The sequence below is a fragment of the Heterocephalus glaber genome, unplaced genomic scaffold, assembly GCF_053883595.1.
Source record: "Heterocephalus glaber isolate CG9 unplaced genomic scaffold, H.glaber_assembly_v1.0 deba00001586, whole genome shotgun sequence".
NCBI classification, from domain to species: domain Eukaryota; kingdom Metazoa; phylum Chordata; class Mammalia; order Rodentia; family Bathyergidae; genus Heterocephalus; species Heterocephalus glaber.
This window is the reverse complement of record NW_028258364.1, coordinates 2,015,343-2,159,521: the sequence shown is the minus strand read 5'-3', so window position 1 is coordinate 2,159,521 and position 144,179 is coordinate 2,015,343. Positions and strand designations below refer to the sequence as shown.

At 36.6% G+C, this 144,179-nt stretch overlaps 1 protein-coding gene and 1 pseudogene across 1 annotated transcript; one reads left to right on the top strand and one right to left on the bottom strand.

Annotated features, from left to right (window-relative positions):
* Positions 1 to 16,823: 16,823 nt before the first annotated feature.
* On the bottom strand, positions 16,824 to 17,656 carry LOC101716413 (caspase-3 pseudogene; annotated as a pseudogene).
* Positions 17,657 to 48,210: 30,554 nt separating this feature from the next.
* Positions 48,211 to 113,228, top strand: Qrfpr (pyroglutamylated RFamide peptide receptor). Its single transcript, XM_004854925.3, has 6 exons — positions 48,211 to 48,939; positions 103,514 to 103,672; positions 105,134 to 105,195; positions 108,634 to 108,869; positions 110,392 to 110,489; positions 111,220 to 113,228. The coding sequence occupies exons 1-6, from the start codon at positions 48,600 to 48,602 to the stop codon at positions 111,618 to 111,620; spliced, it is 1,296 nt and encodes a 431-aa protein (XP_004854982.1). The 5' UTR covers positions 48,211 to 48,599; the 3' UTR covers positions 111,621 to 113,228.
* The last annotated feature ends 30,951 nt before the right edge of the window (positions 113,229 to 144,179 follow it).

The window sequence follows — 144,179 nt, the reverse complement described above, 5'->3', positions numbered from 1 at the left end:
TTCTGGAACACATGGCTACCATTCATTGTTATTGAAACATCTTCATGGAAACTCTTCTTCACACAGAGGACAGTAAAGCTGCATACAGGGTCTGACCTGTCTGAAACCTATAACAGGTGCATGACATATTTGAAATCTGAATCCTATCCTTAACATTTATGTAAATGATTCTTATAAAAGCTTAAACTTTTTAATCACCAGGGAAGAAAAAATCTACAGAGGAAACTATTGGAGAGGACCGTACTGTTCTTCCAGACACAAACTACCTTATTGGGTGTAGGATCAGTGGAGCAGTTCCCTCAGATATTCCAGCCTTATCTTGGCTCAGGACTCCTTTTTAGCTGTCCCTCACAGACCTAAATGAAAATACCACTACAGAGCTGAGAAAGTTTTGATTCACCTATGATCAGACCACTGGTAGCTCTGTTACAGACTAATTGCCATGAGCAGGGAAAGTAAAGATAAGATTTTGCTACAAGCATGGTTCAGTGGCCAGATGAAACACTAGGCTGACTATATCCCTGTGTTAACTTGATTTCTAATGGATTAATTTTTTTTGCTTATATTGGTACATTTTAGGTATACAATATGTTTACATTTATCATTAAGTGCTTGTACCTGTACATGATGTATCTTGGTTCTTATTTTTTCCCCATTACCTGTGCAGCCTTCACCCCCTCCACCCTTCCCTATTTACATAGATTTTGTTTCCACTTTTTTCTTTTCTCATAATTTTTCCTTTTATAATTTGAAATAGGAAGAAAAGGTCCAAAGGGGTAAGGAAAGAGGGAGGGGAAGGGGAAAGAAAAGAAGGGAAAGGAAAAATTCTAATGGATTAATTTTATAATTTTAAAATTTCCACTGTTTGTGGGAATAAAAATATAATTTTTCCAAACAGAAAGGAGTTTCTATTTTGTAATGTCTGAGTCCTGGGTGTGAAAGGAAGCCAATAAAAGACATGTAAAAAGGGAGAGTTAAGTGAAAAAACTTGCTAATGAATAAATTTCCTCTTTTCTAATGTAGTCTTTATGAAGCAATTGAAATTATTGCTGTCATTACTAAAATATTTTAAACCTCCTCAAACATTGGTGAAATATTCAGGTAATTGAAAGAGAAATATTTCTTTATTTTGAATTAGATATTTACCTTGTTTTCCCTTTACTGTCATTGAGAATATCAACACCAAATGTCTAAGATATATTATCCTACCTAGAGCAAAAGAGAGTGAGGAAGGAAGGAAAGGAGGAAAGAAGGAAGGAAGGAAGGAAAAAATGTAAGGGGAAATTTCCTATTTCATCTTTTTTGTAACTTCAAAATAAAATTAATAAATTCATGAAGAAAAGTATGCTCTCAAGTTATACACCTTCATTGCTACCCTAGGATGAATGATGGCCCCTAAAAAATGTATCCTATCAGCACCTGAAGCCTGTAAATGTGACCTTATTTGGAAAAAGGATCATTGCAGATGCCATTAAATTAAAATGCTCTAGATGAGATTATCCTAGATTATTCAAAAGGGCCCCAAATCCACTCTAGTGATTAAATTCCTTTTAAGAAGTGGAAGAGGAAAGATATAGTTATAAAAAATTCAGGTGAATATAAAGGCAGAGATTGGAGCGATTAATACAGCAAAAGTCAAGAAGTGCCTGGAAGTACCAGAAGCAGGAAGAGATAAAGGGGATTTTCTCTGAAGGCATTTGGAGAGTGCATATCCTTGCAACACCTTGGTTTCAGATTTCTTATCCCCAGAACTGTGAGAAATAAAATTCTATTGCTATAAGCCACCAACTTTGTGGAGATTTGTTTCAGTAGCTCTAAAAACAGGAAAGTAAATTGGCTATGGTATGTGAGATGAATCTGTAGCTCAGGGAGAGGCCAGGGGTAGAGATATATATTTGGAGGTATCTATAATCAATAAGGAATCAATGTATGTAGAGAAGACAAAGGCAGTAGGGCCTACTCCAGGAGCACTCCAGCCTCAAGAGGACAAGAAGAGAAAAGGCTGTAACTGAAAAGTAGAAAAAGGAGCAGCAAATTACATGGAGGGAGAAGCAAGGAAACAAGTGACATCACAAACACTCAAGAAAGTGTGTCAGAGAAAATGCCAGCTTTATTGAATGATTACAAAAACTTGCGTTAGATGAAACCTGAGATGTGACCACAGGATTTCCTGAGCTGGTAGCTGTTCATGATCACTTAAAGGATGGTATCAATAAAGAGGCAGAAAAAAGTTTTAAGAGACTCCTGGAAGTCACTGAGCAAACAGCTTCAGTACTCAAATGGATAGAAAAATTTAAACACTGTCCACTTTCGTAGGCTCCATTCTACTGTTTTTGTTATGCAATATTAAAAGGGGTGTGCTCAAGTGGAATTGGGATAAGAGCTATTAATCTAGTTCATTGATATAATAGTTATCCTCATGATTATAGCTGTCATTTATTAAATGTTTATTATATGCTATGCTTTTTGTTTGATGATATAAAAATACACATACTCAGGGCCAGGGATTTAGCTCAGTGGTTCCACCACCTGCCTTGCAAGCACAAGGTCCCAAGTTGGATCCCTAGTACCAAAACCAAAACCAAAACAAAACACAAATGTAGTCTGATTCTCCCATTAACAGGGAGAAGTAGGCTTTTATTCCTATTTTATAGACTAGAAAATGAAAATCATAATGCTTTATGATAGACCCTCTAACATAGTATGATTCTGTATCTGGGGTCTGAGGCATTTTGTATTATTTTTGTTTAAGGAATTGCACTTTTTGTTGAAGAAATATTGATTAACTTTCTTCTATTTCTAATTAGGATTTTTATAACTCCAGAGCAAAGATATTGAAGTATTCAGTAATACCTACTAGGTATTTTATATTTCTTAATTTTAATCTTGGAAAAAAATAGAACTAATTTTTAAAAAATTTAATTGAGTATTAAAATAGTTTGATGATCATGTTCTTTTTAGGCAGGGCATCCTGACAAATCACATTTCCCAGGAATATCCTTAGTGTATAATCTTTTCCTTACCATTGCCATGTTAATGACTAACCAAGGCTTGGAAAGCATTTTGTGTTACTCAGTGAAATGGGATAATATATTAATACACAACAAAAACCTGGACAACTTTCAGTGCAAATCTCTATAGCTCTTTTATTTTAATTTTTTCACACACACACAAACACACACACAAAGCATCTAAATCAAAGATATAAAAGCATAATAGAAATTCTGCATGTATGTTTGTATAGTTCTTAATATGATATTTTAAATAAATTTCAATATACAAGAAGTTTAAGGTAGCATTTGAATATAAAATATGAAACATGTTTTAATGGCATGTAGAATTATAATGCTTCTATCTCAGATTTGTTTCTATGATAATTTCACATTAAGATTACATAAGATAATGACATCTGCCTAAATTTGAATCTTTTCATGTGTCTATCTTTATCTTAAAGTGAGATATCTTTCACTGGGGAAAATCAGCTATTGCTACATAAGTAGGCCACATGAGATATATCTTGGAAACAAGATATTTAAATTTCACTTTACTCTTAAGAGAAGAAAAATTATCTAGAATTATCACAGTTGGATATGGGGCTAAAAATAGTTGAGCAGAAGTGTCACAGAAGAGAGGAGAACACAGGTGAAAAGTGGTAGTAGTAGTGATGTTATGGCTTGTATCTGGATATCACTTCAAATCCTTGTGTAGGCATTGGTAGGGCTTCTTGGAGGTGGGTGGATCTAGGTTGTGTGAATGGGATTTAAGGGTGTGATACTAGGATGAAGGGTGTGTAGTACTGGATGGTCTACTAATTGATTTATCATAGTTCTGGGTGTGGGTAATGAGAAGCCCCACCCTGGGTGTGGGTGATACCACCCAAAAGGCTTGTAGCCTGGATAAGATAAAAGGGAAAGGGAGGGCTGTTTGCTGTTTCACTGCTGTTGCTTTCTGCCTGCTTTGCAATGGACTGTTTCTCCTTTGCCATTCACCTCTTCCATGCCTCCTTGCCTTGGACCCACCCAATTACATATTGAAGCCTCTATAAACTGTGAACTGAAATAAATCTTTCATCTGTTATTTTGGGTATTGAGTATTTTGTCTCACCAAAGAGAAAAGTAACTAAGGAAAGTGGGATGCTGATGACATCAATTAGAGTTCACATCTCAAAGTCCATCTCAAGTTAGGGAAGACTGGAAGTAAATTTAAGCCCTGATAGGCCTGAGCAATGGTTATTAAAGCAACTAAAAGAAAGACTTGAGAAGGTGGATGGAACCAGAGGCAGCATGTTTAAGAAACGTGATAGATTGTTTCCAGGGATGGCCATAACATTTCTCTTATGCCTCATACCTTTTATCTTAATATGACCTTGACTTTCCTCACATTAAGAGGCAGAGCCTTTCATCTGAGTTTGCATTGTGACTTGCTTTAAGCAACAGAACATGATGGAAGTGAGACTTGCCACTTCTGGACTAGGGTTAAGGAATTCTTCAGCTAGCATATGTGCATTATCAGAGCTCTGAGTCACCATGCACGAAAAATCAGCTACCTCTTTGGAGACCACATGAAGATTAAAAGGACCTGCAACTGGAAGATCATGAAAGGAGAGAATACTTGAAGGACAAACTCCTACAAAGAGAAAGAAACTGTGGTATTCCAACCACCTCAGGCAAAGGACCAAAACCATCTTGAGTTCCACAGCCTACACTGGACTGTGTGAATGGATTCAGGATACCATTAGAACCAGAGGCAAGTTCCCTACCTAATACAAAATCATGATCAAATAAAGTACTATACTTAGCCACTACATTTTAGGGTGATTATGAAACAATAGACAATTATTACAGAATGGGATATATTCTGGGATAGGTAGGCATCTTGGAAAGAGGAGACAGCCCTAAATGTTGATGGTGATGAGAAAAGGAAAAGAAGATGAATAAAGATAAAAGATCCTACTGAAACAAAATAAGACCAAACCCAAAAAATTACAATAACAAGAACAAAAAGATTTATTAAAGAAGCTGTTTTATAGGAATATTAGAAGATATATTTAAGGAACTGGGGTAGTCATGTGAACTCCTCTTTTGTTATTGCTGGGCCAGGAAATTACAACACAAATAAACATGAACAGAAATGATCAAACAAGCCTAAAAACACCCGGACTCACTAAAAGTTCTCATAGCTATAAATCAGAAGATAGTTACCAAAACATTTTGCTGAAGAGTAACCAAGGAGATAGACAAGAAGAAGAAAAAGCATGAAGCAGAAGAACATTGTAACACGACTTTTCAAAATGAAAATATAATTGAACAAGCAATTACTCATAAAAGAACAGCATAAATCACAAAGTGAAAGTCAGAAAATAAAAAAGAGAAATCCAAAAAAATGTAAATAGATGTAGGCCAAACTTAGGAAAGAAATCGGAACAAAAATAACTGAGGAATGAACAGGATGCCCACAGGAAAAACGATATGACCAAAACAGCAGCAAATAGCAGAGGATGAGAAGATAAAAGTATTGAAAGAATACAATCGTATGAAAGAAAGTTTTATAAAGTAAAGAAATTGATAGATATAGAAGTCAAGTAAAGAAGTTATTATTTACATATTGTATATATAATTTAAATGCTTGAATGAAGAAAAAATACAATTAAAGAAAATATATAAAATATGCTTTAAACTTTTCTAACACATATAGTACAACTTTAACTCTACATGTTGAAAGGATCCTTGTTTGCACTAATACCTGACTACTGATCCCAGTTCAATTCCAACATATTCTCTAGTAAATTTATGGGATTTCAAAGAAAGAGAATACTATAAGTTTTCAGACAAGTATATTAAGTCTCTTAGAAAGAAAAAAAAATCAGGTTGGCATAAGATAACATTTCAAAAAGGACATACTAGACACACAAGCAATAGCCAGAGGCCTGCCAAGACACCATCTATAAGGATGCACATATCCCAGTAAGAAGCCAATGTGGAGCAGAGATATGTGGGTGTGGGCAGGTCCCAGCCAGGGTCCCATCCAGACCACAGCAGCTTGGGCCCACAGACCCCAGCCCAAAGCCTACCTGGAAAAGAGCTGCACAGGTGCACAAGCAACACCGAGAAGACCGCAAAGATACCATTGGTAACTGCATAGAGACACCAGCCAGAAGACCACTCAGACATGAGTGATGGGTGCACAACCCCTAGTCATAGGCCCTCCCAGACAACAGTTATTTGGGGGGCAGACCCCAGCCAGAGGCCCACCCATATACCATTCCATGTGTGCACAGGTCCCAGCCAGAACCCTGCCTGGACAACAGGGCAGCACAGGGATCCAGAAGGCCACCATTCTGAACAATGGAATTGGTGCAGTGGTGAGCAGTAGAGAGGAAGCTTCTCAGTGGCTTGCTGAGAACTGAAGAACACTGGGTGGGGAAAAAGTCGCCTCAACAAAGACAAAGCAGGCTGCATCTGTTGAAATGAGAAGACACATAAATAAGTCTCAAAACCAGATTTCCAGATCAGATTAAGAGAAGGAGCAAACTGATACTCAACCACCTGGACTTCCTGAACAGGCAACAAAAGAGGATCTGGAAAAAATGAAATCAGAAATAATTTCTCAGATAACAACAGAGACATGATTAATAACTCTAGAGCAGACACATAAAAAAAATTGAGGAGGTGAGGAAAATGATGGAATCCTAACCTAGGAGACAAATGGAATCCATAAAACAGATGAAAACAGATATCCAGGAGATTAAAAACTGCATTGAAAGTTTACACACCAGCATAAGCCAATATAAGGACAGAATTTCAGGATTGCAATTAGTGACCAGAAAAGAAAAATTTCATAAAAATAGTAAGGGAACACAAGAAATCAATCCAGCAGCTGCTAGTTAATAAGAAGAATAACATAAGACTGATAGGAATCAATGAAGAAACAGGAGAGAGTGCAAACAACATAAAAAAAACTGTTCACATAAGTAATGACAGAAAACTTCTCAAGCAGCAGAAAAAAACTTGACATACAGATCAGTGAGGCATATAGGACTCCAACTAGCCTTGATCAAAAAAAAATTACACCTATGCATATAATATTCCATGATTCCAGAAACCCAACAGAAGAACAGAATTCTACAAGCAGTTAGAGAAAAGAAACAAACAGCATTCAAAGGAAAGCCCATCAGAATCACAGCAGACTTCTCAACACAAACCCTCAAGACAAGAATACCCTGGAGTGAGGTTCTTCAAATCCTAAAAGAAAACAACCTCCAACCCAGATTGATGTACCCTATAAAACTATCTTTCAAAATTGATGGAGAAATAAGATACTTTCATGACAAAGAACAGCTGAGGAACTTCATGAATACCAAACCAGCACTCCAAAAAGTTTTAAACACTATCCTAGGAAAAGACAAGGAGGATCACAACCCCAGGAAGCCTAGCAGAATGAATCCATTGGGCACAACCAGAAATTAAATGCAAAGGGGAAGATTCCAACAAAAAGAAAAAGCCATGACAAGGATAAGTCAATACATATAAGTTATAACAAATAATGTTACCGGTCTCAATTCACCAATCAAAAGAAATAGATTGGCAGAATGCACCAAGAAGCAAGATCCAGGGCTGGGGATTTAGCTGAGTGGTTTTGCCGCCTGCTACACAAGCTCAAGGACCCGAGTTCAATCCCTGGCACCAAAAAAAAAAAAAAAAAAAAAAACAAACAGAAGCAAGATCCAACAATATGCTGCATACACAAAACACACTTAATTCAAAAAGAAACTCAGACTGAAAGTTAAAGGGTGGAAATCAACACTCCATGTAACAGGAACCCCAAAAAAGCAGAATTAGCAATACTATTTGGAGATCAAATGATTTCAGACCAACACTAATTAAAACAGACAAAGAAGGCCACTAAATCTTTGTAATGGGAACAATCCAAGAGGAAAAGATGAAAATCATAAATATTTATACACCAAACACTAATGCATGCAACTATATAAAACAAATACTAATGAATATAAATTTCTTTTTTTTTATTAAATTCTTTTATTGGTACATTTTAGGTACACAACACGATTACATTTCTCATTGGGAATTGTACCTTTACCTAATGCATCTTGGTTCTTATTTTTTCCCCCTTCCTAGCCCTCCCTTCACCCTCTCCACCCTTCCCTATTTACAAAGACTTTATTTCCATTTTTTTCATTTCTCAGCATTTTTCATTTCCCTTCTTTCCTTTCCCCTGCCCCTCCCACTACCCCTACCCATTTGGACCTTTTCTTCCTATTTTGCATTATCAATTATTCATTCTAATCACTGGTACATTTTAGGTATACAATATAATGACATTCATTATTGGAAATTTGCACCTTTACATAGTCTCTCTTGGTTCTTATTTTTCACCCCTGCCCAGCCCTCCCTTCAACCCCTCCATTCCTCCCAATTTACAAAGATTTTGTTCCTATTTTTCCATTTTCTCATATTAATCCCATTCCCTTCTATCCTTTCTCCTAGCCCTCCCACTTCCTTCCCCTTTGCCCCTTTTCTTCCTATTTCACATTACCTATTATACATTTTAGTCCTTATTTACACTTTCAGTTTCTCACACCAGAGAAACTATTCAATATTTATACATGTGTGTCCTATTTATTTCACTTAAGAGTATTGCCTCAATGTGCATCCACTTAGCTATAAATGTCTCTAATTTCTCATTTTTTATGGCTGAGTAGTACTCCATTTTATTAAAAAAACCCCACATTTTCTTTATCCAGTGTCCAGATGATGGGCATTTGGGCTGTTTCCAAGATTTAGCTATCACAAACTATGCTGCTGTGAACATGAGTGCACATATATCACTGTGGTATGATTCTTTTAACTCTTTGGGGAAGATATCCAGCAGTGGAATAGTGGGGTCAAATGGGACCTCCAGTCCTAGTTCTTTGAGGTATCTCCATACTTATTTCCACAGTGGATGCACCAGTCTACACTCCCACCAGCAGTGGAGCAGGGTTCCTCTTTCCCCACAGCCCCACCAGAATTTGTTATTGGTGGATTTCATGATAGCAGCCATTCTTTCTGGAGTGAGGTGGAATCTCAGCATTGTTTTCATTTGCATCTCTCGAATGACCATTGATGTTGAACATTTTTCCATGTATTTATTTGCTATTTCTACTTCTTTGTCTGAGAAATGTCTGTTCATTTCAGATGCCCATTTTCGGATTGGGTCTTTAAATTTGGGAGGTCTGATCTTTTTAAATTCTTTATAGATTCAAGATAGGAGACCTCTGTCTGAGGAAGAGCAGGTGAAGATTTTTTCCCACATTGTAGGTTGTCTCTTTACACTGCTGGTGGCTTCTCTTGCTGTGCAGAAGCCTTTTAATAAGAAGAGATCCCACTACTGATGGTTTGTGCTAGTTCACGGACAACTGAGGTTTTGTTCATAAAATCTTTTCCTACACTGATATCTTCAAGAGTTCTACTTAACCTCTGTTACAACTGATTCAGAGTTTCTATTTTAATATTTAGATATTTAATCCATTTTGACTTTAGTTTAGTGCATGGCAAGAGACATAGGTCTAGTTTTAATCTTTGGCAAGTTGAAGCTCAATTTTTCCAGCACCATTTATTAAAGAGGCTATCTTTCCTCCAGTGAGGGTGTTTGGCTCCTTTGTCAAAGATGAGATGGCTGAATGTGTCTGGTGTTGTTTCTGCATCCTCTAATCAGTTCTACTCATCCTCAGGCCTGTTTCTTTGCCAGTACCATGCTGTTTTTATCACAGTAGCTTTGTAGTAGAGTTGCAGGTTGGGGATTGTGATACCCCTGCCATGTCTCTATTACCTAGAATTGCTTTTGCTATTCTGGGTCTATTCCTGCTCCAAATGAATTTTTGGATTGTTTTCTCAAGGTCCATGAAGTATGCTGCTGGGATCTCAATTGGAATTGTATTAAATCTATATAGCAGTTTTGGAAGTACGGATATTTTCACTATATTAATCCTTCCTACCCAGGAGCAGGGGATGTTTGTTTATTTTCTGATATCATCTTCAATCTCTCTTTTCAGAGTGCTATAGTTTTCAGAGAAGAGGTCTTTGATTTCTTTTGTTAGGATGATTCCTAGGTATTTCAGTTTTTTGGATGCTATTGTGAAAGGAATTATTTGCCCTAGTTCTCTCTCAGTGAGTCTGTCATTGGTGTAGAGGAAAGCTATTTATTTTTGTGTGTTGACCTTGTAACCAGCTACTTTACTGAATTTGGTTATTAAGTCTAGAAGACTTTTGGTGGAGTTCTTGGGGTCTTCTCTATAGAGTATCATGTCATCTGCAAATAATGACAATTTGACTTGTTCATTTCCTGTCTTTATTCCTTTTATTTCATTCTCTTGTCTAATGCCGTGGCTAATGTTTACAGAACTACCTTGAAGAAGAGGGGTGATAGTGGACATCCTTGTCTTGTTCCTGATTTTAGTGTGAAGGATTTCAGTTTTTGACCCTTTAGTATGATGTTGGCTGTTGGTTTTTCATAGATGGCTTTTATCAGTTTGAGGTAGAGACCATCTATTCCAATTTTTTACAGGGTTTTTATCATAAATGCATGTTGGATTTTGTGAAATGCTTTTTCTGCATCTGTGGAGATAAGCATATGGTTTTTGTCCTTGGCTCTACTGATATAGTGTATTACATTGATTGATTTGTGTATGGTGAACCATCCCTGCATCCTTGAGATGAATCCCACTTGATCAGGGTGTATGATCTTCTTGATGATCTTCTGCATTCTGTTTGCCAGTATCTTATTAAGGATTTTTGCATCTATGTTCATTAGTGAGATTGGCCTACTAGTTCTCTTTTTCAGTTGGGTCTTTCTCTGCTTTGGGGATCAAGGTGATGCTTGCTTCCAGGAATGAATTTGGGAGTATTGCTTCCCTTTTAATTTCATTGAAGAGTTTAAACAGTAGTGGCAGTAGTTCCTCTCTAAATGTCTTGTAGAATTCAGCAGTGAAGCCATGAGGGCCCGGGCTTTTCTTAGTTGATAAGTTTTTAATTATGTTTTCAATTTCATTGGTTGATATTGGGTTGTTCAGAATTTTTAGGTCTTCTTCGTTCAGCTTTGGTAATTCATATGTATCTAGGAATCTGTCCATTTCTTCTGTTTTGTCCATCTCGTTGGTGTATAGGTTCTGGAAGTAGATATTGATGATCCTCTGGATTTCTGCTGGGTCTGTTGTAGTTTCACCCTTTTCATTCCTAATTGCATGGATTTGGGCCTTTTCTTTAATGAATATAAATTTCAAACAAGTCTTAATACAATAGTAGTGGGGGACCTCAATACCACACTGTCACACATAGATCAACTAGACAAAAAATTAAAAAATGAAAGAGTATAACTCAATCAAACTCTGAACAAATGGACTTAACAGATGTTTACAGAGTGTTTCATGGCACAAAATCAGAATACACATTCTTTTCGGTGCAGAGGGATCATCCTCCGAAATCAACCACATAACTTGTTCATACAACCTGTTCAAATAAGTGCAAAAGAATTGAAGTTATCCCCTGTATATTATCAGGCCATAGTGTGATGAAATTGGAGATCAATAGCAAAAGAAACTGCAAGAATTTCATAAACGTGCGGAAATTGAACAATACATTTCTGAACAACCAATAGGTCAGGGAGGAAATGGAAGAAATCAGACAATTTCTACAATTAAATGACAATGCTAATACAACATATTGGAACCTATGGGACACAATGAAATCAGTCTTAAGAGGGAAATTCATAGCAGTGAACACTCATATTAGGAAAATAGAGTGAGCTGAAATAACCTAATGCTGAACCTCAAGCTCCTAGAAAAAAAGACCAGGAAAAACCCAAAGCTCATACAAGGGAGAAAATTATAAAGACCAGAAGAGAAATCAATGCAATGGAGACTAAGGAAATAATACAAAAAAATCAATGAAGCAAAGAGTTGGTTCTTCGAAAGAATAAACAAAATTGGCAAACCCTTAGCCAACCATATGAAAAAAAGGAAAGAAAAGACCCAAATCCATGCAATTGGAATGAACAGGGTGAAATTAAAATGGACCCAGCAGAAATCCAGAGGATCGTCAATACCTACTTTGAGAATGTATATGACAATAAGATAGAAAACACAGAAGAAATGGACAGATTCCCAGATACATATGAATCACCAAAGTTTAATGAAAAAGATCTAAAATTCTAAACAACCCAATAGCAATCAAGGAAATTGAAAACATAATTAAAAACTTATCAACTAAAAAAAGCCTGGGTCCTGATGGCTTTACTGCCGAATTCTACAAGACATTTAGAGAAGAATGATTGCCACTACTGTTTAAACTCTTCAGTTTAAAAAGGGAAGCAATACTCCCAAACTCATTCTTGGAAGAAAGCATCACCCTGATCCCAAAAGGAGAGAAAGATCCAACAGAAAAAGAGAACAATAGGCCAATCTCCGAAGTGAACATAGTTGCAAAAATCCTTAATAAGATACTGGCAAACAGAATGCAGAAGATCATTAAGAAAATCATATATACTGAATAAGTGGGATTCGTCCCAGGGATGCAGGCATGGTTCAACACATGCAAATCAATAAATGTAATGCACTATATTAATAGAACCAAGGACAAAAAACATATGATCATCTCAATAGATGCAGAAAAAGCATTTCACAAAATCCAGCATCCATTCATGATAAAGAAAAACTCTACAGAAAATTGGAATAGAAGGTCTTATGTCAACCTGATAAAATCAATCTCTGAAAAACCAACAGCCAACATCATACTAAATGTTCAAAAGATGAAATCCTTCACACTAAAATCGGGAACAAGACACAGATGTCCACTATTACCACTCCTGTTCAATATAGTTTTGTAAACATTAGCCACATCATTTAGACAAGAGAAAGAAATAAAAGGAATAAGGATAGGAAATGAAGAAGTTAAATTGTCATTATTTGCATATGACATGATACTCTATACAGAAGACCCCAAGAACTTCACTAAAGTCTTCTAGTCCTAATAACCAAGTTCATTACTGTAGTTGGATACAAGGTCAGTACACAAAAATCAATAGCTTTCCTGTACACGAACAACAGACTCACTGAAAGAGGAACTGGAGAAACAATTCCCTTCACAATGGCATCCAAAAAGTGAAATACCTAGGAATCAACCAAATAAAAGAAATCAAAGACCTCTGCTCTGAAAATTACAGTACCCTGAAAAAAGAGGTCAAAGATATGAGAAATGGATATGGGAAAATGGAAAGACATCCCTTGTTCCTGGGTAGGAAGAACAAATATAGTGAAAATGGCCATACTTCCAAAACTGCTATACACATTCATTGCAATGCCAATTGAAAATCCAACAGCGTACTTCATGGAACTTGAGAAAACAATCTAAAAATGTATTTGGAGCAAAAAGAGAGGTAAAATAGCAAAAGCAATTCTAGGCAACAAAGAGAAGGTAGGGTATATCACAATCCCCAACTTGAAACTATACAACAAACCTACTGTAATAAAAACAGCATGGTACTAGCAAAGAAACAGACCCAAGGAAAAGTGGAATAGATTAGAAGTTGCAGAAACAACTCCAGACACACTCCACCACCTCATCTTTGACAAAGGAACCAAACACCCTCAATCTAAGAAAGATAGCCTCTTTAATAAATGGTGTTGAAAAAATTGGGTTTCAACTTGCCGAAGATTAAAACTAGACCTATATCTCTCAGCCTGCCTAAACTAAAGTCAAAATGGATCAAAGATCTAAATATTAAAACAGAAACACTAAACTGGCTGGAGGAGAGGTTAGGTAGAACTCTTGGAGACACTGGCATAGGAAAAGATTTCATGAACAAAACCTCAGTTGCCCACGAACTAGCACAATCAACAACTGGGACCTCTTCCTATTAAAATGCTTCTGCACAGCAAGAGAAACTAGCAACAGTGTGAAGAGACAACCACAATGTGGGGAAAAACTTTTACCAGCTGTATGTCAGACAAAGGACTACTATCTAGAATATATAAAGAACTTAAAAAAATCAGACCGCTCATATTTAAAGACCCAATCCAAAAATGGGCATCTGAAATGAAGAGACATTTCTCAGACAACGAAATAGAAATAGAAAATAAACATATGTAAAAATGTTCAACATCACTGGTCATTTAAGAGATGCAAAGGAAAACAATGCTGAGATTCCACCTCACCCCAGAAAGAATGGCTGCTATCATGAAATCAACTAATAACAAATCCTGGTGGGGTTGGGGGGAGAAAAGAACCCTTCTCCACTGCTGGTGGCTGTGTAGACTGGTGCAATCACTGTGGAAACCAGTAGGGAGATAACTGAAACAACTAGGATCAGAGGTCCTATTTGACACAGCTGTTTCCCTACTGGGTATCTTCCCAAAAGAATTAAATGAATCATACCACAGTGATATATGTGCACCCATGTGCATACCAGCACAGTTTGTAACAGCTAAAACTTGGAAACAGCTCAATTGCCCATCAACTGGAGACTGGAAAAAGAAAATGTGGGGTTTTTTTCTTAATAAAATGGAGTGCTACTCAGCCATAAAGAATGAGAAACTAGAGACATTTATAGCTAAATAGATGCACAATGAGGCCATACTCTTAAGTAAAATAAATAGGACATACATATAAATACTTAATAGTTTCTCTGGTGTGAGAAACTGAAAGTGTAAATAATGATCAAAATGTATAATAGATAATGTGAAATACGAAGAAAAGGTCCAAAGGGGAAGGGGAAGTGGGAGTGGTAGGAAAAGGAAAGAATATGGAAAAAGGAAAAAAATGGAAATAAAGTCTTTATATATAGGGAAGATTGGAGGGTTTGAAGGGAGGGCAGGGGAATGGGGGAAAAATAAGAACCATGATATGTAAAAGTACAAATTTCTAATGATGAATGTCACTATATTGTATACCTAAAATGTAGCAAGAAAATTATTGAATAAAAAAACTGATTCTGGTGGCTCTAATATGCAGCCACATACCAAAGAATGTTCATTCTTGTATAAATGGGATGATGATCCTAAATTTGAGACAGATCTGTGATCATAAAAACAAATGGCTAACCTAGCAGTTATATCAAACATAAAGCTAAAATTCAAACTGAATTAAAGGGATATGAAAAGACAAACCATTAGAATAGGACAGAAAGTCAAGAGATAATGCTAGTAATTCATGAAAATTTGGCACTTGATGAACATGAGCTTTTTTTAAATTTAAGTTTGAATTTATGTTCTGAAATAAAAATGCAAATTTAAAAACTTTTACAAAATTGTCACACAAAAACCCACCTTAGGATATCATTACATGCTGCATTTACTTAGAAAAGTTAATAGATCTTATCAAAACAAATAGTTGTCAATTATAAATGTCAGTTCCTTTCTTTGAGCCAAAAGAAAGTTCTCATGAAGCATTGGGTTGGTCTGAAAGCTGGTGAAGCACATGGGTGCAGTCAGCAATGCTGAACACCTCCACGAACCAAGGAAGTCTGGAGCCTGACCTCCCTGGCTGGGGCTGAGCTCTGACCTGCAGTTTCTCCACATGCACCAGAGAGGCTCTGATTGAATGCTTCTAAACTCCTACGTGCTGTGGTCCTTTCATTTCAGGTAACAGTACAAAATGTTACCACTATTTTCCCACTGATTGTAAACTTCAACAGAAAATAGCATACTTACAAATTATACTACAATGAATATTAAAATTTTTGTGACTCTTCAGAAAATCTTCATTTTAGAAGTTTCTCATGTGGTTTACTTTCTCGCATCCCTTGGGAGTATCTTCTACACACAATGTATGCACCTGAAGGAATCATCTGGCAGGATTTTTCTGAAGTGGCATCTGTAGCTCTGCCTGGTATGGACAGAGCCACATCTCTGCTCAGGCTCAAACCATCTTCTCTCAAATTACAGCTTGCCCAGCTGATCCATTTATTGTTTTTTCTTTACATTTCACTGTTTCTTATGCAGATGATATTTTAGTAGGTTCCTGTAGAATTTCTTCATATCATCCTAGTTAGTAACAGTTTGAGGTTTTTACATAGCAGATCTTCAGATATTTTGCTGGTGTGTAAATTTCATCTGACTTGCATAAGAACAAATGAGAAGAAACATGCTGGTAGATCTTAGCACCTTACAGTTATGACTCTGTCTCTCCAGTAATATTTCATGTTAACCTTAAAAGAATCAACTCAGTTTACTCATACTTTCTTTGAAATATTCTTTATTCCTCAACAGTAAACATAACTATTTTTATAAGAAACACATTCTCAGAACAAACATCACAAAAACTATGAGCTGTAAGTTATTTTAAAATGCACTTGATTCCTTTTCATATATCAGTTTTAAAATAAAACTTCAAACTTTTGACCATGCCCATGGATCCTCAAGGTCTAAGATATATTAGTCCACATCATCATTTCTACAGTATGACAAAACTAGAGTGCACAGCCTTAAGTGTGTAGGGGGAATATCATTAAAATTCATTGCTGTAATGTTTAAGTTCCTCATAATTACTTGAAAATTCATAGCATATCATTACAAAATGTAGCTAATTATGAAAGGTATAAAATTACAAAAATCTTTTCATAAGATTATTCCAATATCCGTATTTATTTATTCCTAGTTAAATTCAATTTCAACTACCTGATTTTGAGCCTGAGGTAACTGGATTGTGGTTCTTTTGCTGGGCAAATGGCATGATTCAAACTACCATCCGAAGTATTCAGTTAGAGAAGGAAATACAGTATCATTTATATTGTTTCCTCACTTGGCATACAAACTTTAAAAAAGTCAACAATTGTTAGTGATAAAAATGTACTTCTTTTGTGAGCATGGACACAATATATGGAATTTGTTTCTTTGCATGAAAAGTTGAGTCATAGGAAAAGAATTCAAATTCTGTTGCTACCTTTCGGTTAACCTGAGTAAGAATATACATAAACTCAAACTTGTGTGCATACAATTTCACCATAGCACAAAGTGACTGGATGAACAAGGATCCACCCTTTGAATTTTGCCAGGAATAGTAACCTGATGCCGTGGAAAATGCATACAAGAAGTCAGCCTCTACTGGTATTTTCTGGCACGCCATTTCATTATCAATACCACTGTCTGTCTCAATGCCACAGTCCAGTTCTGTACCCCGGCAGGCCTGAATAATGAAGAGTTTGGGTTTTCCAGCTACACTTCTACAAAGATCCCCTCTGAAGAATTTTGTTAATATTTTCAGGTCAATGGGTCCATTTGTTCCAAGAATTATTCCTTTTTCACCACGGCTCAGAATTATACAAATAAAGCTGCTCCTTTTGCTATGATCTTCTTTAGAAACATTGCACATCAATTCCACAATTTCTTCACGTGTAAGATCATTTTTATTCCTCACTTCATATTTCAAGTTCATAAATGTTTCTCTGAGGTTTGCTCATCTACATCTGTACCAGATCGAACTGACATTCCAGTGGTTCTATGAAACTTCTTATTATTAATAATTATACATAAACCCATTTCAGGGTAATCCATTTTGTATCTATTATCCAAGGATATTCCAGAGTCCATTGATTTGCTTCCATGTATGATCTCTGTTTCTAAATCTTTAATGGATTTTGCATCCACTGAGTTTTCAGTGTTCTCCATGGTTACTTTTCTTAACTCTCTGCTCTGCCAGCACCAGCAAGGTTTCTGCCAACATGAGTGAGTTTTGGCAAGTAATAGCTTTTTTGGGTAAGAAACAGATCTACATTTCACACTATACTTTAGATTAAATCTCAAACTGATCACTACTGTAAATATTAAAAATGAACTCATACAAATACCAGAATGACACATGGGAGAGTTACTTTAATTTCCTAGAACTCAAGAAAATCTTTCTAAAAGTGACTCCAAATTATAATCATGGAATGAAAACACATCATTTTCATTATGTCTATAAACATGCTTTAAAAACTCCATTTACCTTGGTTTTTCTTGAAATATAGTCATTTTCAGTATACACCACGTTATGGAAACATCAGGAAACATGTAATTCTTTTTTACCTGCTCTTTTTTCCTACAAATTCCAAATAGTTGGCTTTTTATTAGACATCTCTATTGTTAGAAAGAATTTAAAAATCAACTAGTTAGTACATCTGTAGATAAATAGTAATAGGTAGTCAGTACATAATTGAATCGTTTGAGTTTTGCAAAGAGGAATTATTCAGTACTTCAATCTTTGACGGTATCAAGATACTCCAATTTAAATGAATGTTATCCCTAAAGAAAACATGATTCCCAAAAGGCTTTTACTTTTTTACTTCAAGATTCAAACCTACATTTAATATGCTTTTTAGAATTTAAAAAAAACTGCAAATTTTACACACATAACTCTCACTCAGAAACATGGTTAAAACATATCTCTAAGAAAATAATGTATACATTTGTAGTGGGTAAGAAAAAGGCATTTCTCCTACCAGAGGTAAAAATATATATATGGAGCTTTGACAATTCTTCCATGTTAGGGCAATAATTTAGAGTACTAGTTTGCCTTCAATATATTTTTAGTCCTTGGGTGTAAGTAAAGTTCATGAACTGCTTGTTCTACTGAACTGATTGTTATCATTATTTCTCAGAAAAAAAATTTTAAAGGTTGTAACCTCCACTGCATGTTTTTTTCCAGTACTGGCCATCAAACTCAGGACCTTGCACTCGGGAGGCAGTCACAGCACCACTGAGCTACATCCCCAGCCCTCCTCTACTGCTTTTTAAAGGTGTGATGTTATCATATGGTTGATTAAAAGTTTAGAATTAAGTTTAGGAAGGTGGTGTTGTAGTCAGCAGGATTGAGCAAGGGAATACATTAAATACAGGACACATAACTTATAAGATTGTTTTATAATAATTACTCAAAGAGTCAAATGCAAAGGAGTTCAAGAGATTAACTGCACATGAGAAGCCCAAAGGATTCAGCTGAGGGCCTAGATCCAAGCAGTTTCCCACGTAAGTCCAGCTAAAGGCTTAGAGTCCAAGGCAAAGTCCTCCTTGAGTCCAGCCAGTGATCTAGAGCCCACAGAAATGTCTCATGCTTGTCCATATTAAGGATCTGCACCTGGAAGGCCCAAAGGCCAGTGGTGGAAACTAGAAAATCCATACTGTGAGATGAAGGATTTGTGCCACTAAGCTGAGGGATCCACATTGGAGCCAGAAAGTTATCCTCACAGTAAAGGTCAGAGCTCCCCTGATGAAAACAGCAACCATTCCCAGTGACAGCAAGGTCCCAAGCTCCTCCTCCAATGAGAACAGCCTAGTTTGCTTTGGGAAAACCATCCACAGCAAGCTTCTCCTAGCAAATCAACGGTCCAAGATCTTCCCCTACAGTTCTTTTTATGGCTATTGGTAACAGTTTTCAGGTGGATCCTCCATGCCCAGACCACGCTGATTCAGTTCAGCTGGGTGATACAAGTTGACCATTAGTCAATCCACCACAGGTGGCTACTCAACAGAATCTCAAATAGCTACTAAAAAAGCTGAAAAGTCATTGTGGCATTAGATTTTTTACCAATAATTTTTCTCTTCTTTCAGGATATGACCGAATTACTAGAGAATTATGAGAAGCTATTCAAGCCAAAGAGGCTCTGAATAGACAAGAATAATTTTCTTTAGATGAGATAGATCAAAATGGAGATAGCCAGGAGAACATTACTATTAGAGCTACCTAATGAAGTCAAGGTAGAGCTGATATTTTTGACCTTGTGTCCCTTTTTTTCTTCCACAGAGCAATTTGTTCTGATAGAAGAAAGACATACCTTATTGGCTGGTTAATGAAATTGCTGTATATATTGTTTATTAATAGTGTTCATTGCCAGAAAAAAAATACTGTTCATTGCCAGAGAGACCAGTTAGTTCTGACAGGTTATTTATTTATTTATTTATTTAAATTAATTTTACTGGTACAATTTAAATATACATAAGGCTCTCATTCATCAAAGGAAATTTGTACCTGAACATAGTATACCTTGATTCTTCTTTTTCTCCCAATTCCCTCCCCACCCTTCCTTATTTACAGAAGCTTTGTTTCTATTTTTTCTTCTCTTTTCATTTTTTTCCTTTCCCTTCCTTCCCTCCCACCCCCCTTCACAGTTTTCCTTTCCTTTTGAACAGTTTGTTTGTATTTCATATTATCTATTACACATTTTGGTCCTTATATACCTTTCAGTTTTTCACACCAGAGAAACAATGCAATATTTACACATATGTGTCCAAATTATTTCACTCAAGAGTATAATCTTGACTGCCCCAAGTGCAGAGCAGCAGAGCTTCCCCAGTGCAGAGGAGGTAAACCTTCTGGATTAATGTACCACTGCCCCAAGTGCCAAGGAGGTGAGATATGCAGGCACCAGCAGCACACATCCTCTCCCTCCCATTAAAATAAAAAACACATAGACAAGTCTCAAAACTAGACCTCCAGATTATCTGAAACAACCCCAAAGGGAAACAAGATGGAACAATCTGATATGCAACCACCTGGATGAACTGGCAACAAAAGAGGATTTCAAAAAAATGAAATCAAAAATAATTTCACAAATATCAGCAGACATTGTGTGCATAGTGCAAAACATGATTAATAAATTTAGAGAGGACAGAGATAAAATAATAGAGGACCTGAGGAACATGATGGAATCCCAACATAGGAAACAAATGGAATCCACGAAACAGATGCAAACAGATATCCAGGAGATTGAAAACTCCATTCAAAGTTTACACAGCAGAATGAGCCAATGTGAGGAAAGAATTTCATATATAGAAGATAAGATTGTAATTAGTGACCAGGAAAAGAAAAATTGCTTTAAGATAGTGAGGGACAACAAGAAATCAATCCAGCAGCTGCTAGATGATGCAAAGAAGAATAATATAAGACTTATTGGAGTCAATGAAGAAACAGGAGAGAGTGCAGACAACAGAAAAAAACTGTTCATAGAAGTGATGGCAGAAAACTTCCCAAGCAGGGGAAAAGAACTTGACATAAAGATAAGTGAAGCATATAGGACTCCAACTAATCTTGATCCAAAAAAATCTACACATAGCCATATAATAGTTAAGGTTGTGGAAACCCAACAGAAGAACAAAACTCTACAAGCAGTTAGAGAAAAGAAACAAATCACATACAAAGGAAAGCCCATCAGAATCACAGCAGACTTCACAACACAAGCCCTCAAGGCAAAAAGAGCTTGGAGTGATGTATTTAAAGCCCTAAAGGAAAACAACCTCCAAAGCAGACTGATGTACCCTGCAAAACTATCTTTCAAAATTGATGGAGAAATAAAATACTTTCATGACAAAGAGCACCTTAGAAACATCGTGAATACCAAACCAGCACTCCAAAAAATTTTACACACTATCCTAGGAAAAGACAATGAGTATCAAAACCCCAGGATGCCTAGCAGAATGAATCCATTGGGAATGACAAGAAATTAAGTGCAAAGGGGGAGAATCCAACAAAAAGAAAAAGTCATGAAAAGGATGAGTCAATACATATCAGTTATAACCATCAATGTTAATGGTCTCAATTCACCAATCAAAAGAAATAGACTGGCAGAATGCATCAAGAGGCAAGATCCAACAATATGCTGCATACAAGAAACACACTTAATTGAAAAAGAAACTCATAGACTGAAAGTTAAAGGGTGGAAAATAATACTCCATGTGACAGGAACCTCCCCAAAAGCAGGAGAAGCTATCCTTTTTGCAGATCAAGTGGATTTCAAACCAACACTGATTAAGAGAGACAAAGAAGGACACTACATACTTGTAAAGGAAACAATCCAAGAGGAAGAGATGACAGTCATAAATATCTATGCACCAAGCACTAGTGTACCCAGCTGTACAAAACAAATACAAATGGACATGAAAAAAATCAAATAAGCACTAATAAAATATTAGTGGGGAAACCTCAATACCCCACTGTCACAAGTAGATCAACTAGACAAAAAATAAGCAATGAAATACTAGAACTCAATAAAACTCTTGAACAAATGAATTTAACAGATTTTTACAGAGTGTTCCACCCAACAAAATCAGAATACACATTCTTTTCAGTTGCACATGGGTCATTCTCCAAAATAGACCACATACTCACTCATAGAACATGTTTAAGTAAGTGCAAAGGAATTGAAGTTATCCCCTGTATATTATCAGACCATAATTTGATGAAATTGGTGATTAATAGCAAAAGAAACTGCAAGAATTTCATAAACATGTGGAAATTGAACAACACACTTCTGAATAACCAATGGGTCACAGAGGAAATTAAAGAAGAAATCAGACAGTTCCTACAATTAAATGACAATGCCAATAAAATATATTGGAATCAATGGGACACAATGAAAGCAGTCTTAGGAGGGAAATTCATAGAAGTGAATACTCACATTAGGAAAACAGAGCAAGCCCAATTAAACAACCTGATGCTGAACCTCAAGCTTCTAGAAAAAGAAGAACAGGACAAACCCAAAGCTCACACAAGGGGGGAAATTATAAAGATCAGAGGAGAAATCAATGCAATGGAGACTAAGAGAATGATACAAAATATCAATGAAGCCAAGAAATGGTTCTTCGAAAGAATAAACAAAATTGACAAACCCTTAGGCAATCTTCTCAGAAAAAGGAAAGAAAAGGCCCAAATCTGTGCAATTAGGAATGAAAAGGATGAAATTACAACAGACCTAGCAGAAATCCAGAGGATCATCAATACCTACTTGGAGAACCTATATGCCAGTAACGTGGAAAACACAGAAGAAATGGACAGTTTCCTAGATATGTAGGAATTGCCAAAGTTGAATGAAGACCTAAAAATTCTAAATGACCCAATATCAATCGATGAAATTGAAAATATAATTAAAAACTTACCAACCAAGAAAATCCCAGGTCCTGATGGCTTCACTGCTGAATTCTACAAGGCATTTAGAGAGGAACTACTGCCACTATTGTTGTTTAAACTCTTTAATGAAATTGAAAGGGAAGCAATACTCCCAAACTCTTTCCTGGAAGCAAGCATTGGCTTGATCCCCAAATCAGAGAAAGACTGAATTGAAAAAGAGAACTATAGGCCAATCTCACTAATGAATATAGATGCAAAAATCCTTCATAAGATACTGGCAAATAGAATGCAGAAGATCATCAAGAAGATTATACACCCTGACCAAGTGGAATTCATCCCAGGGATGCAGGATGGCTTAACATATGCAAATCAATCAATGTAATACACTATATCAATAGAGCCAAGGACAAAAACCATATGATCTTCTCAATAGATGAAGAAAAAGCTTTTGACAAAATCCAACATGCATTTACGATAAAAAAACGACAAAAAATTGGAATAGACCATCTCTACCTCAATCTGATAAAAGTCATCTATGAAAAACCAACAGCCAATATCATACTAAAGAGTCAAAAACTGAAATCCTTCACACTAAAATCAGGAACAATACAAGGATGTCCACTATCACCACTCTTGTTCAATATAGTCTTGGAAACATTAGCCACAGCAATTAGACAAGAGAAAGAAATAAAAGGAATAAAGATAGGAAATGAAGAAGTCAAATTGTCCTTATTTGCAGATGACAGGATACTCTACAGAGAAGACCCCAAGAACTCCACCAAAAGTCTTCTAGATTTCAAAACCATATTCAGTAAAGTAGCTGCATACAAGGTCAAAATAAAAAAGTCAATAGCTTTCCTCTACATGAACAACAGACTCACTGAGAGAGAAATAGGGCAAACAATTCCTTTCACAATAGCATCCAAGAAACTGAAATATCTAGTAACCAACTTAACAAAAGAAATCAAAGACCTCTTCCCTGAAAATTATAGCACTCTGAAAAGAGAGATTGAATATGATATCAGAAAATGGAAAGATATCCCGTGATCCTGGGTAGAAAGAATCAACATAATGAAAATGGCCATACTTCCAAAACTGTTATATAGATTCAATGCAATCCCAGTTGAAATCCCAGCAGCATACTTCATGGACCTTGAAAACACAATCCAAAAATTTATTTGGAACAAAGAGAGACCCAGAAGAGCAAAAACCATTCTAGGCAACAGAGACATGGCAGGGTGTATCACAACCCCCAGCCTGAATCTATACTACAAAGCTACTGTGATAAAAGCAGCATGGTACTGGCAAAGAAACAGACCTGAGGACCAGTGGAACTGATTAGAAGATGCAGAAACAACTCCAGGCACACTCCACCACCTCATCTTCGACAAAAGAGCCAAACACCCTCACTGGAGGAAAGATAGCCTCTTTAATAAATGGTGCTGGAAAAATTCGGCTTCAACTTGACAAAGATTAAAACTAGACCTATGTCTTTCACCATGCACTAAACTAAAATCAAAATGGATTAAAGATCTAAATATTAAAACAGAAACGCTAAACTGGCTGGAACAGGGGTTAGGTAGAACTCTTGAAGACATTGGTGTAGGAAAAGGTTTTATGAACAAAACTTCAGTTGCCTTTAAACTAGCACAAACAATCAAGAAGTGGGATCTCTTCTTACTAAAAAGCTTCTGAACAGCAAGAGAAATGACCAACAGCGTGAAAAGACAACCCACAATGTGGGAAAAATTTTCTCCTGCTGTTCCTCAGACAATGGCCTACTATCTAGAATCTATAAAGAACTTAAAAAAATCAGACCTCCCAAATTTAAAGACCCAATCCAAAAATGGGCATCTGAAATGAACAGACATTTCTCAGACAAAGAAGTAGAACTAGCAAATAAACATATGAAAAAATGTTCAACATCACTGGTCATTTGAGAGATGCAAATGAAAACAACACTGAGATTCCACCTCACCCCAGAAAGAATGGCTACTATCATGAAACCAACCAATAACAAATGCTGGTGGGTTTGGGTGGAAAGAGGAACACTGCTCCACTGCTTGTTGGAGGGTAGACTGGTCCAACCACTGTGGAAATCACTATGGAGATACCTCAAAGAAATAGGACTGGAAGTCCCATTTGACCCAGCTATTACCCTGTTGGTTATCTTCCCTAAAGAATTAAAAGAATCATAACACAGTGATATATGTGCACCCATGTTCATAGCAGCACAATGTGTAACAGCTAAAACTTGGAAGCAGACCAATTGCCTATCAACTGGAGACTGGATAAAGAAAATGTGGTGTTTTTGTTTTTGCTTTTTTTATAAAATGGAGTACTACTCAGCCTTAAAAAACAATAAATTAGAGACATTTATCGCTAAATGGATGCACATTGAGGCGATACTCTTAAGTGAAATAAACAGGACACACATGTGTAAATACCAAATAGTTTCTCTAATGTGAGAAACTGAAAGGTATAATAGATAATGTGAAATAGGACAAAAAGGGGCAAAGGGGAAGGGGAAGTGGGAGGGGTAGGGAAAAGGAAAGAAGGGAATGGAATTAATATGAGAAAATGGAAAAATGGAAGCAACATCTTTGTAAATAGGGAGGGATGGAGAGGTTGAAGGGAGGGTAGGGAAAGGGGAAAAAATAAGAACCAAGAGAGATTATGTAGAGGTGCAGATTTCCAATGATGAATGTCATTATATTGTATACCTAAAATGTACCGATGAAACTAGTTTAAAAAAAAGAGTATAGTTTCAATCTATACAATAGATGTAACAGAATCTTAATAATGAAATTCCTTTTTCCTATTATCATAATCTAACTTTATTATTTATTAATAACTATTATTTAAAATGACTTAAATTTTATCCTTTTCTCTGGTAAGGGAGAAAAATAAATGTATTTTGCTTTTATTTTAGTTGTCCTAGTTTTACATGCTTTTTTAACTTCACAGGCTAAAGCAACTTTTGTTTTCTTGAAAGTATTTTCAGCTAGCCCTGGGCTTGTTGACCATTTCTCTTGGAAGACATCATGTTGATAGCTTTTTTTAAGTGTCAGTCCCCATGCAGAGGAGACACAGGATGGAACTGCTTTTGCTTATGTGTTACAGAGAAATACTGGTGGTGAATTGAATGTATCATCAAAACCTGGAGTTCTAGTCTAAAATTTGTTTTGTTTTCAGTAAAAACAAGTAATCAAAACATATTATTCTCTAGGCACTTATGAATAGTTTTTGGTTCTATCTTCAGTTTGGGCTACATGTTTTAACTATAGTAGGATGTATAGATAAAATATCAGGTGGCTAAGAAACATACTTAAAAAAAAGAGTAGAGTCTCAAGTTGCATCCATTTAGCTATAAATGTCTCAACTGAGAGATGCAAATGAAAACAATGATGAGATTCCATCTTACCCCAGAAAGAATCACTATTATCAAGAAATCAACCTACAACAAATACTGGCAGGACTGTGGGCTGTGGTGATAAAGGAACCTTGCCCCACTATTGACGGGAGTGCAGACTGGTGCAACCACTGTGGAAATCAGTGTGCAGAATCCTCAAAAAATTAGGACTAGAGGTCCCATTTTACCTAGCTATTCTCCTGCTGGGAATATTTCCAGAAGAATTAAAAGCATCATACCACAGTGATATATGTACATTCATGTTTATAGCAGCACAATTTGTTATAGCTAAATCCTGGAAACAACCCAAATGCCTATCAATCAATGAATGGATAAAAAAGATGTGGTTGTTTTATACAATGGAATACTACTCAACCATAAAGAAAAATAAACATGACAGATCATCTTGATCTATCTCAGAAACAAGATTGTGAAAATTTTCTTTTAGGAAAAAAAATTTCCAGATGGGTTATAGAAGGAAACAGGAAATGCTTGTGTCTAGAATCTCACCATGGTTGTGCTCTAATATCAGTTAAGGAAGACACAGCTGTCTTTAGATGTAACTGCAGAGGATGGTGTGGAGTCAAGACACACAAACAAATGGAACTGGACAAATTCCAGAACTGCTGAGCCAAATTTCAGTGCCCTGCCTCTTATACCCCAAGGTAGCAATCCGCACTAGGTTCAAAAGTTTTACCCTATTATTTACAAGTAAAATCTGAAAGTCTTCTTCTATTTTATATTTTTCAAAAAATTTCATTAGTACATGTTGGTAATACTTAATGATTAACACATGTTAATTCTTTGTACATCTTAATTCTTTGTTTTTATTCCCTTCCCTTCCCTCAATCCTTCCTTTATCTTCTGGTAAGTTTCCTATTTGCCAAGTTCTATCTCACTATTTCCTATTATCTTTCTTTTATTTTGTTCTTTATTTATATTTTGGATTCCTCATATAAGAGAAACCATGCAATATTTAAGCTTGTGTGTCTGATTTATTTCATTTAATGTTATGATCAAAGGTGCATTAATTTTCTTACAAATGACTCAACTTTATCTTTCTTTGTGGCAGAGTAGTATCCATTGTGTACAAATACATTTTATTTATCTGTTCACCTGTTGATAGACATATAGCTTCTTCTAAGATTTATCTATTGTGAGTTGTGCTGTTATAAACATGGGTATTCATGTTGTCTTTTAACTCTTTTGGGAAGATACTTAGAAAGAGTATTTTCTATTTTTAGCTTTGTGAGGAATCTCCATAATGATTTCCATAGTGGTTGTACTACTTTACATTTCTATAAACAATGTAAAAGTATTCCTTTTTCCCTAAGCCTCACCAACATGTGTTATTATTTGATTTCTTGGTGATCACCATTCTTTCTGTAGTAAGATGGAATCTCAGTGTTGTTTTAATTTGCATTTCTTTAATGGACAGAAATGTTGAACATTTTGTCATGTATTTACTGGCCATTTGTACTTCTACTGAGAAGTGTCTATTCATTTTGGTTGCCTTTTTTTAATTGGGTCTTTTATTTTGGGAGTCTAATATTTTTAGTTCTTTATTTATTATAGATATTAGTTCTCTGCTCCAGGCATATCTGACAAAATTTATTTTTTTCATTGTTTACATTGTCTTTGAAGATACCGTGAAGCCAACAGATCATGCATTCTCTTTAAAAAGCACTGAAAATGCTTGAAAACTCTGTAGTTTCTATACAGTTTTTATTCTCCTCATGCTCACAAAATAAGTCAAAATAATTTTCCCAAATTAGAAATTTCTTACCATGTGTTTGAAATCATTTTCTGATAGATGAAACAGCTTAAACAATACTTTAGTATAAAAATTGAGGGGAAACCCACTTTTGGGTCCCCCTTCTATTTCTCTTAGAAGCTTTCTTTCTCTCAATAAATTTTTCACACTCTAAAAAATGAATAATAATAATATAAAAATTTAGTCCTACACATCTAGTATCTCTTTTTTCCTACAGGGAGATTTTTTAGGAGCAGGGAGGAAGCTGAAGGACAAATCCTACTTGTCCTTCTTTTCCTGCTCCCAGAGCCCACTACTGATTACTAAAATCTCCATAGGTGGTTCAAACTCAGGACTACTGACAGCTTGTTGGTGTCATTATGAAGAACCAGAGTCTGAGTTGGGTAGCTGAAAATGGAAGAAGGAAGAAAAAGGCAAGTCGGGGAACACAGCAAAGACCTCTTGTTCCTGCAGTTTTTTTATTACAATAGGAATTTAGGCATCTATATTTTCCCTTGTGTTTTCTCTGGTTAGGCTTTTCTATTAAAAATGAGCCCAAAACATTGGTGATTTTGTGAGTGAATGTGTGTGTGTGTACATACAAGTATGGCTTACATGTACAAAACCTGCTTCTGCCTTTATTGTCCAAACCAGATATCCAAAAACTTGGGTTTTTCTACTACTGATTTGCTTTCAACTCTTTTGACATCTAGGGACCTGGATCCAGAACAACTCAAAGAGAGACATATTGACAAATCCAATATTGTGAGATAAATTTCTGTCTTGGCTAGTCAAGTTGAGTAGGGCTAGAAGTGAAATAGTGTATAGCTTTAGTCTACTGGAGCTGTTTATATGTTTAGAAAGCTTGAATTAACAGTTAATTAAAATTTTTAATGTAATTAGATTCTTAAATATTTATAATGACATTTAAGTTTGTTATAAAAGAAGATTCAAACTTCATGTAAAAGTGTATAGTTCTAAGTGAAAACTTTCCATTGCTTTCTTCTCATTTCACTCTGGAGCTAGCTATAATTGCTGCTAAGATTTCTATGCAAAGAACTTAGATTTAGAATAGTTTTTAAAGTTGTACATAGAAATTTAAACAAAAATGTACTAGAGCCATAATGCTGAGAAAAATAATGCTTAAATATTCCCAAATTAACTTTGTATTTTATGAGTGCAAAATCAATCTTAAACACAAATATATCTATGAATACAGTAGTAAGTAAACCATCATTTGCACTCTGGGAATGCATATAGTTATGGGTGAATCTAGGAGACATACTTTAGACTTTGAATTAAGGTTCATTTTCACTAATTAATGCCCTTTCTAGCAAGTCACTTTGTGGATCTTAGTTTAATTTTAAATAATAGTATGTAGTATTTGTTGAGAAGTTACCATGTGTCAGATATTGTACCAAAACTTCAAATAAAATAACTTGGTGGCCTGCGAGGCAGATACTATTATAATATATATTTGTGATGAAGAAAAAGTGAGACAGATTAAACAACTTTTTCAAATTCCACAGCAAATAAATGACAGCCAAGATTTGAACCTAGACAAGATTTCATGGGACTTCCAGTCCTAGTTCTTTGAGGTATCTCCATAGTGATTTCCACAGTGGTTGCACCAGTCTACACTCTCACCAGCAGTGGAGCAGGGTTCCTCTTTCCCCACAGCCCTGCCAGCATTTGTTATTGGTTGATTTCATGATAGCAGCCATTCTTTCTGGAGTGAAGTGGAATCTCAGCGTTGTTTTCATTTGCATCTCTCGAATGACCAGTGATGTTGAACATTTTTTCATGTATTTATCTGCTATTTCTACTTCTTTATCTGAGAAATGTCTGTTCATTTCAGATGCCCATTTTTGGATTGGGTCTTTAAATTTGGGAGGTCTGATCTTTTTAAGTTCTATATAGATTCGAGATAGTAGACCTTTGTCTGAGGAAAAGCAGGTGAAGATTTTTTCCCACATTGTGGGTTGTTTCTTCACACTGCTGGTGGTTTCTCTTGCTGTGCAGAAGCTTTTTAATAAGAAGAGATCCCATTTGTTGATTGTTTGTGCTAGTTCACGGGCAACTGAGGTTTTGTTCATAAAATATTTTCCTACACCAATGTCTTCAAGGGTTCTACCTAACCTCTGTTCCAACTGGTTCAGAGTTTCTATTTTAATATTTAGATCTTTAATCCATTTTGATTTTAGTTTAGTGCATGGTGAGAGATATAGGTCTAGTTTTAATCTTTGTCAAGTTGAAGCCGAATTTTTCCAGCACCATTTATTAAAGAGGCTATCTTTCCTCCGGTGAGGGTGTTTGGCTCCTTTGTCGAAGATGAGGTGGCTGAGTGTGGCTGGCATTGTTTCTGCATCTTCTAATCTGTTCCACTGGTCCTCAAGTCTGTTTCTTTGCCAGTACCATGCTGTTTCCCCAAAGAATTAAAAGAATCATACCACAGTGATATATGTGTGCCCATGTTCATAGAAGCACAGTTTGTAATAGCTAAAACTTGGAAACAGCCCAAATACCCATCAACTGGAGACTGGATAAAGAAAATGTGGGGTTTTTTTATAAAATGGAGTACTACTCAGCCATAAAAAATGAGAAATTAGAGACATTTATAGCTAAGTGGATGCACATTGAGCCGATACTCTTAAGTGAAATAAATAGGACACACATGTGTAAATACCAAATAGTTTCTCTGGTGTGAGAAACTGAAAGTGTAAATAAGGACTAAATGTATAATAGGTAATGTGAAATAGGAAGAGAAGGGGCAAAGGGGAAGGAAGTGGGAGGGCTAGGGGAAAGGATAGAAGGGAATGGGATTAATATGAGAAAATGGAACAATAGGAACAAAATCTTTGTAAATAGGGAGGAATGGAGGGGTTGAAGGGAGGGCTGGGCAAGGGTGAAAAATAAGAACCAAGAGAGACTATGTAAAGGTGCAAATTTCCAATGATGAATGTCATTATATTGTATACCTAAAATGTACCAATGATTAGAATGAATAATCGATAATGTAAAATAGGAAGAAAAGGTCCAAAGGGGTAGGGGTAGTGGAAGGGGCAGGGGAAAGGAAAGAAGGGAAATGAAAAATGCTGAGAAATGGAAAAAATGGAAATAAAGTCTTTGTAAATAGGGAAGGGTGGAGGGCATGAAGGGAGGGCTAGGAATGGGGAAAAAATAAGAACCAAGACGCATTATGTGAAGGTACAATTCCCAATGAGAAATGTAATTGTGTTGTATACCTACAATGTACCAATAAAAGAATTTAATACAAAAAAAAAAGATTTCATACCATAATGTCTATGCATGAAAAGATAAAGAATGCCTAACTGGCTCCTTTTAGATTTGTTATGAAGACAAAAATAGAAATTGAAATGTACCTTCCAAATGACAAATTTTTAAGGTGACAGAGATGTTAATTACCCATAGTTGATCATTATCCAATGTCAAAACATCATGCTGTAGCTCCAAATCTTATGTTGATCAAAAACTAAATTTAAAACTAGTATATATTAAAGCCATTCAAACACTATAAAGTATTACTTAAAATAACTGTTGTAGGCATATATAGAAGTTGGAAATGGGGATAAATGCAGAATATAAAAGTAATGTCTGAACACTGTGCTCCAAAGTACCCTTGGGGAATCAAGACATATTTCATGACTTAAACTGATGTATATTTTATATATATATATATATATATATACACATATATATATATACAATAAAATATAAAATTAGGGTAAAAACATACTATAGTGCAAATATTTTCCACTGTATCATTTTGGTCCATGTGAACAAACTACCATTCTTTAGTATATGTGCTGCCTAAGTGAGCACAAACTACCATTCTTTAATGGAAATTTGCTACTTTAAAATGATGATTATTTAGAAGTACACCAATTAGGATAACACAAAAAATGTGTTCCGCGTCCCTGATGCATTCCAGTGGCACTGAAGCCCTTAGTCATCACTCCAGGCAAGAAAATAGGGATAGTGGTCTAAAAGGGAAATTGTATGTCTATAAAATGAATTTGAATAGGGTGGCCTATGCAATCTAAGGAACGCCACCTCCCCTAGATTTGATTCTACAGGCATTGGGTTCACTTTGGAATGCACTCAGTAAATTGGGCCCTGGCATCCTCAAAGCCACCCAAAGCATTCAGTCACAGTTGAAGCTCAAGAACTCACTCCCCAATTTTTCTTAAAAGAAAAGTAAGGTAAATTTTGAGTTGCTGTATTTATGCAAACTTCATTTTCTAAGTGACTATTTTAACACAAATATGCCCTGCAACTCTAGCTGAAAAGAAAAAAGCAAAGGAAAAGTAGGGAAATGCACTATGGAGCAGTAGGGCTCTAGGCCAGTGCTCTTCTGGGAATGTCCCAAGAAATCTTGTCCAGGGAGATTCTTACAATGCTTGTATTTTTCACATTAGAAGGACGAAAATTTAAAAATACACATGGGAAGGGTGTCAGTTGCATATGCCACCCAGAATCCAAGTTTCAGTCATGCATTCCTTCCCTGCTTTTCTAAGCAAGTGTAGCTGGAGTTATAGGTGAAGCTATCCCCCTGACATGATGGTCCTCAGTCTTTTCCTAGAGATGGTGTCAACAGCACCTTGTCACTAAACCTACCCAGACAGTTCCTGGCCCTTCAGTGACAAGGCTTTAAACTAGTTAATGAGAGCACTTTTGCTGCAGGATGTCAGTGGGGCTTCCACAAACACTTAGACCTCAAGCTGCAGATTCTGATGAATTTGGGCTTCAGCTTCTGTGAGATACAGAAATACTGGCTTGCTGGGACTGGATAGCCCTAGCTAACAAGTTTTCCTCTGTTGGAGAACATTGGCCAAGATTCATAATTAAAAGGCTGTCTCTGTCCTGAACATTGCCAACCTCAGAAAACTCTGACAGGTATGGACTTCTGTAATTTCATGGCTCATCTGTGCTTTTTTTCCCAGACTGTAAAATAGCTGAACATTATGCACAAAAGCCAAGAAACCAAACTAACGAAACAACCATCCTATCAAATCAATACAAGCACTGGCTATATTTTTCAGGATGAATCTCACATGCTATTTGTTATTTGGGAAACCAAGGGAAATTATTTACAGTCTATATGTCTTATTTAAGAGAGTAATAGGTAAATGGCACCTCAGCCTCTCTAATTGAGTCACTGTTACCCTGGAAATTTCATGTGTGGCTATTGTTAACACAGTCCTCACTCAGGTAGAAATATTCCTGCCAAAGTGAATTTCTGAAAGAAGTACTGCTTATTCTATTCTTTCCTCTTCTGAATGTCAGGATTACAACTTTAATTATCAGATAGGGTGTCCTTGGTTCAGGAATCTCTACCTCACAAAGTCAGAAGGGAATATATAATTTGAGATGTTGTGAGGATGTTCTTATATAAGAAGAATTTCTACAGCAGCGTGAAAGATATTCTTCTAAGTGATTGTCACATATGAAATTGTACTTTTGAGAACAGGTACACACTTTAGCAGTTTTTACAGATGAAGAAGTTGTGCCCTGCTTTCCCCAGCAGGTACAAGTCAGAAGTAGATAGGATTCAAGCCCAGGGGATCTGGACCAATCCTGCAGTGTTATAGTATGAAGTGGTACCCTCTCTCAAAGACTCACAGAGACTGACTGAAAATATGATCTGTTATGGGAATTACACATACACATACACAGATAGTTATACAGTGATTTGTGAATCACTTGCATCTCTTTATCACTAAAGAATTTGTGAAATCCTTTAACAAATGTGGCCAAAGGAGTCTTCCTATGTCAGTGCCTGTCCAAAGCCATGCTCACTTCTCAGTTTAGAGTTCCTAATAGAAGAAATAGAAAATTGTTCCTGCCTGTGCTTATTGTTCCAAACATGATCTATAAACAGTATACAATCAATTTCTTCAGGAAAGGTTGTAGTTTCATTATAAAATTATCTATCTATCTATCTATTTATTTATTTGGGTTTTTTTGGTATCGGGAATCAAACTCAGGACCTTGCCCTTCTGAGGCAGGCTCTGGAACCACTGAGCTAAATCCCCAGCCCTAAAATTATCTATTTAATTAAATAAAACTCTTATTACATAAAGCAAAAGAATCATTATTTACATTGATGGTTGTCGGACATGGTTATCCATGAGTCACTGGGGGCGTTTTTACTATTTCTGTTGCCCAGCCTCATCCAAATTAGGTATGTCAGTGTCTCAGAGGGTAGGACCCACACTTCACACTTTTAAAATTTCCCCACATAACTCCAACATGTAGCTTAGCTTTGGAATTGCTACATAAAGGGAAATTTTTAAATAATATAATTTAAGAAACATTATGATAAGGATAATAGGGAACAGTTGGTATCTTATTCTTGCCTTGTACCAAGCAATATAGAATAATATAACAAGTCTTCCCTATTGTTATAAATCTTATCTGCATCATCTACAATTTATAAGCATTTTATGAATATAAACTTATTGAATCTTTACCTAAGTCTCTAGGTTACTATTGTTACCTCCATATAGCTGCTGATAAAAATAAGGGAAAAATTAACTTTTTAAAGTTGCCCATATTAGAAGTGTCAGTCATGATTTTTGCTCCATAGTTTGGTTCTTAACCCCTATGTTATTCTGCCTGTTATTAAAAATTTATATTGTTAAATGGAATTGTTGTAGCAGGTGACAGCAGGCATTCATAGACCTCATACTAGGAAAGACACTTCTTAGTGCTTTATGTTCAGAATTTACAGAGGATAGAAAGAAACTCTAGTTGTAATTAATAACTGCTTGGTCTAATGCTATTTTGTATTGTCTACCCTCTGAATAGACCTCTCTTCCTCTCACATACAGTCCACCAACATGGAACCTGTAAGTCCATCACTAGTGGCCCTTCTTATGCTGCTGACTCTCTTATCCAATGCTAATTGAATTCCCAGCATTCCTGATTGACTTCCCTTCAGGCTTCCTGGACACTGCCTTTCTACACAAACTGCATGTTGGACAAGAATTTTTCTTCCTTTCATGTGCATTGGAAGGCTCACCTAGCTGAAGGCCTTGAATAATAGGCCTCTGACTGCTTCTTCTACTTAGAATTTACAGATGCTTTTCATATCTCCATAAACCCATTGTAAATTCTAAACATTGTAAGCCAAAAATGCATTTAATACACCTACCTTACCAAATATCATGGCTTAGCAACACAGTGTACATAGAGTATGGGATGTTTATTCTCATGATTGTGTGGCTGACTGAGAGTCTCTGCTTGTGGCCACTGCCCAACATCAGGAGAGAGCATCATGCTGCATATATTGCAAGCCTGGGAAAAGATTGAAATTCAAAGTACAGTTTCTACTAAATGTGTAATGCTTTCTCACCATTGTTAATTTAAAAATAAAGTACAGCCATCATAAATCAGGGATCCCAAATGTATTTCTGTTCTGCCTTGCTATGACTGGCTGGTGTCCTGACACATGGTCCCCTTTGAGGCACTGAAGCTGGAGCCACTTAATTGTAGCTGAGCTGATGTCAGCTGGACCTGGCTGTGGTCCCTGTAACTAGTTGTCTGTCCAGGCATCAAAAAGTCACTCATGGTAAAGTTGGTGTGTACAGTATGTAGCTGTTGTTCATTGCCTGACCTTTATCCCACTCTCGAATATAGTAGTCTGTGACTATACTCTATACCTTAATTTTAAGAATTGTGTCTGTTTTTCTCATCTCCACACATATCTTCACATTAAATGTCTGTCATGGACCCAATCTGAGATGATGGTCCTGCCTTCCTCCCTTATGTCCTGCTGAGATTTGTCAGCCAAACCTCCAATTCAGGCTTCTAGTTTGGACTGGCCACCTGCTATCAGATGTCTCTGTTACCCCTTGCCTGGTCTTGTGTCCCTAGACCCATTGCCAGGCCACTCTGAGTCCATTTGCCAATGTCTCTGGGTGTTTCTCACTTCATTGGTCATTCCTGAGACTTGTTTCAGTGTTGTCTCTATCCTGGGGTTCTGATATGTTTCTGCTTATTGAGCTATTCTAGCCTGGCTCATCCCAAGGCCAGTTTGAGCCTGAAATTTGGATAGAGCTGGGATTTATAATAAGTTACTTATATCTACATGAAATTTTGTTGTTCTTCTTTTGCGGAACCATCAGAGATGTCTAGCTATTTTCTCCACTTATCTCAGTGCAAGCAGTACAGATGACTCCTTTATTAAAAGGACCAGCTCCTTTTCAATAAAACATATGAAAATCACATTCAGACAGGGCAAATCTGTAAGCAAGTGCACTCTATTTCTTGGGGCATCATTTCTTACAATATACCCTACATGCCTCATCATTTCCACAATTCCTGACCAGCTCCACATTCCTGATCAGGCTTCCTTTTTACTTTACACTCCCCTCCTCATAGTTCCCACTTGTCAAGTTCATTACCAAATTGGCAAACATTCTTCAGGCCAAAGCTGGTTATCAGAGTCACCTGAACAATTTTTAATCAAGTTAGAATCTCTGCATCTAGGGCCTGAGTATTGGTGGTTTTAAGAGCTCCTCAGGTGATACTAATAAACTTTTAACTTTTGACTTAGGAAAACTTGGGTCTCTTGGTTTTTTGTTGTTGTTGTTTTAAATTAACTTTATTGGTACATTTTAGGTATACATTATGATCACGTTCATCATTGGGAATTTGTATCTGTATATGATATATCTTCTTGTATTTTCCCATTCCTCTTCCCTCCTGTATACCCCTCCACCATATATATTGTCTAGAAAAATAAAAAATATAACTACAAAAAGAAAACTAAAAAATCTGTACACCACCCAGAAATAAACTGTTAATCTTATATTCTCTTTCTTTGTACATGTACTACATGTACTTATGTACATGTATTGTTGTATATGTCAAATTGAATTTACACCTTATTTAATCAGCAATATATTGTGTGAAATATTAATCTTACTAACGCATAACTTGTAGACAAGCCAGCTAAATATGAGGAAGTCTAAAATATGAATATAAAACTTCCCTAAAAGTTCTCTAAGATCTTTCTAACATTCACCTACAATATTACATCTGTGTTTCATCACTGATTAAATCCTTAATATTTTTATTTGAACATATGAACTTTAGGGACTGTGAAATAAAGACACTCACCTGTCATTTCATACAGCAGAAGGTTAATGAAAATGAAAATTTGCAGAAGGTTTTGCGAGTTAAATTCATGGCACTCTCAAATTTATGATTGATTTTGCTTTTGATAGAAGAATCACAATGCCTAATATCTGTCAACCACTTTTTAAACATACTGTGCTATTTTGCATGATATTTTGTTCACTGCCCCAAACTAAACTATTAGCTAGGTGTTGAAATCCCCATTTATAGTCAGGAAACTGAAGCATAAGTGTTAAGAAAGACACATGAGTCCTGCAGTTAATGTGGTAGATCTAGAATTCATGCAATGAGAAAGTATATCCTGACCAGAACACTTGGCTGTTAGCCTAGCTACATTTTTAAAAAATGCAGCTACTGTGGTAAAACTTGCTCTCACTAAAAATGTGTACAGATGATCTCCCTTCCTCACTCTAGAGTTTTATTGGAGTTGGCCGCAAATGCACAATTTAAAAATCCCAATTTTCCATCTTGGGGAAAATGGAAATTTTCCAGTCTAATTTTCATTGCTTATCTTGACTTCTGATTTCCAAAAGATTTTCAGGATGGTTCTTCAATTACGTTGCTTAAATTCTCCTCATGCTTTACAGTTAAACAAGCTGTTTCTGCCTTCATGCAGAATCGTGGGGCTCACTCATTTAGACAGCTGTGAACCCCCTCCCCATTTTTTTGTTTGTTTTTTTGAGACAGGGTCTTGCTATGTAGTTCAAGAGGGACTTGAACTCACTATGTAACTCGGGCTGGCCTCAAACTTGTGAGGATCCTCCTGCCTCAACTTCCCAAGTGCTGGGATTACAGGCCTGCACCACTAGGTTCAACTGTAAGAGGCCCTTAAGTGAGTCCTACTCACTGCCTGACACATGTGTCCAGAGAACATAGATCACTTTTCAATCATCAGCAGAGTTTACCTCCTTTGTCTCAAGTTAGAGCCATTTGCTGTACAGCTCCTGCTCAAAGCCTTACAACAAAAAACTGATATTCAGGGCTGGCAGCTTATGAAATGTGCACAGTCTTACACTCACTGAACTTTTTCCTATTGGGTAAAATAACCAGAAAGCAGTACACCTGCACTGTGTTATTCTGGTTGTCTATAGAAATAATTTTACAAAAACATGACTTGTATGAAGTTATCAGCTTGCATTAAGTTTGCTACTAGAAACATCCACCATGGTGTCATCTGCTGCTATTGAAGACTATACATCATGTATTTCAGTCTTCCTTGTATAAAAACTAATGCACTAAATTTCTGCCTTCCAGGAGTCAGAGCTAGAAAAATGTTGGTCTCCCCCACCATACCAATATACTTCCCTTCTTTCTTAGGTAATGAACACTGAAATATTGCACTTTGTTATATTTTCTTTTTGGCCTGATTCTCTAGCTGTCGCAAATTGATTGCTAAATCTTCTACATAGGAGCTATAGCTTCCTGTAATGTAGATTTGCTGATGTAATTACCTGTTTGTATTTTGGAGATCTCTCTCTCTCTCTCTCTCTCTCTCTCTCTCTCACCGTACTAATCGTTTATACTTTCTTGCTTGGTAGTAAAGACGTATGAATTTAAGAAGTTTCACTGCTTGGAATTCTGAGGGACAAAATACCCATTTTTATGACTTTTTATGATCCATTTGTGTGACTTTCGAGCAAGTTTTGTAATAACATCTATTCTTTACTTTTTCATCTATAGAACGAGGATGGTAAAAATTGCTGATAAGGTATGGTTCAAAACATATTATTTTTGCAATGTTTTCCTTTCTCAAAATTGTGATAAAATACACATTTCAAAATTTACCATCTTAACCATTTTTGAGTTTTAGTGCATTCATGTTATCGATTCAATCTCTAGGATTCTTTTCATCTTGAGAAACTGAAACCTTGTGCCCTTTAAATAACACTTCTTTATTCCCCTCTTCTCAGCCCCTGACAACCATCACTCTACTTTCCATCTCTGAATTTTACTGTTGTAGGAACTGCATGTGAGTATTTATCTTTTTGTGATCAGCTTATTTCTTCACAATTCATTTATATTGTAGTAAGTGTCTGAAAGTCTTCCTTTTTAAGGCTAGATATTATTTTATGGTATGTATATATTGCTTTACCACATTTTGTTTATCCATTCATCTATTGATGATTACTTGGGTTGCTGCCACCTTTTGGCTGTTGTGAATAATGCAGGTATAAAACGTATAAATGTCTCTTTCAGACTCTACTTTGAATTCTTTTAACTACATATCTCAAAGTGGAATTGTTGGACCATATAGTAGTTCTGTTTTTAGTTTTTAAAAGAATTTTTATACTATTTCCTTTAATGATTGCACTAATTTACATTCCCATCACAATGCAAAAAATTTCCCTTTTCTCTATATCCTCAACACTTGTATCTTTTTTCTTTTTTGATAATAACCATTCCAACAGATTTGAGGTGATAGCTAATTGTGATTTTGATTTGTACTTCCCTAATTATTAGTAATTGTGAGTATTTTTCATGTACTAGTTGACTCTTGTATATTTTCCTTGCAGAAATGTCAATTAAAGTTTTCTGATTTTTTAAATCAGATTTTTATGTTGTTGTTAAAATGTATGAATTCTTTTATGAATTCTGAATATTAACTCCTTATTATATATATATGACTTCCAAATATTTTCTCCCATTCCATAGACTATCTTTAGTGCTGTTTGAATGGTGGCTTGGCTCACAGTTTCAAGATATTCAAGTCATAGTAAGTAGCACCAAAGTTAAAATAACATAACAAAAGGGTATGGCAGAGCAATGATGCTTAATTTATAGCAACTAAGAAGCAGATAAGGGGAACAATGCAAAAAAGGAAGGAGAAAGGGACTAGATAGAGTACCCAAGTTTACACCTCCATGACCTACCCAGACACAACCAGAGCTGTGCTCATTACTAATGCCTTTGGTGGCTCCCAAGCCAATCAAGTTGCTGTAATTAAATTTAATGACCACATTTCATCCCTTGTCAACTTGACAACCAAACACATCTCCTGAAATCATACTTAATCTCTGAATAAACATGACAAGATGTTAATAATTCCTCTAACATGGTGCAACTATCTAACATACTGACAAGAATACAATAATCCCTACCTCAAATTCTCAACAGTTCCAGAATCTTTCAAGTTTAAGTCAAAAATCTCTTCTGAGACTCAAGGCAAACTCTTAGCTGTGAACCTCTATAAAAATCAAAAGTAAATTACATAATCCCAAGGTAAAATGGCACAGGATATACTTTCCCATGCTATAAAGGATAAATAGAAATGAATAGAGAGATAGAAAAGAGTAAAACCTACCAAGGCAAATATAAATTCCCATATGTATATTCTTCCTACAAAGGTATATCTTCTTTATAGCACTGTTCAGAATATTGATTTAATGCATTTTTATTGTTACTATGGTTACTTTGGCTTCTTCTCTTTTCCTCGCTGTGATATTCTGTTACAATGCTGTCAGAAATTTAAATGTTAGAGATCCTTAGCCCTTCTTTCACAAGCTTGTAATTTAGAAATGCTAGCCAAGAGATCATATGTTTTTTTTTCTAAACATCATTAACTTGGTTTCTTGATGCTTTAAATCCTCATCTGACCATATGTTGCATGACCCACCTCAGTATAAACTTGGAGATAACAGCATTGTGCTTCTTAAGCTTTCCCTAAGTTCCATTTCATCACTTATTCCTAACTGGTCAGAAATTAGAACAGAGAACTAGTTTTCACAGACACTTCTCCCTTCTGACTGACAAAATTCTCAGCAAAGAGAGGAAAGCATTCTTAGAGGTCTTATTCTTTTGGCCACTGTCAAATTAATCCCTCATTTCTGATAATTTTTTAATCTCTTTGAGGAAAGTTTTATTATTTTATCTTCTTCTGGCAAAATAAACTAGAATGTTTTCATTAGATTATCACTTGCCTCTCTTTTTAAAATTTATCCAAATACTTCCTCATGTTCCTACCCTTAAGGGTAAGAGCTCTTCTGTGTTTCTCCTTCATCTTGTTAGCTAGTTTGTTTTTTAAAAGGGACACTTTATCACTCTGTCTACTAGTAATGAACACTAGCTACAAGTCTCAGAAGCCAATCCTGTCTTCTTATCTGTATAACCCACAGCATTCTTTATTTCTAGACAATAATTTCTACCTCAGTGCCTTTGCAGACACTGTTCTCTCAGTGTGAAATAAGTCAGTTTTCTCTTGCTTAATTTACATTCCTTCTAGGTCTGTTTCACACTTTTTGTTTATATGCAACATCTGTAAATCTATTTGAATTTTAAGAATACAACTTTTCTGTATGAGGACATGGCACTTACCAACCTACTGTGGCCTTTGGATATTTGTATCCATTATACATCACAAACAAAGTCAGTGATTCACGAAGTTTTTCCACAAAGAATCAGATAGTAAATATTTTTGGCTTTGAGAGCTACTGTTGATAGGCCCTTTTGCAAATATGCAATTGTGTCATGATTGCATTAAAACAGCTATAGATAATACATGAATAAATAGTCATGACATACTTCAATTTTTTATTTTTGTAGATGCCAAAATTTGAATTTCACACATTTTTCATATATCTTGAAATATACTCCCCTTATGATGATTTTCAGTGATTTGAAAATGTGAAAACCATTCCTTGTGCCTGGGCTATGCAAAAATCAGGTAGTTGCCCATATTCAGTTCAGGATGTTGGTCTCTGATTCCTAAAGTATATAGTGTGGTGTCTAAAAGCTGACATGTTGTTTTGGTTTAAATGTAGTATGTCCCCCCAAAAGTCTCATGTGTTCAGAGGTTGGGCTCTTGAAAGATGATTGAATCATGGGGACACTGTACTCATCAATGGATTAATCTACTGGTGAATCAATATCTGTATGTACTTTTAAGAGGTGGGGCTCATCAGAAGAGGTAGGTAATGGGGCAGAACCTGGAAGTGTACATCTCTTTCCCTGGCACATCTATTGCTCTCTCTGCTTCCATGCCACCAAGACATGAACAGCTTTCCTTTTCCAGACCCTTCCACCGATCCTTTCCTACCTGGGAGCAGGTTGACTATTATAGACAGATTCCTATCAAAATCATGAGCCAAAGTAAACCTCTCCACCCTTAAATTGTGGGTGTTGGGTATTTTGAAGTGACAAGAAAGTAACTAAGGAAGATAGGTTGAATGCCCATGTGGGCACAGTACAATCTTCTTCACATTGGAAATTACTTCTTAAGAGTAAGAGTAGGTTTGTATCATCATGGTGCTAGTCTTGATGATGAGAACAGCGCATCAAATATAGCAGAAATAGAAATATCGTTGAAATAGAGGAACAAATGTCTATTTACTTGTTCAGTTTTCTAACCATAATCAGAGAACCTGAAGAAATAAGCTATGTTAAGGTTTAAATATGGAGTATACCACAAAGACTTGAGGACTTGAGTATTGCCAATGCAGCAATATTCATAGGTGACTGGATCATAACAGTGCTAACCTGGAAGAGGATATTCTTGTCCCCATATTCATTCTCTCTCTCTCTCTCTCTCTCTCTCTCTCTCTCTCTCTCTCTCTCTCATCCTTCCCCTATTCTCTGCTTTCTACCTGACACAAGATGAGGAAATTTTCTTTGTTGTGCCCTTAAGCTAAGATGTACTTTTTGCCCTGAAGTCAGTAGAGACCTTGGACAGAAACCTCTGAAACTATGAAGCAAATAAATCTTTCCTTCTTGAAGTTGTTTTTCTCAGGTATGTTGTCACCATGATGAAAAGCTGACTAACACAGAAAAATGGTACCAGAGGTGTGGGGTCATTGCTGCAACTATACCTGGCCGTGTAGTTCAGAAGCTTTTGGAACTAGTTTGTGGTAAGAATTAGGAAAAGTTTAGAAAAACAGGATAAAAAATGTGGTAATGCTACAAATGGAACTTAAAGGGCATCTTTCATCAAGATTCAGAAGACCATATAGGAATACAGTTAGTAAAAGTTATGCTCATGCAATTTCAGATAAGAATGAGGACTCACTTTGAAATTGAACTAGAGACCTTTTGTGTTACATTCTGGCATAGAATTTGTTTATATTTTGTCTGTGCTCTAAAACCTTGATTCAGTGTCGCTGTGCCTGTCTGGAAGGTGCAAGGTCCTTAGTTTGATTCCCAGCACCAGAAAAAAAAAAAGAAAAAAAAAAACCTTGCTTGAGTCTGAGTTATATGGCCACAGATTAATTGATCTTGTGGAGGGAATTTCAAGACAGCAGTTGTTCAGATGATAGCATGGATTTTGCTGGTTCTTTGTTGTGCTTAATATCAAACCCAGGGTCTAATGTGTGTCAGCTAAGCATTTTGCTAGTAGGCTTCATCCACATCTCTTGTTTTAGTCAGATTTACAGTGAGAATCAGAAGCAAGAAGTGGAGCTGCAAGATTTGAAAAATTTGTAGCTTGGCCATGGAAGAAGCACATGTTAACTTGGGGCCGAAGGAGGAGTGGTTGCTTAGGAGGTTAGCACCATCAAAAAGAAACCAAGTATTTTGACCAGTACAATAGGAAAGATGCCTGAAGAGCATCTCAACTGTTTAGACCCTAGCCATGGTAGGCTCAAGAGTGTAAAAGTGTAAAACTGTTTGCATGACTTTGCTTTCAACAACTTTACGTGTGTTTTTGACATCCTTGCTTGGAAGTCTTATCTTGAAGCCTTTGTTTTGAAGAGAAGAGAGCCTAGGGGTGTTCTCAGTCAAGGCCTCATAAGGAAGTGTTTCTCATATTTAAACATCCAGGAATACAAAGACTGCTGCAGCCATGGTCCCAGGGGGCTAGGCTGCTGCTTGCACTGGGGCAGTCCACAGAATCATCCATGTGGTGCAAGTTTTACAGGCATGCAGAATACAAAAGTGATGGGGTCACAGAGGCTTCCACAGAATTTTCAAAGAAAGGCTTAGGAGACCAGGCAATGTCCCTCCATGGAGCCCCTGAGAAGGTGATGTGTGAAGTTGTAGGAGTGAGGTCAAAGCTACAGTGGAAACCCCAGCAAGTTGGAGATGCCAACAATGTGGAACATATGTTGAGGAAACCCATACCCATTAAGCAGAGCCATGGCCCTAAGAGAGGGGCCATGTGGGTAGCAACCAGCTAGGCCATAGAGGCAGAGCTGCCTAAGCCCACTGGAGCTCACATCTCATCATCACATGCCCTAGACACTGGACATATAGCTTCAGGATTCAATGTTTTCTCTGCTGGGTTTTGGTCTTACTTTGGTTCAGTTCCTTTCTTTTCTCCTATTTCTACTTTTTGGAAAGTGAATATTTAACCTGTGATATTGTATCTTGGAATATGTAACTTGGTTTTTTATCCTTATACAAGCTTGCAGCTAAAAACTTGCCTTGAGTTCCAGAGGAGACTTTAGACTTGGACTTATGAGCAATTCTGGAACTGGTAAGACTTTGAGGACTCTATAAAATGTACTAGATGCATTTCATATTATGAGATAGATATAGTCCTTTGAGGGCCGGGGATGGAATATTGCGGCTTAAGTATGAAACTGTCTTCAAAGACTCATGTAGTAAGGGCTTGATCCCCAATGTAACAATATTCAGAGGTGGGGCCTACAAAAGTAATTGGATGATGAGGGCACTAACCTCATCAATGGATTAGTCCATTGGCTTGGGAATGGAGGAGAGGTCTAGTTGGAGGAAGTGAATCACTTCATGTTTTTGAAGGGTATATCTATTCTTAAGCTCTTTCCCTCTCTGTGTTCTTCCTGGCTGTCATGATGTGAGCATCTTTCCTGTGCCACCCCTTCTGCCATGATGTTTCTGCCTTAGAGCCAGCCAATCATAAATAAACTAAAACCTCTGAAACCCTGAGATGAAATAAATCTTTTCTTTAATTTTTTTTTTAGATATTTGGTCCCAACACTGAAAGGATAACTAATTTTTGTTTGTTTGTGATACTAGTAATTGAACCTAGGGCCTTCACACTAAGCTACACATGCAGCTTTTTTTTTTTTTTTTTTTTTTTTTTTTTTTTTTAAATTTTTGAGACAAGAGCTCACTAAGTCCCTAAATCTCTCAGGCTGGGTTTAAACTTTTAATCCTTCTGCCTTGGCCATTAAGTAGCTTTGGAGGGAGAAGGAAAGGTTGGGGTACTGAAAGCATCTTGTGAGCTTAGCCTTCAGTTGCCTTATAGAACACATGTGTGAGATGGAGTGGGGTGGGAGGTTTAGAAGGTGGAAAAGTAGTGGAAATGTGAACTGGTATCAGTAGAGGAAAGAAGACTAAAGAGAATTTGAAAGTTTAAGGGCAAATTTTATCTTTTCTTATATTTACCTCTAACCAAATCCTACCTTCAATTATACATTATTTCAAAGAACAATTCTACTCTGGTTTCCTGGGCATTTCAAACATTCCTAGGAGCCACCAAGCTAGCTGCTCTTTACTGGTGATACTTCCTTATTTCCTAATATTCCTTCACCTGTTGGAAGAGTGGTAAGTGTATCTGGGAATAGATGCATCCAAATCCATACTATTGCTCTCCATAGTCACATATGTCTACATAGGACAAGGGATTTCCCAATTCATTCTATGAAGGTATTATTCTCTGAGTGCTAAAACCAGAAAGAAAGAAAAGACACTACAAAAAATAAAAAATTGCAAACCAATATTTCTTATGAAGGTAAACATGGGAACCCTTAAAAGTCATAGCTAGTAGAATTCAGAAATATTAGAAGAATTAATTACGCACCAGGACCAAGAAGATTTCATCTTAGATATTCAAGGCTCATTTAATTTTCAAATGTCAATCGATGTAATAATCCACCATATTCACAGGCTGAAGAAGAAAAATATTATGTGAATATATTAATTAATGCAGAAAAGCATTTGACAAAATTCAATGACATTGATAAAAAGAATAAAGCAATAAAAAGAAAAAGAAATAAGAATAAAAGAAAAAGAATAAAGAATAAAAATAAAGAATAAAGTCCAAAAAGAAAATCCTTAACTAATATTATACTTAACAGTGAAAGAAGACAAAATGCTAACCCCCACGACAGGGACAAGAGAAGATTAATTTTCATCCATGCCATTTATGTAGCACTGGATTCTCTATCCGTTGCACAAAGGCAAAAGTAAAACAAAATACACATTTCAGAAAGGAAGAAATAAAATTGTCTCTCTCCTCAGAGGACATAATTATTTACATAGAAAATTCCAAGAAATCTACCAAAAAGAAAAACTCTTTAAATTGAGTGCATCGAGACTATAATATTCAAGACTAATGTACAAAAACAAATCACATTTCTAAACATTAGTAATAAATACATGTAAGCAAAAATTAGAAATATGCTACTTACAAATGAAATACTTGGGCATTACCTAAAGTATTTAGATATACCAAAAAATATTTAGGTGCAAATCTAACAAAATATGTACAGGGCTTATATGTGAAAACTTCAAAATATCATTGAAAGATAAACATGTGAAGAGAAATATGCTCATGGATTGGAAGACTGAAGTTAGCAAAGCTTTTTTGGTAGACATATACAAGCTTATTATAAAATTTATATGCAGAAGCAGATATAGGAAGCAGGAGAAATCACTATACTTGATTTCATGATTTATTACTGTGGGTAGCTACAGTAATTAAGACTATGGGGGAGACCTAGACTCTATATCTATATCAAGGAGCAGAATACAGAGACCAAAATGCAAAATGTAAAACCATAGTCCATTTAGAAAATTACTTAAGAAAAAAATTTTAGACATAGGGTTTGGCGAAGAATTACTGGAGTGAACACTAAAAGCATAATTAATAAAAGAAAAAGTTGACAAGCATGGCAGTCAAAATTAAAATCTGTTCTGTAAAAGATACTGTCAGGAAGATAACAAGCTCAGACTAGGAGAAAATATTTACAAATTACTTCACAAAGGATGTATCTAGAATATAAAAGGAATTCTCATCCCAACAACAAATAAAACAAATAGTTTAATTAGAAAATGGACAAAACACTTAAACATTTCATCAAAGAAGATACTTAGCAAATAAACACGTAGAATTTTCAGTATAACTAGATATTAGTGGAATGCGAATTAAGATCTCAGTGAGATATCACTATCTATTTATTAGAATAGCTCAAACAAAACTGACAATATCAAATTCTAGCAAGTGTGTGGAGAAACTGAATCTCTCATGCATCATTGGTAAAAATGTAAAATGATACAGCTACTTTGGAAACTTCTTTGAAAATTTCTAAAAATTAAATCTACACATCACTGACTCAACAAAGTTCTTGTGGTATTTTTCATAGAAATTAAAACTATATCAACATAAAAATGAGTATTTGATTCTTCCTAGCAGCTTTATCCATAAAAGCCCAAAGCTGGTAGCAAGCAAAATGTCCAGTAAGTGAAAGGATAAACAAACTATGGTACATGGCGATGAAGAACAGCCATACAACATCTACGGTAAATTGAAAGGGCATTAAAGTCATCAAAAGCTTACACAAGCTACGATTCTATTTATATAACCTTCTGATAAAATTACAGAACTGTGTAACAGACCAGTGATGGCTAGGAGTCAGACATGGTGGAGGAAGGAGCCAGGTCGGGCCAAAAGGAGACTGTATGCTAGAAATCTTTCAGGTGATCAGGGCTATGTATCTTGATTTTGATAGGCTCCATGAATCAGTTTTCGGTTAAACAGACACAGAACTATGCACACACATTGTAGCTCTGTCATATTTCTGGTTTCGTGCTGTACCATAACTAAGATGTAATCAGTGGGCAAATTCAGTGAATGGTAAATGGGTTTCTCGGCACTATCCTTGCACTTTCCTGTCTTGTGCAATTAGTTTTAATACACAAAATAACTTCAAATAAGCCCTGCCTAGGCTGACATTTGCAAGATGGGAAACTTTGAGCCTATAGAAAAACAATTTTACATTTCAGCACGACCTGGGCCCCGAGGAGTTCGCTAAGCAGGCAGGTAGGTGAAGAACCCGGGATGTCTTTCTGTGGCTGTGGGAGCCAAGCGGGAGGCGGTGCCCGCCCTGCTAAAGCGGAGAGGGCGGGGTGCAGCAGGGCTCGGCCCCACCCTCTGCCGCTCCCTGAGTGCAACCCGCGAAGCTATCTGAATCAAGAGTCGCCAGCCGATCCTCGAGAGGCGCTCGTCTCTCTTTAATTCTGGACGGAAGATCTCAACGCCTGGGTTAGACAAGAGCTGGAGAACTTTTTTATTTTTCTTGAGCTGAGAACATTTTTGAACAATGAGTTGAGTCTCCCATGCACTAGTCCCCACCTCTTTATTGTGGGTTTGATCAGTGTGCTGCTTTCCTCCTCCTGAGCCTCCCAGGGTGCAGCCAGGAGCCCCTGTGAGGGAACCACGCGGATGGCCGGGCAGTAGCGGGTGGTGCCCAGCGTCCCAGGAGCTCACGACATGCAGACGCTCAACATCACCCCCGAGCAGTTCACACGGCTGCTGCGGGACCACAACCTGACGCGAGAGCAGTTCATCGCACTGTACGGGCTTCAGCCGCTCGTCTACACCCCGGAGCTGCCCGCGCGCGCCAAGCTGGCCTTCGTTCTCACCGGAGTGCTCATTTTCGCCCTGGCGCTTTTTGGCAACGCGCTGGTGGTCTATGTGGTGACTCGCAGCAAGGCCATGCGCACCGTCACCAACATCTTCATCTGTTCCTTGGCGCTTAGCGACCTGCTGATCACCTTCTTCTGCATCCCGGTTACTATGCTGCAGAACATCTGGGACAACTGGCTAGGGGGTAAGAGCCTGCGCCCCGTGCCTTCTCTAGTAGCCCCCGCCCTTCCAGGGATCACCACACAGAAACCACACTCTTCCGACCTCCTCACACTGCTGTCACTGTGGAATGAATCCCATCTTCTTTCTGGGAACTTCCTCTCTTGAGCTCACTTGGAGATAAGCTTTTATTGTTGTTGTCACTTGTGATTTGGTCCAGCGTTATGTCCTTGTGGCTTAGAAATGCAGGTTGGGGTAAAGTTGCAGAAGGCCCAGAACAGTCACACTGCTCTCCACTTACTTCAGCTCCCCTTTGCATAATTCCCCCCACTTTTCTATTTTTAAATAAAAATATTTTTTAAATTAAGATAAAAATATTTCAAATCATGATTTTTAAGTTAAAAATCATATCTTCTCACTTTCCCCCAACCACCAGGCTGGCTTGTCAGTTGTCTGTATGACATCCACACAATTTCTTTTATGCACTAGCAAATAATCGTATGTTGAAAATACAAATATATATTTGTAGGAAAAATATCTTGCACTAGTCCTTCTGTTTAAAAATTGTATTAATAGAGACATGCAGGGAGATGGAACACAGAAAACAGATGCCCTCCTGATTGGAAAGGAGAGATGAAATTCTCTTTCGGAGAGTGGAGCAGAAATGACAAAGAAACCTTTGGAGTCATTGAGGTAGGGACAATGAGTGGAGGCTGGAAAAAGACATTGGACCTTCCAGTCTTCACAAAGAAGCACAAATAGAGTGTAATCCCATCAAGAGTTGTGTATTGTGTTCTTAACCATTGTTTAAGGTACACCTGGGAAGGAAGCAGAGGTGATACCCTCATTGTCGTGAATGAGTGTAATCTCGAGACCATATAAAAATTCTTAGAAAATGATTGGAAATGTAAGAGAAAATGGACCATTATGCCTTAAAGCTGTGCCATTTCTGTCTCTTCCCCATTTCTTCCAAAATCATGGAAAGTATTTCTTTCATCCCACCATAACCAAGTGGAGCTCTTTAGTTCCTTTCATTAGTAATGCTGTTTTCTATTAACATGCACTGAGTATACTGTTAATGGGTCACATAGCTAAATCTTGGACATCCATCTCATCTATATTTCTAAAAATGTGTTTCTAAAAAACACACCATAAAGTGAATACCTAGTGTTGATTTGAAGGTGACACATAATGTGGAAAGTCATAAATTGCTTTATAGATTAGAAACTTTCTTGCACTTGGTAATAATTGCATTTGGGCATTTTAAAGTTGTTCAGTGCAATTGACTCCATCAAATTAAAGACAGAATTCTGGATCCTTATAAGAACTTGGTTTTTGATAAAAGGACACAAGACTGTGCTGGGGATATAGCTCAGTAGTAAAAGGATTGCCTGGCATGTGTTCAGTCCCCAATATGACAAACACACAGATACACACACAGACACAGACACACACACACACATGTGCACAGGCACAGGTTTTATCATTTCTAAGTGTTTCTAAAAGGTTGATTTATGAAGCATATTAGTACTGCTGGATGATTATAGTTCCATTTGTAAAGGTAAATAAAATTAAGCACTATGGAATCTTTTAACGGAAGTCAAAAGACCTGAATAATTACTTTGGCTTTAATGTATGTAAATTCAAGAAGTCTGTCCCTCAGTTTTTTCAATAAAAAACTAGAGAATTAGAGAAGTGTGCAAGAGGAATGAGGCAGATCTTTAACCTGAGCCATACTGAGGAACAATGCTCGGGGAAGACCATATATAGGTCTTCTCTACTGAGGGTGTAGGTGAGACTGCCAAGTTTTTCCTCAAACAATTTTTAACCTTGCTTTCCATTTCATAGGAGATATCTCACTTTAGTCTCTAAATGACAAAAAAGAGAATAATATTTTGCTTATATATTTTATAGGTTTAGTGTGAAAAGAAGGTGTGTTAATAAAATGCTTTGGAAAAAAACTGATCACACAGTAAAAGTATGAGGAAAAGCATTAGGAATGTTTAATTGGAGGTGATCTGTGTTTATCTGGGATCAGATTCATAGGATAAATTATATTCTATAACCAAGCAACACTAAAACTGAAGTTCAGGAGAGGAGAGAGCCTACAAAAGAGCTGGAGAAAGATATGGAAAGATAATTAACTTGTGTATTATAGGATAGGATAATAATTACAGAACTCCCTCAACAAATTAAAAAAGGAGAATTCAAGAGAATAATCTTGGAGCTGAAATTAATTCATAATTTATTATTTGATAAAGCTATTGAGAATCTTCTATATGGCAAAGCATCCTACCATGAGAATACAAATATGAAAGCTCATCTAAGCCTTCATATGCCTCAAGAATAGGAGATACTTCCAAGTGAGGAAGATCAAATGTGATGGAAAGTATCTAGTCTGTTTCTATTTCTTTGTTTATGTTCTGCCTTTTGATGGTTTTCATAGTTCCTTGTGTTTTGTGTCTGGTGAAGCTTGGTGTGAAATTTATTTTCTTTCATTATTCCTTTCTGCATAGGGGCTGTTGTCAGGTCCCTCATTTATTTGGCAATGATTCTGAATTCACTTTCTAATCATTACTTTCAATCATAGTCTTTCACCTGATTTCAGCACAGGGCATTTACATGTGGATATCTTGTCAGCATCAAATTATGCTTTCATCCTATTTTGTCTGTCTGCCTAGGGTCCAAATTATAATTAATGGTACTATGAATCATTCTTATATTCTACATATTCTGGGCATCTACTTTGTGTGCTGGGATATTGTAGGTGTTCAAAAAGCTGTGTTTTTGTGGAATAGCTAGGTTTCAATTAGATCAAAAAGGGAAATGAAGTGTTCAAAGAAGAGGTAGAGAATGCCAGGGGCAAGGGTTTGGGGTTGTAGCTGTCAGCTTTCCAGATTGCACAGTGCAAGTGTGGGGAAGTGAAGAGATGGAATCAGATTGGGGGATGTTTAGAGCCTGATGGGTTTGAGTTCAGGGGAAAAGGATGGTCTAAGACATAATGGGACTTGTGCTGCCTGAAGTAAATGAAAACTTAAGGTGTAGGGTGATTAATTTTGAATATCTCCAAGAAGGAGATGGAAAATCAGTTTTAATTCTAGCTGCCTTGGTCCTAGGTATTAATAAGGTGAGAAGGGGAGGGTGTGGAGTAGTGGTCTTGCTAAGAGCCTGCAGAGCACTGTGTCCACTTTCATCCTCCTTGGTTACAGCTAGGCCCTGGGCCAGGAATGGTCTTCCCTGGTGAACATAGAGCTCTGCGGGTCTCTTGCAATCCTGCTGTGGGCAGCGAAAAAGAATTTATCAAATGGTGGCTGGTAAATTGTCTAAAAGCAATTCCAAAACAAGGAACTTCAAAATCATTTTAAGTAATGGTAACATCACAGAGAGAAGTGTGCATCCATGTACTACATTTGAAGAGTTCTCACTTAGATAAGAAAATGTAGAAAATTAATGTTCTTGTATGTCACCAAGATTTAGAACAATTCCTCTAAGAATTATTCTAAATCTTGGTGACATACAAGAATCACTTGGGGAGATTTTAAAGACATAGACGCCTGGTTCCCAACCCTAGAGATTTTGATTTAATTGACTTGCATGTGATAATCAGTATCAAGTTTTTGAAAAGCTCCCCAAACTAAAAAAAGATTATAATTTGCACCCAAAGTTAAGAACCAGTGATGTAGCATAAATGCCGACAGCACAAAGACATGGGCTGTTAGGAGGGTTCAAATGAAGAAATAATGGATATAAAGTTTAAAATAGCACAGTGCCTTCTGCGTGTACCCACTCAGTATAACTGTTATATTTTTAAGGCTAGGAATTGGAGTAAAAAAGTTTGGAAAATGCAGAAGTGGGTATATGGAGACCAACAAGAACCTTTGCGACAAACATTGTGGGAATCCCATTATGTCTTCACTGAAGCCCTTAACCTTTTTGGAGTGTTTTAAGACATATTTGGGAAGGAGTCAAAGATAGTAAAAAGATTGAAATACAATATATACAAAAAGGACTAGAAGAATTATTCTCTTGCTTGGATAATACAACTCCAGTTATAAATTAGCACACTAAAACAGTAAAAGTTTCCAGTTAATTTTACTCAAAACCACAGGGACAGTTGTGGGTAGGTGTGGAGTAGGCAAGACACTCATTCTTCATCAGAACATCACCTACCTTTTGTAAAATAATTAAAGCTTTGAATATGACTTGATATGAAGAGGGAAGGAGGGAGGGAGGGAGGGAGAGAAGGAGGGAAGCAAGGAAAGAAAAAGCCTGTATTGTATATGCATGAACTATTTGATGAGTGTTAGAGATTGAGAGCTAATAAATTATAAAATGAGTTAAAGGAAATTGTTGAAATTTTATTTGGCAAAAGATAATAATTTTGGCAACCAATTCAGAGGAGAAGACTTAATCTGCAACTTCTTCAGTTTTATTTTATTATTTGGTTCATCAGTTACATTTGTTATAATAATTTTTCTGTGACATTTCAGAAACATATATGGTGAACTTGAGGTAAAATCAGGAGTATTGTGGGAATTTAAAAAATCTTTCAACAGCTGGGCATAGTGGCAGATACCTGTAATCCCAACTACTTTGGAGGCTGAGACAGGGATTGTGAGTTTAAGATCAGTCTGAGCAATATAGTGAGACCCTGCCTCAAAAAAATAAAAACAAAAACAGGGAGACCAAGATATGGAAGCAGGAGGGAGGAAGAGGAGTGGATTGTAAGGATTATAAAAAGAATTAAGATGTGTTTTGTACATGTACCAACTCCCCACAAAGAACGTAATCATTATGTACAGAACACATATACTAATAAAAATAAAAATTAGAAAGAAGAAAACAAAACAAAAACAACAAAATCTTTTAACAGAAATTATGACAATGATTGATGAAGAATCTTTTTACAATAAAGAAGTATTAAGGAAGAGGAGGAGGAGAGGTGCAGGAGGAGGTAGAGGAAAGGAGAAAGAAAAAGGGGAAGAGGAAGGAAAAGAAGGAGCAGACGGAGGGGAAGCAGAAATCAATCAATCAAAGAAAGGCCCAACGACAGTTAGTTTGCAGAGTGCTCTTCCCTAGAGTTAATTCCTATGCACACTTTAGGAAGAAAAGACAGTGTAATTCAAGAGAATCACTAAGATTTCTTGGGAAGTAGAAGCAGAGGGTGAGGGGTACAAATAAGCAGGACATATACAAAATTTCCTACTTAGGACACCAGCAGTTTACAATTACAATACTGACAGCAAAGTTAGAAAATTTTCATTGCATATTTAGAAAGGATAAAAGGAATTCTCTTTTTGTTTTTCCAGAACATAGCTCAGTATGTTCTTTATCCAGTGGTTGCTTTATTATGATTCCTATTTGCAAGAAGAAAAGCCCAAAGTTAACTACCTTAAGTACAGTATTTTGCCCCATAAGATAAAGAGGCTCACTTGGGGCTGTCTTTAGGCACAACCCATTTAGTCTACAGCAATGACTCAACCTCTTTGTGCCCAGTTTTACTTCTCTATGTTTTGAGGCTGTTTTGGAGGCTGTCCTTTGCCAGGTAGTGTAAAAAATGGCTCCAGGTCCTATAGTTTTTACATTTTTAAAAAAATTCCCTTTCTCAACCCAAGGACCCTTGATGGAGAAATATATAAACAAAAAGTGATATAAACCCACCATGAAATATTATTCAGCATAAAAAGGAATGAAGTTCTGATACTTACTACAACATGGCTGAAATTTGAAAATATTATGCCAAGTGAAATAAGCCAGACACAAGTTGAAAATATTTTATGTATTTCCTTATGTCAACTATCAGAAAGTTTAGACAGACAAAAAATATATTAAAAATTACCAGGGGCTAAAGGGAATGGAGAATGAGGAGTTAATACTTCAGTTTCTGTCTAGGATTGTGAAAAAGTTTTAGGAACAGATAGTAGTGATGGTTACATAACACAGCAAATGTAATTAATGTCACCGAATGCTATACCCAAAGACTAAAACTGAACATTTTATGTTATATAAATTCAAACAAACCAAAACAAAAAATACTCCCTGTCTTGTAAGTTGAGAAAGGATACTATACCTCCTGGTAACTATAGAAAATTTTGGAATGATTCCAGCCAATTGGCCATACTCTTGTATTAATAGATCCAATGCAAACTAGGTATGTTGAGATGAAGCTGACTGGTCTGGGGTGGATACTGGCATCTCTGTCCACTCTTTCCTGCATACTCATGTGCTGGGCCAACTTTCGTGCTGGAAGTTTCCCCTACTGCTTACTTCTCTGCTAAGGAAGTTTGGGAAGGTGGGTGAATGGAATTGGGTACATCATCTTGCCAAGTTCCTCAGTCTGTACCTTTAATAAAGATTCAGCAGAAGCTGTGCTTATTTCCTTTGCTGTCTTAAAAGTAAGGCTTCCTAAAGATTGATTCTGAAGTAGTCAAGTATTTATAGTTTTTCTCTTTCTTTGCAAAATTAAAACTAAAAGTAAATTAATTCTTTCTGTGGCTGTGTTTCTGAGAAATTTTCTGTATACCAGAGAAACTGTAAATTATTAAGGATAACAGAAACCTTAAAACACAGTATGTTTTCACATCTTGAGAAAAAATAAGAAATAGAAAGACAGGGTAGTGCAGTAAAAATAAACATGTACCATGGAATTAAAGACTGTAGTCGTTTCACCATTTATTAGTTACTATATTAACATTGCCTCTTGGCGCAGGCCGAGCTTGAGGATGGTCCTTCCTTGTCTCTTCCCTGCTCCCTTTCTCCTCCATAGATTTGAGTCAAACAGACTGTGTAGACTATTGTAGACCCTGGATGGCACAGCCCTGGGAGACAGTTATTTGTATCCTGTGCATGCCGATCACCAATCATGCTAGTTCGGCCTAGGCCATGTAGGTCACGTAGCACTATTTGCCCTGCCTTCTCTTCCTATTTGCCTTCCATTATACATAAAGAGTGCATGGTGCTCCAGGTGGCCATTAGCTGGCCACAAGCTTCGGTTACACCTGGTCCCAACTTTCAAGCATAATCTTGGTATGTATCCTCCTTTCTTGGTTTCTTCGTCATTTCTTCATCTGCCACCGCTCTCCCCCGCTTCGGACCCTACGTCGTGCGGGTCGCAGCATCCTTTCATCTGTTTGAGCCCTATTAAACTGAGCAGTTATAAAATAATGTTTGATGCTGCCCCCCAGTGGTCGATGCAGCACTAGAAATTATAACAAACTCAAGTTTTACATCATGATGTGTTTTAATAAAAATATTAATGCATATCCCATACTTATAATTTTCAATTTTATTTAAATATGAATATAGTATTTACATATTTTCATAAAAATCTCATTTGAAATCCCTTTTCAATACATGAATGAAAAGACATTAACATTATTTAATATTTTCCTTGTGGAATCAAGATGCAACTAATAACTAACAATAGTATAAGTTAGCAAAGCAGTGTTTGACAATGAAGCAATTGTTTAATTTTTCTTTGATATAATTTCCTCATGTGTAAACTTGAGAAAACTTATACAGTACCTGCTTCCCAGCACTGGTGTGAGAATTAATGACCCCATGAATAAACAGGATCTGGCACTTAGCAGGTGCCAATCAAAGAAATCTATAATTGTTGCATTACTATTTAAAATTACTATTTTAATTTAATATTTAAATTACTATTTAAGTTTTTACATATATTTGTGTGTAGAATAGAGTTGTATCCAATAAGGCTGATACAATGTAAAAAATTGTCATTGCACTATTAGTAATATTTCAAATGTATATAGCATGCATGTATAGAAAACAACTGTAATAATAACATTAATTATAACTTATGGTAAAATTTTGAAATATTTGTATTAATAGCTTCTATACTCAAAGTAGGAAGATTTAAACTAAAAGCAATGCTGCTTTCATTTATTATGGAAACCACATCCATGGAGGAGGATCTAGGGGTGGCAGAAACATTTGGGGGGGTGGCTGATGTTTACTAGGCTCTTTCCAGGTCACTCCCAGTTGTAGACACAAAGTTGCTGCATTAACACTAACACAAAGCCTTTCCATGTGACTTGTGCCCTTGCATTAAAATCTAGGATGAAGCCTGTCAACTTCTTTGTTCAAAACTCTCTGTCCCATGCCAACTGAACTTCCCTTGATTCTGAACTCATGCAGCCAGTTATCTAGTGGAAACTCATGCTGCCTACCTCATGCCCCCCAAAAGTACATCAGGTTACTTCACTTTGGCCACCAAGGTCAAGGACCCTGAAAAAAAACAGGGTTAGTTCCATTACTGCTGCCTGTTGACTTTCACACGATGCAAGCACAGATTTCCTCAATTTAGATAGTTTTGGGCACGAGAGCCTTGTTTTGAACTGCAGAGAAGTGAATACTGAAATGAATACCACACTCAACACAGAGCTTACCATGTACCAGGTATATTATCATCTTTATATACAAAGGAGAAAATAGAGGCTAAGCAATGTGAGTGTATTTGTTATCAATTCTGCATAACAAATCTCAAAATTTTGGCAATTAAATCAATTAGTGTTCATGATTCTGTGGGCAACAATTTCTGCTTGGCTCAACTAGTTATTATGCTAGTCTCACTGGGGTCACTCATGAGACTGGGCTCATCTGGAGACCTGATAGGGGCTCACTGTATCAGGTGACCTCTTCGAGGGATGTGTCATCCTTGCCCCTGGTGATTTCCTCCTTTGGTAAGATGGCTCAGAATTCTCTTCATGGAAGCACCTTCTAAGCTTCAAAGCATCTCAGGACTTAGGACTGGCTGTTGCACTGGCTGTCGCTTCTTTGATGAAGCGAGCTCCAGCACTGGCCCAGACTCAAAGAGCAGAGAAACATTCCTTCACTTGTGAAAAGTGCCAAGGCCATATTGCAAAACGCTTGTAAACAGTGATGGGAGGAATTTGTAATGGCCTTTACCTCTTTAGTCTTACTTTCTATCACATTAAATAAATTGCCTAAACCAATTTAAGTGGGAGGTGCTGGTATCAGGACTTGAACCTGAACAATCTGCTTTAGTATTGGGGTTTTCAACCACAGTGGGTATACTGAAAGGGGCAAAATCTTTTTCCTCAGTTTCTCATGCTTCTTCACCTGCTTCTGCCCTGTTTATGCAGATGTGTCTATAGCAGATCTATCCCTGACACACAGATACTAGTTTGGAGTCTGAAAGACACATCTCTGCAATGAAAATTGAGGATGATTTTTCCCTTAGAAACCTCCTGAAAATGAACTTTTGCTAATTGACTATCCTTGGCTTTTCCCATAAGTGTATAATTGCTTGGACCCTTCACACACACACACACACACACACACACACACACAAACACACACATTCATAGAACTCTAACTTGACTCAGGTATGGGAGTAACTATCAAGCTGCTTAACACCTTGTTTGGTTTTTATTTTTTCTTTAATGCAATATCTAGAAATGTTAAATATTTATTTTTATGAGGAAAAATTTTACTAAATCAAAATTTAATCTAACTGTCAATATGAACCTAATTCAGCAGTGATTTTTATCAGCAGGTTCTGAGGAAGAAACACTGGCAATGTGTTTTAGAGGAATAGTTTGAGGTTTTCTTTAATAGCCAAGTAACAAAGCATTGGAAATTATTCCTGCCTATTGCTTAAAACAAATTGTCAGGACTTCACAAGATAAAACAAAACTCTGAGCAAAATGTAGATTCAGTTAAAAGTTCATATTACCAGTAAATAGAATCATTAGTTGTAATGTGTTTGCAAGATGTCAAAAACACCTGCTTAATTCAATGAATATATAATTCAAAATTAAAATTAGATTTAAATTAGATTTTTAGGATACAGGACATGGCACATGTGAATTTTATGACTTTGAAGACATGACTCATTTACTTATCCATTTTTAGTCTGCCTACAAGAATGAAGCTCCCTAAAGTTGGAGACTTGTCTAGTTTGTTTATCCAACACTTAGTTTGTAGCCCCGTGAAGAGAAAATTCTTGGAAAACAGAAAATTCTCAAAAACTTTATGATTGAATTAATTGGTATCATCTTGTCATCATAATAATATTGGAGGCTTTTTGCAATTAGGTGTGCTTGTTTTTGTGTTTATTGTATTTTGGCTCTTTTGGTTACAAAGAACAGTAATTCAGATTTACCTCAAATAACTGGAGTTCTGGTGAGGGTATTTTGTAGTGATAATGGAGAGAGGGATCTCTTTTGAATTTAAGAAAAGTAACACGTATATCTCATTGAAACTCAAGTGCTCCAGCTCTGTAGGGTTCAGTATGTCCGTAAATGTGACTTTGTTCCTTTTTACAGTGAACAAAGCCTTGCTTACTAAACCTGATTGATTTATACCACTGACTGTTTTGTTTAATCTTCTGGTTTATTCTTCTCACTCTCTCACAGCTTCTTCCTTCCACTTTGATCTCTGAAGGCTGAATAATTCTAATTTTCCAGGTGGCTCAGCAGAGTACTAGGGAAAATTCAAACAATTGTAGTTTAGTGACCAACACTAACTTCAGTATACAACTATAACTTAACTTAACTATATAACTATAACACTAACTTCAGTATATAGCTATATTTCTTTTTTTTAAATTTTCTGGTACCAGGAATCGAACTCAAGGCCTTGGGCTTGCCAAGCAGGCACTGTGCCTGCTGAGCTACCTTCCCAGCCCTCAGTGTATAACTATAGATTTTAAGTGAATTTAAAATATTTTCATTTACTCACCAAAATAACACTGAAGACTGCTTTCTCCCATCCAATTTGTCTTTCCTGTCACACTCACTAGCTCTTTCTCACTGTGTGAGATGCCAGTGACTCTCCAGGCCAACCAGACTGTAGTGCTACCCACCAACCCACAGTCCTGCCTTGTAATGAGGCCCTCAATGTCAATCTCAATCCCCACTGTGTTCCTCCAGCCTGCTTCAGTTATGAACAAGTTCAGCCAGTTATCTTCTGAGGATTTTTTTGCTATCTAGTTTCTTCCATCCTTCTGGTTCAGGTTTTTCTTTTCTTCCCTTCTTCATCATTCTCTGTATTGATCTCTCTCTTCCTCTCATCTCTATCTTATTTATGAAAATACGCCCTGGAATCCCAGTGTCCTGGGAGATGTAGCTTAGTGTGAAGGACCTGGGCTCAATCCTCAGTACTGAAAAGCAAAAACAAAAGAAAGAAAAGAAAAAATCCCATCCTGATTTCCAGATAAGATTTCACCTCCCACATACACACATGAACTTACTCCACACCATTTGTATAATTTAAATATCCAGTAGAAGGAAGTAACTATCAAGCATTTCCCCCTAGTTAAGGGGTAAAAGATGGAGAGAGAAAGGAACTAAGAAAGTTTATATAATAACATCTTTTATTCCTGTCATATTTATTTATCTTTAAGATTTTACTTTCTCATAATCCTTGTGATATCACTCATACCCATGGTTTATCTCTCTATCCTTTTCAATTCATGTTAGAGAAAGACCTTCTTCATGAAATAGTTTTGTATATGTCGTTTATTTATTTAGTTGGTTATTTTCCTTCTGGATGAGAATCTATAAAAATACTTTTAAAAAAAGAGAAAACAAAACAAAAAAATCTCTGATATTTTCTGTTATTAGAAAATCTTGAGAAGCTGACTGTAAAAGAATTAGATGTGATTATGTTCCTGTAAAAAGGTTTAGGAAGGGGCTGGCACACAGCTCAGTGTAGAGAAGTGGGTGTGATCTGTAACTCTTCAAAAACCAAAAACCATTCCACGCTCCTAGGGCAGAGAAGGTGAGCCGCGTGGGCACCAGAAGCACTGCCCCCCCCACAGTGGAAATGAGAAGACATGTAAACAAGCCTCAAAAACAGACTTTCGGATCACCTACAGCATCCCCAAAGGGAAATAAGATGGAAAAATCTGATACTCAAGCACCTGGACCCTCTGAACTAGCAACAAAAGAGGATCTGGAAAAAATGAAATCAGAAATAATTACTAAGATAACAGCAAAGATTGTGCTCGTAGTGCAAGACACGATTAATAAATATAGAGAGGACACAGATTAAAAAAATAGAGAATCTGAGGAACATGATGGAATCCCAACATAGGAAACAAATGGAATCAATAAAACAGATGCAAACAGATTTCCAGGAGATTAAAAACTCCATCAAAAGTCTGCACAGCAGAATGACCCAATGTGAGGATAGAATTTCAGATATAGAAGATAAGATTGCAATTAGTGAAGAGGAAAAGAAAAATGGCTTTAAAATTGTAAGGGAACACAAGAAATCAATCCAGCAGCTGCTAGATGATGCAAAGAAGAATAATATAAGACTGATTAGAGTCAATGAAAAAAGAGGAGAGAGTGCAGATGACATAAAAAAACTGTTCACAGAAGTGATGGCAGAAAACTTCCCCAGCACGGGAAAAAGAACTTCACATACAGATAAGTGAGGCATATAGGACTCCAACTAGCCTTGATAAAAAAAATCTACACATAGGCATATAATAGTTAGGATTCCAGAAAACCAAAAGAAGAACAAAATTCTACAAGCAGGGAGAGAAAAGAAACCAATCACATAAAAAGGAAAGCCCATCAGAATCACAGCAAACTTCTCAGTGCAAACCCTCGAGGCAAGAAGAGCTTGGAGTGATGTATTTCAAGCCCTAAAGGAAAACAAGCTCCAACCCAGATTGATGTACCCTGCAAAACTATCTTTCAAAATTGATAGAGAAATAAGATACTTTCATGATAAAGAGCACCTCAGAAACTTCATGAATACCAAACCAGAACTCCAAAATTTTTAGACAATACCCTAGGAAAAAACAATGAGGATCACAACCCCAGGAAGCCCAGCAGAATGAATCCATTGGGCATGACAAATTAAGCGCAAAGCGGGAGAATCCAACAACAAAAAGTCATGACAAGGTTTTTAAAACTTTTAACTTCATCTCCTTAATGAGTGTATAATTCAATCTTGTTATTGTACTGATTAGTATTTTTCTGATTCTAGAGTTGCACACCTTTCCTTGTGCTATACTGGCTATTCATCATCTTCTTGTGTCTACTTTTTAATTGGGTCATCTATGAATGAGCAGTAAGAGTTCTTTATATATTCTGGTCATAGGTTATATGCATTGTAAATATGGTCTGTTTAAGGACTACTTTTCTTTTTCTTAATGATGTCATTTAAAGTTCTAAATTTTGATGGAATCTCATTTATCAATATTTTTCTTTTATACATCACGTTTTTTATATCCTAGGTAGTTCCTGCCTACCTAAATTCATAAACATTTTCCCTTATAATTTCTTCTTAAAGTTTTATACTTTTAGGCTTTCATATTTAGGTTCATAGATCCCTTCAAGTTATTTTTATGTATGGAAATAAAGGGTTGAGGTTAATTTTTTATATATGGATACCAGGTGTTCTAGTGCCATTTGCTGCAAACACTATCTTTTCCTCTGCTCTTAAACTGAGTTTATATTCTATAAAATGTTAATGTTAAATAATCTTTCAAAACTCAGTGGACCATATATGTGTGGTTCTATTTCTAGATTCTCTGTTTTACTCAAATGATCTATATAACTTTCCTTACACCAACACTGCCTTGATTACTGTAGCTTTAGAAGAAGTCTTAAAATTAGGTACTAAACATCTTACAATACTGTTTTTATTTTTTTTACTTTTCTAGGTCCTTTGTGCTCCTGCATAACTTTTAAATTTCAATATGCAATTCTTCATTGATAGCAAGTATACACAGACCTGAATTTTTATATATACCTTGTTTTGTAATCCTGCTAAATTCAAATACAAGTTCTAGGGGCTCCTAGAGATTTCTTAGTATTTTCTCTGTAGATGATCATTTCATCTACATGTAAAGATTTTGCTTCTACCTTGCCAATCCTATCCTAATTGTGTCATTTTAATGCCAGACTATTTTGGTTGGGCCTAGGTTTCAAAGTTTAATGGACAGATGAAGAGTAAGCATATCTGCCCTTGTTCCCCACCTTAAGGAGAAAGCATTGTATCTTCTCCATTCATATAAGGCATTCTCACTGGTTGTATGGAATACATGTCTTTAATCTGTTCAGAATGTACTGTTCTATTTCTGGTCTCCTGATAGCTTTTACTATGAACAGCTGTGGAATTTAGTCCAATACCTTTTCTCCAACTACTGACAGGATCATATGGCTTTTTCCTTTCCTCTGTTAAAATGATAACTTTTGGGGGTGGATCTTCCAAGGCTGAACCAACATTGCCATTCGTATAATAAAACCACTTTCTACATACTGCCAGATCTGACTTCTAATAGTTTGTTTTATTAAACAAATTTCTATTTATGTTCATACACTTTTCTTCTATTATCTTTATCCAGTTTTAGTATTAGCACAATGCTGATTTCCTAAAATGAGGGGAGAAGTGTTCCTTTTTTTTTCCGCTTTAAATGTTTGATATAATTTGTCAGTTAAAATGTATATGAGCCTGTTGTCGTCATATTGGTAGTTTTTCAAGTTAGGAATATACTTTCTTTAATAGGTGCTATTCAAATTTTATATTTCTTCCAGAGTTAGTTTCATTAATTTATCTTCCAAGATACTTCTTAGAAGTTGTCAAATTTATTTCAAATCAGATTTTTGAAATATGCTTTCTATATCCTTTTAAATTCTGTAAAATCTGTGGTAATGTCTCCTAGATCTTGGATATTTTAATTTTAAAAATGTGTAACTGATATTGTGTAATAAGTAGTAAAGGTCTAGGGGGGCAGGGGAGGAGGGAGGGGGGAAAGGGGAAAAATATGAGAAAGGGAATAAAATGGAAACGGGATCTTTGCAAGTGGGGAGGGGTGGAGGCGTTGAGGGGAGGGCAGGGGAAAGGGGAAAAAATTAAGAACCAAGATACTCATGTAATGGTACAAGATCCCAATGATGTATGTAAATGTATTTTATACCTAAAATGTACCAATAAACTTAATGGTGGGAAAAAACCAAAAAGAAAACAAAAACAAATAAACAAGCTTTTAATAAATTGTTAATATAAAAATATTAATGAGCTGAAATTGTAGACTGAGCTACTTCAGCACTGCATGACTTTTATCTATGTTTCACTAGATAATGACAATTTTGAGTATTAAGGACAATTGTAATTATTATTTTTAAAAGTTCTCTAATATAAAGATGTGAAAAAAATGTGGTTGCTTTACTGGTACATCAAAAATAACTTGTTTTACAACAATCAATATTTTTTCCTTATAATCTGAAAAGAGAGCAGGACCTCAGTGTGGGCGGCAAAGAAGAACAGATGTGAAAGAAAGCAGGACATTTTTATCTGTAGCATTACATATCAATGGGTCATAGCAACATGTGGCCCAGTTACCTCGGTGACAAAAATATTTGAGTCCAGGAAACATGCTCTCTTGGAGCAAAACAGGAAATCTCCAATTTATTGTTTTTTCTTACTACTTAAAATATGCTCCTTAAACCCATAACTTCAGCATTACTTTCTAAGCCTACTGAATCAGAATCTATATTTCAACAGAATTCCTTGAGTGATTCAGATCCACAATGATCTGTAATAAATCATTCCTGTGTTTCACTTTTGCTTTTGAGATAGATTATTTTTATCATGATACATTTTCTCAGTATTGAGTATTTTTGCTTGGCAAATACTTCTTTTTATACTCGCTTTTCCCTGTGTATCTATTACACCATTGAGGCACTAGTGTAGTAAGCAGGACTTTTTGCTATTATAAGCTTATTTTTCTAGATCATCATTCTGCACCAATAAGAGCACAGAATTTAATACACATCAGGTTTGTTTATCTGGTTGATTAGTTGGTGAAATCCAGCTACCTGAAATTAAGTGGGTGAAAGTCTCTTCAAAGTAAATATGGTCTGTATGAAATGATTTTCCCTGCATTAGTCCATTTTTCATTACAATAATGAAATACCGTATGTTGGGTAATGTGATAAGGAAAAGTGATTTATTTAGCTCACTATTCTGGAGATTTAGGAGTCCACATCTGGTGACAGTCTTCTTGCTGGCAAATTCTCTGGGTCATACTGGATATCATATGGCAAAAAGACAGGGAGAGTGCATATGTGTTTTCTCGGATCTCTGCCTTCTTATGAAGCAACTATTATTTAATCCTGGGGGCTCCTCTGATGACTATGATCAGATTAAATTTCTACCTTCTTAATACCTGACAATGAAGATTAAACTACAAATGAGTTCAGAGAGGACAAACGGTAGAGAGGATTTTAGAAATTACAATTTTTCCTCATGGTAATTAGGGAAATGATGCTTTTGCTCTTCTCTGTGGCCCATTCCTATACATTCCAATTGAAATCTAAAAGAAAGTATTGTCAGAATATATTCTTCTTAATAGATTTTTGTAGAGTCAACACTATGCCAAAGCAGTGAATTTAAAACTAGGAGTTGCAACCTATAAATGAGTCATAAAAGCTTCTGGTGAGTCAGGATCAGTACTTTTGAAAAACTGAAATACATTAGAATAGTCCCCCAAAGACCCACGAGTCCACATCATGGTCCCAGCTTGGTGCTCTTGGGAGCTGGTGGAAACTTTAATCCTACTGAGAGTCTCAGGTTATTGGGGTATGCTTTTGAATAGAATGATGGAACCCCAGCTGCTGCTGCTGCTGCTGCTGCTTCTGCTGCTGCTTCTTCTTCTTCTTCTTCTTCTTCTTCTTCTTCTTCTTCTTCTTCTTCTTCTTCTTCTACTTCTTCTTCTTCTTCTTCTTCTTCTCCTCCTCCTCCTCCTCCTCCTCCTCCTCCTCCTCCTCCTCCTCTCCTCCTCCTCCTCCTCCTCCTCCTCCTCCTCCTCCTCCTCCTCCTCCTCCTCCTCCTCCTCCTCCTCCTCCTCCTCCTCCTCCTCCTCCTCCTCCTTCTCCTCTTCTTCTTCTCTGGTCATTAGGTGAGTGCTTTGCTTTGCCATGTGCTCTCACCAATGAGATGCTGCATCACCATGTATTTAAAAGCAACAGGGACAATCAATCATATACTATAACCTCTAAAACTGATCTAAAACAAGCCCTTTCTGACTTGATTGGCTTAGGTATTCATTATAGTAGTGGTGAAGAGTTGAATAACACATATGTCATCTCAGTCATTGTCAAAGTCATTGCTGTCTTTGACTCAATTACCTTTGTCTTTATAAATTGATTATCTTATGTATTCTGTTTGCTTTCAAACAGAATGGCTTGGAATACTATTTTGCAATGATATCTTTGTGAGATATTGTTTAATGTCTGTTTTCCTTCCAGAAAGAAAAGCAAGGAGTGTGTATTATTTGTACAGCCTGAATTCAAACAGTCTAAGGAATGAATAAACAAATGCATGCGTTAATAAGAAGACAGAATATACAGTAAAATGAGACATCAATGTGACAAAGAATACTATTTTCCTCAAAGCCTCCTAACCTCTTCTATTGAAAGGATTGTTAGGAAGGTAGATCTTGAAGTGAGGGCCATCTCAAATGGCTTCCCTAGCCTTGTAGGTCTCAAATATCTACATAGTAAAATCACCTTAAGCACATCTTAAAAATCAGAGCCTCTCAGAGTGGAATCTAGACATCAATATCTTTTGAAGCTCCTCAGATTATTCCAACATATAGTTAAATTTGAGAACTAGTGCTTTTGGGGTCCTGGGGTGTATGTCTTCGACTTCTAAGTGCACATATTTCTCTGTTGAAGGAAGTCTGAATATCCCCCTAGAAGTGACTGCTGGTAGGATAACTGGAGGTCACTATTTCTATCAGCAGATATGGACTTGTCTGAAGTCTTGGGTAGGGCTCTTAAAAAATTCTATATTTATCTTATTCCTCTTGTGAAAATATTTGTCTGCTTTCTTTCTCTTTTCTCCCTCACTTTTTACTCATTTTTTCATGCTCTTGGGATTTCAGGGTCTTAATGTTGAATCAATACACTATCATTATCATTTGGGCAATGATCTCTTGTTTTATAATCTCTCTCTCTCTCTCTCTAATATATATATAATTATTTATACTCTCTCTCTCTCTCTCTCTCTCTCTCTCTCTATATATATATATATATATATATATGTTTTAATTTCTCTACCCCCTGCATAGTCAGCTACAATTATGTGTTTGGTATGTTTCCTTAAATTTCTTTATGGCCTACTAAGCCACTTCATCTTTTTTCCCCCATTAAGTTTATTGGTACATTTTAGGTATAAAATACAGTTACATACGTCATTGGGATCTTGTACCATTACATGAGTATCTTGGTTCTTATTTTTCTCCCCATTCCCCTGCCCTCCCTTCACCCCTTCACCTTTCCCTATTTGAAAGGACTTTGTTTCTATTTTTTTCCTTTTCTCATATTTTTTCCCTTCTTTCCTTTCCCCTGCCCCTCCCACTTCCCCTGCTCCTTTAGACCATTACTTCTTATTACACAATATCAACTATACATTTTTTCAAATTACAATATCAAGATCTAGGAGACATTACCACAGATTTTACAGAATTTAAAAGGATACAGAAAGCATATTACAAAAATCTGTTTTGAAATAAATTTAACAAGTTCTAAGAAGTACCTTGGAAGACAAATTAATGAAACTAACTCTGGAGGAAATATAAAATTTGAATAGCACCTATTAAAGAAAGTATATTCCTAGCTTGAAAACCTACCAATATGACAACAACAGGCTCATATACATTTTAGCTGATAAATTATATCAAACATTTAAAGCAGAAAAAAGAAGGAACACTTCTCTCCTCATTTTAGGAAATCAACATTGTGCTAATCCTAAAATTGGATAAATAGGAGAAAAAAGTATAAACATAGGTAGAAACTTGTTTAACAAAACAAACTATTAGAAGTCAGATCTGGCAGTATATAGAAAGTGGTTTTATTATAGGGATGGAAATGTTGGTTCAGCATTGGAAGATCACCCCCATAAGTCATCATTTTAACAGAGGAAAGGAAAAAGCCATATGATGCTGTCACTAGTTGGAGAAAAAGTATAGGACTAAATTCTACAGCTGTTCACAGTAAAAGCTATCAGGAGACTAGAAGTAGAACAGAATCTTCTCAACAGATTAAAGACATGTACTCCATACTTCCAGCGAGAATGCCTTATATGAATGGAGAAGATACAATGCTTTCTCCTTAAGGTGGGGAACAAGGGCAGATATGCTTACTCTTCATCTGTCCATTAAACTTTGAAACATAGGACTAAACCAAAATAGTCTGGCATTAAAATGACACAATTAGGATAGGATTGGCAAGGTAGAAGCAAAATCTTTACATGTAGATGAAATGATCATCTACAGAGAAAATACTAAGAAATCTCTAGGAGCTCCTAGAACTTGTATTTGGATTTAGCAGGATTAGAAAACACAAGGTATATATAAAAATTCAGGTCTATGTATATTTGCTATAAATGAAGAATTGGACATAGAAATTTAAAAGTTATGCAGGAGTACAAAAAAAAAAAAGGAAAAAAAAAACAGTGTTGGAAGATGTTTAGTACCTAATTTTAAGACTTCCTCTAAAGCTACAGTAATCAAGGCAGCATTGGTGTAAGGGAAGACATACAGATCATTGGAATAAAATAGAGAATCTAGAAACAGAACCACACATATATGGTCCACTGAGTTTTGCAAGATTATTTAACATTAATATTTTATAGAATATAAATTCAATTCAAGAGCCGAGCAAAAGATATGTTTTCAGTAAATGGCACTGGAACACCTGGTATCCATATATAAAAAATTAACCTCAACCCTTTATTTCCATACATAAAAATAACTTGAAGGGATCTATGAACCTAAATATGAAAGCCTAAAAGTATAAAACTTTAAGAAGAAATTATAAGGGAAAATGTTTATGAATTTAGGTAGGCAAGAACTACCTAGGATATAAAAAACATGACATATAAAAGAAAAAAATTGATAAATGAGATTCCATCAAATTTTAGAACTTTAAATGACATTGTTAAAATGAAAAGTAGTCCTTAAACAAACCATATTTACAATGCATATAACCTATGACCAGAATATATAAAGAAATCTTACAGCTCATTAATAGTCAATCCAATTAAAAAGTAGACACAAGAAGATGATGAATAGCCAGTATACCACAAGGAAAGGTGTGTAACACTAGAATAAGAAAAATATTAACCAGTACAATAACAAGATTGAGTTATACACTCATTAAGGAGATGAAGTTAAAAGTTTTAAAAGCCTTGTTGTGACATTTTTTTGTTGTTAGATACTCCCCCTTTGCATTTAATTTGTCATGCCCAATGGATTCATTCTGCTGGGCTTCCTGGGGTTATGATCCTCATTGTCTTTTCCTATTATGTTGTCTAAAATTTTTTGGAGTGGTGGTTTGGTATTCATGAAGTTCCTAAGGTGCTCTTTATCATGAAAGTATCTTATTTCTCCATCAATTTTGAAAGATAGTTTTGCAGGGTACATCAATCTGGGTTGGAGCTTGTTTTCCTTTAGGGCTTGAAATACATCACTCCAAGCTCTTCTTGCCTTGAGGATTTGCATTGAGAAGTCTGCTGTGGTTCTGATGGGTTTTCCTTTGTATGTGACTTGTTTCTTTTCTTTCACTGCTTGTAGAATTTTGTTCTTCCTTTGAGTTTCTGGAATCCTAACTATTATATGCCTATGTGTTGAATTTTTTTTATCAAGGCTAGTTGGAGTCCTATATGTCTCATTTATCTGTATGTGAAGTTCTTTTCCCCTGCTGGGAAGTTTTCTGCCATTGCTTCTGTGAACAGATTTTTTTACGTCATCTGCACTCTCTCTTCTTTCTTCATTGACTCCAATCAGTCTTATGTTATTCTTCTTTGCATCTTCTAGAAGCTGTTGGATTGCTTTCTTGTGGTCCCTTACAATTTTAAAGCAATTTTTCTTTTCCTGGTCACTATTTGCAATCTTATCTTCTATGTCTGAAATTCTGTCCTCACATTGGTTCATTCTGCTGTGTAGACTTTCAGTGGAGTTTTTAATCTCCTGGAAATCTGTTTGCATCTGTTTTATGGATTCTATTTGTTTCCTATGTTGGGATTCCATCATGTTCCTCAGATCCTCTATTTTTTTGTATGTGTCCTCTCTAGATTTATTAATCAGGTCTTGCACTATGGACACAATCTTTGCTGTTATCTTAGTAATTATTTCTGATTTCATTTTTTCCAGATCCTCTTTTGTTGCCTGTTCAGTGAGTCCATGTGGTTGAGTATCAGATTGTTCCATTTTGTTTCCCTTTGGGGTTGCTGTAGGTGATCTGAAAGTCTGTTTTTGAGGCTTATGTGTCTTCTCATTTCCATGGGGCAGGGATGCTGTTGGCACCCTCATGGCTTACCTCCTCTGCCCTAGGAGTGGTGGAATTGCGGTGGGAAGCCTCCTTCTGGGTTCTCAAGCCACTTCATCTTTGACAAAGGAGCCATACACCCTCATTGGAGGAAACATAGCCTCTTTAATAAATGGTGCTGGAAAAACTGGGTTTCAACTTGCCAAGGATTAAAATTAGACCCATATATGGGCTGGGGATTTAGCTCAGTGGTTCCAGAGCCTGCCTTGCAAGTGCAAGGACCCAAGTTCAATCCCCAGTACCAAAAAAAAAAAAAAAAAAAAGAAAAAGAAATTAGACCCATATCTTTCATGATGCACTAAACTAAAATCGAAATGGATCAAAGATCTAAATATTAAAACAGAAACATGAAACCTGCTAGAAGATAGATTAGGTAGAACTCTTGAAGACATTGGTTCAGGAAATGAGTTTATGAACAAAACCTCAGTTGCACAGGAATTAGCACCAAGAATAAGCAACTGGGATCTCATCTCATTAAAAAGCTTCTGGACAGAAAGAGAAACCACCAACAGGGTGAAGAGACAACCTACAATGTTGGAAAAAAATTTTTTCCAGCTGTTCCCCAGACAAAGGACTACTATCTAGAATATATGAAGAACTTAAAAAAATCAGACCTCCCAAATTTAAAAACCCAATTCAAAAATGGGCATCTGAAATGAACAGACATTTCTCAAAGAAGTAAAAGCAGCAAATAAACATATGCAAAAATGTTCAACATCAGTGGTCATTCAAGAGATACAGATGAAAACAACACAGAGATTCCATTTCACTCCAGAAAGAATGGCTGCTATCAAGAAATCAACCAACAACAAATGCTGGCAGGGCTGTGGGAAAAAAGAACCCTTCTCCACTGGGTAGAATAGACTGGTGCAGTCTGGAAATCAGTGTGGAGATTCCTCAAAGAACTAGGAGTAGAGGTCCCATTTGACCCAGCTATTCCCCTGCTAGTTATCTTCCCAAAAGAATTAAAAGAATCACACCACAGTGATGAATGGCCACCCATGTTTATAGGTGCACAGTTTGTAATAGCTAAATCTTGGAAACAGCCCAAATGCCCATCACCTGGTGACTGGATAAAAAAGATGTGGCTTTTTAATAAAATGGAGAACTACTCAGCCATAAAGAATGATAAACTAGAGACATTTATAGATGATGGATGCACATTGAGGCCATATTCTTAAGTGAAATAAATAGGACACACATGTGTAAATACTGAATAGTTTCTCTGGTGTGAGAAACAGCAAGAGTGAATGAGGACCAAAATGTATAATAGATAATGTAAAATAGGAAGAAAAGGTCCAAAAGGGATGGTGAAGTAGGGAGGGGGTTGGCGGAAAGGAAAAAATGCAAGGAGAAAAAAAAATGGAAACAATAGTTTTCAAGTATAGGGAGGGGTAAAGGGGTGAAGGGAAAGGAAGGGGAATGGGGAAAAAACAAGAACCAAGATATATCGTGTACAGGTACAAATTCACCATGATGAATGTGATCATAATGTATACATAAAATATATCAATAAACAATGGAAAAACCTTTGTTTATGTCCTTGTTATATGCTGTATAGGTATCCATTACTTTGTTCGATGCTGTTTTTACATCTGTCAATGCTGCTTTATCTAGTGCTTTGATTTTTAACAGATAATTTATCAAGTTAGGGTCCATCTTTATGATATAAGACAGGAATCCTAGATTTTTTTCCCTTTGTATAGAGTTAGTCTTCTTTACCTCACCAATAAATAGCTCATCATTTCTCTGAGGATTTAAAATTAATTACATATTCTTCCAACTCCCCAGTTTTCTACTTTTCTGTTGTCTAATTGCTTATTATCATTCCAATTTTTTATTGCAAAATCTTTAGCATATTTTAATATTGTATAGGAAGTCTCTAACTCTTTTGGCCTTTCCTTTTATTCAGAGTTGATTTCACTATATAGTGAATTTTTATTTTTCCATATGCATTTAAAAATAAACTTTTCAACTTTCTAACCATAAAAACCTGGTAGGATTTTGATTGTTATTGCACTAAATTTATATATTATTTTGGAGATAAATGTCATTTTTCCAGTATAACTATGCAGTGTTAAGTCATGTTAATTCTATTCAAGACAGAATAATCGTCCCTCAAAGATGTCCACTTGCCAGTCTTTCAACCTGTGACTATACTACCTTACATGGCAAAGGGGATTTTTCTCATGTAATTGAGGATGTAGTAGGGGTAGATTATCCCAGACTATGCAGATAGGCCCAGTTTAATTACAGGATTCCTTATAAAAGGGAGGTAGAAATGTCAGAAGCAGTTAGAGAGATGCAAATATTATCTCAAAAGTCAAAGTGATAGAGGCCATGAACCAAGGAATGCAGATGACTCTGGAAGCTGGAAAGGACAAAGAAATGGATTCTATCCTAGGACATCCAGCTGATCAAGCTTCTAAACTCCATAACATAAATTTGTCTTGCTTTAGGCCACTTAATATTATGGCACTTTATCACAGCAACAATATGAAAATGATACAATCACTGTGCATAAGTATAGAATAACTTTCCATGTTTTAGGTCCTGCTTGCTATTATTCTTTTTGCTAACAGAAACTTGATATATCTAGGAATTCTGTGAGCATATTCTTCAGGGATAAACAATTCTTTTCATGGGGTCTGAGGTTTTCCTTACATTTATGAAGGGCTTGAGAAAAGTATACATATTGTTTTTCCTTTTTCATCTTTCAATGTTGTTTGAGATGCAGTAGATCAAGATATTGTACTCATTTGTACATAATGACCATATAAGAACAAAAGCCGAACCACATTGAAGTAGCACAAAGTAGCACAATGGAGAGAACTGAAAGCTGCTGTGCTATAATTTCACTGTGGAATATATCACCTTCTTACTGCCCTGCCTCTGTAATTAGTATCCTTACTGTTTAAGCCAGTTGAATTCAATTTTCTATATCTTATAGTCCAAAATATCCTAATTATTATACAGAAAAATACAAGGAAAATACTAGAAAGTATTCCAACAGCTAGAATTATGATGATCATTTTAGCATATTATATTTGGTATATTTAATTTTTTCCCACACATACTTTTAGGAAAATGGAAACTGTTTACTATATGTATATGTGTGTAAATGTATCCATCACCTGTTTGGTGTTTAGTTTTAGGTAGTTTTTTGTTGCGTTTTAAATATAATCATTATATCAAAAGTGATATAATGATTTATATTATATTGACATACTTTAACCATTTTGCTACTTTTAACATTAGATTATACTAATTTAGAGTTATATGTTTGATAAACAGCTAAGTACATAAATTACATATGGCTAATATTTTAAGTATTTTGTTGTCTGATGAACAGATTCAATAAATTCTTTATAATATTTATTCTTATCCTCTTAATTTCTTTTCAAAACAAAAGAAAAAATAAAAATAGTAGTGCAATATTACTAGACAATGGGCTATTTTAACATTCTCAACATAATAAAACCCATTGTTCCTGATTTCTGCATTATTGTCCTAACATTTAAACTGGACTCATTTTTTCTATTATTGGAAAAGTTTGGTGCTTGGACTTCATGGGCAGTGGAAAAGCAATTGCTTTTCCTTAAATAGCATTTGTAGCTATTAGAGCAATGAAAATTAGAAGAAAGAAACAGAATAGACATAATTTTATTTTGGTGAATTTGTTTTCTGCCACAAATACACACAGAGAAAATTCGTATAAAGTAATTGAAGGAAGCATTCTGAAGAGAACAACAGAATTAGATCCACAAGGTAAAAACCTCAAAGCCTGAAATTTGGGAAGCCCCATTCTTCCTAAACCCAAGCTTTCCAGAGGACAAGTCTAGCCCATGGACAGACATTTCACTGTCCTATCCTTAGATAAGGAGTGACAACCAAGGTTGTCAGATACAGGAAGAAAACTTTCAGAATAAGAGAACAAGACAAACACATACATAAAACCTGAAAGGAATTATTTGTTTATAGAAGAGAGTTTTTATTTTACATATTTTATATGTAGATATATCCTAAGCAATGTCTCCTTATTTGCTCTTTTCCCCTTGTAATTCCTGTGACTGACAATAAATGAACAACATACAATATTTTTGCAAAGTAAGTTTCTAGCTCAGATGTATATAAATAATTATATGCCCAAACTCAATAAAACATTCCACATAGAATGATGTATTGTGAAATTCTCAAGCTATCTTCCAAATACAATTGGTAGTACAATAAAAATATAAGTAATTGCTTTGAAAAGCACTCCTAGTGTTCACAGAGGGATGTGTGTGCCAAGTGTTGATGATACTAAGGGAAAGAAGAATCATTGTTTTGCTCAGTGAGAGGTATTCTTTGCAATTGTTCCTCCTGCAGAGAAGACTGGCCTTGAGAAGAGATTGGAAAAGAGGTTACAGAATTTTAAATATCATACTGAGAAAGCACATACTGAATTCATTTAAAATATCTGTCTGAAAAAGCCAGTCATTGTGATAAGCATTCAAACCACTGGATATTGCATTGTGAAAATAACTTGTGGGATACACAGATACAATTATAAATATCATCCTTGAACTTGGTGAACTATGACTTCCAAATGTCTTTTATAACATTATGAAAAGAATTCCATGGCATAAAGTGGAGGAGAGTAAGTTCAATTCTATAGCTTTTCATCCCAAAACAACTACTTCCTCTGAAGACTATCCACTCAGGGGTCCCTGCCGCAGTATGAAAATGATATGAATCTCAACCAGTTTCTGAGTTTCCCAGTTTGCCTAAAATTTCCTCTTTCCATCCAACTCACCCCTGAGCCCTTTTCAAAAGCCTTGACAATGACTGTATTTTAATACTCCCTCTTCAACTTCCTTCAAGCTCCCAGTCTATTCTTTTCTTCATGAGTAATAGGTATTCTCAGAGAATTGCCCCATTTTTATTGACAAATGCATTTTTTCTAACCTATGTATTAATTGGTGTATGCCAGTTGTGCCTTGTTAGAAACATATAATTTATAGTGTACTATGTAAATAGCATGTTGCTGATACAGAGCAGCTGCACACAAACCATCTGTAGCCACCATTTAAATAGTTTTATAATCATGGAACAATATTTTAAACATTTTTATATTAAATGATTGTTCTCCTGTATCATAATTATACTTAAGAAAATCTGTTGGAAATTTAATATGTCATTTTATTTTTTTAATATCCTTTTATTGGTACATTTTAGGTGTACAATATAATGGCATTCATCATTGGAGTTATGCAACTTTACATAGTCTCTTGGTTCTTATTTTTTCCCCCTTCCTCTGCCCTCCCTTCAACTCCTCCATCCCTCCCCATTTACAAAGACTTTGTTTACATTTTTTCATTTTCTCATATTAATTCCATTCCCTTCTTTCCTTTCTCCTACCCTCCCATTTCCCCCTCTCCTTTGCCTATTTTCTTCCTATTTCACACTATCTATTACACCTTTTAGTTCTTATTTACACTTTCAGTTTCTCACAGTAGAGAAACTATTTGGTATTTACACATATGTGTCCTGTTTATTTCACTTAAGAGAATAGCTTCAATGTGTATCCATTTAGCAATAAATGTCTCTAATTTCTCATTTTTTATGGCTGAGTAGTACTCCATTTTATTAAAAACCCTCACATTTTCTTTATCCAGTCTCCAGTTGATGGGGATTTGGGCTGTTTCCAAGTTTTATCAATTGCAAACTGTACTTCTATGAACATGGGTGCACATATATCACTGTGGTATGATTCTTTTAATTCTTTGGGGAGGATACCCAACAAGGGAATAGCTGTGTCAAATGGGACTTCCAGCCCTAGTTCTTTGAGGTATCTCCATAGTGATTTCCACAGTGCTTGCACCAGCCTACACTCCCACCAGCAGTGGAGCAGGGTTTCTCTTTCCCCACAGCCCCGCCAGCATTTGTTATTGGTTGATTTCATGATAGCAGCCATTCTTTCTGGAGGTGAAATCTCAGTGTTGTTTTCATTTGCATCTCTCGAATGACCAGTGATGTTGAACATTATTTCATATGTTTATTTGCCATGACCACTTCTTTGTGTGAGAAATGTCTGTTCATTTCAGATGTCCATTTTTGGATTGGGTCTTTAAATTTGGGAGGTCTGATTTTTTTAAGTTCTTTATAGATTTAAGATAGTAGACTTTTGTCTGAGGGACCGCTGGTGAAAATTTTTTCCCACATTGGGGGTTGTCTCTTCACACTGCTGGTGGTTTCTCTTGCTGTGCAGAAGCCTTTTAGTAAAAAGATATCCCACTTGTTGTTTGTGCTAGTTCACGGGCAACTGAGGTTTTGTTCATAAAGTCTTTTCATACCCCAATGTCTTCAACAGTTTTACCTAACCTCTGTTCCAGCCGATTCAGCATTTCTGTTTTTAAATTTAGATATTTAATCCATTTTGATTTTAGTTTAGTGCATGGTGAGAGATATAGGTCTAGTTTTAGTCTTTGGCAAGTTGAAACCGAATTTCTCCAGCCTCATTTATTAAAGAGGCTATCTTTCCTCCAGTGAGGGTGTTTGGCACCTTTGTCAAAGATGAAGTGGCTGAGTGTGTCTGTAGTTGTTTCTGCATCTTCTAATCTGTTCCACTGGTATTCAGGTCTGTTTCTTTGCCAGTACCATGCTGTTTTTATCACAGTATCTTTGTAGTATAGATTCAAGTTGGGGGTTGCAATACACTCTGCCATGTCTCTGGTACCTAGAATTGCTTTTGCTATTCTGGGTCTCTTCTTGTTCCAAATGAATTTTTGGATTGTTTTCTCAAGGTCTATGAAGTATGCTGCTGGGATTTCAATTGGGATTGCATTGAATCTATATAGAAATTTTGGAAGTATGGCCATTTTCACTATGTTGATCCTTCCTACCCAGGAGAAAGGGATGTCTTTCCATTTTCTCATATCCCCTTCAATATCTTTTTTCAAAGTGCTTTAGTTTTCAGAGAAGAGGTCTTTAGATTAGAAGATGCAGAAACAACACCGGTCTTTGATTTCTTTTGTTAGATTGATTCCTAGATATTTCAGTTTTTTGGGTGCTATTTTGAAAGGAATTGTTTGCCCTGTTTCTCTCTCAGTGAGTATGTTGTTCGTATAGAGGAATGCTGTTCATTTTTGACCATTGGCCTTGTATCCAGCTACTAAACTGAATTTGTTTATTACATCTAGAAGACTTTTGGTGGAGTCCTTGGGGTCTTCTATGTAGAGTATCATGTCATCTGCAAATAATGACGATTTGGCTTCTTCATTTCCTATCTTTATTCCTTTTATTTCTTTCTCTTGTGTAATTGTTGTGGCTAATATTTCCAAAACTATATTAAACAAGAGTGGTGATAAGGGACAACCTTGTCTTGTTCCTGATTTTGGTGTGAAGGATTTTAGTTTTTGACCATTTAGTATGATATTGGCTGTTGGTTTTTCATATATGGGTTTTATCAGATTGAGGTAGACACTGTCTATTCTGATTTTTTGTAGGGTTTTTATTATAAATGCATGTTGGATTTTGTCAAATGCTTTTCCTGCATCTATTGAATGATCATATGGTTTTTGTCCCTACCTCTATTGATATAATGTATTACATTGATTGATTTGCATATGTTGAACCATCCCTGTATCCCTGGGATGAATCCCACTTGGTCAGAGTATATGATCTTCTTGATGATCTTCTGCATTTTGTTTGCCAGTATCTTGTTAAGGATTTTTGCATCTCTGTTCATTAGTGAGATTGGCCTATAGTTCTCTTTTTCAGTTGGGTCTTTCTCTGCTTTGGGGATCAAGGTGATGCTTGCTTCCAGGAATGATTTCAGGAGAATTGGTTCCCTTTCAATTTCATTGAAGAATTTAAACAGTAGTTGCAGTAGTTCCTCTCTAAATGTCTTATGGAATTCAGCAGTGAAGCCATTAGGACCCGGGCTTTTCTTGGATGGTAAGTTTTTAATTACATTTTCAATTTCATTGATTGATGTTGGGTTGTTCAGAATTTTTTGGTCTTCTTCGTTCAACTTTGGTAATTCATATGTATCTAGGAATCTGTCCATTTCTTCTCTGTTTTCCATTTTATTGGCATATACATTCTGAAGTAGGCATTGATGATTCTCTGGATTTCTGCTGGGTCTGTTGTAATTTCACCCTTTTCATTCCTAATTGCATGGATTTGGGCCTTTTCTTTCCTTTTTCTGACAAGGTTGGCTAAGGGTTTGTCAATTTTGTTTATTCTTTCGAAGAACCAACTCTTGGCTTCATTGATTTTTGTACTGTTTTCTTATTCCATTGCTTTGATTTCTGCCCTGATCTTTATAATTTCCTCCCTTGTATGAGCTTTGGGTTTTTCCTGCTCTTCTCATTCTAGAAGGTTGAGGTTCAGCATAAGGTTGGTTAATTGGGCTTGCTCTGTTTTCCTAATATGAGTATTCACTGCTATGAATTTCCCTCATAAGACTGCTTTCATTGTGTCCCATAGATTCCGATATGTTGTATTGTCATTGTCATTTATTTGAAGGAACTATCTGATTTCTTCTTTAATTTCCTCTGTGACCCGTTAGTTATTCAGAAGTGTGTTGTTCAACTTCCACGTGTTTATGAAGTTTTTGCAGTTTCTTTTGCTATTGATCTCCAATTTTATTGCACTATCATCTCATAATATATAGGGGATAACTTCAATTCCTTTGTACTTACTGAAATATGTTCTATGAGTGAGTATGTGTTCTATTTTGGAGAATGACCCATGTGCAACTGAAAAGAATGTGTATTCTGATTTTGTGGGGTGGAACACTCTATAAACATGTAAGGTTCATATCTTCAATAGTTTGATTGAGTTCTAGTATTTCATTGCTATTTTTTGTCTAGTTGATCTACCTAATTGTGACAATGGTGTATTGAGGTCTCCCACTACTATTGTGTTAGTGCTTATGTGGTTTTTCATGTCCATTAGTATTTGTTTTATATAGTTGGGTGTACTAGTTTTTGGTGCATAGATATTTATGATTGTCATCTCTTCCTCTTCGATTGTTCCCATTACAAGTATATAGTGTCCTTCTTTGTCTCTCTTAATCAGTGTGGGTTTGAAATCCACTTGGTCTGCAAAGAGGATAGCTACTCCTGCTTTTTTTCAGGTTCTCATCGCATGAAGTATTTTTTTCCACTGTTTAACTTTCAGTCTATGAGTTTCCTTTTGAATTAAGTGTGTTTCTTGTTTGCAACATATTGTTGGATCTTGCTTCTTGACCCATTCTGCCAGTCTATTTCTTTTGATTGGTGAGTTGAGATCATTAACATTGATGGCTAAAATTCATACATATTGAGTTATCATTGTCATGACTTTCTCTTTTTGTTTGATCCTCCCCCTTTGCTTTTAATTTCTTGTTGTGCCTGGTGGATTCATTCTGCTGGGCTTTCTGGGGTTGTGATCCTTGTTATCTCTTCCTATTATTTTGTCTAAAATTTTTTGGAGTGGTGGTTTGGTATTCATGAAGTTCCTAAGGTGCTCTTTATCATGAAAGTATCTTATTTCTCCATCAATTTTGAAAGATAGTTTTGCAGGGTACATCCACCTGGGTTGGAGGTTGTTTTCCTTTAGGACTTGAAACACATCACCTCAAGGTTTTCTTGCCTTGAGACTTTGCATTGAGAAGTCTGCTGTGATTCTGATGGGCTTTCCTTTGTGTGTGATTTGTTTCTTTTCTCTAACTACTTGTAGAATTTTATTCTTCTATTAGGTTTCTGGCATTTGAACAATTACTTGCCTATGTGTAGCCTTTGATCAAGGCTAGTTGGAGTCCTATATGCCTCACTTATCTGTATGTCAGGTTCTTTTCCCCTGCTTGGGAAGTTTTCTGCCATCACTTCTGTAAACAGTTTTTTTATGTCATCTTCACTGTCTCCTCTTTCTTCATTGAATCCAATCAGTCTTATGTTATTTTTCCTTGCATCGCCTAGCAGCTCCTGGATTGATTTCTTATGGTCCCTTAAAATTTTAAAGAATTTTTTCTTTCCCTGGTCACTATTTGCAGTCTTATCTTCTATATCTGAAATTCTGTCTTCACATTGGCTCATTCTGCTGCATAGACTTTCGGTGGAGTTTTTAATCTCCTGGAAATCTGTTTGCATCTGTTTAATGGATTCCATTTGTTTGATATGTTGGGATTCCATCATGTTCCTCAGCTCCTCTATTTTGTAAATCTGTATCCTCTCTAGATTTATTACTCATGTCTTGCACTATGGGCACTATCTTTGCTGTTATCTGAGAAATTATTTCTGATTTCATTTTTTCCAGATCCTCTTTCGTTGCTAGTTCAGGGAGTCCAGGTGTTTAAGTATCAGAGCATTCCATCTTGTTTCCCTTTGGGGTTGCTGTAGGTGATTTGGAAGTATGGTTCTGTGGCTTGTTTATCTGTCTTCTCATTTTGATGTGTGTGTGTGTGTGTGTGTGTGTGTGTGTGTGTGTGTTCCTGGCGCCTACATGGCTCACCTCCTCTGTGCTGGCAGCTGTGGCACACCTACCTGGAAGCCTCCTCTATGCTGGGAGCTGTGGTACACCTACCCAGAAGCCTCCTCCTGCCTGGGAGCTGTGGCGCGCTTATATGGAAGTCTCAATATGTCATTTTATATAAAATGCTATCAGTGCACATTTTCATGCAGATTGTCTCATTTTCAGAAATGCATTACTGTCCTAAAGTGGTCATGTTTGAATTTAAAAGGATATTGACATTCTAAATCTGAGGCAAGTTTCTTTGCAAAGAAACATTTTAAGAGCAAGAAGAAGCTCTTGAAAATAGAAATGTGATTGCGAAACTGCCTCAAAATTAGAAAGAAGACAAAGGCCAACATACTTCCAAAACTTCTATATAGATTCAATGCAATTCCAGTTGAGATCCCAGCAGCATACTTCACAGACCTTGAGAAAATAATACAAAACTTCATTTGGAACAAGAAGAGACCCAGAATAGCAAAAGCAATTCTAGGTAACAGAGACATGATAGGGAGTATCACAATCCCTGACCTGCAACTATACTACAAAGCTACTGTGATAAAAACAGCATGGTACTGGCAAAGAAACAGACCTGAGGACCAGTAGAACAGATTAGAAGATGCTGAAATGATGACAGACACATTCAGCCATCTTATCCTCAATAAAGGAGCCAAACACCCTCACTGGAGGAAAGATAGCCTGTTTAATAAATGGTGCTGGAAAAAATGGGTTTCAACTTGCCAAAGATTAAAACTAGACCTATATCTCTCACCATGCACTAAACTAAAATCAAAATAGATTAAAGATCTAAATATTAAAATAGAAATGCTGAACTGGCTGGAACAGAGGTTAGGTAGAACTCTTGAAGACATCGGTGCAGGAAAAGATTTTATGACCAAAACCTCAGTTGCCCATGAACTAGCACAAACAGTCAACAAATGGGATCTCTTCTTATTAAAAAGCTTCTGAACAGCAAGAGAAACCACCAGCAGTGTGAAGAGACAACCCACAATGTGGGAAAAAATCTTCACCTGCTTTTCCTCAGACAAAGGTCTACTATCTCGAATCTATAAAGAACTTAAAAAGATCAGACCTCCCAAATTTAAAGACCCAATCCAAAAATGGGCATCTGAAATGAACAGACATTTCTCACACAAAGAAGTAGAAATAGCAAATAAATACATGAAAAAATGTTCAACATCACTGGTCTTTTGAGAGATGCAAATGAAACCAACACTGAGATTTCGCCTCTCACCAGACAGAGTGGCTGCTATCATGAAATCAACCAATAACAAATGCTGGCGGGGCTGTGAGGAAAGAGGAACCCTGCTCCACTGTTGCTGGGAGTGTGGACTGGTGCAAGCACTATGGAAATCAGTATGGGGATACCTCAAAGAACTAGGACTGGAAGTCCCATTTAACCCTGCTATTCCACTGCTGGGGAATCTTCCCAAAAGAATTAAAAGAATCATACCACAGTGATATACGTGCGCCCATGTTCATAGCAGCACACTTTGTAATAGCTAAAACTTGGAAACACCCCAAATGCCCATCAACTGGAGACTGGATAAAGAAAATGTGGGTTTTTTTTATAAAATGGAGTACTACTCAGCCATAAAAAATGAGAAAGTAGAGACATTTATAGCTAAATGTATGCACATTGAGGCAATACTCTTAAGTGAAATAAATAGGACACACATGTATAAATACTGAATAGTTTCTCTGGTGTGAGAAACTGAAAGTGTAAATAAGGACTAAATGTATAATAGGTAATGTGAAATAGGAGGAAAAGGGGCAAAGGGGAAGGAAGTGGGAGGGCTAGGGGAAAGGAAAGAAGGGTATGGAATTAATATGAGAAAATGGAAAAATAGGAACAAAATCTTTGTAAATAGGGAGGAATGGAGGGGTTGAAGGGAGGGCTTGGCAAGGGTGAAAAATAAGAACCAAGAGAGACTATGTAAAGGTGCAAATTTCCAGTGATGAATGTCATTATATTGTATACCTAAAATGTACCAATGATTAGAATGAATTATTGATAATGCAAAATAGGAAGAAAATGTCCAAAGGGGTTGGGGTAGTGGGAGGGGCAGAGGAAAGGAAAGAAGGGAAAGGAAAAATGCTGAGAAATGGAAAAAATGGAAATAAAGTCTTTGTAAATAGGGAAGGGTGGAGGGTGTGAAGGGAGAGCTGGGAATGGGGAAAAAGTAAGAACCACGATGCATCATGTAAAGGTACATGTTCCCAATGAGAAATGTAATTGTGTTGTATACCTAAAGTGTGCCAGTAAAAGAATTGTTTTTTAAAAAAAAGAAGACAAAGGCCAAAATTCTCCATGCAGACAAAGAAAATTCATTAAATGAAAAATGTCTATGTAAACAAAAGGAATAAAATCGGAAGATCAGTCTAGAAATTCTAATACTGATTGATGAGTTCCACAAGAAAGCACAGGAAGAAAGGAATAAGAAGTCTCTAATTTAAGAGACAAACACATACCCAAGGAGAAAGAGTAAAAAATTACACATACTTCAACACACCTTCAGAGTATTTCAGAATTCAATTACAAAGAGATTGGCTGAAGCTTCAAAATAGTAACCAGTATCCCCAGTACCAAAATAAAATAGTAACCAGTGTTATGATTTGGATCTTAAATGTCCCCCAAAGACTCAGTGTTGAAGGATATATCTTGAATTATGATGCAATTTAGAGATGGTGGAAACTTTAGGAAGTGGAGCCTACTTGGAGTAAGAAAGTCCTTGGAGGTACACCCTTGAAAAGTACTTTGGGACCCTTGCCCCTTCATTTCTCTCTCTCTCTCTCTCTCTCTCTCTCTCTCTCTCTCTCTCTCTCATAAGCAACTTTGCTACACTATGCACTCCCCATCATGATTTACTGCCTAACCACAGGTCCAAAGCAATGGGCCAAACAGCTATGGACTGCAGCCTCTGAAACCATGAGCCAAAATAATTCTTTTTCTCCTTTTAGGTTGATTTTGTGGTATTTTGTCACAGAAACCTAAAACAACCAGGACATTTATAAAGGAGGAAAAATCAGACTGACAATATTGACATATTAGCATAAGCAATGGATGATAAAAGTTAGTAGAGCAAGATCTTCCACATTACAAAAGAAGATGACATTGAATTTAAGTCAAAACTATAGCCATTTTCAGATATGTAAGAACTTAAAGAGCTTTATTACTTATAAAATAAGCCATGAAATTAAAGAAATCAGAGAAGAAATCTATTGAAAATGAATTTAAAGATGACAGTTCTAAAGTAATTAATAAAAACAACAGAAAATAAAACACAAACTGAAGTCATTAAAATTGGACATTAATGGTCTTCTAGAAGAAAGTCTAAAAGAACAAATATTGGAATTGATCCCCAGTACTATTATGTTATATTTAAAAGTTGACTTGGAATAGTAAAAATGACAGTGTTAATTAAAGTAATAAGTGCAATTAGCAATCATGAATGAATTTTTTCATAGTTCCAGGAACTGTCCTAGCAGTGTATATTTATTATATCATTATTTCCTCCAGAAATCCTATCAATAAAGTGTTAGTATCATTATCTATGTTATATACCTAAAGAAATCTGAGGCACAATGAAGTAAGATGTTATCATTTGGATATAGTTTAAGTGTGCCCCCCAGAGGTTCATATGTTGTATGTTTGGTCCTCAGTGTGGCAATAAAATTAATTTATGAGTAAAAATTTTAAGAAGTGAGACATAGTGGGAGGCAGTAAGGTCATTGGGGGTATTGCCTTTAGTGATTAATACTGGTCTCACAGAGTTAGCTTTCACAAAAGCAAGCTGTAATAAAAAGAGCAAAAGTAGCCCTTTCCCCATCTCTGACATCATCTCTCAACATGTGACCCATCCTTCTCACATTCATGCACACCATAGAATGCCATAATCATGTTTTGATGCCTCCAAGGGGATCCTCACCAGAGGTCGAACAAATAAATCCAACCAATCTTGGGCTTCTAGCCTCCAAAACTAACCAAATAAAGCTCTTTTCTTTGTAAAATACCCAGCATGGGTTATTTTTAAATGGTAAGTTAAAATGGACTAATAGATAACTTACCTTAGGTCACACAGTTAACAAGTAGTGGGTCCATGATCCAAAGCCAGACAGCCCAGAGCCCACCACTCTACTGTGATGTAGAAGGTACGTTTTTTGTTCCAGCTAGAAAAAAATGCAACTCAAAACTCTAGGAAGATAAAATTAAAAATAAATATGCCTCATAAAACTCATGGCCCATGTTTTACACATATTACAATACAGAATACAGTATTTTAGACCAAAAAGTAAACACAAAGAGATTTTCATTACAAAAATCACTGAAAGGGAAATGTACTTAGAATGTACACATTCCCTTTGTATTTAATATTTAGTAATGATAATGAAAATATTATGGTTCTGATATTTTATAATTAAAATATAGACTGTAAAGAACAGTAAATATGGTTGCAAATAGAATGAAAAGTTATCAGTCCTGATAGAGTAAATATAAAAACACAGCTAAAAAAAGAGAAGAGAAAAGTGGTGAGGAGGCAAGGTATCATCTTATAAAGAAAGAGCAAAGTAAGTGACTGGAATTTGGCAATGAAAAGGGGGTTAGTATATTACTTTAAGAGTCAAAGTAGAGGAAAATATGTGCAAGATTTTAAGAAATCTATCCCCTAAAATATTTCCAAAAAAGATGTTGAAGAGTTTCATACCTACAAGAAGCTGTTGGAGATGTAAGTAGGGAAAAGTGATAAAAGTGAACCAGGAACCCATCTTTTCTTGCAGGAAATCAGTATATCCATCTAAAATCAGTAAGTTTAGAAAAACTATATAAAAGTCTAGAGATGTGATGTACCCAGCAAAAGGATTTAAAGGAAATATTAGAGAGTAGGCAGATACCTATTATTTGTCATGGTAACTCCTCTGATTTGATACCACAGGACCATGATTCATTGAAAAAAATTTAAGTGCTAGATAAAGAAATTGAGTTCATAACTATAAATCCGCCAAGAAAGAAATCTCCAAACCTACATGGAATCACTGGAAGATTTTACTGAACCAAAAACTGCCTATTTTACATAAACGTTTTCAGAAAAAATGAAAAGAAAAAAATACTTTTCAACTCATTTTGAAGATTTTATTTCATATACCTGACACACTTAACAAAGGCAATACAATAAAAAATTTTAAAAATAGAACAAAACACCACAGACCACTATCTTTCATGACTTAGACACAAAACCTCTAGTATACTGTGTATTAGAGGACAGAATCCAAAAATGTATAAAGGGATTATGTGCCATAACTAATTGGGATTTATCCCGAGTATGCTAAACATTCAACAACAGTAATAATCATGGCAATGAACAGTCTAAAGAAGAAACATGATCATATGAAATGACACTGCAGAAACATTTCACAAATTTTAGCACTCATCCATTTGCTAATTCTCAGAAAATTAATAATAGGAACTTCCTTAGCCTGATAAAGGAATCATACAAGACCCACAGCTACCATCATATTTAACAGTGAAAGACTGAAATTTTGTCTTCTAAGATTGAGAACAAGGCAAGATGTCTGTTCTCACCACTCTTATGCAATGTAGCACTCAAAGTTCAAGCCACTTAAAGGAGCCAACACAATAAATAAATGACATACAAATTTGAAAGGAAGAAATAAACCCATTTTCATTTGTAGATGACATTTTCCATGTAGCAAATTACAAAGAATCAACAAAAAACACCTAAAAATAATGCATAGCAAGCAAGTGGATACAAGATAAACATAAAAATCAATTTTTATACACAGTACACTAACAAGCAACATGCAGAAACTGAAATGAAAAATACAATATCACTATTATTCCAAGACAAATTAAATATACAAATGAAATATTTAGATGTACCCTTAACAAAACATAGGTTCTGTATGCTGAAAAGTTTTAAATGCTGATGAAAATCATCAAACAATATATAAATAATTAGAGCAATATGTGTTCATAAATTGGAAGATTTAACATACTAAACATGCCAATTGTCCAAAAATTGAAATATAGGTTAAATGTAATTTTGACCAAAATCACACTAAAGGTTTTTTTAGACACAGGCCCTACAATAACTTTTAAAATAATGTTGATGAAGTATAAAGTGGGAAGAATCATTCTATCCAATATTAAAGCTTACCATATAGATAAAAATACCCAAGACAATGTGATGTTGGCAGAGGGAGAGAAACAGACTAATGGAAAGGAATAGAGGACACAAAAATTTGTCACCTGATGTGACAAAAGTGTGATCCAATTAAAGAAAGATAGCTCAGTCAATAAATAGTGCTAGAGAAATTGTACATACATAGACTAAAACAACCCATCCCCCCAAAAAAACCTCAAAGTAAACCCTATGCCTTATATGAAATTTACTCAAAATGGCTCATACAGACATCAATGTAAATATATAATTGGGAATCTTTTTAGAAAAAAAAATCTTCAGAGGTAGGCACAAAGTTCTTTGAGATTTATTTAACTGACACTAAAAGCATACTCAAAGAGTAATAATTGATCAATTGGACCTCATTAAAATTAAACACTTTTGCTCTGCAAAAACCCATATGAAAAGACAAGCTATAGACTTGGAGGGAATACTTACAAAACACATTTCTGATAAAAGTGTAATATGTGGGCTATTTAAAAACTCAATGGTAAGACGAAATATTCGATTAGAAAATGGACAAAAGATATGAAGACACACTTCATCAGAGGACATAAAAGTAGCAAATAAGCACATAAGAAGATGTTCGGTATTATTGGCCATCAGGGAAATTCCAATTAAAATCACTACTAGTTATCACTATGCATTTATCATCATGGAGAACATTTAAAAAATTAAGTGGGGACAACACCAAGTATTGGTGAGGCTGTGAAGAAAGGAACTGGACCCATTTTACATTCCCAGTAAGAATGTAAATAATACAATCACTCTGGAAAAGAGTTTGGCAGTTTCTCCTGAAACTAAACATACAATTCCCAAACAATTTGGATTATGTTTTGGGGCACTTATCTCAAACTTATGCAACCAAAACTTGTAAATGAATGTTCATAATTGATTTGTGATAAAAACTGGCACCAGCCCAAATGGCCTTCAGTGGGATCACTGGCTAAGCAAACTGTGTTACATACATGCGGAGGAACACGAAGTGACAAGCCACTCACTAATAGAGCAACTTGGATGAGTTACCAGCAAACTATGTTGAATGGAAAAAGGTAGTCCTAATGACTCCGTTTGTACAACATTTGTGAAGTGAGAAAAATTTAGAAATAGAGAACAGATTAGCAGCTTCCAGGGATCAGGGACAGGAAGGGATGAAAGGAGGAGCACATGGGTGTAATTATAAAATGGCAACACGAGGAACCCTGGTGGTATTGGAATGGTTCACTGTAGTGGTGGATACACAAATCTCCACAAATAACAATATTGTACATAACACATACACACAAAAACAAACAATTAGAAGACTGAATAAAATCAGAGGATTCTACTAACATCTATGCATGTCTTGGTTGTAATACTCTAGTAGAGTTTTGCCAGAGGTTAGTATTGTAGGAAACTGGGGAATGTGCACAAAGGATTTCTCCATTTTATTGATCTTTTAAAAAATTAATTTTATTGGTATATTTTAGATATACATAATGATAATATTAATTATATGGAATTTGTAGCTGTACATGATGTATCTTGATTCTTCTTTTCTCCTTTCCTTCTCCTCCCTTCAAACCCTCTTCCACTCATTTACAAAACCTTTGCTTCCATTTTTCCTTCTATTCTCTCTTTTACCTTTTCCTTTTCTTCCTTTCCCCCTCCCTCTCCATATTTCCCCTTCTTACACACATGTGTCTGACTTATTTCACTTAAGAATATGATCTCAAGGTGCATCCATTTACTCGGTAATATCTAAAGTTCATCCTTTTTATGGCAGGGTACTGCTCCATTGTATAAAAAAATCTACCTCTTCTTTATCCATTCATCAGATGATGGGCATGTGGGCTGTTTCCAAAATTTAGCTGTTTGAAACTGTGCTGCTATAAACATGGGTGTGGTATGGTGTCCCCTGCCTTGGCTTTGGTGCCCAGAAGTGCTTTTGCTATTCTAGGTTTCTTCTGGTTCCAAATGAATTTTAGAATTGTTTTCTCTAATTCTGTGAGATATGCAATTTGTATTTTGATTGAGATTGGATTAAATCTATATAACAATATTGGAAGTATGGGAACTTTCTTTATATTGGCTCTTCCTACCCAAGAGCAAGGGATATCTTTCTATTTTCTGATATCCTCTTTGATCTTCTCTTTCAGAGTACTGCACTTTTCAATGTAAAATTCTTTTACTTGCTTCATTAAATTGATTACCAAGTACTACACTTTTTATGGTATTGTGAAAGGTGAGTTTTTTTTCTTTTTTATTAAATTCTTTTATTGGTACATTGTAGGTATACAACACAATTACATTTCTCATTGGGAATTGGACCTTTACATAATGCATCTTGGTTCTTATTTTTTCCCCATTCCTAGCCCGCCCTTCAAACCCTCCACCCTTCCCTATTTACAAAGACTTTATTTCCATTTTTTCCATTTCTCATCATTTTTCCTTTCCCTTCTTTCCTTTCCCCTGCCCCTCCCACTACCCCTACCCCTTTGGACCTTTTCTTCCTATTTTACATTATCGATTATTCATTCTAATCATTGGTACATTTTAGGTATACAATATAATGACATTCATCATTGGAAATTTGCACCTTTACATAGTCTCTCTTGGTTCTTATTTTTCACCCTTGCCAAGCCCTCCCTTCAACCCCTCCATTCCTCCCTATTTACAAAGATTTTGTTCCTAGTTTTCCATTTTCTCATAATTTTCGCATATTAATCCCATTCCCTTCTATCCTTTCCCCTAGCCCTCCCACTTCCTTCCCCTTTGCCCCTTTTCCTCCTATTTCACATTACCTATTATACATTTAGTCCTTATTTACACTTTCAGTTTCTCACACCAGAGAAACTATTCAGTATTTATACATGTGTGTCCTATTTATTTCACTTAAGAATATCACCTCAATGTGCATCCATTTAGCTATAAATGTCTCTAATTTCTCATTTTTTATGGCTGAGTAGTACTCCATTTTATTAAAAAAAAAACCAACCACATTTTCTTTATCCAGTCTCCAGTTGATGGGCATTTGGGCTGTTTCCAAGTTTTAGCTATTACAAAGTGTGCTGCTATGAACATGGGTGCACATATATCACTGTGGTATGATTCTTTTAATTCTTTGGGGGAAGATCCCCAGCAGTGGAATAGAGGGGTCAAATGGGACTTCCAGTCCTACTTATTTGAGGTATCCCCATACTAATTTCCACAGTGCTTGCACCAGTCTACATTCGCACCAGCAGTGGACCAGGGTTCCTCTTTCCCCATAGCCCCACCAGCATTTGTTATTGGTTCATTTCATGATAGCAGCCATTCTTTCTGGAGTGAGGTGGAATCACAGTGTTGGTTTCATTTGCATCTCTCAAAAGACCAGTGATGTTGAACATTTTTTCATGTATTTATTTGCTATTTCTACTTCTTTGTGTGAGAAATGTCTGTTCATTTCAGATGCCCATTTTTGGATTGGGTCTTTAAATTTGGGAAGTCTGATCTTTTTAAGTTCTTTATAGATTCGAGATAGTAGACCTTTGTCTGAGGAAAAGCAGGTGAAGATTTCTTCCCACATTATGTGTTGTCTCTTCACACTGCTGATGGTTTCTCTTGCTGTGAAGAAGGCTTTTAATAAGAAGAGATCCCATTTGTTGATTGTTTGTGCTACTTCACAGACAACTGAGGTTTTGTTCATAAAATCTTTTCCTACACTGATGTCTTCAAGGGTTCTACCTAACCTCTGTTCCAACTGGTTTAGAGATTCTATTTTAATATTTAGATCTTTAATCCATTTTGATTTTAGTTTAGTGCATGGTGAGAGATATAGGTCTAGTTTTAATCTTTGGCAAGTTGAAGCCCAATTTTTCCAGCACCATTTATTAAAGAGGCTGTCTTTCCTCTGGTGAGGTTGTTTGGCTCCTTTATCTATGATAAGATGGCTCAGTGTGTCTGGCATCATTTCTGCATCTCCTAATCTGTTCCACTGGTCCTCAAGTCTGTTTCTTTGCCAGTACCATGCTGTTTTTATCACAGTAGGTTTGTAGTATAGTTGCAGGTTGGGGATTGTGATACCCCCTGCCATGTCTCTATTACCTAGAATTGCTTTTGCTCTTCTGGGTCTCTTCTTGTTCCAAATGAATTTTTGGATTGTTTTCTCAAGGTTCATGAAGTATGCTGCTGGGATCTCAAGTGGAATTGCATTAAATCTATATAGCAGTTTTGGAAGTATGGCCATTTTCACTCTATTAATCCTTCCTACCCAGGAGCAGGGGATGTCTGTCCATTTTCTGACATCATCTTCAATCTCTCTTTTCAGAGTGCCATAGTTTTCAGAGAAGAGGTCTTTGATTTCTTTCGTTAGGTTGATTCCTAGGTATTTCAGTTTTTTGGATGCTATTGTGAAAGGAATTATTTGCCCTATTTCTCTCTCAGTGAGTCTGTCATTCATGTAGAGGAAAGCTATTGATTTTTGTGTGTTGGCCTTGTAACCAGCTACTTGACTGTATTTGGTTATTAAGTCTAGAAGACTTTTGGTGGAGTTCTTGGGGTCTTCTATATAGAGTATCATGTCATCTGCAAATAATGACAATTTGACTTCTTCATTACCTACCTTTATTCCTTTTTTTTCTTTCTCTTGTCTAATTGCCGTGGCTAATGTTTCCAAGACTATATTGAACAAGAGTGGTGATAGTGGACATCTTTGTCTTGTTGCTGATTTTAGTGTGAAGGATTTCAGTTTGTGACCATTTAGTATGATATTGGCTGTTGGTTTTTCATAGATAGCTTCTATCAGTTTGAGATAAAGACCATCTATTCCAATTTTTTGAAGGGTTTTTATCATAAATGCATGTTGGATTTTGTCAAATGCTTTTTCTCCATCTATGGAGGTAATCATATGGTTTTTTTCCTTGGCTCTATTGATAGAGTGTATTACATTAATTGATTTTCATATATTGAACCATCCCTGCATCCCTGGGATGAATCCCACTTGATCAGGGTGTATGATCTTCTTGATGATCTTCTGCATTCTGTTTGTCATTATCTTATTAAGGATTTTTGCATCTATGTTCATTAGTGAGATTGGCCTATAGTTCTCTTTTTCAGTTAGGTCTTTCTGTGCTTTGGGGTTCAAGGTGATGCTTGCTTCCAGGAATGAATTTGGGAATATTGCTTCCCTTTCAATTTCATGGAAGAGTTTAAACAGTAGTGGCAGCAGTTCCTCTCTAAATGTCTTGTAGAATTCAGGAGTGAAGCCCTCAGGACCCAGGCTTTTCTTAGTTGATAAGTTTTTAATAACATTTTCAATTTCATTGGTTGATATTGGGTTGTTCAAAATTTTTAGGTCTTCTTCATTCAATTTTGGTAATTCACGTGTATCTAGGAATGTGTCCCTTTCTTCTGTATTTTCCATCTTATTGGTGTATAGGTTCTGGAAGTAGGTATTGATGATCCTCTGGATTTCTGCTGGGTCTGTTGTAATTTCACCCTTTTCATTCCTAATTGCATGGATTTGGGCCTTTTCTTTCCTTTTTCTGACAAGGTGCACTAAGGGTTTGTGAATGTTGTTTATTCTTTCGAAGAACCAATTGTTGGCTTCACTGATTTTTTTGTATTGTTTTCTTAGTCTCCACTGCATTGATTTCTCCTCTGATCTTTATAATTTCCTCCCTTGTATGAGCTTTGGGGTTGTCCTGCTCTTCTTTTTCTAGAAGCTTGAGGTTCAGCATCAGGTTGTTTGATTGGGCTTGTTCTGTTTTCCTAATATGCATATTCACTGCTATGAATTTCCCTCATAAGACAGCTTTCATTGTGTCCCATAGATTCCGATATGTTGTATTGTCATTGTCATTTAATTGAAGGAACTGTCTGATTTCTTCTTTAATTTCCTCTGTGACCCATTAGTTATTCAGAAGTGTGTTTTTCAATTTCCACGTTTATGAAATTTTGTGTTTCTTTTGCTATGGATCTCCAATTTCATCCCACTATGGTCTGATAATATAGAGGGGATGACTTCAATTCCTTTGCACTTACTTAAACATGTTCTATGTGTGAGTATGTGTTCTATTTTGGAGAATGACCCATGTGCAGCTCAGAAGAATGTATATTCTGATTTTGTGGGGTGGAACACTCTGTAAACATCTGTTAAGTTCATTTGTTCAAGAGTTTGATTGAATTCTAGTATTTCATTACTTATTTTTAGTCTAGTTGATCTATCTATTTGTGACAGTGGGGTGTTGAGGTCCCCCACTACAATTGTACTAGTGCATATATGACTTTTCATGTCTGTTAATGTTTGTTTTATATAGTTGGGTGCACTAGTGTTTGGTGCATAGATATTTATGATTGTCATCTCTTCCTCTTGGATTCTTTCCTTTACAAGGATGTAGTGTCCTCCTTCATCTCTCTTAATCAGTGTTGGTTTGAAATCTACTTGATCTGCAAAGAGGATAGCTACTCCTGCTTTCTTTCAGGTTCCTGTCACATGGAGTATTGTTTTCCACCATCTAACTTTCAGTCTATGAGTTTCCTTTTGAATTAAGTGTGTTTCTTGTATGCAGCATATTGTTGGATTTTGCTTCTTGACCCATTCTGCCAGTCTATTTCTTTTGCTTGGTGAATTGAGCCCATTAACATTGATGGTTATAACTGAAACATATTGACTTGTCATTGCCATGACTTTTTCTTTTTGTTGGGTTCTCCCCCTTTACATTTAATTTCTTGTCATGCCAGATGGGTTCATTCTGCTTTGCTTCCTGGGGTTGTGATCCTCAATGTCTGTTCCTAGTATATTATGTAAAATTCTTTGGAGTGCTGGTTTGGTATTCACGAAGTTCCCAAGGTGCTCTTTGTCATGAAAGTATCTTATTTCTCCATCCATTTTGAAAGATAGTTTTGCAGGGTACATCAATCTGGGTTGGAGGCTGTTTTCTTTTAGGGCTTGGAATATGTCACTCCAAGGTCTTCTTGCTTTGATGGTTTGTCTTGAGAAGTTTGCTGTGATTCTGATGGGCTTTCCTTTGTATGTGATTTGTTCCTTTTCTCTAACTGCTTGTAGAACTTTGTTCTTCTGTTGTGTTTCTGGAATCTTTACAATTATATGCCTATGTGTAGATTTTTTTTATCAAGGCTATTTGGAGTCCTATATGCCTCACTTATCTGTATGTCAAGCTCTTTTCCCCTGCTTGGGAAATTTTCTGCCATTATTTCTGTGAAGAGAATTTTTATGTCATCTCCACTCTCTCCTGTTTCTTCATTGAGCCCAATCAGTCTTATGTTATTCTTCTTTGCATTGTCTAGCAGCTGCTGGATTGAATTCTCATGTTTCCTCATAATTTTGAAGCAATTTTTCTTTTCCTGGTCACTAATTGCAATCTTAGCTTCTATATCTGAAATTCTGTCCTCACATTGGCTCATTCTGCTGTGTAGACTTTCAATGGAGTTTTTCATGTCCTGGAAATCTATTTGCATCTGTTTTATGGATTCCATTTGTTTCCTATGTTGGGATTCCATCTTGTTTCTCAGCTCCTCTCTAGATTTATTAATCATGTCTTGCACTAGGGGCACAATTTCTCCTGTTATCTGAGAAATTATTTCTGATTTCATTTTTTCCAGATCCCCTTTTGTTGCCAGTTTATAGGGTCCAGGTGGTTGAGTATCAGAGTGCTCCATCTCATTTCCCTTTGGGGTTTCTGTAGCTGATCTTGAAGTCTGGTTTTGAGACTTATTTACATGTTTTCTCATTTCGACTGGCACGGGGGGCTGTTAGTGCCTGCAGGGATTACCTCCTCTGAGCTGGGAGAGGTGGGCCGGGGGCCAGGAGCAGCAGTAGGGCTGGTGGCCCAAAAGCCCTTTCCTGTGGGCTGGGAGCAGCTGGAGGGATGGTGGCCAGGAAGCCCCTTCCTCTGGACCAGGAGCAGTGGGATGGCAGCTCAGAAGCCCCTACCTCTGGGCCAGGAGCAGCTGGACAGAAGGTGGCCCAAAAGCCCTTTCCTCTGGGCTGGGAGCAGTGGGAGGGATTGTGACTGGGAAGCCCCTTAGTCTGGGCCAGGAGCAGTGGGATGGCTGCTCAGAAGCCCCTACCTCTGGACCAGGAACAGTGGGACTCAGTACCTTGGTCTGGTGCTCTGGTGTCCCCTGTGTCTTTGTAGTGTGGAAGCAGGTGGCTGCCTGTCTGCAGCGGGGTAATTCAGTGTGTTCTGTGCCACTTGGGACCTCGGTAGAGCATGGGCAGACCTGCCTGTCTGCAGTGGGGTGATTCGGCATCTTCCCCAGGACTCGGGACCTCAGTAGGTCATGCACAGACCTGCCTGTCTGCAGCGGGCTGATTCAGCATGACTGGGTACCTCCGTAGGGCGTGGGCAGTCCTGCCTGTCTGAAGCAGGCCGATTTGGCATGTTCCATGTGACTCAGGACCTCGGTAGGGCGTGAGCAGACCTGCCTCTCTGCAGCAGGGTGATTCGGCATCTTCCGCGCGACTCAAGTTTTTTCTAATATATCTCTCAGTGAGTTTGTAATTTGTGTACAGGAATTCTATTGATTTTGAGGTTTGACTTTGAATCCAGCTATGCTAATAAATTTGTTTATTAAATCTAGAAGTTTCTTGGCATTTTGGGGGTCTTATATATATAGTATCAAGTCATCTGGAAATAATGATAATTTAATTTCTTCCTTTCCTATCCTTTTATTCCCTTCTCTTGTCTAATTTCTCTGGCTAATGTTTACAGAACTATATTGAATAAGAGTGGTCATAGTGGACTTCCTTGTCTTGCTCCTGATTTTAGAGTAAAAGCTTTCAATTTTCAACCATTTAGTATGATGTTGGCTGTTGGTTTGTTGTAGATTGTTTTAATCAGATTGAGATAAAAACCATCTATTGCAATTTTCTGTTGAGTTTTTATCATGAATGGATGTTGGACTTTTTCAAACACTTTTTCTGCATCTATTGAGATGATCATGTGGTTGTTGCTCTTAGCTCTGTTAATATTGTGTATTATACTTATTGATTTGCATATGTTGAACCATCCTTGCATCCCTGAGATGAATCCTACTTGGTCATGGTGTATAGTCTTGGATCTGCTGCATTGCTAGTATCTTATTGAGGATTTTTGCATCCATGTTCATTGGGGAAATGAGCCTATAGCTCTCTTTTTTGGTTGGATCATTCTCTGGTTTTGGTATCAGCATAATACTTGCTTTCAGGAATGAGTTTGGGAGTATTGATTCCCTTTCTATTAATTAAAAAGTTTGAGGAGTAGTGGCATTAAGTCTTCTCTAAATTTGTTGCAGAATTCAGCAGTAAATCCATCAGGACTTGTGCTTTCCTTGTTGGTAGGCTTTAAAAAATAAAAAAGCAAAGAAAGGAATAAAAGCAGAAAAACAATTCACTTCAATGTATGTCTTAGGAGGACGGGGGGCAGACAAACCTAGATCTGTGTTGATTGATCTCAGCAAACTGACAATAGAATTATAGCGGTGGTGGATAATCCCAGGAAACCTGGGCCTTTAGTTCCACTGAGGTTCAGATTCCTGCTTTCTAGCTATGAGTCTGGGACCCGAGTTTTTCATCCTGGAACATTCCAAGTGACTCAGGCTTAAATTCAGCTCCTTGACTTCCTACTGGCTTGAACCCAGTTTTACCTCACCTTAACATTTGAAGCCACTAGATAGAGCCAAGCTGCAGCTGCTGTGACTTCTGACTTCTGTTGGCCCCTTTCCAAAATGGCAATGGCCCTCTTCTGGGGAGTGTCTGAACCTGAATAATTCAACAGCCACTGCAGTCCACAGCGTCCAATGCTCTGTTCCACTGGTGCATTTCTTTATGGAGGCCTCTGGGGTTACCAGTAGACACCATGGATCTGCAGGTTTGAGTCACCCCTCCCACACCACAAGCTGGGGCTCAGGGAAAAAGTGTGCTTGCCACTTCCCTCCTCTGCATTGTGGTCCTTCTCTTTGCTCTCCATGTGGGCTCCAATTCTCACTTCAGATCTTTGCTGGATTTTGGGCACTCACTTCCCTCCTCCTTCTCTTCCTCATGTTCCTTTAGTCCAGCATCTGTATTCCAAATATCAGAGAGGCTGTTTCTCTACTCCTCACCATTCCACCATCTTCCCAGAAGTCTTCTATGTGTCATTTCTTAAAACTGCATATGAATCTATAATAGTTTCATTTCAATTTATAACAAAGAGAAAATGAAAACTCAGTCAAGGAATATCTGTCACAGTAATGGTGTCATATCAAGCAATTATCTTGTATTACAACAGCATTGATTCAATCATGCAAACACAACTATTCCTCAGGGGCTCTGTGCACCTGAGTTGATCACTCTCTAGGGATGAAGCAGCACACACATGGGTCACATGTGAGTCTTAGCTCTCAGAGCGGGACAGGATGCTGCTGTTTTGGGACAAGGCCTGTTCTGCCAGTGAGGCCAGCTCTCTGTGCTGGATGTGGTTCTCACTCTCTCTTTCTCAAAGGCTTTCACTTATTGATTTTTTTGGTCTCACTTGGGGAAAATGTTCTGTATCAGGGCCAACCAAATAACTTCAGGCTCCTTTCATGAATCCAGAAAAGATCCTGAAGAAAATTAGCTCATTTCCTTTACCTAATGAAATCTCTTTGCTGATTCTTCCTGTTGGCCCCAGTGGTAGTAGAACTTTATCTCCCCTACCTCCTCTCCTCCCTTCCATCCTGCTCAAGCCTGGTTTTCCTTTAGTGGACAGAGGCTACCACCCCACCACCACCCCCATACTATCAGATCACTAGCTGAAAGTTTTGAAATCATAGGATAATTACTGGAGTGCTTTGTAATGGTTGTATGCTAAATAAAAACAGTTATCAGCAAGGCTGAGATTTTAGGAGAGGCAGGTCACACATCCTTTAAAAAATATCTAGCAATTATGGTTTTCATCTTTACTCCACGCAGTTTAAATTGGCACGATATTCCAGTATATACTGTATAAGTCCAATTTGGGATTTTATAGTATCTTTTTTAAAATTGTAGGTGACTTATCTGCTAGAAACTCAGCAAATAAAATCAGATTCACTTTTAAATGCTCCAGTTAAAGCAAGGCTGCAGCTTGGAGCCCCATCTCCCTCTCCACAATGGGCTTGCCCATCTCCCTCCTTGAAGCACCTGACTGCAGAGGAGCCCTGCAGGGATATGGTACTCCCTGGCACATTGACAAAAAGCCACCATCCTGGACCATTTCTAGGAAGGCTTTCCAGTTGACGAATTCCACTATCTTGCTCTGCTGTTATTCCCAGATGCAAATTGCATAACTAATTTTGACTATATTTAATGTGTTCCTTCCTACAGGGCATGAAATAGGGCTTAGGATTTGGTACATTTGCTCATAATAACTGCCTAAGAACTATGTTGTACAAAACTAGAAACTTACAGGCTGTGTTGTGACAAAAGCACATAGATTGTTGGACTATGGTTTGTTATTTAGTATAGGAAATTAAGGCAATTATACACCAGATTGTGTGATAAACTGTTAGGCCATTATTTCAAACATTAGTTATATAAAGTAGGCTTTCTTTTGTATAACTGCAAATGCCCATTCATGATGTTTTTCACTGACCGTGGAACAAATTCACAAATAACCACAGAGTGGTTATTATAGTTACTTTTATGCAATGGTAGTTCATTATTCTATTTTCAAGTTAATACAACAACATTTTTAATCTTTCTTATGAATGAATACTCTTTTTTTTTAGTTCCATCCTTTCCTCTTGGATCCTTTAAAAGTCATTTCTTGCATTATAGTGAATCCAAATAGAGTCCAAACTGTTTTCAGTTTTCAAGCATTATATTTTAAAATGATGATGTCTTGTTCCTATTTGAATCATGAAACTTGCTCTGGGTATGGTGGGTGGTAAGGAAGGGCAAGAAGATAGGATACTGTAGAACATTTCCATTGAGAATAAAAGGTATAAACCTTTTATTTGGGGAAATAAAGTTGTATAAAGAATTAAAGTTAGAAATGGAAGAAAATAGATATTAAAACAGAATATTTGTTCCTAACCCAGTAGATGAAACAAACTACTGCAGTTTCTTGTCCAAGAGTCATAGTAGAAATGAAAGCAGCAATGAGGGAAAATTGTATTACTGGGATTTGGAGCTGTCTCCTGTTAAAATTAGCAATACACAGAGAAGGAACATCAACCATAATATGTTATATTTTAGGAAATCTACCTTGTAGAAAAAAAAAATACCTCCCCCCAAATGAAATAAATTTACTTGGTTACATGAAACAGTTGATAGCTAAGTGGCTTCAGAGAATGAACCAGGTAGACTTTGGGTGCACAATAGGATCATTATGAAGTTGGAGGAATGGACTCACACACCAGGCAGTGACCGAGGGTTCTCCGAGGATGGCCGCAATAGACACAGATCCGTTAGCACTTGACCACGAGCCCATGCTCATACCACTTCAAGCCTCTTTTCCACATGCATTATACTCTTTCAACTCTTGGGAGGACTTCCCCTATTCCTTCCTTGTCTTCCTGATTAGAGGTTCTTAATTGAACCTATTCATAGTGAGGAGAGTTAATGTTCTAGAAGGAAGCTTCATTGCCATTAGGAAAAATGCAAGTAGATGCAGGCTAATCAAAATATGAGACATATCTGCTCCAGCAGGCTTTAAGAAATACAATCCTGATATAAAACCATGTAATCACATAAGGAAATAAAGGGAAGAGACTTCCAAGAAAATGCCCTAAAGAGGGAAATTAGGATCATTCCAACTTAAATGTCCTATTTATGAGAAGAAATGCCACAGAGACACATTCTTACAAAACAGATTATACCTATGTTATCGACAGTGGAAAAAATAAAACATAGAAAAAGCTGACCAAAGAGACACCAGAGAGTTTACAGAAAAAGGAACTGAATAAGAAAGAAAGGGTTGATGACAAAAGCTTAATGAAGGGTAAGAAAAATGCTGAACTCTTCAGTGTCTATTTTGCTTTGGTCTTGTAGACCTTGAAAAAATATTTTTTCAATTAAAAAGGACAAAGATGGTTGGAATTAATATAAATATTGAAGCTAAATGAGTCAATATCAAAAGAACAGCTATGTGCTTTTAAAAGAACTTAATCTTAGAAAAATCACTGGCTACATATTGAAGAAACTTGCAGATGTAATCAAGGAACCACTGTCAGTAATTTTTTAGGAAGCTAGTATGAGAAATGTCAGAAGTTAGGCTAACACTGTCTCAATTTATTTAAAGGCTAAGGTGACATATTATAGAAATACAGCTTGGTGCAGAATTTTTAAGAAGGTTACCAAACAGATGATTTACAAGCATGCGTGCAAGAAAACTCACATAGCATGTCTAAATTAAGATAACTGAGGGTGATGTAAGGGAACAAACTAGACTGAGAGGGCCTGCTTTCATGGCCTCATTCTGTCTATGAGTATCCATGTAGACATGAGCACATCAGTTAGTTCATTTGAAATGCAGTATTTTCATTTGGAAAATAAAGCTATTAAATTATTTATCCTTTAATAATTCAGCTCCAAGTATACCAAATTTACCTCAATTCTATTAATTGGGCTGCCTGCTATTTATTAAATAATATCTTGTCCTGGGTATTTATGTCATTTTTTGAAATATATTAGTGCTAGGACAGGTAAATATTATAATACCTTTTTGTAAATGATGAAACCAGAGGTTCAGAGGAGTTAACTAATAGATCAATCAAGAATGTATCCTGATATCAGGAAATCAACTGAGACATGTCCTATGGCATCATGATGGACAAAATTAATATATTTAAAATGAGATAACAGTACAATGAACACTGTAAGAAAAATTTATTTGCTTGGATAGTTATACCTAAAATATACTGATAATGCATCTAATTCAATTTCATGAAAATATTCTTCTTGTTTTTCTTTGAACTTGGACTATTCAATGTTTTTATAAATAATTTCTTGCAAAACATAAAAAATTCTATCAAATTTTTAAGAAAAAATCCACCAGAAACAGGATTAATAGTTTATTCACATATACATCTATTCAAATATTACATCCAAAACATGACTTGAGGTAAGTTAACTCAATGACAATGTAAGTATTCAAACACAGTGAAATTTATTAGCATTGAGAAAAATTCCTCCCCTTGGCATCTAAACTACAGTATTTTTCTAAACAAGGTAGGGCCTTAACTTTGAACAAGGTTAGAATTTGGGCAATGAGGACAGTATTGGCTCTTGCCATTTGAAGTTCTAAAAAGAGTTTGGGAAGGGAGTAGCTTCTAGAGTGATACCTAAGTTTCTTTTCCCCTTACTCATAGGAGAGGAGGTAAAACAATGTTAGACTAACAAAAAATTCTATTAAGTTGACCCAGCTCATTTCAAGCTGATTTCAAGTTCGACAGAGGCCAACCTGTGAAAAGTATAGCATAAGAGGCTGATATAAATCTAGTTACAATCACAGAAGACTTTGGGAGCGGATAGTCCCACAGTTTCTGCCTGGCCCAGCCTATAACCTTAGCATAGTGGGCTCATGTCAACAGGATCCAGGGAGTTGAATGATCTAAAAAACAAATGAAAAGTGGCTGGGGTAATTAGAAAAGACAAGATTTACCTGAAAAGCTCCTTTAAAATACTCGAGGAGCAGCTTTTTGGAAAAGTTTGTTGGTTAATATTGAGCTCTGAAAGCAACACTAGGAATGGTTAGAACCAAAAAGTACCTTTTTATGACAGTCTCTCCAAAATTGAATGTGATTCCTTTGGAGGGTAAGGACACCTTAGTAATTCCTTCTCTTCAATTCATTGAATATTGAGGGCTTACTTTGTGCCACTCTAAAATTTGGGAATATATCCATGAGGGAAACAGACAAAAATCTTTGCTATTGGGTGTTTATATTCTGGTAGAGATAGAAGACTTTCAATAAATAATAAAAACAAATTAGTTATATATATTATATATCATGCAGAACTGATATATAAAGATATATCATGATATACTGATATATATGCATGCACCCACCCACACATCTCAATATGTTAAATGATGAAAGTTATAAAAAAAAAAGGAAAAAAAAGGAAAGGTAAGGAATGTGAGGAGATGAAAATGGAACAGTATAGCCTCCCATTAAAAATATGGTTGTTAGATTAGGTTGACCTCTCTGCTAAGGTGACTGTGTTAGGGTTCTCCAGAAGAAAAAGAATAAACAGGCTCTACATGGATATATAGAAGAGATTTATGTTGAGGTACTGGCTCACATGATTATGGAGACTATGACATCCCACAGTCTGCTAGCTGAAAGCTAGAGATACAGGAAAGCTGTGATTTGGCACCAGATCAACCCTGAAGGCCTGAGAATCAGAAGTGCTGATATCAAAGAGAAGGAAAAGATGGATGTCCCAGCTTAAACTGAGAAAATTCTCATCCTCCACTTTATTTTCTACTCATATGCTGAACAAATTGGATGATACCATCCACACTGGGGAGAGCAGATCTCTTTTACCCACTCTACTAATACAAATGCTAATTTCTGCCAGAAACACATCCACAGACACAACCAAAAATTGTTCTCCCAGCCATTTAGGTATCGCTTAGCTCAGTCAAATTGACACATAAATTTAATCATCCCAGTGCCATTTGAGCAAAGACTTCAGCGAACTCTGTGAGGGAGTTATTTGAGATGACAGCAGCCTCAGAAGGAGGAAAAGACATGCAAAGACTTTGGGTGGAAGTTTGCAATCCAGGAGGCTTCCTGTGGAGGTATTGAAGCAGAGCTGGCAGAGCATCTGTGAGAGAAGATGAGCTGAAGATTTCTGCTTTTGATGCACACTTGAACTACATGCCCTCTGAGGTCTCTTCTAATTCTATATTCCCTGAGCTTTTGATTTTCTGATAGTTGGAAATAACTCATTTGGAAGCAGTGAGCAAGATGGATTCAAGAGCAGAGATGCCTAGACTAGGTTCTCTGAAATTCAAATGGCAAAGAGGCCAAACAGGTAGTATAAGCATGTAAAGATTTTGGCAATGTACTGAAATATTTTTAAATATATATAAACTAAATAAATCATGTTTGCAGGCCAAATCTTGCCTGTCACCAGTTTGAGATCTTTGGATTACAGAAAGGAAAATCTATTAAATGTTTAACAGTATAAAGTTTTAGACTTGGAGTAAAAGAGAATAAAAAAAAAGTGAGAGTCTTTGATGAGAATTATTTCTTTGTTTTCATATGACAGAGAATCAAAAGGAAAGAAAAACCAAAGATTACACTGTAGTTTAGATGCCAGGAAACTAGTTCACACTGATTTTGCTCTTCCTCAAGTGATGATCACACTGATCTGATGTTTTTCTCCCTATTGCCAATAGCTAAATATTGATTGGTTTTCCCATTGTTTTAATATACATAATTAACAGCACTTGAAAACTTAGAATACAGTCACAGAGTGAAAACATAAACCAATGCAAACTTTCTCAATTATTTTGTATCAATAATATCGTCATAGTCATAAAGCTTTTGAGCAAAGGCTCAGAATTAATAAACTTTGATAATTACAAAGAGACAGACAAACCTTTATTGTTTTTGATGTATGACTTGTCTTATTTCCTTGCTGCAGGTGCCTTCATTTGCAAGATGGTGCCTTTTGTCCAGTCTACTGCTGTTGTGACAGAAATTCTCACTATGACCTGCATTGCTGTGGAAAGGCACCAGGGACTTGTATATCCCTTTAAAATGAAGTGGCAGTACACCAACCAAAGGGCTTTTACAATGCTAGGTGAGCCACCAGATGTGCCAAGGACAGTGGTAATGTGCAACCATATGCGAACCATATGTATATGCTGAAAGGGTAACTTCTTGTTTAACTTGTAAGCATTAGGGTACAATTTGAGAGTTTCAATCCTCTGTTTGCATTATCCATCCTCGTCTCTCCACTAGGCCTAACTCAACACTAAAAATCTGTCATTTTGGATGTGCTTCTTCAGTTTAAGTCTTAAAGTTTGAAACAGCACGTTTAGCTAGTCTATCATGACCCATCAGTGGCATTGCCACATTAATAATCAATAGATTAGTAACTCCTCATCCTCAGGTAAGAATGTTCTAAGCTAATAAGGGCAGGTAGATTATGATTGGAAGTAGGAAATGTGTTTTTAGAAAATGTAGAACAGCAGTGTCCCAAAATGGGCCTGGGGGTGAGCACATAATAGTGCAAAGTCACAGCATTCATGAGAATACAGAGTAGTCCTGGAGATGCCTACAGAGAAAAATTCCTCCCACTTTGTAATTTTGCTTCAGACATTTTTGGATCCTTAGCTCATTATAACCATTCTTGATTCACCAAGTTATGAGGGATACATACCTCATGATAAATTATAAATTTGAAAGAATATTCTGAAGCATAGCACAGTAAAATGGAAGACTCTTTCCACTCAGTAATTATAACTGAACACTTGAAATGTTAATATGCTTCTCAGTGGTTTAAATTTAGCATCACTAAGTAATCAGAAACATAGTAAAACAAGTAGTATGGTAATCAAAGGCAGCAGTTGTGGGCCTGGGATTTAGCTCAGTGATTTCACCTCCTGCCGCGCAAGCGCAAGGACCAGAGTTCAATCCCCGGTACCAAAAAAAAAAAAAACTAAAGGCAGCAGTGAAAGGAATGATCAATCATTTATTACTGCTATAAAATACATCTAGTGTTGAATTATAGAATTGCAGGAAGAACTCAAGAGTTCACAATCCTAAAATTTTAAATAGTTGTTAACAGATAAACAACAGGGGATATTCATGAATTTTAGTTATCTTCAGATTTATGTCACATCTTTCCTAGAAAGAATTCAGAGATATCTAGGTTTTTAATAATTGACAGCCTTCCAATGTCAATATAAGGGAAATGAAACTAACTCTTTGTCTTTCTTCATTAGAGGGTTTGGGTGTGAAGACCATGAACAGAAGTAAAAGAGAGAACTTCATGGGCAATGGTATAAATTGTGGGTTTTATCTAATAGGTGATAGAACATTATTAAAAAGGTTTTTAACATTTAACAATTCTTTGAGGATGACTATTGTAGGAAGAATTTCAAGGGTGGTAAAAGAATCCAAAGTTTGTGAGATTGCTGCCTGCCCTAGGGCAGGGGATGGGATGCACTGGAAATAGGGAGTTTTGATGGTGAGAGAATCCTATATGGATGCATTTTACTTAGCTGATTCATATTCTGATTTTTTTTGCATTTTGCAGGTGTGGTCTGGCTGGTGGCTGTCATTGTAGGCTCACCCATGTGGCATGTGCAAAGACTTGAGGTAGATTTGGGGCTGGGGCTGATAATCATAATATTGAAAGATTTTCCCACTCCTCTTAATTATAATCATTTTCTTTCTTTCAAGAACATAACAGTTAATTTGTGTGATCTCAGTTACCTCACTAGAAGTTTTTCATATGAAATGAAATAATTTGTTTCAAGGTTGTTGTTCCTCTGTTTTATCTCTTTTTGATACTGTATTATTAAGACTTTAAAATAAACCCTTTTAAAGATCCAAGGTCACTTTCTATATTTTCCTGGAAGCTAAGCATATTTTCCCTAGTGTCCCCCAGTATCTTGTTACAAGTTAAGAGTTCAAGGATTGCTTTGATTTTTTTTTATTTCAAGTCACATAAAAATTTGCAATAGATTATCTACCTATTGGTTGATTCTCCTTCATAAGTCTTTTCTTACATGTCTCTTTAATTTAAATTGGAAATACACCAGGGGATCATCCTATCCAATCTCTCTACCATTGTTAAATGGGACCAGTAAAGGGAGGAGTATCTTGGTACAAGGCAACCCAGCCTATTCTTTGACATGTCTTATAGTTGAACATGGACTGTAGTCTTCAAAGATAGTTGGGGGTACTCACATCATTCCCCGTACAATTTACAAAATGATATATCCCTTTGTACTTTTAAAAATAGAAAAAGGAAAATGTCAGATTTTACTGGGCCTGCCACACCCATCAGCATGGCTGTGAAACGAACCCTAAGGGAAGACTACATTTAAAAAGTAGCCTGGTATTTTTATTTTATGTAACTGGCATACTAAATGAGCTGAACTCTGTATGTGGGAGCAGAATTCAACTTTTTCTATTCGTTGCTACCTATAAAAATGCTATCTATGAACTAGCCAGTCTTTATAATGAAAGGTCATGGATAAACCCTTGAGCAGACCCTTTAACTCCTCCAGTCATTCCAGTAACCAAATTCTTTTGGTTACATTCAGTCACAAGAACCGTGTTAGTTCTGTTATAAAATGTCCAGTATAATACACAATCACATAAATCCATGTCCTTGATCAATTTAAAACTTTGCCTTTCCTTCAGCTTGAATTGATTTTAAGTCTAAAATGTGAAGGGGGATTATGGTAAGTTTTTTATGTCCTTGCCTCTTAGTTCTCATTCCCCCTTTGCCCCCACCTATTGAATTGGTTACTTTTATCTTCCTTCTGGAGCTCATGAGAATTGAGAGAGGAAGAGACAACTGTCCTCTGGAATTAGTGCCTTCTGGGTAAGACTGTGGACTTTAATTGATTCTTAACTTCCTAGGTTTCAAGATCACACCATTGAGGCTTCAAGTTATTCTATTCCCCAGTCCCTTGCTTGGATAGATCGTTCACCTGCCACACACAGCTTGCACCACCAGCTCCTTTCTGCAGACACTGCCTCCTCTGCAGAAGAAAACTCACAATGATAGAGCCTCTAATAAATGACTCAATATAATTTCCAATTGTGGAGTCCATTTCTATCCCACTGAAAACAAACAGATGCATCAATTTTCAAAATAAAACTATTTTATCATACAGTCTAAATATATTTTAAACATACAACTCATTTAGTTTACAGAAAATGCATTCTGTATAATTAATTGAAAAAGCTATCTTCACTGTCCAACAGGTGAGGCAAATCAGATTTGCTTTCTTTCAGGATAAAGTTTGATTTCATTTTTTAAAAATAAAATATGTGCATTAATATGCATCCCATGGCCATCTTCTCACTCTTAAATTCTATTAGAAAGAGTGTGAGTGGGCATTCAGGGAACCTGAAATTCCCACCTTGATGGTACAAAGTACCACCTTCTTCAGCATTTCTCATAATTGGTCTTTTTGCTTTATTCTCTGGATGTCTCTCAAGTGCGATGTGTTTATTTTCATGGGATGGAAGAAAGAAGCTGATTAAATTAAAATTCTCATCACTTCTACCCCTCCTGGTATGAAAGCATGAATTCACAATATCCCTACACTTGTCAAAATACCATTTTTTCTAATGCCAGGGTTTACCTTTAATGAAAATATATTTAAGACAGGGAAAAGTACAAGACCCCACCAGGGCTTGTGATGCCTTGATCAAGTTTTCTTCCCTGACATCTCTTTAGTGTCCTGTTGTAAAGTTTGGATTGGGTGAAAGATATGACTTTTATAAATTGGGAAGTGTGTGATTATGAAAAGGGAAGTGGAAATGCAGACCCAGGATGAAATCTCAATTTCAGATACCATCTCAAGCAGTGGAAGTTTAGAGAAGGGCATGTCTAGAAATAGAGATCAGAAGTTGGTTGCCATAAATCCGTCTATCAGAAAGTCTTTTCTTATCCCTAGTGCTACATGAACCAACTTGGTCCCTATCAGTCTAACATTGAGTTTAAGGGTTATAAGTCAACCCATAACCCTCCAGGATCATTGACCCTTGTAGGGTCTGCTAATATGGAGTCAGAATAAATTTCACATTTATGTCCTACTCACAGACAGTTTGTACCTTGAACTTATTTTTAATAAGGGTTATCAGATCTGGTCATATTTCTTAATAACACCTAGATCTGAACTTGAATTTTCTTACCTTTTCAATTGCTGTGGAAGATTGTTGATAAAAATTTTTGAGAATGTAGGCAAAAATATGTCCAAGATCTAACTATTCATCTGGAAAACTCCAGAGTGACTAAAATGACATTAATTTTGATAAATTTTCTTATTTTGCAACCATTAAAGATGTGATTTTTGAATATGCTTTTAATATTTAGTTTGTCCATGAAATATGCCTTTTTAACATTTTCTAGTATTGCTGTTAATATTTTAGAACTTATGAGATGATTCTAGCAGAAATAGTATAAATAAACAAAATCTGAACATTTGTAGACTTGCAATAATTTGAATCCAATTTCTCATTTATCTCAGAATTTAAAAGCTATCAGTTGCCTTTTTAATATGTTTCCAAGAAATCTGATAATTCCAATACAAAATAGTACTAAAAACATGGCTTTCAGTATCTTCTACTTGGAAGATGTCTGATGACTTTGCTAGTCTATTTTTGAACAATTGAATGAACCAAAAATTAATTCATACATTTAATTAACATTGAACTAGCTGGCATATAATAGAAAATATTTTTCAACATGTTCTTTAGTAATTGTGCTCTTTCAGCTCACTGAAAATGTATGAGCAGTGAAAATAAAAGTTGATAAAGATAATGAAAGTAAACAGGCTGTGGACCTCAATTCCATTTTAAATAGAAAAATACAAACTCTTAAGCATTCAAGTGGATAAACTACACTTTCTAACAAAATACTGTATAGTAAAAAATAATTATTATTTAAAATATATACCTGTGGAAAATTTGAAAGGGCATAAAAATGCTGCATATTATAATAATACTGAGCTCCTTTCTGGTTTCTTTTGATGCTGCCTATTGGGTCTTAACTGAATTATCCTTATTGTAAAGATCAAGTATGACTTCCTATATGAAAAAGAACACATCTGCTGCTTGGAAGAGTGGGCCAGCCCTGTGCACCAGAAAATCTATACCACCTTCATCCTTGTCATCCTCTTCCTCCTGCCTCTTATGGTGATGCTTGTCCTGTATAGTAAGATTGGTTATGAACTTTGGATCAAGAAAAGAGTGGAAGATGGTTCAGTGCTTCGAACTATTCATGGAAAAGAAATGTCCAAAATAGCCAGGTCTGTCTAATGAAATATTCACCTCTGATTAAAATACTTTTAAAGATGTTCTGGAAGGGGCAATTGTTAGAGATACCAGAACCTCTAAGTAATTGAGTCAATACATTATTTGTAATACAAATTTAAAGCATGGGCAGAATTTAAACCCTGAAGGTTTTATGAGGTTTTATGTGTGACAGAAAGAGCAAGATTGTCAGTTCTTAAATCAAAGAACTTAGGCTATAGATAGAAACACACTTGGAATTTAGAGCACTGCTACATTTTCATCTATATGCAAATATGACATAATGGGAAGAAAAGCTGTGGGGAGGTGTCAGGACTGGGTAGGGGCTGTTCTCTCTCCATCACTTGCCAGCCATGAGAAGTAGATCAGCACTCTTGTTCCTCAGGCCCTGTTATCCTCATATGTACAAGTGCACAAATCAACACCCATCCTTACTTCCTCCCACTCACAGATGATGCTAAAATACAGGAGACAGCATGTATGAACACTGTTTGAAACCAGAGTATGCCAATCATTTTAACTGGTTATTATTGATATATTTCACTTTTACCTAATGGCTGTGCTACCTGGTTTTATTTCTTAAGACAATTTTAGAAACAAAATTTACTGCTACATTACTTGTAGTTTATATGATTTAGTATATACTAAATGATTATTAAACCAAAAACAAGCAATACTCTATGTGAAGGACTACTGATTTGACAAATTTTTTTTAATCAATTCTTCAAGTGTGTAGTGACCTCTAGTGCCCAGTTTCTATAAAGAAATCCTTCTTTTCCTTGTACAAGGGCCTGGCACTGCTCAGTACCTAACACTAATTTCTGAGTTAGCCTCCTGCTTCCTCAAAAGAAAGAACTACCAGGTGGAAATGGAAGATTATGAGTCTGAATTTTTACAGATTTAAGGTGCCATGCAAATGTGTACCTGTTTCACAGATATAAGTCAACTTTATAGGAATAGTGAGGAAAACTACTTTGAATCAGCCAACCATATTATCTAGATATAATAAAGGGCTGCATTTTAACTTTATGCTTAGGGGTTCTCTTATTTCATAAATATTGATATGTACTATCACAGGCATGAATGCCTTTCAATATATAGTGAATAGAACACAGTCACTGGAGTTAGACTGCCTAAATTAAAACCCAAAGTATACCTCTTATTGATCATCTGACTTTGAAAATTATTTAACCTTCTCTGTCCCTCAATTTCTGCATCTGTCTAGTATCTTGTTGGGAAAATTAATAACATAATTCAATCCATGCCAAGCATACTTCAGAGTGCCAGACCACGATGAGCACACATCACAGGGGTGTTTATGATATGAAGAATATAAGCATGGGCTAATATCAATAGAAAAAGTTGATAATCATCCCATAACCTATTAAGAACTTCATTAACTTTTCAAAAATTATGGTTGAGTAGATTATGCTCAAACTTTATCTAATAGCTTTGTTATGAATGCAACACATTTGGCAAGGCAAAGTTAACCAATACACTGTTTCCTTGTGAGTCCAGGAAGAAGAAGCGAGCTGTTATTATGATGGTAACAGTAGTGGCTCTCTTTGCTGTGTGCTGGGCACCTTTCCATGTTGTTCACATGATGATTGAATACAGTGAGTGTTTATCATTGTTATTTGGTAGACATTCTAGTTCGTGTCCTATCAAAATGGATAATGAACCATTGAAATATATTGCTATTCTCTTGGGTAATCAAATATCAAATACTGAATATATTTATTTCAAGTTTTCAAGATCATCTGATCAATATGCTGTAGATCATCATGCATGACTATGACTAAACCTTTAGTTATCACAGAAGATAAAGAAAAACTTTGAGATTCATCTCCCATGTCTATTTAACTCCTTAGACTATTTAACATAGAGAAAGGGCAATATCATATGAATCTTCTCTATTTACAACTTGATTTGTAACTTATGAATTTAATAATGCATAGGATTTCAGTCAGACCCTCAGTGTATGTTCTCTGATAATTCAGGACTACATGTTGCTCTCAATATGATTGCATTTCTGGAACCCTAGTGAGTATTTGAAGGGTAATGTTGCTACTAGTTTACGTGGTGCTTAGAGTCATCAAGTTAAAATAATTTGAGTCATCAAGGAGAGATGTGTTGGGCAATAGCCTATGTATGCAGGAGTAAATTGTATAGACATGAAGACTCAACACAAAGTTTATTTTTCAGATATCATGAAATGATCTTGATAATTTTTTATACCTTTAACCATTTGCACAAGTTCAAGTTTTTGGTAAAGACAGATGATAAATAAAAGTTTTATTTTATGCTTAAAATGAATAAGCATTCTAAAGTATTACTTTGTTTCAGGTAATTTTGTAAAGGAATATGATGAGGTCACAATCAAGATGGTTTTTGCTATAGTGCAAATAATTGGATTTTCCAACTCCATCTGTAATCCCATTGTCTATGCATTTATGAATGAAAACTTCAAAAAAAATTTTCTGTCTGCAGTTTGCTATTGCATAGTAAAAAAAACCTTGTCTCCAGCACGGAGGAATGGACACTCGGGAATTACAATGATGCAGAAGAAAGGAAAATTATCCCGGAGAGAGAAGCAAGTAGAGGAAACCAAAGGAGAAGCATTCAGTGATGGCAACATTGAAGTCAAGTTCTGTGAACAGCCAGAGGAGAAAAAAAATCTTAAGCGACATCTTGCCCTCTTTAGTTCTGAATTTTCTGAGAATTCAGCTTTAGGCAGTGGGCATTAATTGTAACAATGTCTTCATAATTAATAAAACGAATTATAATCTGAATGTTATTTCGAGCAAAGGTCAAAGACTTATTTTTAAAATGGTGAAAAGAAGGAAAGAAATCACATTTCTCCAATTTAAAATGACATTATACATGAAAGTACAATTTCAAAAAATTGCTAAACCATCCCCATAGGTTGTTAAAATGGAGTTTTAAAGATCTTGTATAGAAACCAATGTTCTTGGCTAGAAATTTTTCCCTGTGTAGTGAATATAATGTGATTTTTTACATATTGCTAAATTGGATGAAAAAATATTAAAAGTATATTTTCTTTCTTGAGTATTAATAGCTGAACATCATGCTATAATTTGTAACGTACTGTTGTTGTGAAGTTATACAAACTTTTGCAAATGAAATCTGTGCCATAATCACGAAGTCAAAGAAGATGGAGAAGCAGCCAAAAGATGATCAAGTAGACTTAGAAGTAGATGTCTGTATTAGAACTTCTTATAGCCCTACAAGTTACCATTTCTGTGATGACCGGCAATTTACTTAACCTTTTTGTCTCTTTTCACTCTTCATTTGTTCCTGTGCAAACTGGAGATGTTACCTTTTCTAGTTCGCAAAGTCACAGTGAAAGCATAATGAGACATGAGCAGAAATGCAGTCTGTGCTCTAAAGCACCTTCAAGTTTTGCAGTGCTTTGCTGGGTCCTCTTGCTGAGGCCTCTTCTCATTCCTGCTTCCTTCTGAGACTTGCTCCCTACCCCATCCCTGCCCAGTGTTCACCTCATGCCTATTCTGTAACTGATTTCTCTAAAAGAAATTTAGAATAAAAAATCAAAAGAATTAAATCAAAAGAATTTAGGGAGCTCAATTTTTGATGAACTGTAATATAATTGGATCAACCCAACAATCTCTTATGTTTTTAATCCCCTTCTTTTCACTAGAAGGATTGAATATTTTTTGTTATGTAAACAAGTTTTTTCTATGTAGTAAGTAGATGGAATAATCAACAGTAATCCATAAAGTTTTGCTGTGCCCAAGGCTAACCTCCTAGAACTGGGTCAAGAAGAACAATAGAGATACTTGGCCATATTAAAACCCCCCCAAATTTACTTCAGTCTCTTGACTTCCAAATGTCATGGATCCAGAGGCCAGTATTACAGCCCTCTGTCATTTCCCTTTCAACAGCTGATATTTCCAAAGTCCAGTCACAGCCTTAGGGTCAAAATGTATTTTCTGCCTCTAGCTCTGCAGCACTTATTCTCCCAGTTACACAAAGAAAATAAGAGAAGTCCAAGAATTCTCAGGATATTTTATTATTTAAGCTTTAATATTGGAAAACCAACGAACTCAGGTTTTGGAGACTCTCGAGTTACAGACCTTTAATTTTATGTCACTGAAGCATGTATTAAAGAGGCAAAAATGAAACTGTGTGGTGTTTAAAAAAGTGTCATTGTGACACAGAAAGATAAACAAAGTGAAGAGAATGGGACTGCTTATTTATTTGATTTGTATGGACATGGATCACTTTGGTAATTTATGTAAACTGTCTACCCATTATTCCTGATTACCCTGTAGCAAAACACTGATGATCATTAAACATTAAACCATTAAAAATGAGTATGAGTCAGATTCACTGATTTTGATTCTCCTTCCTTAATTAATAAATATTCATATGACTTTCTACATTTGACACACATATGCTTGAATCATGGCAATAAAAAAACAGGTAAATCAACAGGTATTGAACATTTAATTATTAAAGCTATAGGGTTTTTTTAGAAATTCAATTATTGCAGAGTTTGATCTGAAAATATTTAGGTACTAGGTAATAACATTTACTGTAAAATTTCTAGATAGCATGTAAAAGTTTTTTAAAATTTTGCCCATATTTGTATTAGTGCTATTTTAAGAAACAAAAGTATAGAACTGTGTGTGTATGTCCTCTAAACACACAATCTCTCTGCTCTGTTAATAAAGTTTAAAAGAGAAATGTTCTCCAGTCTGTTACTGAACATTTTGTACTATCAACCAAAGTAGCTCTGGGTCCTGTCTAGATTCTGAGTCTAGATGCTGGTATAACACAACTTGTGAGTGGACAGATTGTCATCTTGTGTCTTACTTTTCTCATTGCTGAGACAAAATATGTGACACTCAAAGTTAAAGCAGGAAAGGTTTATCTACCTTACAGTTGGTAAGAGGCTTCAGTCCATAATTGGCTGGATACAAGGCAGGGTAACACATGACAGAGGTGCAACAGTTCATGGCAGACCAAAGGTAGCAAATCAACAAGGGACCTTAATAGTGCCTTCCTGCCCCTTTTATCTTATACAGACTACTTAGGGTGGGTAGCACTCATACCCTTAATCCTAGTACCCTTAATCCTAGCATTGCACCATGAATCAATTCCAGCATCACACACTCTAGATCCAGCCACTTCTGAAAAAGCTCCACTTATGACTTCATGAGGCTTTGAGGGGATATCTAAACACAAGCCACAACACCTTGGATTTGTAAAAGGATCCCTAATTACTGCCACCACTCTCTTCTCCATGACTTCACAGTCCCTTGAGTCCTTTAATTCCTCTGTCTTTGACTCAAGTATCTGCTTTCCTCCCTGCTTTTCTTTACTGTACACTTTTATCTGTACTGCACACAGTTTATCTATCTAGTTTTTCTTTATCTAGTTCTTGAAGTGAGAATTGAAAAGGTTTCTTTGGACCCAGGAAGTAGAGTTGCAGAGGGGTACAGAAAGTTATCATTCCATTTCTTTTCTTTCTTTCTTTTGGCACTGGGGATCAAACTCAGGACCTTACACTTGTGAGGCAGGCAATGGAAATCATTTCATTTCTTACATTTGAAAACATCTATGGAAAGTAAAAAGTTATGTTTTTCCCTTAGATTTCTAAGCCTTTTATTTCATTATGGATCATCAGGAAAAGAGAGCCCTGTACATTTTCTCCACTCTACCAATATCTATTTCCCTTCTTTTATAGGTTGGTATGTGTCAGAGCAGCAGCATCATACATACTAGTTTGATTAAGACTAATTATAAGTTTCCAAACCAAATACCCAGGTGTATAGCCTATACTATCTTACTTCAAAGCTTATTATATATTACAAGATCACAAGAATGATACTAAAGATAGGTGTTCAGTTAACATAAAAGAATAGAGTTGTCAAATAGGAGAAAGAGATACCAGGTAACATATATGCACAGATATATATTCAACTTATTTTAAACAAGGTGGCAACATAATCCAATGGTGGAAAGGACAAACTTTAAACAAATGTTATGGAATAATTGGATGTCCAAGTGTTACAGCAAAGTGCAACAACTCAGTGTTACAGCCAAGTGTTAGAGCTCTGTGTTATAGCCAAGTATTATACCTATCTGAAGGTCTCTGACAGCAAAGAAGTCAAGCAGCACTTGGCGAGATAGAGGGATTCTTTATTAAGCCAGCAGACTCAGAGGAACTTGTACTCTGAAGTATGAGCAATGCAAGCAGCCTTATATAGAGATCTTTAGGTTAGGAGGGTGGGCTCACCTACCAGGTTAGCATACTCATTGAGGTGGATGGGCAGAGTTAACAGGACATTCTTTTAACCTTAGGTACAAACATCATGCAGCACAAACAGTTACACTATTTTGCAGCCCAAATAATTACATTGCTTGAACAGAGTGTTGATACATAGGGCAATAACATCATGCAGTACAGTTACATTGCTTGAACAAAACATCCTATGGCAAAAACATGGTGGGGGTGTTGGTGGTCTCTCTAGAGGGAGACCTGAGACCCCGGAAAGCACCAACTTTTAAAGAAAGAAAAGGAGACAGCCTGGGGGACGAACAGAAGTTTACTCCTCTGACACTGTTCGACAATCACAAAGGAAAGAAGCAAGGCTTTTATACATGTAAGAAAGCAGCTTAGTTGTTCTGGTTATTGTCTTTCCGATTTTTATATCTGATGATAACCAGTTACTTTAAGTGACTCATAAAAGCTACAGGCAAATTTACAAGTCCCCTGTTTCCGTTCACCAATCCCGTACATCAAAGAGCACACCGCAGCCCTCTTCTTATCAGATGGTACCAAGACAACAGGACGACTTCAGCTGAAATTAAGCCCACCAGCCCACCACAAACATCACAGATGTGCATAGTGAGTTGTATCTCTCTCACCACCCATAGAGTCACTGGGTCAGGGTCCTCTGATCCTGGGCAATTGTAAATAAGAAAACTAGGAAAACCTGTTTTTCTCCCATGAAACTTTTACAATGTCTCTTAAAGTTTTCTGCCATTCTTTTAACAAACAGACTTGTGGAATTTCCCAGAAATGACTTAATTTTCTCAGTTAACAAACTTCTTGTGATCAATTCTTACAACTAGATAGCTGAATTCTACAATTTCCAACAAGGGGGCATGGCAACCGACAAAGGCCTGCCTTGTTTTGCACTATTTCTTTATCATTTATCCCCTTTGATGCCCTTATATAGGCATAACCTCATAGGGCACCACTAGTAGGTAGAGGGTGATAGTCTCAATAGCTGATATACTGATTGTCTTGCGAGAGTCTGAACCCAATCTCAAAGGAATTCTGTGAAGCACCTAAACATACAAAGGCCAAACAGTAACAGGAAAATGGGGGCCAAGATCCCTAGCAGAGGGACAACCCATGATGTCCAGTTTGGAATCTCTCCTGGAGTTTAGCAGCTCTGTCTTGGAGGCTTTTTGAAGCCTGGTGAATGACCCATGGTCTTTTAACATAGAAATAACATTCTTCCCTGAGAAAGACACAGGTATCCCCTTTTTCTGTCATTAATAAGTGTAAGCTACAACAGTTTTGAAGAGTGACTCTAGCTAAAGAGGTCTATTATAGAATTAGAGATCTCTTTTAAGCTACTGGTTACCAGTTTTAGGGTGTTGGAGAGGTAGGGGGTAGCAAGTCTGGACTGTCATATCCCAAGACCGCCACCATAGAGACCAACAGCAACATCAGGTTATTGGCACCAGCCATCACCAGTTAAGTCAGGGTTGAACACCTTACCTTCAAAGGAGATAGAGAATACTGGTGAAACACCCTATACTAATGATAAAGTCAAAGGCTAGGAGAATTCCATGGACAGTTGTCCAGTTTATTGAGACAACTGTAGCAAGACTTACAGCAAAAATTAAGATGAGCAGTCTAAGGAGGCCTAGAAACTAGGGATAATGACAACAGTCCATATAGTAAAATAAGGTGTCCTGTGAATGGTGTCCTCAGACTTCAACTGTGCAGAGACCAGTCAGCTTCTGGTATGACTAGAACAGGGCTGTTGTCCATTAGTGATGTCTCTGAGGTCAGGTTGAGTTCCAAGGTCTTCTGAGTCAAAACCTGTGGGGATTCTTAGGGTTCAGGTGCATTGTCCAGGTGTTTGGGAACTCTGGGGTGGACTTTTTTGAGCCTCGAGTGAAAGACCCATGGGACAGCTCTTGCAACTTTAACAGCAGTGGGAGTGACTAGCACAACCATGTGAGTTCCTGTCCAGATTTCCTTTTTCCAATCTTTAACCCAAACTGAGTCCCCTGAGTGGTGTGTATATACTGGGGTACCTGAGACAGGGATCCTTTCAAGAACAGCCTTATGAATCTGAGACAAAATCCACCTATGGCTCATAGTTCTACACTTAGACTGTTATCTCCCAATTGTCTGATGTCCTCTCTGAATCCCCTTATTATGGGTGGGAGTCTTCCAAAAAAAATCTCATAAGGGGAATAGCCTGATGGTCTGGGAGTGCATCAGACCTGGAGTAAGGCTAAGGGTAACATGTCAATCCAGGCCTCCCAGGTTTCCTGATATAACATGGCAAATGTGGTCTTTAAGGTGCAATATATGTGTTCTACTTTTCCTGAGGTTTTGGAGTCTGTAAGCAGTATGAAGGTTCCATCTGATCTTCAGCAGATCAGTGAGTGTTTGTACCACTTCTGCTACAAAAGCTGGCCCACTGTCACTTCCCATTGTTAGAGGCAGTCTATATTGAGGGATAACCTAATTCAATAAGAGCTTGACAGCTTCAGGTGCTTTCTCAGTCCAGGTAGGTATGGCTTTGACCCAACCTGAGTATGCACAGATAATGAGTAATAGGTAATTTTTTTAGCTGACAGTGTTTTACTTCAGTAAAGTCTATTTTTAAGTCTTCAAAGGATGACATCCCAATATATTGGATTCCCAGGGCTGGCTTGGGTCATTGCAGAGGGTGATTTCTGGTAAAGACTGGGCATCACTGGCTTATGGAGGCACAGAAGGATGACAGCCAGGGGATGTAGAAGTATCTGCCCAATAGCACCTCAAATGTTGATTTTCCCAGATGGTTCAAGTTGTGTAATTCTTGAACTAGGGCATATGCTCTTTGCTGGGGTATGAATGGCCTTTGATCTTGCAGGATTCACCATGAACTAGGGCCTTTGAAGGGTCCTTCTTGGGCCTACTGATTTTCTTCTGGGGTGTATATTGGATCTGTATTTTGATAATCTTTAGGGAGTGTGGCCATTTCTGTGGAAAGAGTTTGAGTTGGTGTTGTTGTGCCAGTGAAGACAGCTTCTCTTACCACCTGGTCTGCCAGATGGTTTCCTAAGATGACCGAATCCTGCCCTTTTTGGTGTCCATTTTCTCAGATTCTCAGAGAGCACCTAGGAGTTGTAGTAGTTCTTCTTTATTTTTGATTCCTTTACCTCTTGCTGTCAGTAGTCTTATTTCCTTATATATGGCACTGTGGATGTGGACTGTGGCAAAAGTGTAACTAGAGATAGTGTAGATGTTAAGTGATCATTCATCAGAGTCATAATGGAATGGGGAACCTTCACCCAGAAGTTTTGTAACACAGTCAATTTTTCTGCTTCTTTAATGAGGGTGACAGTTGTCACTAGGGTGTGGAGGCAAGGGGACCATCCAGCTGCTACTGGGTCTAACTTCTTAGTAGGCAGGCCACTGGCCTCTGCCAGGGCCCTATCATTTCAGTTAGGGCTCTGAGGACTATATGGTCTTCTTTTGTGTACAAAGATTAAATTCTTGGCTCACATCTGGCAGTCCTACCACTGAAGGGCTGAGGAGGAGTGGTTTGATCTCTTTGAAGGCTGATTTTTGCTGAACTTCCATTTGAAATGCTGCCCCTCAGGTCTGGTCAGGGCACCATAGAGGAATATGGCCTTTTCTGAAAACTATGGGGACCAGATTCAGCAAAAAGCAGCTGCCCCAAGGAATTCATGAAGGTTCTTTTTGTTATCGTGTCCTGGGAGGGAGCAGATGACTTATTTCCTCTCTATTGCAGGATGTCCCTTGGTTAGGATGAGCCCCAAGTACTGGACAGAAGGTTGGCATATTAGTGTCTTTTTCCAGGACACCTTGTAGCCTGCATCCATGACCAGCTGCAGAAGGGCCCATGTCCCCTCCCAACAGTCCTGTTTGATTTTGCTTGCCACCAGGATGTCCTCTAAATGTTGGAGCAGAGTACAGTTTAGTTTAGACACTGGGAAGGCAGTTAGGTTAGCAACCATGGCTTCTTTGAATAACATGAGGGAGTCTTAGAACCCTTGAGGAAGTCTTCTCCAGGTTAACAGTGTCTTTCCCCCCACCCCCACTACTGGGGTCTTCCCATTCAAAAGCAAAGAGCAGGTGGCTTTGGGGAGTCCATCAAAGGCAGAAGGCATTTTAAGATTGAGGCAGGTGAAGCAGGCTACTGAAGGTGGGAGCAGATTCAGCATGATGTAGGGCTTGGGAGCTACTAGATGCACAGTAACTGTGGCATTGTTGATTGCCCAGTGTTCTTGTACTGTTCAGTATCCAATTCCATCTGGCCTTTTAACTGGAATCAGTGGTGTGTCCCAGGGGACTCACATTCTTTCAGGATAGCTGCACCCCTTAGCTTGCTAATGTATTCCTGGATCCCAAGTCATGCCTCTCTGGGTATAGCATATTATATCAGTTTGACAAGCTTTGCTCCTGGTTTAAGTTCTACCATGATTGAGGGCTAGTTCTTGGCCATTCCAGGCAGAGACTTTTCAGCCTAGACCTCTGAAAATGTCCCCAGTAACTCTGGGGGGTTTATTTCTTCCCAATTAGCAATGTGCAATTTCTACTCGTCCTCTCTGGAGATGGTTACAGATAGTATCAGTCGTTTCCAGGCAGCTAGGGTCAGGTTAGAAGGTCCCTCAGGTGTAAATGTTATGTGCACTTTGAGTTTAGTCAGCAGGCCTTCCAAGGAAAGGGATAGGGCACTCAGACAAATACAGGAACTCATGGACAACTTCATGTCCTCCCAATTGGCAGGTCCATGCTTGACAAAAAAGTTGTGCTATCTGAACTCCAGCTGCCCCCACCATGGTGGCAGCCCTCCTGGTGAAGAGGGCCATGGGGATGGTCACAACAGAGTGTTCAGTCCATATCCACCATAAAAGTCAATAATTGGTTCCCAATGATCATATTGACTATAGGCTCCTGGGGGCTCAGAATGAGTGAGCTTGGTCTTTCAGAGTCTGACACAAACTCTGCAAGTCCAATCAGGTTAGGTACTATTGGGTTAGGTTGATATTGACAGCTGGCATGACTTGAGGGCTTCTGACTAGCTGTGCCCCCCTTCTGATTGCAGTACTCATTTTTCCAGTGTCCAGTCTCTTTGCAATATGCACATTGTTCCAGATGAAAGGTGATCTGTAGTTGGTTTTCCTCCTTGCATGGTGGTCTTGATATTTTTTAAAATTCTATTTTATTGGTACATTTTATGTATACAATATAATGACATTCATCTTTGGAAATTTTCACCTTTACATAACATTTCTTAGTTCTTATTTTCCCCCTTACCTTGCCCTCCCTTCAACCCCTCACACCACTCCCTATTTACAAAGACTTTGCTTCCATTTTTTCATTTTCTTATATTAATTCCATTCCCTTCTTTCCTTTCCCCTACCCTTCCCACTTCCCTTTCCCCTATTCCCCTCTTCTTCTTATTTCACATTATTTATTATACCCTTTAGTCTTTATTTACACTTTCAGTTTCTGACACTAGAGAAACTATTCGGTATTTACACATGCGTGTCCTATTTATTTCACTTAAGAGTATTGCCTCAATGTGCATTGATTTATCTATAAATGACTCTAATCTCTCATTTTTTATGACTGAGTAGTATGGCATTTTTTAATTTATTTTTTTAAATATATATATTTATTGGTACATTTTAGGTATAAAATACATTTACATTTATCATTGGGTGTTTGTACCAGAACATGATGCATCTTAGTTTTTATTTTTTCTCCCATTACCTGTGCACCCTTCACCCCCTCCACCCTTCCCTATCTACGCAGAGTTTGATTCCATTTTTTTCTCTCATAATTTTTTTCTTTCCCTTCTTCCCTTTCCCCTTTCCCTTCCACCATCCTCAAACCCTTGGACCTTTTATTATTTCAAATTATCAATTATTCATTTTAATCATTTTCATCCTTATTTACACTTTCAATTTATCACACTAGAGAAACGATTTGGTATTTACATATGTGTGTCCTATTTATTTCACTTAAGAGGATGGCCTCAATATGCATCCATTTAGCTATAAATGTCTCTAGTTTCTCATTCTTTATGGCTGAATAGTACTCCATTTTATAAAAAAAACCACATCTTCTTTATCCAGTTTCCAGTCGATGGGCATTTGGGCTGTTTCCAAGCTTTAGCTATTGCAAATTGTGCTGCTATAAACATAGGTGCACATATATCACTGTGGTATGATTCTTTTAATTCTTTGGGGAAGATTCTCAGTAGGGGAATAGCTGGGTCAAATGGGAACTGTAGTCCTACTTCTTTGAAGTATAGCCATACTGATTTCCACAGTGGTTGCACCAATATACATTCCCACCAACAATGGAGAAGGGTTCCTTTCTCTCCACACCTCCGCCAGCATTTCTTATTGGTTGATTTCTTGATAGCAGCCATTCTTTGTGGGGTGAGGTGGAATCTCAGTGTTGTTTTCATCTGCATCTCTCGAATGACCAGTGATGTTGAACATTTTTTCATATATTTACTTGCTGTTTTTACTTCTTTGTCTGAGAAATATCTGTTCATTTCAGATACCCATTTTTGAATTGGGTCTTTAAATTTGGGAGGCCTGATTTTTTTCAGTTCTTTGTATATTCTTGGTAGTAGACCTTGGTCTGAGGTATAGCTTCTAAATATTTCTTCCCACATTGTAGGTTGCCTCTTAGATCTGTTGGTAGTTTCTCTTGCAGTGCAGAAGCTTTTTAATATGATGAGATCCCAGTTGTTGATTCTTTGTATTAGCTCCTGTGCTACTGAAGATTTGTTCATAAAGTCTTTTCCTATGCCAATGTCATTGAGAGTTCTACCTAACTTATCTTCCAGCAAGTTTAGTGTTTCTCTCTTAATATTTAGCTCTTTAATCCACTTTGATCTTAGTTTAGTGCTCAGTGATAGGTATGGGTCTAGTTTTAATCTTTGTCATGCTGAAATCCAATTTTTCCAAAACCATTTATTTAATAGACTATCTTTTCTCCAGTGAGGGTGGTTGGCTCTTTTGTCAAAGATGAGGTGGCTGAGTATGTCTGGAGTTGTTTCTGCATCTTCTAATCTATTCCACTGATCTTCAGGTCTGTTTCTTTGCCAGTACCATGCTGTTTCTATTACAGTAGCTTTGTAGTATAGTTTCAAGTTGGGGATTGTGATACTCCCAGCCATGTCTCTGTTGCCTAGAATTGCTTTTGCTATTGTAAGTTTCTTCTGCTTCCAAATGAATTTTTTGATTGTTTTCTCTAGTTCTGTGAAGTATATTCTTGGAATTTCAATCAGCATTGCATTGAATCTATATAGTAGTTTTGGAAGTAGGGCCATTTTCACTATATTCATTCTTCCTACCCAGGAATAAGGGATATCTTTCCATTTTCCTATATCCTCTTCCATTTCCTTCCTCAGAGTGCTGTAGTTTTCAGTGTAGAGTTCTTTTGTTTCCTTTGTTAGGTTGGTTCCTAGATATTTCATTTTTTAGATGCTATTGTAAAAGGAATTATTTCCCAAATTTCTCTCTCAATGGGTCTGCTATTTGTGTATAAGAAAGGTATTGTCTTTTGAGTGTTGACCTTGTATCCAGCTACTCCACAGAATCTGTCAATTAGGTCTAGAAGACTTTTGGCTGAGTGTTTTGGGTCTTCTATTTAAAGTATCATATCATCAGCAAATAATGACAGTTTCACTTCTTCCTTTCCTATCTTTATTCCTTTTATTTCTTTCTCTTGTCTAATTGCTATGGCTAATGTTTCCAGAACAATATTGAACAGGAGTGGTGATAGTGGGCATTCTTGTCTTGTTCCTGATTTTAGTGTGAAAGTTTTCAGTTTTTGACCATTTAGTATGATGTTGGCTGTTGGTTTTTCATAGAAAGCCTTAATCAGGTTTAGATAAAGGCCTCCTATTCCAATTTTCTGTAGCGTTTTTATCATGAATCAGTGTTGGATTTTGTCAAATGCTTTTTCTGCATGTATTGAGATGATCATGCGGTTTTTGTCCTTGACTCTGTTAATATGGGGTATTACATTTATTGATTTTCAGATGTTGAACCATTCTTGCATCCCTGGGATAAATCCGACTTGGTCAGGGTGTATGATCTTCTTGATGACACTCTGTATTCTGTTTGCCAGTATCTTGAAGATTTTTGCATCTATGATCATTAGGGAGATTGGTCTGTAGTTCTCTTTTTGGGTTGGGTTATTCCCTGGTTTTGGAATCAACGTAACACTTGCTTCCAGGAATGAATTTGGAAGCCTTGTTACCCTTTCAATTTCCTTGATGAGTTTAAATAGTAGTGGTGATAGTTCTTCTTTAAATATCTTGTAGCATTCAGCAGTGAAGCCATCAGGACCTGGGCTTTTTTGTTGTTGTTGGTAAGTTTTTAATTACATTTTCAATCTCATTGTAATTGGGGTGTTTAGAATTTCTATATCTTCTTCATTTAATTTTGGCAATTCATATGTGTCTAGGAATCTGTCCATTTCTTCTGTGTTTTCCATTTTATTAGAGTACAGGTTCTCAAAGTAGGTATTGATGATTCTCTGGATTTCTGCTGGATTTGTTGTGGCTTCACCTTTTTTCATTCTTAATTGCATGTATTTGAGCCTTTTCTTTCCTTTTTTTTGATAAGGTTGGCTAAAGGTTTATCAATTTTATTTATTCTTTCAAAAAAACCAACTCTTTGATTCATTGATTTTTTTGTGTCATTCTCTTAATCTCCATTGCATTGATTTCTGCTCGGATCTTTATCATTCCCTTTCTTGTACAAGCTTTGGGTTTGTTATGCTCTTCTTTTTCTAGGAGCTTGAGGTTCAGCATTAAGTTATTTAACTGAGTTCTCTCTGCTGTCCTAGTATGGGTATTCACTGCTATGAATTTCCCATGTAGAACTCCTTTCATTGTGTCCCACAGATTCCTGTATGTTGTACTGGCATTTTCATTTACTTGTAGAAACTGTCTAATTTCTTCTTTAATTTCCTCTGTGACCCATTGGTTGTTGAGGAGGGTGTTGTTCAATTTTCATGTGTTTGTGAGTGTTTTGCAGTTTCTTATATTATTAATCTCCAATTGTATTGCACCATGGTCTGATAATATACAGGGGATAACTTCAATTCTTTTACATTTACTTAGATATGTCCTATGAGCTAGCATGTGATCTATTTTGGAGAAGGACCCATGGGCAGCTGAAAAGAATGTGTATTCTGATTTTGTGGGGTGGAACACTCTGTAAACATCTATTAAGTCCATTTCTCCAATAGCTTCATTTAGTTGTAGAATTTCATTGCTAATTTTTTTCCTAGTTGATCTGTCTATTTGTGATAGAGGGGTATTGTGGTCCTCACTACAATTGTATTAGTGCTTATTTGGTTTTTCATGTCCATTAATATTTGTTTTGTATAGTTGGGGGCATTTGTATTTGGTGCATATATATTTAGGATTGTCATCTCTTCCTCTTGGATTGTTTCTTTCACAAGGGTGTAGTGACCATCTTTGTCTCTCTTAATTAGTTTTTGTTTGAAATCTACTTTGTCTGCAAATAAGATTGCTATGCCTGCTTTTTTCTGGGTTCCTGTTATGTGGAGAACTGTTTTCCATCCTTTTACTTTCAGTCTATGGATTTCCTTTTGAGTTAGGTGTGGTTCTTGTATACAGCATATTGCTGGGTTTTGCTTCTTAATCCATTTTGCCAGTCTATTTCTTTTGATTGGTAAATTGAGGCCATTAACATTGATAGTTATAATTGACAGATATTGACTCACCCTTCTCATGATGTTTTACTGTTGTTGGCTCTTTTCTTATTTTCCTCCCTTTCGCTTTAGTGTCTTACTTTGTGTGGTGCCTTGTCTCTGCTGGTGCTCATGGAGTTGTGACCTTCATTGTATTTTTCTAGGATATTGCTTAAAATTGTTTGGAGTGTTGGTTTGGTGTCCATGAAATTCCTCAGGTGTTCTTTGTCATGAAAGTATCTAATTTCCCCATCAATTTTGAAAGATAATTTTGCAGGATACAACAGTCTAGGTTGGAAGTTTTTTTCTTTTAGGGCTTGAAATACTTCACTCCAGGCTCCCCTTGATTTGAGGGTTTGTGTTGAGAAATCTGCTGTGATTCTGATGGGCTTTCCTTTATAGGTGATTTGTTTCTTTTCTCTAAGTGCCTGTAGAATTTTGTTCTTCTGTTGGGTTTCTGGGATCTTGACTATTATATGTCTAGGTGTAGATTTTTTTGGTCATGGCTGGATGGAGTTCTATATGCCTCACTTATCTGTACGTCCAACTCTTTACCTCTGTCTGGGAAGTTATTTACTATTATTTCTGTGAACAGATTTTTTATGTCTGTTGTGCTTTCTCCTGTTTTTTCATGGACTCCTATGAGTCTTATGTTATTCTTCTTTGCATCATCTAGCAGCTTTTGGATTGATTTCTCATGGTCCCTTACTATCTTTAAGAAGTCTCTGTTTTCATGGTCCTTAACTGCAAACCTGTCTTCTATATCTGATATTCTGTCTTCAGATTCTCTTAGTCTGCTCTGCATGCTTTCAATGGAGTTTTTAATCTCCTGAATATCTGTTTTAATCTCTTTCATGGATTCCATTTTTTTTGTATGTTGAGCGATCATGTTTTCCATTTTTTTCTTATACTGGGCATTCATGGCTTCCAGCATGTTTCTGATCTCATCTATTTTCTTATCTGTTTCTGCTCTAGAGCTTCTAATCATGTCTTTCACTCTACTCACCATGTCTGTATTTATCTGGGAGATTATTTCTGTTTTGAAATTTTCTAAAGCCTCATGCATCAGCTTTGTTACTTCCTGTGCTATCAGTTCAGGGTGTCCACGTGGTTGCTTACCAGAGTTTTTCACCTCATTTCCCCCAGAATTTCCTTTTTGTGTCATGGGAGCCTGCATTTGTGCCTTGTTTAAGTGTCTTCTCATTTTTCTTTTTGGTACTGTCCTTGATTTAATTCCTAGGTTTATATTTCAAGATTGCTTAATGTAGGTATCTTTGTTGCTTTTGTTTAAAAACCCCTTGTGCAATTATTGCTTTTCAGAGGTGTCTTCTAGATATGGCTTGTGTTTGGGTTTTGATACTCTAATGACTCTGAAGCTATTATATTTTTCTTATACCAGGAAGGAAAACTAATTAGATCAATCACAACATGTTAGCCCAAATGATATAGTCAGCAATACCATAGCATCAAGCACAGCTTAGAAAATGACACTTTGTGGTAGTTATTCATCTATCACTTTTAACTATGTGAGTTAAATTAAAACCAAGGACCAGCCCAACATAAGTTTATAATGAATAAACTCTTCAATATAGCATCTTTCCCCTTCAGGGTGGGGAGCTAAATGGAGTTGGGGAGGGAGGGACAGGTAGAAAGAACAGGTAAGATTAGTGGTGAGGTCTGAAGACACAGAAAGATCACACAAACTCCAAGAAGTTGTTAAAGGCAAGAGAAAATGGCAGAATGAAAGAACAAAGATGTGAATAAAACCACCTAAGAGCAACATGGATGCTAGATACCAAATTTACATTCCTTTAAACCTAATGATAATCAAGAGAAGGAAAAAGAGAAGAAAAGACAGTAAGGGAGAAATCCAACATCAGTGCAGAAAGGAACAAATGGGGAGATGAGGGGCAATGTGGGGCAGTGAGGAATGAGAAAGAGAAAGAAAAGATAAAAGAAAGAAAAGAAAGAAAAGTAAAACTTTGAAGAGTAGAAAAAAAGTAAAAATTAAGAATTAAAAATAAGAAAAAAAATTTTTTCCTTTTTTGCAAATAGTAATAGAAATTATGGGCCTCCTTCAGGGTATGTCTCTGTTGTCACAGTAGGCAAGGTAGGAATCTCTGTGCATACACAAGTCAATGAGTCTCAGCAAGCCAGCAGCAGACCAAGTACAGTGGTCTGATGTGCCTTTATTGTAGAGGTTTTCTTTACTTTTCTGCTGAGCTTCAGTTTTCTTCCAGAAGCCTGAGAAGCCCTCTTTCTGTTACTAACTTCTGCTCTATCTTGTGGCGCTCAAGACAAGGGTCTTTATAGTCTCCTGTGCCTCTGTAGTGTGGGAGGAGGTAGTAAAAAAGCCAGAAGGTAGGCAGTGTATAGGGGGTGGGGCACGACTGAGTGTTGGAGGCACCTGTGTGGCTAAGAGGACCTCACTGTGCCATGGGCATGGCCCGGGACAGCCGCAGGAACCCCAAGCTGCTTGCCTTGTCTCACTGGGGCCGGTCGCTGGTTGCTGGTCACCACCGCTTTGAGCAGCACTTCATTTTATTAAAAAAAAAACACAAAAAACACATTTTCTTTATCTAGTCTCCAGGTGATGTCAATTGGGCTGCTTCCAAGTTTTAGCTATTACAAACTGTGCTGCTATGAATAAAGGTGCACATATATCTCTGTGGTATGATTCTTTTAATTCTTTGGGGAAGATACCAGTCAGGGGAAAAGTTGGGTCAAATGAGACGTCCAGTCCTAGTTCTTTGAGGTATCTCCATACTGGTTTCCACAGTGGTTGCACCAGTCTACACTCCCACCAGCCAGCAATGGAACAGGGTTTCTCTATCCCCACAGCCTCAGCAGCATTTGTTATTGGTTGATTTCATGATAGCAGCCATTCTTTCTGGAGTGAGGTGGAATCTCAGTGTTATTTTCATTTGCATCGCTCAAACCTGCCTATGTGTAGATTTTTTTTGATCAAGGCTATTTGGAGTCCTATATGCCTCACTTATCTGTATGTGAAGTTCTTTTCTCCTCCCTGGGAAGTTTTCTGCCATCACTTCCATGAACAGTTTTTTTATGTCATCTGCACTCTCTCCTCTTTCTTCATCGACTCCAATCAGTCTTATGTTATTCTTTTTGCATTGTCTAGCAGCTGATGGATTGATTCCTTGTGTTCCCTTACAATTTTAAAGCAATTTTTCTTTTCCTCCTCACTAATTGCAATCTTATCTTCTGTATGTGAAATTCTATCCTCACATTGGTTCATTTTGCTGCACAGACTTTCGATGGAGTTTTTAATCTCTTGGAAATCTGTTTGTGTCTGTTTTATGGATTCCATTTGTTTCCTATGTTGGGATTCCATCATATTCCTCAGATCCTCTATTTTTTTATCTGTGTCTTCTCTAGATTTATTAGTCATGTCTTGCACCATGAACAAAATCTTTGCTGTTATCTGAGTAATTACTTCTGATTTCATTTTTTCCAGATCCTCTTTTGTTGCCATTTCAGAGAGTCCAGGTGGTTGAGTATCTGATTGTTCCATCTTGTTTCTCTTTGGGGTTGCTGTAGGTGATCTTGAAGTCTGTTTTTGAGGCTTGTTTATGTGTTTTCTCATTTCCACAGGCTAGGGGGTGCTTCTCACACCCATGCAGCTCACCTTCTCTGCCCTAGGAGCTTGGGATGGCAGTGGGGAACTTCCTTCCAAGTGCTGGGACTGGCTGAGCTTCTCTGCCCTCTGAGCCTGGGATGGCAGTGGGGGAGATTCCTTCCGGGTGCTTTGACCAGCTCACCTTCTCTGCCCTAGGAGCCTGGGATGGCAGTGGGTGGAGCTTCCTTCTGGGTGCTGGAACCAGCTGAGCTTCTCTGCCCTAGGAGCCTGGGATGGAGGCAGGGAGCTTCCATCTGGGTGCTGGGACTGACTGAGATTCTTGGGATGGCAGTAGGGGAGCTTCCTTCCAGGTGCTGGGACTGGTTGAGCTTCTCTGACCTAGGAGCCTGGGATGGAGGCAGGGAGCTTCCTTCCAGGTGCTGGAACCAGCTGAGATTCTCTGCCCTAGAAGCCTGGGATGGAGGTGGGGAACTTCCTTCCGGGTGCTGGGACTGGCTCACCTTCTCTGCCCTAGGAGCCTGGGATGGAGGTGGGGAGCTTCTTTCCAGGTGCTGGGACAGGCTGAGCTTCTCTGCCCTAGGAGCTTGGGATGGCAACAAGGGAGCTTCCTCCTGAAGTTGTTTTTGACATGGTTGTTGTACAAATATTGTGCAGCACACTTACATTGCTTTGCAGCACAAATAGTTACACTGCTTGAACAGAATGTTTTGATACATTGGGCAGGACCATTATGCAGTACAAACACATTGCTTGAACAGAAAATCCTATGGCAAAAACACTGGGGTTGGTGGTGCTTGGCAACAAAGGCCTGCCCTTTTGTGCATTATTTCTTTTACACAAGTACCAAAAATAGCACTTTAATACATATGCTACTTTTAAAAATTAAATCACAAGACATCATAGATTTAAAATAAATAAGATTAAATCTATGAAACTTACAGAAGAAAACATGAATAAAATCCTTGTACCCTGCTAGGCAAAGTTTTCATAGGCTACTAGAAGTGTAGATTGATAAACTTAACTCCATGAAAATGAACAAATTCTGCTATTTAAAAGACTCTTAGAAAAATGAAATATAAGCAATAGTTTGTAAGAAAATATGGGCAAAACATATCTTGTAAAAAACACCTACTCATTATTTTTAAAGAAATCTTACAACTCATTAATAACATTTTCAAATTACTTGAACAAGCAATTCACCTAAAATACAAAAATCTGCAGTAAGCATAAAAAGCTGCCCAACATTAGTATTCATCATACATATGTGTGACAAAATGGCAATATGCTACCACTACAGACTCACCAGAATAGTTAAGAAATGCTGGAAGAATATTGAGCAACTGGAATTTTCATACAGGCTGGCAGGAATATTAAATGACAAAGCCACTTGACAAATATTTTGCTAGTGAACAAGTGGTACACTTCTACAACCCAGGAATTCTACTCCTAGATATATTCTGAGAAATTAAAGCTTATACTCATACAAACACCTGGATATAAATGTTCACAGCTGCTTACTTCATAATAAAAAACAGGAAACAGTGATCCTGGAAAGCAGCATTGTGGACCAGAGCTGTGTGGCTGCAGGCAGACCAGGAAGGGCCCTGCCCTGACCCCAGCACTTGGGCACACAGGTGCAAGCCAAGGGCCCAGCTGGAAAAGAGCCGCACAGGCACACAACCAACAGCAAAATGCTCACCCCAATACTATTGGTAAGTGCACAGAGACACAGAAGGGTGCTCAGACAGGACTGGGGTGCAGAGCTGCCAGCCAAAGGACCTCCCATACAACAGCTATGTAGGGGGGCAGGCCCCAGCTGGAAGCCCACTCAGACAATAGGTCAGCTCAGGGATCCAGAAGGCACATTCTAAATGCAGGAATTGGGGCACTGGTGAGCAGCGGAGAAGAGGCCACTTGATAGATTGCCAAGAATTAAAGACCACTGGGTGAGCAAACGTTGCCTCAAGAAATGCACAGCAGGCTGCATCTGTTGAAATGAGATAACATGTAAATGAGTCAAAACCAGTCTTCCAGATCACCTAAGGCAACCCCAAAGAGCAATGAGATAGAACAATCTAATACTCAACTACCTGGATTCCCTGAACTGGAAACAAAAGAGGATCTGGAAAAAATGAAATCAGAAATAATTTCTCAGATAACAACAGAGACTGTGTCCATAGTGCAAGACATGATTAATAAATTGAGAGCAGGTGCAGATTAAAAAAATAGAGGAGCTGAGGAATATGATGGAATCCCAACATACAAAACAAATGGAATCCATCACACAGATGCAAACAGATTTCCAGGAGATTAAAACCTTCCCTGAAAGTTTACACAGCCAAATGAGCCAATGTGATGACAGAATTTCAGATATACAAGACAGGATTGCAATTAGTGATGAGGAAATTAAAAATTTCTTAAAAATAGTAAAGGACCACAAGATATCAATCCAGCAGCTGCTAGATGATGAAAGAAGAATAACATAAGACTGATCGGCATCAATAAAGAAACAAGAGAGATTTCAAATAACATAAAAAACTGTTCACAGAACTAATGGGAGAAAACTCCCCAAGCAGGGGAAAAGAACTTCACATACATATAAGTGAGGCATATAGGACTCCAATTAGTAGTGATCAAAAAAATCTACACATAGGCTTATAATAGCTAAGATTCCAGAAACCCAAGAGAGGAAAAAAATTCTACAAGCAGTTAGAGAAAAGAAACAAATCGTATACAAAGGAAAGCCTATCATAATCATAGCAGGCTTCTCAACAAAATCCTCAAGTCAAGAAGAGCCTGGAGTGAAGTATTTCAAGCCCTAAAGGAAAACAGCCTCCAACTCAGATTGATGTACCCTACAAATCTTTCAAAATTGATATAAAAATAAAATACTTGCATGACAAAGAACACTTGAGGAACTTCATGAATACCAAACCAGCACTCCAAAAAAATTTAGACAATATCCTATGAAAAGGCAATAAATGTCACAACCCCAAGAAGCCTAGCAGAATGAATCCATCAGGAAAGATGAGAAATTAAATGCAAAGAGGGAGAATCCAACACAAAAAAATGCCATGATGAGGATAAGTCAATATATATCAGGTATAACCATCAATGCTAACAGTTTCAATTCACCAATCAAAAGAAATAGAATGGCAGAATGGGGTAAGAAGCAAGATCCAACAATATGCTGCATACAAGAAACACACAATTAAAAAAGAAACTCATTGACTGAAAGTTAAAGGGTAGAAAACAATATTCCATGCTATGGGAACCCCAAAAAGGCAGGATTAGCTATTCTCTTTGCAGATCAAATGGATTTCACACCAGCACTAATTAAGAGAGACAAAGAAGGCCACTAAATTCTTGTAAAGGAACAATCCAAGAGGAAGAGATGACAATCATGAATATATACGCACCAAATACTACTGCACCCAACTATATAAAACAAATGCTAATGGACATGAAAAATCAAATAAGCACTAATACAATAGTAGTGGGGGACATAAATACCCCACTGTCACAAATACATAGATCAACTAGAACAAACAAAACAACAAAACAATAGAACTCAAACTCGAAAAAATGAACTTAACAGATGTTTACAGAGTGTTCCACCACACAAAGAATGCACATTCTTTTAAGCTGCACATGGCTTGTTCTCCAAAATAGACCACATACTTTCTCACAGAACATTTTTAAGTCAGTGCAAATGAACTGAAGTTATCCCCTGTATATTATCAAACCATAGTGTGATAAAATTGGAGATCCATAGCAAAAGAAACAGCAAGAATTTCATAAACACATGGAAACTGAACAAAACACTTATGAATAACTGATAAATTACCCAGGAAATTAAAGAAATTAGATAGTTTCTAAAATTAAATGACAATGTCAATATAACATACTGGAAGCTATGGGACACAATGAAAGCAGTCTTACAAGGAAAACTCATAGCAGTGAATACCTATATTAGGAAAACAGAGTGAGCTCAAATAAACAATCAAATGCTGAACCTCAAGCTTCTAGAAAAAGAAGAGCAGGACAAACCCAAAGTTCATACAAGGGAGGAAAGTATAAAGAACAGAGCCAAAGTCAATGCAATGGACACTAAGAGAATGATATTAAAAAATCAATGAAGAAAAGAGTTCATTCTTCATAAGAATAAAGAAAATTGACAAACCCTTAGCCAACACATCATAAAAAGGAAAGAAAAGGCCCAAATCCATCCAATTAGGAATGAATAAAGTGAAAGTACAATGGACCCTGAAAAAATCCAGATGATCATCAATACCTACTTCAAGAACCTATGCGCCAATAAGATGGGAAACACAGAAAAAATGGACAGATTCCTAGAAACACATGAATAACCAAAGTTGAACGAAGAAGACTTAAAAATTTTAAACAACCCAATATCAATCAACAAACTTGAAAACATAATTAAAAACTTACCAACTAAGGAAATCCCAGGTCCTGATGGCTTTACTGCTAAATTCTACAAGAGATTTAGAGAGGAACTATTGCCCTTATTGTTTAAACACATCAATGAAATCGATAGGGAAGCAATATTCCCAAATTCATTAGTAGAAGCAAGCATCATTTTGGTCTCCAAAGCAGAGAAAAACTCAACTGAAAAGGAGAACTATAGGCCAATCTCACTAATGAACATAGATGCTAAAGTCCTTAATAAGACACTGGCAAATAGAATGCAGAAGATCACAAAAAGATCATACACCCTGACCAAGTGGGATTCATCCCAGGGATGCAGGGATGGCTCCACATACACAAATCAATTAATGTAATACTATAATTACACTATAATAATATAATGTAATATATAATATAATGCACACTATATTAGTAGAGTAAAGAACAAAAACCATATTATCATCTCAATAGATGCAGAAAAAGTGTTTTACAAAATCAAAGACACATTCATGGCAAAAACCCTACAAAAAATTGGAATAGATGGTTTCAACCTCAATCTGATACAAGCCTTCTATGAAAAACAAATAGCAAATATCATATTAAATGGGCAAAAACTGAGATCCTTCACATTAAAATCAGAAACAAAACAAGGATGTCCACTATCTCCACTCCTGTTCAATATAGCTTTGGAAACATAAACCACAGCAATTAGACAAGAGAAAAAACTAAAGGGAATAAAGACAGGAAATGAAGAAGTCAAATTGTCCTTATTTGCAGGTGACATGATATTCTACATAGAAGACCCCAAGAACTCCACCAGAAGTCTTCTAGACTTAATAACCAAATACAGTAAAGTAGCTGGATACAAGGTCAACACACAAAAATCAATAGCTTTCCTCTACATGAATAACAGACTCACTGAGAGAGAAATAGGGCAAACAATTCCTTTCACAATAGCATCCAAAAAAATGAAATACTACCCAGTGCCCAGGAAGAGGTTCCCACACGGCCATTCCACCACTCCCAGGGCAGAGGAGATGAGACAATCCCTATCCCCAGGAAGTGGCTCCCAGCTACTATTCCACCACTCCAAGGGCATAGGAGGTGAGCCAATCCCAGTGCCCAGGAGGAGGCTCCCAGGCTGCCACTCTGCCACTCCCAGGGCAGAGGAGGTGATCCATGTGGGCATCAGCAGCACCCTCCCCACCCATGGAAATGAGAAGACATATAAACAAGCATCAAAAACAGACTTTGAGATCACCGACAGCAACCTCAAAGGGAAAGGAGATGGAACAATCTGATACTCAAACACCTGGACTCCCTGAACTGGCAAAAAAAAGAGGATCTGGAAAAAATGAAACCAGAAATAATTTCTCAGATAACAGTAGAGTTTGTGCCCATAGTGCAAGACATGATTAATAAATCTAGAGAGCAGCTGAGGAACATGATGGAATCCCAACATAGGAAACAAATGGAATCCATAAAACAGATGCAAACAGATTTCCAGGAGATTAAAAACTCCATTGAAAGTCTATGCAGCATGGGCTAGGGATTTAGCTCAGCGGTTTCACCACCTGCTGTGCAAGCACAAGGACCCAAGTTTGATCCCCAGTACCAAAAAACCCAAACAAACAAAAAGAAAGTCTATGCAGCAGAATGAACCAGTGTGAGGACAGAATTTCAGATATAGAAGATAAGATTGCAATTAGTGACCAGGAAAAGAAAAATTGCTTTAAAATTGTAAGGGACCACGAGAAAGCAATCCAGCACCTGCTAGACAATGCAAAGAAGAATAACATAAGACTGATTGGAGTCAATGAAGAAACAGGAGAGAGTGAAGATGATGTAAAAAAACTGTTCACAGAAGTGATGGCAGAAAGCTCCCCAACCACGGGAAAAGAAACTGACATAGAGATAAGTGAGGCATATAGGACACCAACTAGCCTTGAACAACAAAAAAAAATCTACACATAGGCATAAAATAATTAGATTCCAGAAACCCAACAGAAGAACAAAATTTTACAAGCAGTGAGAGAAAAGAAAAAAATTACATGCAAAGGAAAGCCCATCAGAATCACAGTAGACTTCTTAATGCAAACCCTCAAGGCAAGAAGAGATTGGTGTGATGCATTTCAAGCCCTAAAGGAAAACAGCCTCCAACCCAGATTAATGTACCCTGCAAAATTATCTTTCAAAATTGATGGAGAAATAAGATACTTTCATAATAAAGAGCACCTCAGGAACTTCATGTATACCAAACTAGCACTCCAAAAATTTTAGACAATATCCTAGAAAAAGACAATGAGAATCACAACCCCAGGAAGCCCAGCAGAATGAATTAATTGGATGTGACAAATTAAACCTAAAGGGGGAGAATCCAACAAAAAGAAAAAATCATGACAAGGCTTTCAAAACTTTTATCTTTGTCTCCCTAATGAGTGTATAACTTAATCTTATTATTGTACTGATTAATATTTTTCTGATTCTAGTGTTGTACATCTCTCCTTGTGCTGTACTGGCTATTCATCATCTTCTTGTGTCTACTTTTAAATTGGGTTGTCTATGAATGAGCAGTAAGAGTTCTTTATATATTCTGTTCATAGGTTATATGCATTGTAAATATGGTCAGTTTAAGGACTACTTTTCAGTTTCTTAATAATGTGGTTTAAAATTATAAATTTTGATGGAATCTCATTTATCAATTTTTTTCTTTTATACGTCATGTTTTTTGTATCCTAGGATGTGCTTGCCTACCCTAAACTGAAAAACATTTTTCCTTATAATTTCTTCTTAAAGTTTTTTAGTTTTAATCTTTCATATTTAGGTTCATATATCTTTTCAAGTTATTTTTATGTATGGAAATAAAGGGTTTAGGTTAATTTTTTAATATACTGATACCAGGTGTTCTAGTGCCATTTGCTGAAAACACTATCTCTTCCTCGGCTCTTGAATTGAGTTTACATCCTATAAAATGGTAATGTTAAATATTCTTTCAAAACTCTGTGGGCCATATATGTGTGGTTCTGTTTCTAGATTCTCTATTTTATTCCAATATTCTATATGTCTTTCCTGATGCCAACACAGCCTTGATTACTGTAGCTTTACAGGAAGTCTTAAAATTAGGTACTAAACATCTTCCAATGTTGGTTTTTTTTCTTTTTCTTTTTACTTTTCTAGGTCCTTTGTACTTCTACATAACTTTTAAATTTCAATATCCAATTCTTCATTTATAGTAAGTATACATAAACCTGAATTTTTATATATACCTTGTGTTTTCTAATCCCGCTAAATTCAAATACAAGTTCTAGGGGCTCCTAGAGATTTCTTAGTGTTTTCTCTGTAGATGATCATTTCATCTACATATAAAGATTTTACTTCTACCTTGCCAATCCTATGCTAATTGTGTTTTTTATTGCCAGACTCTTTGAGTTTGGGCCTATGTTTCAAAGTTTAATGGACAGATGAAGAGTAGGCATATCTGCCCTTTTTCCCCACCTTAGGGAGAAAGCATTGCATCTTTTCCATTCATAAAAGGCATTTTTACTGGAAGTATGAAGTACATGTCTTATCTGTTGAGAAGGTTTTGTTCTACTTCTAGCCTCCTGATAGCTTTTACCATGAACAGCTGTAGAATTTAGTCCAATACCTTTTCTCCAACTACTGACAGGATCATATGGCTTTTTCCTTTCCTCTGTTAAAATGATAAATTATGTTGGTGGATCTCCCAATGCTGAATCAGCACTACCATCCCTATAATAAAACCACTTTCTAAATATTGCCAGATCTGACTTCTAATTGTTTTGTTAAACAAATTTCTATCTATGTTCATACTTTTTTCTTCTATTACCTTTATCCAGTTTTAGAATTAGCACAATGTTGATCTCCTAAGATGAGGGGAGAAGTGTTCCTTCTTTTCTCTGCTTTAAATGTTTGATATAATTTATCAATTAAAATGTATATGAGCCTATTGTTGTCATATAGGTAGGTTTTCAAGGTAGGAATATACTTTCTTTAATAGATGCTATTCAAATTTTATATTTCCTCCAGAGTTAGTTTCAGTAATTTGTCTTTGAAGGTACTTCTTAGAAGCTGTCAAATTTATTTCAAAAAAGATTTTTGTAATATGCTTTCTATATCCTTTTAAATTCTGTAAAATCTATGGTAATGTCTCCTAGATCTTGATATTGCAATTTAAAATAAAAGAAAATGAAATACCTAGGAATCAACCTAGTGAAAGAAATCAAAGATCTCCACTTCGAAAAGTATAGCATTCTGAAAAAAAGAAATCAAGAGGACATCAGAAAATGGATAGACATCCCTTGTTCTTGGGTAAGAAGAACCAACATAGTGAAAATGATCATACTTCCAAAACTACTATATAGATTCAATGCAATTCCAATTAAAATTCCAACAGCATACTTTATGGATTTGGGGAAAATAATCCAAAACTTCATTTAGAACAAGAATAGACCTAGAATAGCAAAAGCAATTCTAGGCAATAAAGATAAGGTAGGGGGTATCACAATCCCCAACTTCAAACTATACTACAAAGCTACTGTGATAAAAATAGCATGATACTGGCAAAGAAACAAACCTGAAGAAGAGTGGAACAGATTAGAAGACGGCAGACACACTCAGCCACCTCATCATTGACAATGGAGCAAAACACCCTCACTGGAAGGAAGATAGGCTCTTTAATAAATGGTGCTGGAAAAACTGGGTGTCAACTTGCCAAAGATTAAATCTAGACCTGTCTGTCACCATGCACTAAACTAAAATCAAAATGGATTAGAGATCTAAATAATAAAACAGAAACACTAAACGGGCTGGAAACAAGGTTAGGTACAACTCTTGAAGACATTGGCATAGGAAAAGATTTTATGAACAAAACCTCAGTTGCACATGAACTAGCACAAACAATCAACAAGTGGGATCCCTTCTTATTAAAAAGCTTCTCCAAAGTAATAGAAGCCACTAACAATGTGAAGAGACAACCCACAATGTGGGAAAAAATTTTCACCAGCCATTCCTCAAACAAAGGTCTATTATCTAGAACATATACAGAACTTAAAAAAATCAGACCTCTCAAATTTAAAGACCCAATCCAAAAATGGGCATCTGAAATGAATAGACATTTCTCAAAGAAGTAGAAGTAGCAAATAAACATACGAAAAAATGTCCATCACTAGTCATTTGAGAGATGCAAATGAAAACAATGCTGAGATCCCACTTCACCCCAGAAAGACTGGCTGCTATCATGAAATCAATCAATAACAAATGCTTCCAGGGCTGTGGGGAAAAAGGAACACTTCTCCACTGCTGGTGGCTGTGTAGAATGTTGAAACCACTGTGGAAATCAGTATGGAGATACCTCTAAGAAGTAGGATTGAAAGTCCCATTTGACCTAGCTATTCCCCTGCTAGATATCTTCCCAAAAGAATGAAAAGAATCATACCACAATGATGTATGTGCACCCATGTTTATAGTGGCACAATTTGCAATAGCTAATACTTGGAAACAGCCCAATTGCCCATCAACTGGAGGCTGGATAAAGAAAATGTGGTGGTTTTTTATTTTTAATAAAATGGAGTACTATTCAGCCATAAAGAATGAGAAATTAGAGGCATTTTTAGCTAAATGGATGCACATTGAGGCCATATTCATATATGACAGAAATAAATATGACACACATGTGTAAACACCAAATAGTTTCTCTAGTGTGAGAAACTGAAAGTGTAAATAAGGACTAAAAGGTATAATAGATAATGTGAAATAGGTAGAAAAGGGGCAAAGAGAAAGGGGAAGTGAGAGGGGTAGGAGAAAGGAAAGAAGGGAATGGAATTAATATGAGAAAATGAAAAAATGGAAACAAAGTCTTTGTAAATAGGGAGGGATGGAGGGGTTGAAGGGAGGGCAGGGGAATGGGTGAAAAAAAAGAACCAAGATAGATTACGTAGAGCTAAAACTTTCCTATTATGAATGTCATTATATTGTACACCTAAAATGTACCAATAAAATTAATTAAAGAAAAAAAAGGGAAACATCCCAATTATCAACTGATGAATAGATAAACAAATTGTAATATATTTATCCAATTAAAAGTTGCTCAAAAATAATAAAGCAATTAGCTATTAAGGCTTAATATATTCAATAAGTATAAATTTCAAAAGTATACTAAGTGAAAGAAATCACACAGAAAAGACTATATACTCTGTTATTTTATTTTCATGAAATTCAAGAGAAAACAAAATTACAGGTAGGAAACAGGCAGGTTACTTCTAGAGCCTAGTTAAGCCTAGGAAATAGAGTGCTAAGGGTATGAGGAAAAATTTTTGGATGATAGATAATGGGATATTTTGACTCTGATGACACTAATGATTTTATGCATGTTCAAGACTTATTGAATTATTTATTTTAAAGCAGTTATGGTGAGCCTTTTAGAGATGAGTGCCCAAGCTGCAACTCAAAACCCACTTATTTATCACAAAGTGCCGACACTGCAATTAAACCTGAATAGTGAGGTTTTAGTTTAGAAAAAACAAGTCATATATTAACATCTTTTTTCTTAAAAGAAAAACAACATGCATGCCAGGTTCACCACCGTTGCTTTAAAGGAGTAAAATTATTACATGCAAAATTATACTTTGAATTTTCAAAGTGCACAAGTACATTTCCTTTTGAAATAAAAACTGAAAACTTGTCATATTGGTTTCTTGACCTGGAGATTATAAGCTCCTATAGTAGGAAAAGACTTTGAAACCACACTAGCACCAACACAACTAATCAAGAGAATCAAAACCAAAAATACTTCCTAGGAAAAATAAAGATTGGCACTATTCTCAAAGATTTAAATGATGTAGAATATATACTCATCCTATCTCATTTGATTTGCTAATCTGACCTCCACCAAACCCAGATGGATCATAACATATAATAGCACTTCACAAACCTAAGTAGTACCTCTAAATGCTGCCTGTGCAGGGTATATGATTTTTACCAGAGCAGACAGCTATGGCCTCTGGGACATTGTATGCAGCTATAAATAAGATAAATACCATGTTTTCAATACCTATTACAAAGGAGAATCAGTCCCCTCCAGAGTGTAGGAACATTGTGGGATAATCTGATGACAATCTCACATGTGTGGCAGGAAGATGGATTGAACTGGATTGTCTGGATAAACTTCAGGAATGTGAGGATTATAGAAATGCTTCTTATATTTTTCTATTTTGAACAAGAAATGAAAGGCCAAGAAGATTTCTCAGTGATTACCTGGACATCTCTTTGGAAGTTACACCTCAAATTGTACTGTGAAGGCAGAAACAGCCCAGAATGCTGGGGTTGTCCAGCTCCAGAGACACATCCTGTCTTTGCAAGCTCACACACCTCACATGGAGGCTGACAGGGTTCAGCACTGAGCAAGATCAGAACTTGCTAGCTTTTGTAAACTGTGAGGCCTGGTGAAGGCTTGTTAGCTGGCAATGCTACAGAGATTTCTGCTCTTTCTTTGCTTGTGTAAATCACTTCTCTTCAGCATGATTAATTGGTGCAAATTTAGGTAGTGACATCTGACAATTTGAAAGGGAAGAGAAAAATGCTAAATATAAATGTTCACTAGTCTCTAAGATATTCTCAAACAAACTTTTACTTTGGAGTCAATGAATACCTCCTATTCCCTTGATTTTCTACTGGTACAGCTTTCAAACAGAAAGAGGTATGACAGGCCTTGAAGTTCACTTGGCTGGGTCAAATTCCACTTTCCCTTTTTCATAGAAACTGAGGTGACAATGTTTATCCAGCTTATTAACTTTTTTTTCTTTTCTGGTTGATGCTGGTAATGGTTAAATTACTTGAAATCCTGAGATGATGTGGATCATTGTCATTTCCCACCCAGTGGAAAACTAAGGCCTGAGATGTCTAGAAAAAGTTTTACCTACAACCATATTTCTGAAGCAGATGACATAGTGGTGATGAAGAATAGTGCATTTTCTATTCAAAACTAGTTGTCACACTGAAGTGTAACTATGACTTCTACTCCCTGTTAAACAAGCACTGAAACCCTCTGCCTCTAGATATCACAGCCTTCTTGATTTGCCCCATTGTGCTAGATATGCTGTGGAGAAAATGGAATGATTTCATGGGTAATTCTGCTGAATATCCACATTCAGGGAAGGTTATAAGGCAGGGGGGTTCTAAAGGGTTTCTCTCTATCTGATTGCAATCTCAGGAGTCAGGTTATCAATGAAAGAGAAGGTGAAACTTCTCTGAATTCAAAGTGTGGCCTTGTTCTTGGATATTTCCAAGAAGTGTACTCATAGGCCATCCTTGGCATTTTTGTTTCCTTAGGCATATGCTTGAGAATGTCTACTCATTAGTGGAAATGATAAAGTTCTGCAAATTCTTGGTATAAATTACTGATGTAACATATTCCAGAACAAACTGTTTTGCCTCAAAATATTTTTTTTGCCACTTAAAGGTTAAAAAACAGAATGGATAATAATGGACACTTTTAGGCAAGACCATTGCTTAAAACTCATTGCTTTTACATGTAGAGGGAGACGTATAATTGATTTTGCTAGCATTTGGTAACATAGTATGAGGTATATAAGGGTTTATGTACTCATTTTTCCTTTTTCAGAATGTTCTCATGCACAGTCTAGAGATTTCTGGAGAGCACATTGAAGTGTAATCATTGAACATTGAACTACACAAAATTAAACCCACTGTGACCATTTTGGAGCATTCCCAATTAGGTTTCCCTATGACAGCAATCAGTTTTTTTTTAACTAGGACTCTCATAATTCAATTAACTTTGTGCTTCCCTACTCAGAAATTTGAAAAGGCCTTGTATGACTTTTTTATTATATCAGCATGGGAGAGGCTTATTTTCCACCTGGGATTTGAAGGACAGTATCTCCCACCTTAAATACCAACTCCAGTCTTTCTGAGACCTAATTGATTATCCCTGAGAATACAGACATTCCACAAATGGTATTCATTAGCTAGTGAGAAGAATGCACTGGTCTCCTGTTATATTCACCCATAATGTAACTGGGGTAATAAACACTTAGAGACCTAAATCTACAGTGGTGATTATTATGTTGGTGATGTTGATAGAGATGATGCTAAAAGAAAGGAGTCACTGCTACCACTGTTGAAAAATGTACTACAGCCAAGGACTATGCTCAGTTCTGTTCATTGCTTTCTCATCTAAACCTCTAACCTATCTCATGATTTAGGTACTGATATTATTTTCATATTACAGAGAACTCCATTGTAGGATTCATGGAACATATTTCCTTGCAGTGGTAACAAATCCAAAATATTATAGAAGAGGGACTCAATTCAGATTTATGAAGCTCCATTTCCTATAGTTTTAATCAAGAGCTGTAACAATCCTTTTTGTGGTCTTGGTACCAAACTCTGGGCTTTGCACATACTAAGCAACCTCTCTCTACCACTAAGGTACATACCCAGTCCAAGCCTTTTAAAGTGTGGTTTTGCTGCTTAAAAAGTTTTGTGAACCTCTAAGTTTTCTAACATTTCCTGTGAATATGGTGACACACATATCACACAGGCTGTGAGTAGCAGTAGAAATAATTAAGATTCAGCCTTTGCTCTGGTGTTCAAGAAACAAAACATGTTGTTGTGTTCAACAAAACAAACATGTTCAATTTTCTGATCTTTGGTTTTGAAAGAAGCCTTGGCATGTATTTCCAGTCCTTTTCTCTTGGAAAGGAGAAACTTTCTAGTGTCAGCTCCACATTTTTCCAGCATATTCTGTACTTCATTCCCCATATCTTCAAAATTTATTCAAAAGGTTTTTTCCTCCCACACTTATCAATTACTGGAGGATTTCCTTCTGAAATATCTTCCTATAACCACTCAGTTGTTTATCCTCTTTCTCAGCATCATAGGCTTATATGCTGGTCCTTCATGGATCATTTCCCTGATTTCTCAGAATTCTTTCTTACAGAATGCACCATAATTCGATGTTTTCTTAATAATCTGTCAACTTTGCTGCCACTTCTTAATTTTTTACCATATCTGCATTGCACTTACATAAGAGATCCTATGATTTCACATAAATGGTCATGTTAAATGTATGTGTACGGTATTTGTGTCCTGTGGGTGGAAAGAGACACCTTGGGGTTAATTGGATCCTCCTGCAGGCTTCTCTTCAGTCAGACTTTTCTGGGTCCTTCTTTTGCACTATGCCCTAGTCTGCAGTCCAGAAGTATGTGGTTTCATCCTTTCCCAGCATTCTAGATGACCAGTTGTTGTTTTACTAAATTTTCATTTTGAAAAATAAATGGCAAGATTGAATGGCTTTGAATTGTCTGTAACAGCCTAGATTTTTTGTTTTGTTTTGCCTTCTGCTTTGCACTGATTGTGCCAAGCAGCTTTTTACTTACTTTGAGCAAGTGTCATTCTGATGTCTAAAAAGTGTAGTTGCTAATCTGGCCCTGGATTTTGCAAGATGCTTGTGTTCTTTGAATAAACGTTGCTTAGAGACATTTAAAATATAAAAAGAAGAATAAAAAGAAGAAAAAGCAGCAGTTTAAGACATAGACAACAATGCAGATTTCACAGTCTTAACCAAGATAGTTATGTGTATTACCTGTTCATTTATGGTATAGTCCAAAGGGACATGAACTGGTCTGCATATTCTACAGAAGATCATACTGGTTCACTAGACTGATATTATATTACTTAGATCTGATAAGAAAAAAAGATGGTGACAATGGTTTGCTTTGGTAGAGCAATTGTGGCCCAGAAAGTAAGAGAGAGTAGAGATAAAACTTAGATTTAGAGAACTTCAATTAGTGAAGTGTTTAGGGGATCATGTGCTCTTGGAAATTGTGAGACCAACTTAGCAAAACCAGCACCATGTTGAGAACATTCTCCCCATTTTGCAAATATGTGACTTCCAGCTGCACTCTGTCTCCCAGGAGAAAACCCCACCCCTAACCGATAAACAGAAACTGTGTTTCAGGTGATCTGCAACAAACGGTTAACCAGGGGAATGGGAGGAACCAACTGTGCTTATTATCCTGGCTTCAGTAACCAGCTTCTGCAACAATCCGTAACCCAGGGGAATGGGAGGAGGGACTTCTTCTGTGGTTTTCCCCTTTAAATATCCAGTCCTCATTTCAGTTGGGGCCTTTGTCCTCTGACTTGGTTGGAGTGTACATGGGTCCCAGCCAGAAAATAAAGTTCTCCAGTAAGATCCCAGGACTGTGTCATGCTTTGAGAGTTTGTCACTAATCTAATCGG

Coding starts and splice junctions, on each gene's coding strand:
- Qrfpr (XM_004854925.3), top strand. CDS start 48,600: ATGCAGACGCTCAACATCACCCCCGAGCAGTTCACACGGCTGCTGCGG. Junction 108,870..110,391: donor GAAATGTCCAAAATAGCCAG/GTCTGTCTAATG, acceptor TTGTGAGTCCAG/GAAGAAGAAGCGAGCTGTTA. Junction 110,490..111,219: donor TCACATGATGATTGAATACA/GTGAGTGTTTAT, acceptor ACTTTGTTTCAG/GTAATTTTGTAAAGGAATAT.